Below are 121,896 nucleotides of genomic sequence, written 5' to 3'. Positions count from 1 at the left end.
CTGCCTGTTTGCCCTGCCTGTGTCCCAACGGCCCGAGTCCTCCCAGTGGGCACCTTTTCCTCATTTACACAAGGGCTCCGTGTAGCATCCTCTCTGCCCAGGCCACTTTTTACTTGAAGGGGTCTTGAGAGAAAGCTAAAGGGAAGGACAAGGGGGGTGGGGTCAATGGTGACAGGAAAAGGGACGATGCAAATTTAGATATTTTCCTCCTTTTCCCTAGAATGTCATTTCTTGATGTCGTCTGTTCCTTTTCGCCCACTATGACCAAGGACTGAGCTCCCTCTACACCAGACCATATGGAAGTCGAGCTGGGGGCTTCATCTGACCAGGAAGAGATGAGGTGACATGGAGGGAAGATGGGGTTTGGGAGGCTCTCAGGCAGGTTTCAGGTGGCTAAGTGGGGAAGGTCAGGCTATGTAAAAGGGCTGATTGGGACAGTTGCAACTCGCCTGGGTCAAAAGAGTTGTGAGCTGGGAATGACATTTGGCGTGGAGAGAAGGAGCTGAGGTCATTGGGATGATGTTACTTGGAAACAGGTGCAGCATTCCTCAGATGCGAGGAGGATCTTGTATCTCTGCCTGGTCAGTGTGTACATGTGAGGATGAGGACATATGCAGAGTGGCGTGGCATGGGCTTTCTCGAGAATAACGTTGTGTTACCTCAGAGCTGGAAGTTTCCACTAGAGCAGTGGTTCTCAAAGTGCGGTCCCCAAACTAGCAGCCTCCACGTCACCTGGGAACCTGTTAGAAATGCGGATTCTCAGGCCCTGATCCGCTGAATCGGAAACTCTGGGGTGAGGCGCAGCCATCTGTGTTTCAAGCAGCCCTTTAGATGACCCTAATGCCCACTGAAGTTTGAGAACCACTGGTCTAGATCATGCAGATAAAGACTTGCCTGAATGACCTGGATTCAGCAGACGTGAGAACTCGGGGGAGGCCCCAGAGGTGCAGGCAAGGTGCCAGCCTCCCTGGCTGTGCTCAAGGTGAGCCGACCTAGTTTTAGCCTCTGTCCTCGGGCCCTGGGTCCCCCGCTCTTTCCGAAGAAATACCGAACCAGATCAGACCACTCCACTGGCGCAAGATCACACTTTAGTTCAGAGACACATTTGCATAAATACTTGAAATGGACCCAGCCCTGCAGGTGGGAGCCTCCACAATCCTGTGGCTCGCAGCCCTCCAGGCGATGGGTTTAATACTGAAGACACTCCTGGTCATTTCTGAAGAGAGTTCGGGGTGCAGCCACAGTGCTTGCTTTGACACTCACCATCCACCCCTACCCCACATCTCTCTTTGACTAATTTTTTCCCCTCTGAGGTAGATTATTTAACGAGGGAACCAAGTAGAAATAACTTTTTTCGTTTAACTTTGTTAGTCCTTTGCAAACAGGCTGACCGAGTCTTCTTTTTGGGTCCGTGAGAGCACTCTTTACCTTTTAACCTATGCCCTCTACTTGAACCCAAGCAAGGTCCAACCCACTAGATAGTAGACATTAGCATCTGTGGTCTGTCTCCTCTCCTCTCCTCCCCCCATGGATTCATGCCCAGCTGCAGCAGTGGGGGGCCTGGGTAGGCAGGCCACGCCACCCCCAGACGTGGGGTCACCGTAGCGTGACCCTGGTCTGCACCCCGGGCCCCGAGTCCATGAGCATAAGCCTGGCCCGCCCGCCGGATCACGGGGCGCACGGCTGGCTTCCGCACGGCTTGGCATCCTCAGGCTTCAGAGCCTCGTCGCAGGTGGTGGAGGCCTGGCCTCCGGGGTCGCGGCACTCCACCGCCCGCCGCTGCCAGCCGGCCCCGCAGCTGCTGGAGCACTCAGACCAGTCTCCCAGGACCCACTGCGCGTTGAGCAGGGGCTGGATGACGTTGGTCGTCGCTCTCTCTTTGCTGCTCTGTATGCTGAAGTTCACGTCGTTAGGGACAAAGAAGGTATACTTGACTTTGGGGGGAAAGAGCTCCCCAGGGGCTGTCAGGAGCTGCACGGTCAGGGGCTCAGGCAGCGGCCAGAAGCTCTGCAGCCGCTCCAGGGAGGTGATGGAGCCGCTGTACTTGAGGATGGTGCCCTTCACCAGGATGTCCTGTTCCACGGCGGAGATGGCCAGGTTTCCATTGAGCAGGTACTGCCCGTCGGCGGTCTTCAAGGCCAGGTAGTTGCCGTCGTTCTGGATCCCTGGGTGGCTCCGCTGTTTCACGTCGATGTTAGTGGCGCCGGCTGGGATGGTGACGATGTCATTGTAGCCATAACTATGACAGGAAGACACCTTTAGGACCCGTGGCTCCCCAGCCCGGTACTCAGGAAGTCAGCATGCAGGGACTGGGGGTGGGCAGACAAAAGTCTGCAAGCAAATAAGGAAGTAGTCGCCCCAATGTGCCCAGTAAATTAGCTGCGGAGGCCGACAGGAACACTTGGTACACCGGGACTTTTGCTTGGCCTGGGAGCTCTATCTCAAATGTTTGGAGTTTAGATCTCGACAATGGCACAGAGGGGAAGGCAGCCTAGAGGGGGTGAACGCTGAGCCGTTGCTGCCAAACCTGGGCTCTTGGCTGAAAAGAGATCTCAGGCACGTGCAGCTCCTTGCACTGGTGTAAACTTTGCTTGGCCACTTTCATCCCAGAGCTCACACCCAATGTGGGAAAATCTGATCCACACAGCGATTCCAGAAGCTGACCAGACGGACGCCTCACGCCACCTCCTAGAGTCCATCAGCTGCCGGTATTTGGTTATCGTGGCTCTAGGGCAGGGCGCAGGGCAACACAGCCTGCTCTGAGGAGCCTTCTTCTGGGCGTGCCCAGCACCATGAGCGGGGCTGTCTGGGGTGCTGGGATGCTGTTTGGGGGAAAATGTTTCAACTTTATCGTGGGTCTGGGGCTTTATGTGGGATGCAGAAACCTTAATTCTTTTTTTTTTTTTTTTTTTGCGGTATGCGGGCCTCTCACTGTTGTGGCCTCTCCCGTTGCGGAGCACAGGCTCCGGACGCGCAGGCTCAGCGGCCATGGCTCACGGGCCCAGCCGCTCCGTGGCATGTGGGATCTTCCCGGACCGGGGCACGAACCCGTGTCCCCTGCATCGGCAGGCGGACTCTCAACCACTGCGCCACCGGGGAAGCCCAGCCTTAATTCTTATTCTTCTCTTTTGGGGTGGAAGTATTTGGCTTCGTAGGCTGGGAGGGGAGTGAGGAGGATTGAGGAGCACAGGCACGCTGCTCTTTGCTGTCCTTGCCTCGCGCCCACTGGGCAGCTGAGAAAGGACCCCAGGCCCCACGCCTAATGCCTGAGAGAGCTCTGGGAAGGGACTCAATGTCTGACTGTTCCACACCCCATGCTTCTTTTTCCTATATCCTTTGAGTTTAAATTTGAAAAGACTCCTGAGTTGTCTGCCAAACAGGCGGATTCTGTTTTCTGAGGCTGATGAGAGGAGAGAGAGTGAGGGAGCCGGCTAGGGGTGCAGTGTGGCCGCAGGCCCTAGCCCTTCCTCCCCGGGAAGTGTGTGTGGGACAGGAAAAAACCGCCCGGGAATGGACAAACCTAGGCTCACCTCTGGCCGCCATGACCTACCACTGTGACCCTGGAAGAGTCATGTAATCTCTTTGTGCCTTAGTTTCCTCGTCCGTAAAAGGGGAGTAACGGTCTTGGCCCCCATAGACTTATTTTAGGAATCCGTCGAGCCCGCAGAAGTGAAAGCACTTGAACAGATATAGGAGCTTTATGAACGTGTGGCTTTAAGGTGTGAGAAAGCGTCTGGAGTTCTCAGGTCCGTGAAGCCCCGAGGCTGCCAAGACCCCCTGTGGGCCCCCGTTTCTGAAGATGCACCTGCAGAAAGGGCAGGGCCCGCCAGATTAGGGTGAAATGTCCTTCCCACAGCAGGCCTGGAAGAGCTGCTTTCTGGCAAAGGTCCCGGTTACTCAGTGTAGCTCTACTGCCAGTTGACTCATAGAAGATACATCCCTATCCATGTGGCCTCTGGCTGCCCTGAGAGCCGTCATCTCTGCGGGCCAGACCCCGGGCCAAGCGCTCTGCCCATCTCGTGCCTCGCCACAGTGACTCTGAGATAGAGAGGATGCCGCGTTTTATGAAGAAACTGAAGCTCAGTGCTGCACGGGGATGGAGTGGCAGCCACAGTGCACACTTAGGCCCCTGTGCCTCCAAAGCCCGGTCCGCTCGCGCAGCCAGGGACAGAACTTCCGGAGAGACCCACCTGGAGGGGTTGAGGGAACCGGACACCTTCCTGCACGAGTTGCCTTTGCCGCCGCACACGCCGCATTTGTCCAGCTTCCTAGGCGAGTCCACCACGTGGTCACAGCCAGCCTTGACACACTGGCCACGGACACAGATGGCCAGAGTCTCGGGCCCGCACAGGGTGCCGTCGATCACCTGCAGTGGGGGAGGGAGGGGGCGGTCAGAGGGCCCAGTGAGCACTGACGCCGCCCACTCCTGGGCTCAGGCCAGGGGGCCTTCCTCCCCACCTGTGCACCTGAGTTCCAGAAGGATCCTCACCTTGGCTTCGAACACTTTGAACTCACTCCGCCCCCGGGCTCGGCAGAACAGCTTGCAGCGGTCCCGGGGGGACACCCCTGCGTACTTGGGGACCCACTGCAGCAGGTTCCCATCCACGTCCGTGTAATTGTAGGCATTGTACTTCTCACACTGCTGCTCCCTGAAGCTTTTCCCTGAAATGAGGGCGAGAGGGCATGGAGCTAACAGGCTGAGCTGAAGCAGGGAGGACCCCACGGGAGAAATGCCGAGATTCCGGGCACCCTTCTTCCTCCCGGACTTGACCCAACCCGAGGACACAGGTCCAGTGTCACCTGGGCCCAACTTTCCTAGACACCGACCTAAGGCCTGACTCACGGGGCAAGGAAAGGAGCAGCCAGCCTCAGCTGGGCTTTCTGGGGAAAATATCTTCCCGTTTGGGGAGAATATTAATTCTGCTTTACAGATGGATAAATTTAGGTGGGGACGGGGGAACCACGGAATGACACGTGGAGTTATGTTTTTGGGCCTCTACTGATCGTGATTTATCCTGACCTCCGTGGACATGTGGCTGAAGGCTCCCAGATCTACGTCTCTAGTTCTGACCTCGCCTCTCCACCCCACTTGCTGTAATTCTGGGTCTCTCCGGGGGAGCTCCATTTGTAGATGCTGCAATTACCTCCAGCTCAGCGAGGCCCAACTCCATATGGTTTCTGCATATGAAGAACTGGCTGGATTTTCATTTGGTGATGCTACCACGTTCCAGCCTGAGACCGGAACCCTGGTATCTTCTGAATATTTGTGCATCCACATCCACTATTTCCAACCTGTCATTAAGTCCTGCACTCTACTCAGGACGATCTGTGATCTTAAATGTCTCCTTCCCACTGTCAGCATCTCGGTCCACTGCTCGCAAGCCAAGGCCTGTGGTTTCCTGTGAGACTTGGTGCCCAGCCTCCGACACACAGCCTGCTTCCTCTCCCGTCCTGCTGCAGGCTGCCTCCAGAACAATCTGTCTGAATTAAGACCTGGGTTTTTCCCTTCCACAATCCTGAAGTTAAACCCGCTCTTACTACCGAGGTTCTCCACGCCAGCTGCACATCTGCATGGTCTGAGGAGCTTCAAATCCCAGGTGGCCGTGCACTCCTCCTGAGATTCTGAGTCAGGACACCTGAGGCGTCTGGGCCTCTGTGTTTGGAAAAGCTTCCCCGGTGACCTGATGGGACAGCCAGCACAGAGAGCCTCCTGAGGCTATCTTAGCTTTTACGCACCCTTGGCTGGCCTGGAAACGCTGGCCCACTCTGCCCAGCTGTGCCTTGGGGGGGACCCTAGCCCCCATCGCAGCGCGTCCTCCTGCACTTCATCACCGTCTCAGCCCTCCGGGCCCCGCTCAGCCCTGGCTCCCCAAGAAGCTTCCGGCCAGGCCAGGCCTCTCCTCGCTCTGGATTCCTTGTCGGTCTGGGGTCTGTGCCTCACAGACTGACCTTTAATTGCTCTGTAAAAGGGGTTTGGATCTCTGACAAGATCTGCACGTTCCCTGAGGACAGAGAACATGCTTCTTATGTCATTATAACACCTATTCCAGTTCTAGCCACACAAGAGGCACCGAAACACTCACTGACTGAGATGGCTGGTCCCGGTGCACCTGAAATCCTGGTACCGCCTAGGCTCCGTGTCTGCCTCACGCCTATATTCATCCCCCTCCCCTTTCTCTCCCTCTCATTCCCCCGGGAACGCTTCACCCGTGTGCCAGGCAGACCCTCACGGCTCCAGGGCAGGGTTTCTAGAGCTTCGTGCCGTTACTGATGTTCCTCATCTTGCAAAACTGCAGAGCCTCCAGATTCCCTCATGAGACACCATTCCGATGCCAGTGCGCCTCTGCGCCTGGATGCGTCTCTCTGCTTGTCGTTTGCTGCCTGCCAATACTTCCTGGGGCTGCACGGATGGGATGGTGGGGAAAAGACCCGCAGTGGTTTGCTCTCACACCGTCTGCTGCCCCTGTGGTAATGTGTGGGCTTTGTAGCAGGCACTGGGGAGGACGTTCCCAGGAGAGGCAGAGGTGGGGCTGCTTCCCAAGAAGGGGCCACCAGGCAGTTACCACGCTCCAAGGGGAGACGGGCAACTCTTCTCAGGGGGAATGTGCGCTAGGGTCAGATGCAGAAATCTTCCCTCCACCCTGAGCTGGATGTTGGCTGGAAAGATATTGGAGGTTTGACTCTGACCCTAGCTTTGGAAAACGCCTCCATTCTGCATACAGACGAGGGTTCAGACGTTATCCTAGACGCCCGCCCCTCTGCAAAGCCCTCCCCCAGCTCTAATGAGTAAGTTTGGTTGGGAGTGACGCCCTCCATCTCCGCATCTTGGAAGACCAGGGCAGTGTCTCTCCTCGACTTTGCCAGGCTCTCCCCGGACAGGGAGAGCGGTCCCGGGTCGCCACGGGCTGCTCTAAACCATTTATGTCTGCACCCAGGAAAGCTCTGCGCCCGGGAGACCCCCGCAGTCCTCTGGGGATCTGCTGCAGGCAACCCAGCAGCTGCTCTGGCCGGTGTGGCGATTACCATCAGGGGGGCACTCCTCCGTGTGGCACGATTGGTACTTGGCTCTCCGACCCAGGCAGTATCTCCCTCCGTTCTGAGGCTCGGGGTCCTCGCACTCGCGGTGTGAAAACTGTACTCCTCCTCCGCAGGTCCGTGAACATTCTCCCCAGGGTCCCCAGGGGGACCAGCCTCCATCCACCACGGCCTGCAACACACAAGGCTGCGCTGAGTGGGGAGCAGAGGGCAGGAGGCCTCGGCTCTTGGTGTGACCTCCTCACCTAGTTGCGCCCGTCCTGGCGCACGCGGTTCGGTAAACTGCCTGATTCACCTGTGCAGCGGCTGTGTGGCCCGTGCAGCCGCGGCTCCCCGATCGCAGTCTGTGCTGGCCTTGCTCGCGGCCGGCCCCCTGGTGTCAACAACAGTGCCTTGCCCTTTGTAAGGTGCTCAACAGGAGTTGCTGAGTGAAACACTTTTACGGGAATAAGGTTGGGTCTAACGCAGCAGCTGTCCATCGGCTGGGACACGTGGCAGTGTTCGGAGACCCTGCGGTTGTCCCAGCTGGGCAGGGCGTAGGCTGCTGGCCTCGAGCGGGTGGCGGGCAGGGCGCCGCTAAACATCCAGCCACGAGCACGAGAGCCTCCCACAGCCGGGACGCATGCAGCCCAGATGCCACCCGTGCTGAGGCGGTTACGTTCTGATCTAAAGGACTAAGCTCTAGGAGGTGTGGCCACGAGTCTGCCGGCTGCCAGGTCCAGGGGTAGGATGGTGCTGGGAAATAAACTAGAGTGGCTTCCAACTTTACAACTGACCCTGAGGGCAAGGCATTGCCTTGGGTGGGTTCGTTAAGGTTTCGAAATGAAAATAATTTTTAAAAAGTTGCAGAAGTCATACGTGCTCGTATAAAAAATGAAAAATACAGGTGTAAAAAAGAAAGTAACGCTTACAAAATACCACTGCCCAGATGAAACGATTGACGTGATTTTCATCAATATCCTTTTGTACCTTTGCTCTGACTATAGAATCATGAAGGTGCCAGGTCTTATTTTACACAGATATGATTCTGTCATATACATATATATATATATATATATATACAGTATTTTATGATCTGTCTTTTCCCCTTAACAATAGGTGACAAGCATCATCCCGTGATCGTTTTCTGGCCACCTTTCCCTGTACTGGGCTTGGCTGTGGTGCTGGGAAAGGTTGGATGGGCTCCCTCCCTGCCTCTCCCCTCAGGAACGTGTGAAGCGCACGCTATAGGACAGGGCTGGGAGAAGCTCAGTGTCGGGGTGTGGGCTGGGAGGGGGCTGAGAATGAATCCGTGGATCCCGTCCCGGCTCAGGCTTAGAAGAAGCATGTGGTTTCCCCACCCACGCGGGCTCCTGGGCCTCAGTGCAACGGCAGCACCCCCGAGGACAGCCCTGCGGAGGGTGAGCGCACAGGCCACCCTGGTGACTCAGAGCTGGGCCGGGCCCAGGCTGCGAACCCGGTGGATGCTGTTTCACAGATGGCTCAGTGACTCGCCGAGAAATGTGATCGGCCTCCCAGTTCGGATGTATTAAGAGCAGAGGGCAGAGAAGCAAATCATTCAAAAACTCTCCCTGGCATTGCCTTTTTGCCTTTCCGTGCGAGGTTACTCTGCCAGGTTTTCTCTGCCTGGTCAGAGGTGACTCTGATTCCTCCTTCCCTCCTCCTCGAGCAAGGAGTTCCCACAATTACTCTCACTCTCCTGACCCCTAGCTATGCACTCGGCTCCGCCACGGGTAGGATGTGAATACCTTCCCCTCATTCTCGATTGGATGTCCCTCCTCTGCTGTCACGCTACCTGTTTATAACAGAATTCATAACGGCTTCTGTCTGTTGCGTGCCCACGACTGCTCTTGCGCTGGAGCGTTCCACACCTAGCACCAAGCCTCACAGGCCTTCAAGTCGACTCCGCGGCAGCCCCACAGGCGGAGTCCCCCAAATGCCCGGAGCCCTGCTGACGTCATCCATCAGTCCTGAACAGCTCCTCTCGGCTTTGGATAAATACGCTTTGCTTTGTCCAAAGGTGAGTGATTTTCCTCATAGTTGCCCCTAGGCCCAGAGTCTCTTAGTTCATGGCTCTCAGGTGTGGTTTCCTCCTTGGAAACAGCCCTCCCCGTCCCTGTCCTGCACTCCCAGTGGCCGGCCCTCACCTTGGGCTTCTCTACTTCCTCCTCAGGCAGGCAGCTGCCATCCAAGCAGAGGCTCCCGGGCCCGCAAGGCGTCCCGTCCGCCCAGGGCAGGCTGCCGTTCTTCGTGTGGCAAAGGGGCTCGGCGCCATCCATGTGGCACCAGAGCTGGGCACAGATGTCCTGAGCAGAGGTGTTGGGGCAGTGGCGGAAGCCCAGCCCAAAGATCTGCTTGCACTGTTGGTCCAGCTCGTAGAGGGCCCTGCGGCCTGGGAGGCCTGTGGGCAGAGGCAGGGCCGAGGTAGGGGCGTCCAGGAGACAGTCTCCTGTGGAGGAAGCAGAGAAATAGGAAGGAGGGGTCCCCCCCCATCACACTCGAGGCCTGCTTGACCTCCGCCTACAAACTGTCAGCACTCAGTCACCCACAGAAGCTCCTCCAAGTTTTGACTATCAGTAGCAAGTTTTGTTTTAAGGGTTGCGTTTCTTTTGGTATCCAGAACATCTTACACGCATTCAGTGTTTACCGAGGGCAGGCCAGCTAAGCGTAACACTAACCTAGGTCACAGTATAATTGCGGATGTAAATGGACTCTTTTTAAAAAATTTTTTTTTGTGGTACACGGGCCTCTCCTGTTGCGGAGCACAGGCTTCGGACGCTCAGGCCCAGCGGCCATGGCTCACGGGCCCAGCCGCTCCGCGGCACGTGGGATCCTCCCGGACCGGGGCACAAACCCGTGTCCCCTGCATCGGCAGGCGGACTCCCAACCACTGCGCCACCAGGGAAGCCCCTAAATGGACTCTTGAAAACCAGACCAGGAGAAATAAAGCCAAAGTATTGATGTTGGACAATCTATTATTTTTGTATCAAGAATCAAGAACCAGTTGTGTTTTCACTGCTTTACTCAACAAGTCAGGCTGTCTTCACCAAGCACCTCGCCCCACTCCTTGCCCTCACGGGGCGCTTCCTGCCTCTCTGCCATTTGCACGCTACCTCTGTGATCTATCGCTCCAGCCAGAAGCTCCCTTCTCCCCTCTGCACGACAAAAATTCTTCCGTTCCTTCGAGCTCTGTTCGAACCCACCTCCTCCAGACAGACCTTCTCAGATTCCTTCCGCCTGCTCTGTGGGTTAATCTAAAGGGACTGCTGGAAGCTGGGCCACGGAAGGGCGTGCTCTGTGGAGTGGTCAGAACACTGAGCCCGGCGGGGTGGCGGGGACACAGCTCCTGAGTCTCTCCCAGGCCGAGACGTCTGCGCTGCAGGTGCCGGCCGCTGGCCGGGGAGGAGGCTGGGGGACCTACCGTGCCCGCCGTCCAGGAGCTCCGTGAGGTACATGGCGCTGCAGGGGGACCAGGGCAGCGTCTTGTTCAGGTGGACGAAGAGGGGCGCCATCATGTGGTGCTTGCCCAGGGGCCCGAAGAGCCGAGCACAGGGCTTGGAGTCGTCGTGGGGCATGCTGAGGACGTGCCCTGGGGAGGACGAGACCCGCGGTCCACCCAGCGTCGCCACTGCCCTCAGCCGTCCGCCCAGGGGGCAGAGGGCCTCTGAAGGCCTACGCGGCGCCAGCGCCTCGAGGGACCACCACGGCACTGCACTCATTCCTCAAAGACTCTTCCCGGCCCACCCCGCCTGCCTCTCCTCTCCCAGGAAGCTGGCTCAGAGCTCCAGGAACACCGGGGTTCCTTTATTTTCTGCCGGGGCCTGTGCGGATTCACACTTGTCTCAGTCATTCGCTAGCTGACCTTCCAGAACCCTGACTGCTTAGCCGGGATGCGGCCCCACGGCTCTACCCGAGCGCTGGCATTTCCCTGGTGACCTCCGAGGATGGCCCCGTGCTCAGGGTGGGGGTGGAGAGAGCACGAGGGCAGAGTCACCCTGCCGGAACAAGGAGGGGTGGCCCCGAGAGGCGGCAGGGTCCTGGGGGGGCCTCGCTGGCTGGACTCGGGAGGGCCGGTCCTCCCACCCGGTCCAGCAGCCCAGGCCTCTGGCGTGGCGAGCCTTACCGAGCTCGTGGGCCAGAGTGTAGGCCGCCTGCAGGCCCTCGTCCTCGATCACGGAGCAGCTCTTGCTGGGGTCACAGATGGTGCCAATGTCCGCCACGCCCAGGGTGTCACACAAGCCCTCCTTCCCGCAGAAGTTCTGCTCGCGGAGAAAGCGGGACGTGAGGACAGACACAGGATGGAAACGCTTCCCATTCCTGCGCCTCCGGAGACGCAGGACACGTTTTAAGTCAAATCCCTATTTCTCCCCAAAGGCCGTTTCTCCTTCTGTGTCGGCGTGTCCTTGGGCTGCCAGACACTCGGAAAGCTCGTCCCGGGAGGTGGGATAGCCTGGCGGTGGTTAAGGGTGTGGACCCCACAGCGAGGTGGCCGGGGCCTGACTGCGGGCGCTGCCACGGGGTGGCAGCTCTGTGCCTCGCTTTCCCCAGCTGTAAAGTGGGGCTAAAAAATGCAGCACTCGCCTTGGGGTTGTGCGTGAGGCCTGGGGGGTGAGCAGGGTCTCCACACGTGATCACACTTGCTGGCCTTCAGGAAGCCATCTGTTTAAACCACACCAGGGAGATGGGCAGGCCTCCTGCCATTGGGGAAATCTTGAGGGGACCCCCTGGTTACCTCCACCGCCTTTAACCCCCACGGCAGCTGGACCTCCTGTCTTAGTTCCAGCTCCACATTGCTCTCCGGGCAGTTTGAGCCCGTTTCCTCTTGTTATGACCTCAGCAGACAGCTGCTCACAAAGTTCTGGAGCAGAGCCCCCACGAATTCCTCTCCTTCCCTCGCAAATACCTCATACGTGTCCTCGTGACCTCCCCCTTCTTGTCCACGCATGAGGCTCCTGGTGTCTAGCTGGGGCCAGCAGGGGACCGGTCCCCGTGTCTGGGCGGCCGTGGCCCCCTCGGCGCGCCCTCCCACCCCGCCCCCGGTTCCCAGCGGCCCACGGACCTGTCTGGTGAGCAGGATGGCCGTGTCGAAGTGCTCGGGGTGCCGATCGCTGGGCTGGTTGAAGCGCCGCTGCCAGCGGCAGAAGTTGCGCAGCGTCAGCCCGCCGTTGTCGGACACCTCGGGGCCCCATCTCTCATCCTCCACGATCAGCACCTTCACCACCATCAGGTTGATGGAGTTCCTGATGCTGGGGTGCTTGTAGATGTGGGCCGCCACAGACATCAGCGTCAGGATGTGGTTCTGCAGGAAGGAGGAGTGCAGAGGGAGGGGTAAATCTCCTGGCCGCCGCCCGCCCCTGCCATCACGCCGAGTGATGCCCCCTGTGTGCTGGGCATCGGTACACAGCACCTCGGTGAAGGCTCCCAGAACCCCCGAGGCCCTGGCATCACTTCCCTTCACTGTACATATAAGAAGTTCACGGCTCAGTAGGTGGCCCAAGGTCCCAGAGCTAGTGTGTCAACCAGCGTGTGAACCCAGAACACCTGGCTCCAAAGCTTAAGTGTTTAACATCCTGACCAGCCACATGTGGCCACGGACATCTAAATCCATTAAAATTCAATAAAATTAAAATCCTAGCTCCTCTGCCACACTGGCCACATTTCACGAGCACCAATGGCTGTGAATGGCTCGTGGCTACTGCATCGGACTGAGCAGACAGAACATTTCCATCATCACAGAAAGTTCTTCTAGTGGACTGCACTGGTTATTCTACCTTAACCCTGACACCAACCGTCTCCCTGCCAGCCACGCATCCCCTCTCCACCCTCAGCCCAGAAGCAATTATCTGAGTGCTCAAGGTTAAAATCCGTCGAGAATTTTCCTGATGTCTGCTGGGGCAACCCCTACTCTTCAGGATGGGAAAACTTTGCTCTGATGACCACTCCTAACAATAGCTCCTCTGCAGATGGTACACGTGTCACCTCATTAAATGCTCACAGAAACTCTGGGAAGTAGAGATTGTCATCCCCATTTCACGAACGAGGAAGTGGAAGTTCTCGCAAGTTAAATAACTTGCCTACAGCCGCGCAGCTCTTAAAGCCGGAGTGCCAGCCCAAGCGTGTCTGTCTCTGAGGTCTACACTCTTCTCAGTAAGTCTCCCAGGGCTTGGCCTCCTGGCTTCTGCCTGGACAGCCCAGAGGGTTTATTCCCCTCTGCCTGGGGTGGGAGAGAATCGGGTGGGTCGCTGAGACCCAGGCGCTCAGCCTCCCACTGCTTCTGGTCCCACCAAGGCCAGCTGAAGGAGTTGACATCGGTGCTTGGCCTCTGCCCCAACCCTGGGCTGCCAACTGCTCCCAAGGCTTTGGGGGAGGCCAGATGGGGCTCACTCTTCTGCCTCCAGGGCCTCCAGAAAGGAGTCCTCTTGGATGACTTTGCAGAACAGGAGACGAATGGCGCAGAGGCATACAGGCCTTCAGGCCTCCAGCCAGCCTCCTCCCTGCTCCCTAGGGCACCACCTCCTGTGGCCTCTCTTTCTTCCCTCCTGTGTTCTGGAAGGTGGGAGAAGAAGGAAGGAAAGGAGGGTGAAAGGCTAGAGACAGACATTCCATGGGCGGAGGCCATGTGTGGGAGTTCCAGACGAATCCCACTGTTTGTGAATGGGATCTGTCTGTTCACCTCGCAGGCGACCAGCCAGATATTTTGTAAGTTAAGCCCTGCAAACAGGGGTTGGCAGGTTACTTAGTGTGTCAAGCACTCCAGCTATGTTTAGGCTGATGTAAACATCTTATCAGCAAAGCTGAAACTTGGCACCAGCCCCTGGAGTCGGATTCCTGAGGGAAACAAGCAATTACATCAGTATGCAACTGGGGGCGTGGGCTGAGGAGCACAGCTTTTGCTGGGGCCTACTTCCTCCAGGCCTCTGCTGCGTCCGGGGCCTCCTACCCCAGGAAGGACCAGGGGCCAACTCCGGGAACTTCTTCCGAGACAACCTGAAACTCTCCTCACAGAAGGCCTTCCTTTCAGTCCCACCTTCACAATCTCATAACTGGGGAGCTGATGTCTTACAAAGAAGGTGTGAAGATGAGAGATGCCCCGAAGGCTCAGAATAAGGAACTGGAGACCTAAGGTCTCTGAAGGGTCTGGTTCCCAAGCTGCCTGGTCAGACTAGCAGAGGCCATGTGATGGGCGCGTCCCCGACGAAAACCAGAGGTGCACACGTACAAACTGCTGCACAAAGGCCGGCACGGGCGCGCATCCCGACACCGAGGTTCTTGGAGTCTCCTTGCTTGAGTTCAGGCAGCTCACGGCATCTTCTCCCGACACCGAGTAACAACTGGGGGGCCGAGCTGGCTTGAGAGCCATTTCCCTTCCAGGAGGTGGGTTAGGCGGGAGGACATTTGACGGTCCTTCTGGCTGCTTTCTCAGAAGATAATTCCCATCGCAAGAGGGCTGCCAGGACTGTGTGCGCCAGAGTTTCTGTTCAAGTCCCCAGTCCTGGTCTGGCTCACCTCCCCTTCTGTCTTGCCTCACTGCACTTGGGGACGGGATGCCCTGCCACCATCAGCTCCTCTGAGGAACGGTGGCCCGGCTCCCTGTGCATCTGACAGCGCCCTGGGGGAAGGGCCACTGGGCCTGGGCGGGTGGGCGGCCGTGAGTCTGTGAGCCCCCGCTTCTCGGTCCATTTCCTGGTCCAAAAGGGCAGGCCTGACTTCCAGTCCCACAGAGAATGGGCCCAGGAGCCAGTCAAGGAGAAGGTTAGCTCGCTTGCTCTACCGCGCCCTGTCGATTTATACCTCCCTGTGCACTACGTGGGTGCGGGCTGCGGGCTGCAGCAGGGCCCCCAGCAGACAACCTCCCTACAGCCAGGTCGGGTAGGTCAGAGCCCAGGGCCAGGCGGGCCGGGGTGGTCACACAACCCGATTCTGGAATGGCCCGGGGATCTCCTGCCCTTGGGTCTCCTTAGGGAAAGGTGGGCACTTTTCAGGGGGCCTCCTTCTCCATTGGCGCCCCCAGGACCTGGAGGAGCGAAAAGACACTCCGCCAGCTAGGCTGGGACATAGCCCTCTGATTCTCTGAGACACAAACAAGGAGATTCCTTCCCCGGAGCTCCCCCCACCCCCACCCCCCGTGCAGCCAGGGCCAGCTATGGCGGGAGTCTGGCGAAGGCTGGGCCCGGGCCAAACACACTTCCAGCAACTACTTCTCTTCAGAGCGTCATCCCTGACGCTGTGGGCCCAGCGCTCTCCTCGCAGCACGCCTGGGAGAGGCAGGGAGAGGAGGGGTGGTAACGTGGAAACTCTGCGGCCTCCGCAACGGGGCCATCACTCTCCCTTCTGGCATCTCTCTGGGGCCTGAGACTGCTGGGGAGGAGGGAGAAGCAAAGGGAGAGGAAAGAAGAGATGGAGAAAAGACAAGGTCCTGCACAGATGTCCTTCCTCCGTCCTCGTCCTCCAAGCAGCGAGGGGCAAGGCCACGTCGCCGAAGCACGCAGTTTTCAGCACCACAAGGGGCCCAGTGGACACAGTCCAGGCAGAGCAGAGGCTGAGAGGCAGGTCCTGGGCTGCGTGCGACAGCACAGCTGGCACAGCGCTGGCTGGCTCTGACGGCGTGGGACTGCCCTGCCCCCCTGCCCTGACAAATGCGTCACCCGAGGCAGCTCTAGCGCCAGCCACGCTTCGCCGCGCACCTACGACGTGCCAGGCTCTGGGTCAGGTGCCTTCAGTGTTTTACCGTCTCCTCCAGACACTGCCAGGACGTTGGTATAGCTGTGCCTGTCAGGCTGGTGAGGAAATCGAGGTACAGAGGAATGGGTGACTCGCTCAAGGCCACTCACGTCTATTTCCTGTCAAAGTCTGTGCTCTTCCTCACGGCACTGACTGCCACCCTCTTTGCTGCTGCAAGGAAAACTGCAGCACAGCCCGGACAAAGCATGCCAGCCAGCCAGCCAGGGTGCCCCTGATGTTGTCTCTGCCCAACTCCCCCCGCCGCCCCCCTCGGGGGGGAGGGGGAAGTGGCGAATCAAAGACCGTTGAATACTAGGGCCTTCTCTTTGGGAAGTACTTCATAGAGGCCATCCCTCTGACGGCAGCAGACCGAAGGGATGGAGAAGACTTGGTCTTCTGCCAGTGGGGGAACATACATCACATGCACATTACGTGGCCTGTGGAGACTCGGGCATGTGTCTGTTTCTGTTATTATCCAAAACAGGACACTTTTCAGAGTGAAAGATGAGACTATTAATAATGATGCCAGAACGAACAGGCCTAGATGGAGGCTGTGCTGGGCAAGCCGGGGTACTTGGCCACTTCGGGTATTAGGGCTGGCGGGGGAGACATTTCCCCACGGGGCAAGGGCAAGGGGAGACGAAATGGCTGTGACTTGGCCCTTCCCGGAAACCACCTGCGAGTAGCCTGAATCTTGGGACTCCTCCTCTGGGGGCCCTCCCTGCTCAGCAGCGAGTTCAGAAGCTCAGCCTGCAGCCGCTGCCCTGGAAGGACAGCTCCCCAGACCAACCCTGGGGCGCAGCACGGTCCCCACGCGCCCCTCTCCCGCTCCAGTTTCATCCAGGGAACAATTAGCTGTGGCCGGATGCAGACAGAGTTAACGGTCTCTTCCGAGGTGGTCCCTCCTTTCAGGACACCCCCTTTGTCTGAGCTCCTTAACTCTGAAACCAGAGAAGAAGGTGGGAGACGGGGCCCCTCCTGTCAAGGGACTGACTGAACTCAAGTGTACAGAGTCTGGAAGACTCCCCTGTCGCTTAGCAGTGAGACCAGCCTTGCGCGCGGATGATTCTTTCTCTTGGCCTCGAAGGCGGGTCCTTCTCAGGACCGGGCCTCCCACTGCGGCTGGACGTCTTTGGGCTGCTGGGTTCAGTGACCCAGTCCCACGGCGTGGATGATGTCGGGGGAGCCAGGGCCTCACACCCTCCAGGTGCTCAGGAGGCGGCACCGCCCTCGGGTGCTGGAGAGCTGGCCTTTCTTCCTCTGCCCCTTCACAGGCACTTCCGCCCAGGTGCAGACTGAGCACACTCAGCGGGCGGCTTCTCCACGTGGTGCTGAACTTTCCAGAAGGCTCACCACGAAGCAGCCTCGTCGACGTTTGGGCTAGAATCGATTACCTAGTGCAGGCGCCCCGCTTCACAGGTGAGGGGAAGGCGCTCTTCACCCTCCTTACACACCCCCGCTGCCGGGACACCCCGAAGCTTTTTCCGTCCGTATGAATGTAGTCTCCAGGAGGCCCCTCGGAGAGTTACTTGTAAAGAACTAGGCTCCATGTGGGGAGGTGGGTCTGGGCAGGCAAGGTCGTGGGGAACCGGCCCTTGACATCCGCTCCTGTCTTGGCCGAGCCAGGAAGCCCAGGCAATGGAGCTGAGAAGTTCAGGTCTGCTCTGTGGCATCTCCATAGCCTGTGAGCGGTCGGAGCAGAGGGCCAGGGGCCAGTCACAGAGACAGCTGTGTCTCGGCCCCTGCCCCACCCCAGCGCGGCGACAGCAGGGTGCAGGCAGTGACGTGATGAGACCGAGGTGGAGGCGGCAGGGCTGGCCCCAAGGAGAGAGGGAGCCCCCCGCCCGCCCAGGGAGAGGACCTCAGTCTTCAAGGTGCCCGATGCCTATTGCGACGCGCTCTCCGGGCCCGAGGGAGCCGGCTGCTGCAGAGGTGCCAGTCTGTGTGGTCCAGAAACCTGTGTGTGTGCAGGCGGAGCAGAGGGGGCAAGCGTGCTCTGCGTCACCCAGCCAGGGGTCATACGAGGGTGGAAGTGCTCCTGGGTGGCTCTGCAAAGAGCAAGTCAACTTGTCTGGTGCAGCAGACCTGGGCAGAACCCAGCCCAGCCCCTGGCTTCCGTGGCTTGGGAGCCCTGGCGGCAGCAATCACGTCTGCTTTCAGATGGCTCTGACCTCCGGAGCTGCCGAGTGTGTGCTGGAGGCAAACACACAGCATCTGAAGTGTCTGGGCGCTGAGCTCAGAGTGAGATGGTAGGAAAACGTCAGGGAGGACATTCTGGCTCTGAAGACAGAAAGGCAAATTTCTCTTTCTGCTGCTGCTCTGTGTTCTTGTTGGCTTTCCTACCTCCTGGTTCTCAGGCAGCCGTCAGAAAGGAGTCGTGCGTGGGAGGGGCTGAGCCCCTCAGCTCTGGGTTTGCGGTGAATGTGCTTTCTGATGGAGCCCCTGGTCGCTGGAACAGCCATCCTCACCCGAGACGGGAGAAGCCCACCGCCCTGCCGCCCTCTGGAGGACTTGCTTGCGGAAAGGAGTCAGGGAAGGCGGCTGGTACCTCCCCCTGCTCTCATGGAAGGCAGGGAAGCAGATACTCAGTCAGTGCAGACCCACAGTCCCGGGGGCGGACCGCACTGACGGCTCCAAGCCGCCTCCCCGTGCTCTGGGAGGACTGAATACCGGGACAGCGCACACGGAGCCTGCGGGGCTTTAACGGCCCGGCAGCAGCCAGGGGAGCGGCCAGCTCTTCCCACCCTTCCATCTAGAATGCATTTCCCAGTGACTGCAGAGTGAGAAAGCTGGGGCGAGAAGCTGGAGGGCCGGCTGCACCTCGTCTAGACTATGCTGCACAGGGAATGCCGAAGCACTAGGTGCCCGCAACAGCTGGGCACAGGCTGAGCCTAGAATAGGGTCCCAGCCAAGACTGCCATCACCGAAAAGGCAGCAACTGAGCTGCAGCAGCGGCCAAGGTGCCTTTTTCAGGAAACTGTGACCGCCGGGCAGGTCAGTTCTTCTCCACCGCGCACGTCTCTGGTTCTGCGCTCCCCCAGGGAGGAGAAAGCGCAGCCTCTCCTGGAACCCTTCCACTTCACGAGGTGTTGGGGTGTAGGGTGACACACACACCTCCTGCTGTTTCTGCACCGTCCTGGAATCTAGTGGGAAATGGCCTGGCTACAGGAGCTGTCCCCTGGAATCAGCTTTCCTGTCCCAGCTCCGTAGAGAGCTGTGTCTGGGCGGAGAGCAGCTCGGGCGGACCAAGGATAGTTCTGGCTCCACCAGGAACATTCACCAGAGGAGTTCAGATCCCCACCCCCTTCTCCTTCCCTTTTCCACTAAAGCTTCAGTTTCCCGGGCTGAGCCCCCAGGCAGAAATTCTGTTCCCCTCCCTTGTTGTGCTGATGCCGGCACTGCCAAGTTCTGCCAGGGCTGAGTGCCAGGTTGGCAAGGTGTCCGTGCCCCTGATCAGAACCAGCTGGGCACACAGAAGTTGGGCAGCCCCTTTCCAGGTTCAACTCCCTGCAAACAATGTCTTTTACTTATGGCAGCCTCAGTTCTGTAGGCAAAGGGAATCTTTCCATCCCAGCTGCCTCTCCCTGGGAGCCTCCCAGGTCTGGAGACAGCAGAGGGCGGAGAGGTGGGGGTGGGGTGGAGGTTCTCCCCAGATGTTCACTTATCATGTCTGTTGGGAGGGGCAGGTGTCTGGGGCGTGGGGGGGGGGCTTTAAAACCCACTTTCAGTTCAGGATGTGAGGGAGGGGGGTGAGCAGGGAGGAGGAAGCCCAGGACCCGCCCTCTAAGTTGGAAGGGACGCATGGGAGGAGCTGGAGGTAGCCCAGGTGTCAGGGGTCAGGAAAGGAGTTACTGGGCTTTCTCAGAAAGGAAAGAACCTTGTCTGGGGTGAGGAACGGGAAGGGTTTTCTCAGCGGGACGGAAAGGGAAGAATTTGGAGACTCTGGGAGGTGACCGGCGTCTCCGGGCACAGCGAGTCCTACCTGCAGGTCGGCTCCGTAGAAAGCAGCCATGGACGCATCGGCCACCAGCAGCGTTTCCACGAAGCGAGCCTCAGACACAAACCGCTTGGTCCTACTCGTGGCTCCCAGGGTCGGCGGCGGCTCGCTGGCGCCTTCCGCCTCCTCGTCTTTGCCCTGCTCGTCGTCCTCCTGCCTCCGACCCTCTCCCTTCTCCGCCTCCCACTCGGGCGCTCCCGGCAAGGGCTGGGCTTGGGCGGCGGCTGCGCGCCCGGGCCCCCAGCGCTGCAGGCGGTGCGGCTGGTGCAAGGAGCCCCCCGCGCCCTGAGGCTGGATGGTGAACTCCTCGCCGTCCAGCAGGAAGGAGCCGCTCAGCCCGCGGCACAGGCTGACGGCCGCCAGCGACTCGGGCTCCCCGTTCACCGTGCCCGAGAAGAAGCAGCTGCGCAGCTCTTGCTCGCCCCCGGCCGCCCCGCCGGAGCCCCCGAGGCGCTCGACCTTGAACTCGGGCGCCAGGAAGCTGGCGTCGGGCGCCAGGCGCAGCTCGAAGTCGCGGCCGAAGGCGGACAGGTGGAGCGCGAGCTCGCCCGCGCCGCCCGGCAACCGCGTGGGCACCACCAGCGCCGAGGCCGGCCCCCCGCCTCCAGGCCTGGCCGGGGCGCCGCGGGCGAGCGGCGGCGGCGGCGGCGGCGGCAGCAGCGGCAGCAGCAGCAGCAGCATGAGCGGCGGCCACCGGGGGGCGGCGCGGGGCATGGGGGCTGCGGCTGCGGCGCGGGCGATGGAGGAAGCGGGCCCGGCGCGGGCAGGTGCTGGCGGCCCGGCCGCTGTCCCCGCGGGCAGGAGCTCGGGCGGTTGGCCGGCCGCGTGGCCCGTGGGCGCCTGGCGGCGGCGGTTCCCGGGCGGCCCCTCCGGCTGGCGGCGCTGCCGCTGCTCCCGCGCCCTCCCGCCCAGCCGATCGCGAGCAACTGGCGCCCCGGCAGCGTGCGCGTCCTCCGCCCCTGCCTTCTCCCCACCCCGGGAAGCACAGAGTGGGCTGCCGAGCCCTTCGTATTTATACTTCCTTCCCGGCTTTGACATAAGAGGTTTATTTTTGATCTCTCACTATTCCCGTTTCCCCTCCCCTGGGATCAGAGAGAGAAACTGAAAAGAGGGAGCGAGAGAGGAGAGAAAAAAAATTTGGATGAAATGTAAAACCAATCAGGAGTCAGCGGGGCTCGCTCCCCCGCCCCCCCGCCCCCCTTTAAGTGTCAACTCCAACTTTTTCCCCTTCGCTTACGCGCTCCCACATTAACTCCTCCAGTGCTGGACAGGCCCCTCAACCAGCGTCCTTGGGGAGACCCCAGTCGCTCCCTCCTCTGAGGCCAAGTGCCCGAGACATATACCCCAGGAGACCCTCACACCGGTCCCAGCGACAGTGTCACTTCGGGGATCCGACTATGCAGAAGAGAGATCTCCAGAGAAGGTTCCAGAGCTTTTCATTGTAAAGCAAAAGAGGGAGGCGAGAAAGGTCATATTAAAGTCACTCTGCACTTGGTGTTTTCACCCCAAGCTGTGGATCGGGGCAAGCAATATCACCTGGTTAAGGCAGCCAAGGACTTTGTGACTGCCTGGTCTGGGGCTGGGGGCAGAACCCAGCACGGGGGTAAATTACACCAGGGGAGGTGGCAGCAGGGTGGAATCACGCCGGGGCAGGTAAGCACTTGGCGAGGAGGGCACCTGAGCTCCAGGGGCTTCGTGTCTGGCCCTGAAAACTCAACTGGAACAGTGCTCAGCTGCCCGGGGACCTCAAGAAAGGTGGCACTCCCACGCCCCATCGCACTGCCCATGGCTGTGGGTACCAGAGTGTATGAGAGTTGATTCATTCTGTCCCACAACGTCACATCCCTGGGATGAGAGGGGCTGAAACCTGGAAAGGGGCATGGTACGGTCCTCTCTCAAGACCACAAAAAGCAGCACTGGCTGGCACCCCAGTCCTAATGGCACAGGTCTGGGCTGGGCCAAGGAGCCTGTTCTCTAAGGAGTTGTTCTCTGAATTGTCAGTGTGGGAGATTCCTGGGGCTCAGGGCCTTGGCCGGCTCACCTACCCCAGCTGCCCAGTTCTCCGCCTGGGTTGCGGTGCCGACACAGTCGGGGTCACCCCTTCTTCATTTTAGCCCATTCCGCTCCCTCACCGTCTATGCAGGATCAGCATGAATGTGAGACTCTCAGGGCTTCTTACCCCCAAACAGGAGCGCCTCACAGACACAAAAGTTCCTTAGCGACTACAGAATCCCAGGGCAAGTCCTGGCAAATTCCCTCCAAGTGTCCCCTCTCTCTGCTTTCTCAGAAACACAGAAGGCTTTGAGTTAGATGAAAGGAAGGATGAGCTTTCTATCGTATCATGCTCCCGAGAATTTTCCTGGATAATTTACGGGACAGGAATAACTGGAGTGTTGGGGAAACACTTCCGGAGGCAGGGGGATGGAAAGAATGGCCTCTTCAATCCTTTTCCAAAAATGAGCAGAACACTTCATCCCAGGACAATGGTATAACAGCCCTGGGGGAGTCTGACCGGGGCAGGCAATGAGTAATCCCATTTGCCTCAGGCCTTTTGTAACACTGTGATCATCGGTCTTTGCTTCCTAGAGCCTAAAGTCCCCTATTCACCATCCCTCCAACCCCTGCCGCCCAGTAGAACTCCTGATTATCAATAGTAATTGGGTCCTTACGTTTTCTTTCTTTGTCCTTCGCTGGGGAGGCAACGGTTGTGCTCGGTCCCCTTCCTCCCATGTGTACATTAATTGCTGCAGGTGGGAGATTTAACCAGACCAGGGAAAGTCTTGGACATCCTTGGGCCTCCTGCTTTCAGACGGGAGGGCTCTGGGAGTTGTTGTTTTTAGGTAGAATGAAATGCCTCCAAAGACAGCTCTTTGGAAGTTCCTTTGGAGAGAGGTCAGGTCGTGGACTTTGGGCTCCGCCCTTCTGGATCCACCCTTCCCGGGAGCTGTACGTACCTTGCTGGTAACTTCAGGGTGGTGCCTGCCACCTGCACGGCATCCTCAAGGTGTCAGGCTTACCTTAGCTATGCTTCCACCTAGTGCCCTTGCCGCTGGGACTGAGGGGGTCCCTGGCTTGTGGTGAAAGCCCTCAGAAGAATGGCAGGTGGAAACAGTACAAAACAAAATGCAACAACGGGCCAGTGAAAATCCCAGGGGGGGGATCTGCCAGTTGCGGATTTCCTACGTTACCACGTTCCTTCCCAAAATGCATAATTACACCAGGGGCTGGCAAACCACGGCCCGTGGGCTAAATCCTGCGTGCTGCCTGCTTTGGTATAGTACACAAACTAAGGATGCTTGCCACTCCCATTTTTGAAATGATTGAAAAAAATGGAAACGAGCAGTAAAATTTCACAATGCTTGAAAATGTCCACACACTCCAGTGTCCATAAATAACGTTTTTCCGGAAAGCAGCTGCAGGCGCTCATCTACACGTCGGCTGTTCTTGTCCTATAAGGGCGGGGTTAAGCGCCCCTAAAATATATGTACTACCTGGCCCTTTACAGAAACAGTGTGTTGACCTCTGGATCACAGTGGAGCGACCTTAATTTGGAGTCCTCAAATTTGGAATGTGGGATAATTTAGACTCAGCGTCTGTGATTCATGTGGAATAAGAATTTTAACATAATTTCTTGCTCTGAATATGAAGGGGAAATTCTATAAAAAATGAAAATCAAAATATCTGTCTTTAATTCTGTATCTAGCAATTATTGAATTAGTCCTTAAATAATTAAAGGAAGTTTATGTTTATGGTACCTTATACTACAGGTTTATTATGAATTTCAAGTTCTTCATTAACTCCTACTATTAGTAACTGGTTATCGCTTAGCTTATCACTAGAGATTTATAGAGTATATATTATAAATTTATAATGTATCCTAAGCTCTGCTGTCTCTAGAATCTCCTTCCAATTGGAGGATCCATTAGTGGCCATCTGATCCATTTCCACTCAAATTTTGCAGAGAAAAAACAAATTCAGAGGTTAAATGACTTACCCAAAGACACATAATTAGTGTTAAAATGTTTCCTAAAATGCTATGGTACCACTGCATGAAGATAAAAAAAATGTATTGCTTTCAAATTTCATTTGCAATTCGTACCTTTCTGTTAAAAGCCAGGCAATGTTCTAAGGACTCATTTAAATGGAATTTCCATTAAATCCTCGGTAATAGCATCCATCTTTTGACTGCTAGCTGTGGGCCAGGCACTGTGCTGAACAGCTCACAAAACATGATTTCACTTTACCATCAAGACAATCCTCTGAAAAAGGCATCTTACAGATAAAGAAATAGGTTTAGAGAGGTTAGATAACTTGCTTAGGGTCACTCAGTTAGTAAGTGGTGGAAACAGCGTTCTTAACTAAGGTCGCATTCATAAACTACTCATTAAATATATTTTTCTAGTGATGATGTCCTACACTGAATTAATGTTTCTTTGTTTAGAACCAAAGATTCAATCATGGTATTACAGAGCTGGAAGAGCCTCTAGGATTTCGATTTCAAAGAAGGGAATAAACAGCTTTTCTCAAAAGCCTGTGATGACATTTAAATATAAACAGAGTTCTTTTATTCTAAACAAAATAATACCGTTTTTTGCGTCAATTCTTGTTCATTTTCTATAACTTTGGTTAATTGCTGTGACCCACACATTGCCTATAACAGAGGGAGGATTTCCTGGTCCTTCTCTGTCTCACTAGTGAGCTCAGACCCCCAGCAGTTCGGGTTTGGTTTTTGACATCACTTTTGTGCTGATGTGCCTTTGTATTCCCTTTGGTATGCAGGGTTTTGTGAGCGCCACTTGTACGTACACAAGCAGTCCTCTGTGTTTTTATTTGCTTAATCCTTTCTTAGTCCTAAATATTCTATCTTTTGGAACCTTTGGAACTTCACCCAGTATATGAACTTCACCCAGTATATGGAAAATCTTTAATTCATATTCTTGGGGCCACTTTAAGTTCAATGTCCTAACTCCTGTGCAGCGCTAGCGAGTCTCTGATTATTTTTCCTACCTTCATCTGGCTTTTCTAGTGTTTACAGACAGTCTCAGTGGGCACACTCCCAATCCTGTTATTTACATCACCGAGAACCAGATCTCGCGCAAACTTTAGTCCGATATTGACGTCGACTCGCTTGCTGACCAGACGTTGATTGATTTTAGTATAACGGGCAGAAGCAAACAAGCTTTTTTTGTATATTCAATGACTGACTGCCAAGTATTGGGCTCATTGTGGGGCACTCCAAATATAAGGTCGCCCCAGATCCATGTGGGCTGCATCTGTGATGACAATCTGTGGTCACTACTGTAACTGGCCAGTCACTTGCGCATTTTGAGTCTTACGTGCGGTAACGATGGCTGCAAAGATGAATGACAAGAGGCTTGGGTCATGTTTGCTTTACCACAAAATGGCCAGCAGGTGGCACTGTTCAACTTGACATTTATCCACTGCAGAGCAACTTTTTCCAAAGTTAGAAATTTCTATCACATCATGCAAGCCTGAGGAGGCAGTCCTTCACAATTGTGCACGTAAATCTAAGTGCTCATTCTATTTCTCACACCCAGTGCCCAGAGAAGGTTGAAGGAGGTGTCGTGTGGTTGTCCTGCTTGCTATAACCTGTGCTTCTCCCCTTCCCACCATCTTTCCTTCACCTCAATTTCCGGTCTTCATCAGACCAGTGTGTCTCCACTCAAATTACCTGGCAGTCTTGGAGAGCTGACCAAGCCGCGGTGTCTCCAGGGCCCGGGACCACCTTAATCATGAGGATGGTTTGGCTTTCGTGCATCCTTTAATCGCTAATGGAAACAATCCATTTCCTCTACATCTTCATTATTGATTCTCACCACCAGATGGGAGTCTTGTCACATTTACTTTTAATAGCCGAGGCAAGCGGATCTGAAGCCTCTCTAAACAATGGGTCTAATTAACCACTTCTGATTATACACACACAGGCACACACATAGGTATAAATATATTTTATTGTACTAACGTGCAACGCTGCATTCATTTCTCCTTGTAACAGATGGAAGAAAAGAGGGTTGAAGGAAAAGAGCTGGGATTTCAGAATGGAAGGTGACTTCTCAGGGCAGATGAAGTGCTTACTCAAGGTCATCAAGGGACTTGATATAAAAACGATCCACTTTTTATAAACATGTTCCCAGTGAGTTAGGATGGGAAGTGCTAAGAAGAGTGCTTGGCCCACGGTAGGCGTATGTAAACGGTCACTGTTTTCCATCACATCGTCATCACTGTCATCATCGTTATCTACCCGCCCTGGCCTGGTAGACTAGTCGTAAAGTCTCTGGAGTTTATCATGGCCTCATTCCCCTCACCCTCAGCTTCTCTCTTCTTTAGAGTTGTCCAGGGTGCTTCCCTGACCTGCTCTCATTGACAGAAAGGAATCCAAGTCATGTACACTTTGGTTTGATAGCAAATACCCCTAGGAGTGTTTGAATTTTAAGAGACCGGAGGAAGGGGAACCAAAAGAAATAAACAACTAATGGTGGAATTTCAGATACCATGGCTGTAGCGTGAGCGAGAAATCTGGGGGCCAGGGACACACACCAGGGCTCCTAAGTGATAGATGGGGGCACCCGAAAGAGTGTTAAAAGAGGATTTAAAAAAAACTTTTTATTCTATATTGGAGTATAGTTGACTAACAATGTTGTGTTAGTTTCAGGTGTACAGCAAAGTGATTTAATTATACATACACATGTGTCTATTCTTTTTCAAATTAAAAGAGGATTTTTGAACTGGGCGGGGGATGATGTTATGAGAACGTGAGGGCCCCATCCATTCTATTTTCCAGGTGTTCTTGGGCAGTGGAGGAAATGAACATTCTCTTGATTCTGGATAAAAACTCTAGATATTTTTCTCTTAGACATCTGGGCCTAGTGCAAACTGTCCACCCATCCCGCTTCCTGAGGTTACAGGACTTATTTCTTTTTTCAGGACATTCTTCCCTGCAGTCCTCTCTGTCTGCATCAAGCTCACTGGATCTGAGAATTTAAAGAGGACGGTAGACATTAGATGAGGCTGGCAGGGGTCAGTTCTCCATCCTCCCGTTTTACAGATGGGGAGGTTGAGACCTGCAAGGCCGTCCTTCTCCCCAAGTCACACAGCTGGTCGACAGACAGGAGATTCAGGGCCTGAATGTGCGTTCTCAGCCTGGCGTTCTCTCTGTGTCCCATCTAACGCCACCTTCTCCTGCAGAGCAGGACCTGAACTCAGAGGGTTCCTCTGACACGACCCAAGTCCCAGTGCTGCCTGGAGACGGGCCTGGCGGCAGAGCCCCAGTCCGTGGGTACAGCGAGGCATGCTGGTGTATTTCAGCATCCTTCGTCATCCAGCACGTTATCTTCACTCAGAACTCTTCCCTGGTATGTTTGCTTTTTCTCCAGTAAAAGAACCTTCCATTAAGGAAGAATTCAAAGTATTTAGACTTTAGCCCTATTTAGTGACTTACAGAGGAGTGTTTCACCCCGAGTGATACTATCGAAGAATGTGGAGGTATCTTGCGAATGCCTCAAAAGGTGATGGGGAAACAGGAGAGGCCTGAGGACTTAGGAAGAGAGTGGCATTTGAGCAGCCACGTGGCTGGGGAGGAAGGGGAAGAGGATACAGATGGAGGGCCTGGTGCCCTTGCATGGAAAACTTTTTAATTAGCATCGAAGCTTCGAAATATCGAAGGCTTTTTTTCCACGTCTTGTCGTGTGTGTGTGTGTGTGTGTGTGTGTGTGTGTGTGTGTGCGCGCGCGCGCACCACGCACCCGCTCATACCTATACCCCGCAGTGTGCGCGCGCACACACACCACACACACACACGGACATTAAAGGAGCTTTTGCACTTGGGAAGGAACGGAGTTCAGTGCGTCTTTCAGGTCTGGAGCGGCAGGAGTGGCGGGCAGTGAAGCAGTCACTGGGGCAGGTGCGAGGGGTGTATTTGTTACCTGCGCACTTGAGTGCGGAAGCAGGGAAGTGACGTGACTGCATCCATCTTTTAGAAGGAAGACTCCAGCAATTATGTAGAATGAGGATTGCATTAAGGGAGAGATTGGAGTAACAGGGACCTGTTATGACACGCTTTCCAGCAGCAGTGTGTGCCTGAGGGAAGGAAGGGGCAGTGGAGACGCACAGGAACGCACTGGAGTCTTTGAGTTCGTCTGGTGATGGTGCAGGGGGCTGAGGGGAGGGAGGAGGTGGGGCTGACGCGCGGCGTGATGAGGTGGACAGAGGTGCCGTTGTCCCAGTTGCGGAAAACGGCACGAGGTGTATGTGTACGCGCGGGATGCTTTGGGAATGTGCGTGGGAGGGTGATACCTTTGGTTTCAGACCTGTTGAGCGCCCTCTGGGACGGCTGGTGGGGATGGATACACACCCACGAGGCTCAGGCAGGGGTGGGGCCAGGCGTGTGGATGTGGAGCTGGCTGCCAAGATGGGTAGTTGAAGCTATGAGTGTGCTCTGCTCTGCAAATGTGTGCGCAGTTAAGGGGCCTCTTTATTTCCTCCTAAGTTTCTACTCATCTTCCCAGCATCTCCCCATTCCTTCACTTTCCTCTCTTTTCGCACCTCCCAGGGTGCAGGTGAGGCCAGCCTGTCTGATCCCCGTTCTGGGGTCTTTCCCGAAGAGTCAGCACCCTTGGTTCTCCTTGATGAGATGCGGTGATTTTCACCCACCTGGGCTCTGTGGTCTGCAGGTGTCTTCCAGTCGGTCTATTGGCTGATTCGGATGTGAGGGTGGGATGCCCTGGTGAAGGAGGAGATTCCTAGCTGGGCTGGAGAGAGCAGGGGAGAAGTCTTTACTTGGGAGTGACTCGATGTCTGGAGTCTCACCAACCACAGCTGGAAAGTTCTGGAGGGGTTTCTGGGCTGATCCTGCCAGGTTGGCTGAGAAGTGACATTACTGGATCCCATCACCTCTTGACTCTTGACAGTGACCAGCGAGATCGCACAGAGGTGCTGGGAGGAGGATACGAGCGCGGGCAGAGCGCGAGAGCCTTGACGAAGGGGACGGCATCCTGCCTCGCTACAGAGCTTTGGGGCGCCCCGGCTGGGAGCAAGCGGGGATCTGCCGGGCCCCCGGGCTCTGCTCTGGGACCCCCGCTCAGGTGGGAGGGGACCCAGGCCAGGAGAGCCAGAGCAGTTTTCCTTTTCCCGATGGACTGGTCAGGGGCTCGTTCTATTTTCTACTTTAGTTTTTTTTAAGTAAATAATTTTATTTATTTATTTATTTTTTGGCTGCGTTGGGTGTTCGTTGCGGTGCACGGGCTTCTCATTGCGGTGGCTTCTCTAGTTGTGGGAGCACGGGCTGTAGGCGCTTAGGCTTCAGTAGTTGTGGCTCGCGGGCTCTAGAGCGCAGGCTCAGTGATTGTGGCGCACGGGCTTAGTTGCTCCGCGGCATGTGGGATCTTCCCGGACCAGGGCTCGAGCCCATGTCCCCTGCATTGGCAGGTGGATTCTTAACAACTGTGCCACCAGGGAAGTCCCGTTCTTTAGTTAAATACCACAGTTTTCTGCCGTTTAATTTCTTTCTTTCTTTCTTCTTTTTTGGCCAGGCCACGCAGCATGTGGGATCTTAGTTCCCCGACCAGGGATCGAACCCATGCCCCCTGCAGTGGAAGCGCGGAGTCCTAACCACTGGACCACCAGGGAATTCCCTGTCCGCCCTTTAATTTCTGATGTCCTGTAAGCATGTCCGTGAATGCTGGGTCATGGAGGCTCAGGTGGGAATTGTCTCTGCTGCTCTGGCTCCTGCTCTGACCTTGGCCGTCCGTGGCACCTGTTCCCTTTGCCCCCTCGCATCTCTGCTTCCAGGGTGAAGCCGAGAGGCCTAAGTGCATGGACCCCATTAGGGACATACCGGGGGGGAGGCAGTTCACAAAGCATTTCTAAATGAGATGCCAGAGAAAAAACTCAAGGACAGTAGCTTCCTAAGTGGACACCCTCTAGTCCTGGGAGGTGCGGTAAGAACCCTTCCAGCCTGTTGGGCTCAGGGAACAGAGAGATGGGTGAGCGCAGTGTGGGAACACGAATCAGATGTGGCCCAGGTGGTTTATTTCTCGTTGTTTCTGAGACCCACGCCCCCAGAGCTGGGCTGTGACCCTGCCTGGGAAGGTCTCTGTGCCACCCTCTCGCCCTCCTACCCTCTTAAAGCACCTCACTTGGTGGCCATTCTCTGAGATTCTACTGTAAGAACTTTGTTTTGGAAAAGGCTTTGATCCTTTTAAGGTGTAAATATACGTGAATGGGAAACATTTTAAAGCTGTTATCAGTTGCTTGCCCCTTAGTGCAAATGAGGCCGGTGGCAGCAGCAGATTTTGAGAAAGCGGAGTGAGGATGCAGGAATTGGAGAGAGGACAGAAAGCCTGGCGGGGGTGGTGGTGGTGGACGGGGAAGCAGAGAGTGGAGGGGGCAGGGTGGGGTGCAGACGGGAAGAGCTGGCCCCCGGGGTTTCCACGGGCCACATGCCCCTCCCCCCCATTTTCCCCACAGGAGCTCGCCTCAGGTTTTCTTGGCAAACTCCTAAAGTGAGAACAGTATCATACTTTCTTTTCTTTTCTTTTTTTTTTTTTTGCGGTACGCGGGCCACTCACTGTTGTGGCCTCTCCCGTTGCGGAGCACAGGCTCCAGACGCGCAGGTTCAGCGGCCATGGCTCACGGGCCCATCCGCTCCGCGGCATGTGGGATCTTCCCGGACCGGGACAGGAACCCGCGTCCCCTGCGTCGGCAGGCGGACTCTCAACCTCTGTGCCACCAGGGAAGCCCTGTATCATACTTTCTAATTACAAGAGTCCCAAATGATGCTCTTCACTCTGTGGGCTCCGTGGGTCCTTACTAATGGCAGTAAGAATAGTCCTCGTCTTTCGTAGATAGTTAGGGAACTCAAAGCTGCAGGAGCCGGGGCCATCTAGCTGGAACCCCCAAACCCACCGCCAGAGCTGGGGCTGGGCGCCGGCTTGCAGATCTGCCGTTTGGGGCAGTGAGCTACCCTCAGTCACATAAGGGCTGCCTTTTTTCTGCCCAGGTCCTGCTGTGGCCTATCTGACGTTCAAGTATTTTAACAACAGGTGTGAGAGGAGATTTTTCCTCTTGTTTGGGCGCAGGCAGGACTTGCTAAGCCTCCAGGAGCAGAGGGATGGGCTTCTGAGGGTCTACAAATCTCCCAAAGTTACCGGCAAGGTTTTGAGTGTGTGTCTGCGCCTGGGTGTTTCCAGGGATCAGGTTTCTCGGTGTTTAGGACATCCTCTGTGGTCCCTAAGAGGCTCAGGATCGCTACATTGGAGCAAACTGTGACCTATGCTGAGTTCCATTGGGTTGGGTTCCCTTAGTGCCCTAGCTTAGAAGGAAGGAAGTGAAAATGAATAGAACAGAAAATAATGCTCTTTGAATACAAATTAAATAATACTCCTCTGCTATGTTAGGGTGTTCCCTGTGACTTTTTGTAAAAACTCCAAACACAGTAGCTCAGTCACGTTAGGGCCATCAAGTTGTTTTTCTTACCCATAGTGGAGATGTTACTCACTCCCGTCCCACCACTCCCCCTCCCCCAGTGTTTTGTGAGGATAAAGTGAGATACTATATATCAATATGAACTCCTTTGCAGATCACATGCTATTCTGTACACGTCAAGTATTTTCATGAAGAAGGAGAATGGGTTGATGGAGAAGAACACGGCGCTTGGGAGGAATGATGAAATTATCCTGGGGCCTTTTCTGACATCCTGACGTTGAGAGGCGGTGCTTCCTCCTGACCGCGCAGGGGGCCTGGGGCTCTGGTCCAAAAGCCCAGTCTTGAAGCTACTATGGTGTATGCTGACGATGGTGGGAAAGCATATACTGGAGGAGCAGAGCAGCGAGAAGCTTGTTGGGCAGAAAGAACGAGCTGCTTTCTAAACCCCCAGGCAGGAGCTGAGGATCTGCCTCATTTCATCTCCATTCGAGGTGTTGCTCCTGCACCAGTTCCAAGGCCAGCGATCTCCCGAACGGCCAAGAGCTCCACAGTGACTTACATTGGGGTGTGTGTGTGTGTGTAAATCTATGAAATAAGTTACTAAATCGGGGATCCTGAGATATGAGTGTGGCGGCTGTTAATTAAGACTGTTGAAGGGGGGGCTCAGGGTGCAAGAAGGAGGAAGCCTGGAGCTATTATCTGGTGAGTGTCCCCAGGCCACGTCGGGACCCTTGGTTCTAACCTCCTAGCGTCCAAGAGGTACGGGACTTAAGTACCAGAGGGACGTCTATTAAATACTGAGCCCCAGAGGAAAACCAGAGTGGGAAAAAATAGAGTTAAATATTTCCTGTGAGCAGAGAAGAATGGACCCAGGCCCAGGGCTATAATTCAAGGGGCCTTAGGTGAATCTCCAGCTGCCTCAGCTGTCTCCACATCTGGGGGAAGACCCAGAGCTCCAGCACTGGTGGGAGCCCGTGCATGATGCCTTTAACACTTCCCGAGCCTTCCAGAAAGCTTCCCTAATGCCTCTGTGCGTGTTATCTGCTTTGCCCGTCTCTATAGCACAGGTTCCATGAAAAGCAGATTAAACACACCTGGGACTTTCAGGGATCTTTGCCAGAGAATGGTAGAGACATACAGCACACACACAAAAATGGTACGTTCTTAAATCTATTTTCTGATCTAAATGTTAACATGGTAAACCAATGATTTAATAACACCTGATCTGAGGAGTTGAGAGACACCCCTCCCCACTGAAATCTTGCCTCGACCACAGGGCTTCTTCCTCCTTTCTCCCCCACTCTCTTTTCTCCTTAATTCTTATCTCCCGTTTGGGGAGATACGCCAGGATGCTCGATTTTACAGGAGGCAGAAGTCATCCTTGGTCCTGACGTTGGTGAATAAGCACAATCTGAAAGAAGTGAGTTCTACGTCTCCTAACGGAATCCTGTGGCTGTATCCTCTGGGTGAGCCAAGCCACCCACAGCCGCTCTGGGGACTGTCACGGAGACTCACGTGAAAGAAAAGGAAGCCCCGGTTTTGCTGAGTTTCCGGTCCCGTGTGGCTGTAGCCCAGTCCCAGGAAAAGGGTTTAACATTTAATTAGTGACAGGCAAGGAAGTTCAAATTGAATGTTCATTTGCTAGAAATGGAATACACCTATGCTGAAGGAACTAAGAAAAAAGGCATAATTCCTATGCTGAAGGAACTAAGAAAAAGGCATAATCAAAGCCGTGAGAGTTAAATGAAGTGGTTTCCTATAGGAGGTGAGAGTGATAGAGACGAGCAGAAGAAGGCAAACTAATTACTTTAGCTAGAGCCAGGTTTTCATGGAAAGCGTAAAGAGAAATGAGTTTATAAGATGAGCAAAGCAGCTCGCCGGCAAGGAACTTTCTCTCTCTGGACCTCAGCGGCCTCAACCATGACACGAGGGTCCTGGGATGGGTGACTAGGGTGCCGGGCTGAGGTTCCGTCCCGGAGGTGTAGGGAATTAATAATTATGGGAGCAGTTGTTAGGCGCTCCCAGTTCTCCTAGGAGATAGCCTTACCCCCATGTCGGAGCTGATGTTCCTTGTCCGCTGCGAGTGGCCGAGCTGAGATTAGAAGCGGGCAAATCCGTTCATTCACTCAGTATTTATGGAGAGCTCCCTGTTGGCCAAACGCTGGGCCAGGCCCTGGGGAGGTAACAGTGAAAGGGGCAGAGGAGGTCCCACTCTCATTCTGTAGTTGGGGGGGTTCAATAAAGAAGGAAAGACCCAAGTGAACAAAACAGGTTTAGATAGAGGTAAATGCTGTGGAGGAAAAGAAAACACGGACTCATAACCATGACTTCGGGCTTGTTAGGTTGGCCTAGGAAGGCCTCTCTGAGGGGGTGGCATTTGGGCTGAGGTCAGAAGGCCAGGAAGAGGTCAGCCTAGTAGGTGAAGGGCAGGAAGGCCAAGCTGAGGTATCAGATCTGACAGCAGGGCCAGGCCCCGATCTTTCTTTGGGGGAAGAGCTGTTTTTTATCTCCCAAAGATCTTAACATCCTGGAGGATGGGGAGAAGTAAGAGGGTGGCACTCGCAGTGTCCTAGTATGGAAGCCTCCCAAAGTGACATTGCGAGGCCCAGCAGAGCTGGGAGAAGGTGGTCCCACTAGCTTTCCTCCTTTCCCACTAGAAATACCAGAAACTTCAGAAGGTGATGACGCAATCATCTTGGAAGGTCAAGTAAAGCTTGGTAGTTCCCAAGCAGGGGGAGACCAGCGTTAAATAAGAACACATATAAAACTCTTGGTGCAGTGCTTAGCGGTGAGTAGGGGCTCAGTGCACGCTCGTGCCTCTGAGGACGTCCACGTGGCCTGTTTCTGTGCTCAGGGGTGAGAGCAGCTGGGGTGAGACTGGGGAAGGGGAAGAGAGGCCCACAGGTGGGGAGAGGCTGCTTCTCTTGGGCCTGCCATCGTGAGTGACATGCCATGGCCCCCTACCAAACCCCATGGATCACAGTGAAAGTAACCTTGTAACTCACCATTAAAACTGCTGGGTGTAGGAAAACAATTGCTTGCCCTAAATAAGTGACTTACGATTGCCCTTGGTGGTCTGAGTTTCTCTTTACTTATAGGCCCTCTTTAAACACTCAAACACAGAAGGCCTTTGGAAGCGTGGTGAACTCTCTCTCGCTCAGCCTCCTCCACATGCACACCCTCTCTCTCTCATCTGCAGAGCATAAACACCGTCTCCTGCTCACTCACAGAATGCATCTCAGCCCCATGCATCTCGGTTGAAGAGGGGCCCCAGGAGACTCACGGGGCATCCGAGCGCCCTTCCTGTTCCAAGGCCCCAGGGGGCTCTTGCAGATGGGATCCTTTACGGGGAGAAGATAATGGGCAGAAAGCGCGCTCCGCCACGGACCAGTCCCAGCTTTCTCTTCCTTTCAACAACAGGGTTGTTTACTCGCGAGCAGCCACTTTCCTGAGAAAATTCCAAACTTCTTCTGAACACCCCCTTCTCATGCTTCCCTGTGTCACATAGTCTCCTGCCCCCTCCTCTTGCAAACTCAACCCAGAGCCCTTTGGTTCTGGGAAGATGTTCCCGGTATCAGGAGAGACTAGGAAAGGCTTCCTTCCTCTACTTGACCTCCTCCCTGGTCAGAAGAAAAGACGTGGATTTTACGGCGAGCTAGGGAGGACCTCGGGGCCCAGAGCCTGACACCGGGCCCCTCGGACTCCCCGCACAGGAAGCGGGAGCTCACGGACAGACGGACATCCCGCCCACACACCCTCAGCGTGCACTCCAGGGTCCTGCGTCTACTTGGTCAAGGATCAGATGAGAGAAAGTCAGGGAGGAAGTACTTTTTCTTGATGATTTTCCCACCGTCCGCCAGTGCCTCAGCCCCTCTGGGGCGGGAAGAGCACCTCTTACGCTGCCTCCTGCCCCTGCGCTGGGGGCTGTCCTGGAGGGTTGGTGGCTTCCGAGGCTCAAGAGCTCAGATGACTCTGCACAAATAATTAGGAAGCGATGGGGCTTGTTATTAAACATAATTTATAAGTTCGCATAATTAAAATGTTAGGAATGACTGTGGAAGAGCCGACTGGCAAAGTTCTTGAACATTAACCCTCAGTATCATCCCAGCCAGCACACCACCGCCCCCGTGGCAGACTGTGGACCTGGGCGGCCCCGGCTTCCAGAAGGTCCCTCCATGTGCCCGCGAATGTGCACATGTACAGGGGGCAATTCTTGGTTCTGGGACTTTTAGGGGACACTAGGATGAGGAAACAGCAGGGATGCTGCAACGGTAGGGATGAGGGGGTCAGTGGCAGGTCTTCATGTCCAACTCCTGACCCCGACTGCCTTGAGGTAAAGGCTAAGACCCAGAGAGCGGCCGGATGGTGGGTCCGGACTGATGTGTCGGGCACTGGGACTTAGCGTGAGGGCAGGACACGAATCCAGACTCCGGCGCTGGTTTCTCTGGCCAGCCCACGCCTCCTGCCTCAGCTCAACGCCACTCCCTCCCCGCCAAGTGGCTCTCCGCTCGGGAGGCGGGACCGAGTTCTTCGGTGGCCCCAGGAGGCTGCAAGCTTTGGGAGGGAGGGGAGGGAGGGAGGGCGCTGACTGGGCAGTCCAAAGAGGAGGGGGCCTTTAATAGGCTCGCCCTGCGCCTGGTTTGCGGCGCTGCGAGCGGAGCGGCTGCGGTTCGGAGGAGCGGCCGACACCTCCCTCTAGTTCTCGGCTGCAAATCTTCGTCCTTGCACTTGACAGCGATTGTACTTAAGCTCCCAGGGCGCGCTTTGCTTGGAAAGGCACAGGTAGGAGGCGCGAACTGCCCGGTGCACGCTCGCTGCTCTGCGAGGAGTCTCCCTCCCCGGGGCTCTCCTTTCTGGGAGCTGCGGGCGGTCCCAGGCGTCGGTGGTTCCGGTGTACGGGCTGCGAGGAGACAGTGCCGGCGGCCGGGGAGCCGGCCGAGCCCTTCCCAGAGCGCTGCTGTGCGCTGCCCGGCGCCATGCTTCTGCTGGGCATCTTAACGCTGGCTCTCGCCGGGGCACCCGCTGGAGGCTCAGAGCCAGAGCGAGAGGTGGTGGTCCCCATCCGACTGGATCCGGACATCAACGGCCGCCACTACTACTGGCGGGGTCCCGAGGACTCCGGGGATCAGGGACTCATTTTTCAGATCACAGCATTTCAGGAGGACTTTTACCTACACCTGACGCCGGATGCTCAGTTCCTGGCGCCCGCCTTCGCCACCGAGCATCTGGGCGTCCCCCTCCAGGGACTCATCGGGAGCTCTCCGGACTTGCGACGTTGCTTCTACTCTGGGGACGTGAATGCCGAGCCAGACTCGTTCGCCGCCCTGAGCCTGTGCGGGGGGCTACGCGGAGCCTTTGGCTACCGAGGCGCCGAGTACGTCATTAGCCCGCTGCCCAACGCCAGGGCGCCGGCGGCGCAGCGCAACAGCCAGGGCGCACACCTCCTGCAGCGCCGGGGCACCCCCGGCGGGCCTCCCGCAGGTCCCAAGTCTCGCTGCGGGGTGGCCTCAGGCTGGAACCCCTCCATCCTGCAGGCCCTGGACCCTTACAAGCCTCAGCGGATCGGCTTAGGGGAGGGTCGCAGCCCGCGCAGGTCCGGGCGCGCCAAGCGCTTCGTGTCTATCCCGCGGTACGTGGAGACGCTGGTGGTGGCGGACGAGTCGATGGTCAAGTTCCACGGCGCGGACTTGGAGCATTATCTGCTGACGCTGCTGGCCACGGCGGCGCGACTCTACCGCCATCCCAGCATCCTCAACCCCATCAACATCGTCGTGGTCAAGGTGCTGCTTCTCGGAGACCGCGACACGGGGCCCAAGGTCACGGGCAACGCGGCCTTGACGCTGCGCAACTTCTGCGCGTGGCAGAAGAAGTTGAACAAAGTGAGTGACAAGCACCCTGAGTACTGGGACACCGCCATCCTCTTCACCCGGCAGGTGAGTTGATTTGTCACCTCTTTGGACCCAGATAGCCTCCATTTTGGGGGGGGGGAGGTCACTGCCCTTAACTCTCTAAATGCCCTCTGTGGCGCGCAGTCACCTCCATCCCCCACCCCCGAGTTGAAATCTCGTTGACCTCTTCCGACTGCCACTCGGGATCTTCCGGGGAGAGCCGGCTCCTAGGCTCGGTGGAGCCCCGGCTCTTGTGCATACGGATGCACGTGGGCGGTCAGAGGAACGCCTGCTCCTTCGGAAGGTGTAGGCCCGGCGCGGCCAATGAGCGCCTCCTGGATCCAGCGCCGAGGGGCCGGAACCCAGGAAGTTGCCGCCCCGGAGCCGCAGTTTGTCTCCAAGGCAGATAGGAGGCGCTCTGAGGATGGTGTTGGCGAGGTCCGCCCCTACTGTAAGGAGGCATCTAAGTCCTTTCGGACGTGTCCTTCCGAGGCTTCTTTTTTTCTGCTTGTGGAACTGGAAGTTGAGCGCCTGGTGCCTTTCTCGTGGGTAACACGCCGTTATCCTCTACCTGTCCTGGGCCTGGGAAAGCTGGATTGGGATAGAGGGGCTCGTTTGGGATTTTTCGTGGGTTGCAGTGAAAGGACGGAGACTCAGTCAAGTCCAGGCAGCATTTCCGTCTTCCTCGCTGCTTCTCTTCCATCTGTCTGTGCTGGGCCTGTCTCCTCTTGGAGGACCTTCTGGCCCATTCAGAGCAGGCAAACCGTTCGAGGCTTGGAGTGTCAAGTGGAGCTTCACTCAGAGCTGAGTTGAGAACGTCTCTTCCACTTTTCCCGTATCCCTGTTGGTGGAGTGTGACCCTGTGTCCTGATGTGGGCTCCGGGCAGAGCAGGCAGGGCTGCTCATGACCCAGACTCACCGACACTTCCTATGATGGTGCTTGACCGCAGGACTCCATCTCCTGGCCCTGGCGGTGCGGAAGTGGAGTGGGCTCGGGGCAGAGCATCTGGGGATCTCAGCTGCAGGGTTGGAAAGATACCGAGTCTTGGGATTAGAAAGACAGATCAAAAAAGCAGATCAGAAAAGCAGCTCTGCCTTTTGCTACGGATCTATTGAAAATTTAGATTCATAGATGTTGCGGTGACTGGGTGCTGTGTTTTCGAATTCTTGAAATTTCTCAGGTACAGGAGACTGGGAGGAAAGCGAGTATCCATGTGACCTGCTGCGCCCTCTGATGTGGGGGGCTGTGTTTTGAATCTGTGCCAGGCTCTTGTTTTGTTGACATCATAACCGCAGGCTTCTGGGGGTGGCAAGGAATCCTCGGGTACCTATGGGGCCCTGACTCTCCACTGTATCCAGATGGACTGGCGCACACGGGGCTGGAACAGGAGCTGAAGACTTCCCCACTAACCCATTTGGCACAGCTGGTCCCTTCCTGGAGCTAAGCTTCCTCCTTTCCCAGCCTTCTCCTCCCACCACCTGGTTCCTCTAGGGAGGCCTTTGGCCCGAGTCCGTTTCCTTGCGCTCATTCTTCCAACTGAGGTCTGTGGAGCTGTCACTGCCCAGCCCCTACAAGCACTGCCTGAGTCACGGGGAAGCTGCAAAGGAGGCGGCTTCAACCTCTGCACACAGCCCAACTCGGCAGTCAGATGGCTGGGGAAAAAGCAAAGGCCAAGAACAGGATCTCTTAATGGGCAAAGCAGCTGTTGCCCCATCTGCTACCTGCGATGCCCCTGTGGAGGCCATTCACTGGTCTAAAGTAACAGACCTCCGTCTCTACTGCCTGGTGGTGAGGCTGACTTTTGGAACCAGCCGTAGGAAGAGCACTCCTGCTGGGAATAGGGGCCATGCCGTCAGAAGGATCCGCCTTTTGAAGAAGAAGCAATCAAACAGCGTGACAGCTTCTGTTTGTCAGTGGTGTGTGCTAGACCTCCCCTAGGGGGCTATGTTGACCATGCATAATGGGTACAAGATGTATGACCACTTGGGTCGGAATGTGCATGGGATGTGCGTGGTGTGACTCTTAGAAGCTGTCTTTCCCTTGGGCGTGGAGAGGGCAAAGCCAGAGAGCGGGGAGGCTGTGTCGGCAGGCCCATCATGCAGGTATGCGCTTCATGCTTCAGAGCAAACGTCCCTCCTCCTCCTGGCCGGTACAGACTTCAGGGCCTGCTGCATTCCCAGAGTCTCAGGAATGGCTCATTCCTGAGCTCCCCGGGGAAGGTACAGTATGAGATGAGAACACCAGCGCGCAGCTGCTCTTTCTAGACGGAGGCCGACGTGGTCTCCAGGAACTTGGGGCCTCCTCTCTGCTCCAACGCGAGAGGGACTTTTGTCTTACTTTGTAAGGGTGGGGAGTAATCTTTTAAATCAGATGTGTGAGCGTCTCTGCTTAAACCCTATTTATTGGAATAGTGGTGTAATCCATGCTTTTTCAAACTAAACTTTGAAAAGAATATATATAATTTGTTTGGATAAGACGTTTTTTAGAAAGGTGCTTATTTTGTAAATTACCTTTTGTCTCTAAAGGACCTTGAACTGACGGACACCGTTTTTTTTTGTTGTTGTTGTTTTTAACATTTATTTATTTATTTGGCTGCACCGGGTCTTAGTTGCAGCATGTGGAATCTTCGTTGCTGTGTCCGAGATCTTTAGTTGTGGCATGTGGACTCTTAGTTGTGGCATGCAGGATCTAGTTCCCCGACCAGGGATCGAACCCGGGCCGCCTGCATTGGGAGTGTGGAGTCTTAACCACTGGACCTCCAGGGAAGTCCCTTTAGAGTCACCTATTTCTTGGTTGCCCCAGAGAAATTGGAAAAATGGCGATTGCCTCTTTCTGATTGCACTCCGGTTGTGTTTCTCACGGGGAGGAAGCAGTTAGGAAGGGGTCGGGCTTGGCCGGACAGTACTTCCTCCCGTGAGGAAGAGGTGAGAGCAGCTCCAGGGAGCTCCTGGTGCCGGGGTGCCCAGCAGAGAGCAGGAGGAGGTCAGGCCCGGCAGGCGTGGAGTTCCCCTCTGACGTCTCAGAGCTGTAGCGGTGGAAACAAGCCCGGGCCAGGCTGTGGGGAGCCTGCTGTCCCCTTGGCAGGTGGATGGAGGGCTGTGGGGTATTGAGATCAAAACACTGGGAAGATGAGACCCAGGGAGGATCCTTTACTGCCCACAAAGGAGAAACAATGGATCCTACAGCAAGGATTTTGACAATTTGAGGAGTTTCCTTAAAGATTCGGAATAAGTCCATTCCCGTAGGAAGAGTGCACGTTGGATTCTGCGAAGCGATCAGCCTCCAGCTCATAACAGCAGGGTGAGGTCACAGAGGACTGGAACCAGGATGTGTGGAGAATGAGAGCCAGCCGTTCCATGTGCACATTTATTTCTGAGAGGAGGAGTTTCTGTGGCTTCTGCTGTGCTGGGCAGTGGTCCAGTGGGACCGCACTTCTCCAGGCCTTCTCTCTCTTTAGGTCTAGCGCCTCTGCTGTTTGGGCAACTTCGTGGTCCACTGGCTTCCATTCATTTATCCATACATTCTCGTAACACTTCCTGAGCATCTATTATTTCTGGTACTATCCTGGGCTGTGGAGCTACAGATACTCCTAAGATGTGGCCTCTGGCCTCCAGGAATTCACTGTGTGTCAGGGACCCCGACAAGGAAACAACCCATTACAATGCTGTGTAAGTGCCCTGGCGAAGGCTCGGGCCCTGTCTTCTGGAAGCCCAGAGCGGGGTCATTCTCTTTAACACTGCAGTCTAGAAGCTGAGAACAAGGGACAGACAGATGCTGGACCGAAGGAAAGGCAAGAAGGAAGGAGGTGGTGGTGATGGGACAGGAAGCTTGTTCTCTATCTTGCAGGAGGCCCTTCCTCAGGCCACCTTCTGGTTTGCTATTTGTGACATTTCCTCCATGGGACTGGCTGTTTTTTAGGATTCATAGTTTGTGGGTTTTATTCCTTCCTTTACTGGTTTTTCCTGCCGCACTGAGTACCGTGGTTGCTGCTCCCTCGTCCCCTTCTCTCCCCTATTTCTTCCACGTTGTCTTCTTCCTCTTGTGGGGTCATCGAGGCAGGCTCTCTGTCCTCGTTCTCTTCTCTTCCTCTCCTCACTCATGCTCTCACCGTTCCTCCTCTCACGTCCCAAGGCTGGCGCTCGTCTTCCCGTTCTGGCCTTGGGTTTTGTGGGGATGTATATGTATTCTACACTGTGCAGAAAGGACCCACATTGTGGACCCTCATTTGAAACAGAGGCCAGTTCTTTCCATGATCAACTAGTTGCAGCATGGCAGTGAAATTTAGTGTTCCGACAAAAGAAATGCTAATAATAAAATAATAATATGGATTTTACACACATCTCCCAACACAATAAAAAGAATCATAATTTTGTCAGGATCTTTTAATGTTTTTTAAAAAATATTTACGTATTTGGTGGCACTGGGTCTTAGTTGTGGCAGGCGGCATCCTTAGTTGCAGCTCGTGGGCTCCTTAGTTGTGGCATGTGAACTCTTAGTTGCAGCATACATGTGGGATCTAGTTCCCTGACCAGGGATCAAACCTGGGCCCCCTGCATTGGGAGCATGGAAGCTTAACCACTGTGCCACCAGGGAAGTCACCAGGATCTTTTAATTTTTTTTGATTTACCATGTTGTATTAGTTTCAGGTGTACAGCAAAGTGATTCATACATATATATATGTATATATATATATATATATATATATATATTCTTGTTCAGATTATTTTCCTTTATAGGTTATTACAAAATATTGAGTATCATTCCCTATGCTATATAGTAAGACCTTGTTGTTTATTTTATATATGTACATATGTGTTATAGTTTATATATATATATATAAGACATATGTAAGTGTATATATGTTAGTTCCAAACTCCTCATTTATCCCTCCCCCAACCCCTTCCCCCTTTGGTAACTGTAAGTTTGTTTCCTATGTCTGTGAGTCTATTAGGGGTTTTTTAAATAAGTTCATTTGTATCATTCTGTTACATTCCACATGTAAGTGATATCATATGATATTTGTCTTTCTCTGTCTGGTTTACTTCACTTAGTATGATAATCTCTAGATCCATTCATGTTGCTGCAAATGGTATGATTTCATTCCTTTTTATGGCTGAATAATATACCATTGTATAAATATACCACATCTTCTTTATCCATTCATCTGTCGATGGACATTTAAGTTGCTTCCGGGTCTTGGCTATTGTAAATAGTGCTGCTATAACACTGGAGCGCCTGTGTCTTTTCGAATTAGAGTTTTTGTCTTTTGTGAGAAGCTTTTTTGAAGTCAGGTCTCGGAGGAAGATGTTAGCAGAGAGAGAGAGAGACAGCTGTAGATCTGTCATTTAGTAGTTTGTAAATCTTTATCACTAATTGGAAACTCAACCCCACTCCTTCTGGGAGGGAGGAGGAGAGATGATTCTCCCTGGCCTGTAGGGTGATAGCTCTTCTGCCCCGTTTCTTACAGCAAATAAGCAAGCTGGGAGTGATGGGGGAGGGTGGGGAGGAAGTTTGGAGGGAGGAATGTGCCCTGGAATCTTTTCTTTCTTTTTTTAAACTCTGGTTAGTCAGGAGGGCCAGCGAGGTCGGTCCCTCAGTGGGTCCTGCCCTTCAACGTCTCTGTAGGTGTTGGCCTCGCGTGGGGCCCTCGCGCTCACCTTGCTGTGACGCCGTGCCCGGGTCGCAGGGCGCAATGGAAAGAACACAGGCGCGGAGTCGGGCAGAGCTGAGTTGGGATCCTGGCACTTGCACTTTCAGCAGCGAATCAGCTGTTTGAACTACTCTCCCCTCACCTGTAAAACAAGGAGAATGAAGACGACCAGGGTACCTGCCTGGCAGGGCTGTTGAGGGGCCGAGCTGCCGAGGGTCCCAGAATTGGTGCCCGGTTACGGCAGCCGGTACCGTCGCTGCGTGAGTGCTGCTCAGTATGTCTGCGGCTGTCCGGTCGTGACCGATGGGTCCCTGGCCAGAGCTGAGGTTTGAGACGGCCCTGCTTCAGAGCATTCTGCCCCATCCCCCTGCAGGTGTGCCCAACCCTTCCCATCTGTGTGGAAACTCCGGGCCCCACGGTCGCCATTCCCACTGACCTTCCGGGCAGGACCCCTCTACACCTTCGTAGCCCCTCCGATGGGCCCATGCATGTCGCCATTGTTCAGTGTGTTCGCAGGAGGGAGGTGCTGATGCGGTGAAAGGACCACAGCGCTCTGCGTGCTCAGGTAGTTTCACCTCCCTTCCTGGGGACTGTTCATCCAGCTTTTGAGGCTGCAGGGCTGGGAGAGGGAGCCTCGGGTTCTTTGGCATTTCGTCTTCGCTCTCTACCATCAGGCTTTGCCCAGGAGGAGCCGGCAGACGGTGCACGGCAGGGCTGGGGTCAGTGTGTCTGTGCAGGTGTGGGATGGGACCTGGCGCAGACCCCGTTCCCAGAGCACTCATGGCCTTTAATCCTGCCTTCCCCTCTCCCCGGGTCTCTCCGGCCTCTGCCCACCTGTGACCCACCAGCGCTCTGGGGGCAGAGGGTCCGGAATGGATGACCTTGCCCTCTTGAGACCCCCCAGCCCCTTCGTTCTTTGGGAGCACGTGCCCTGGAAGTAGCATGTAAGGGTGAGGAGGGCCCAGCTCTGCTGATGCACTGCCTGGGTTCAGCCCTCCCTTGGCCCCTCCCTCCTAGTCTAACCTGGGCTTGCCGTTTGACCCTGGGCTGGTTACGCATCTTCTCCGGGTCTCATCTGTAGGACACGGCCTGGTAATGGCATCTCCTTCATAAAGCTGCTGTGAGGATTCTGTAAGCGAGCAGGTAAAGCGCTCAGAATATCATCTGTGCATGAAGGCCAGCTACTGTTGGACATGGCACGCACCCTTCCTTGAAGTGACGGCTTCTGGAGAAAGTTGTTTGGTCTTCCTGCGGTGAGGTTGCTCTGCTTCCTCGGTGATGTAATTCGTGTTTGGTTTCGTCCATCTCTTGCTGGGATACCACTTTGTATATCTTGAGGTGTTTATATCCCAGTGGAATCTGCTGATAGAAGCTGCCTGGGTGAGCTAACCTCTTCTTCCAGGTGTCCTGAGTCACACCGCCCAGGCACTGAACTGCTAGATTTTTTTTCTTCTAACAAAGCCATGCCCTCCCATCCTCAGAGATTACAAACAGAAGTGGATTCTGAGTTGGATGAAGAAATCCAGTGACGCCTGAGAGATTCAGCTGGGTGACAAGCTGTGGGGCAGTGTTAGTACAAGTGCAGGGTGGTTTCACCAGCGATTAGGACACCCTAACTCGTGTGGTGCTATCCAGACCAAAGGCCACTGCTGGCCTGGTGTCAAGAGGCATGGATGCGGACCCCATTCTTTACGTCATAGCGGCATGGCCTTGGGGGAGTGATCTGAGCTCACGGAGCCTCAGTTTCCTCACCTGCAGAATGAGAGGGCGGCTCTGAGGTTCTGGGAGTAGAATTCTTGGAAGCTGTGACGCGGCCGTGAACGTGAGCGCTGGCTCGCACACGTAGGAGTTCGGTGTGAGCAGGAAGTTGGCGCCGTCGGAACAGCTATCTTCTGCCGCATTAAAAAAATGAATGTGCTTGATTTTGTGGGTCTCCCTCTCTTCCTACCGCTGAAAACACGAGCATCTCAGCAGATGGTGGGGGAGGTGAGAGGAGGTGGAAGGAAGGCCGTAAGGAAGGCAGCTGCGAGGCGTTATCCTTATTTATTGATTTGTTTCCAAAATGTGGCTCTAGTCCTAAATTATTTTTATAAAAAGAGACAATCAGAAAAGAATAATCCAGGAGGATTAAGCTGTTGGCCAAGATGATTCTTGGGTCATTTGGAAAGGCAGTTGCAGCTACAAGAAATGGCAAATCACCAGAAATAGCGAGGGGCTAGGCTGGGCGGTGCCTACGCCCTCCAGGTGGAAGGAACCAGAACCGTTTCAGTTTCTGGAGACAAGTGCCTGAGCTGAAGAGGTTAAGGCAGCTTGAGTGCATCTGAGTTCGTTCCAGAAGGGTGGAGACACATAGGGCCACAAGCGAGGCACCATGGGACCCTGCACAGCCACCTGTGGGAGTTCAAAGCGTGGAGGCCCAGGGAGGCCCCATCTGAGTCCTGACTCAGGGCGAAGGGCCAGGCAGAGGGCCGGGCGGCACCTCTGACCCCAAGCAGCTGATCTTCCCACAGCGATGGGCTGGGTACCGCGGAGCAGCTGCCGTCAGCTGCGTCCGACCCTCAGGAAGTTTGCCGGTTCTTGCCTTGCTCTTGTTTGATCCAGGGAAACTGGGATTTCTTGATGGAAAGAACAGGTTGCTCTTGGCCAGGAAGGGCCTGCAGCTGCATGTCTGCTTCAGAGAGAATCCACACTCACCGAGAGGAAGGCGGCTTTTGGCTTTAAGGACCTCCTGACCACAGAGGCAGGCGCGGCCGCCGGACTCCGGCCTGAGCTCTCACCCTGCTCTAGCCTTTTCCGCCGAGCAGGGCAGGGGATGGGCCTCTGAATCTCCATGTGAGTGACTTCACGCTTCTGTGACTCAGTTTTATCAACTACACAGTGTGGTCAGCAGACCAGATCAGCGTTAGGGTTCTTTCCATGCTACAAGCAGAGCGTTCTGGGTGCTCCTTTATAACCCAGAGGCCAGGGGGTGGGGGTGGGGGTGGGCTGAGCACCCTGGGATCGGGAAGGAGCAGAGGCTTCAGGTGCTGGGACCATCTGGGTTTTAGCTGGGAGCTGGCCCTTCCCCAGAGGAGGAGAACGAGGGGACAGGAGTGACTTGCCCGAAGGGACACACCTGCGGCGTGGTGGGCCAGGACCAGACTCTGGGCTTCCTGGTGCTCGTTGCCGTGCCCTCTCGTACACTAGGCCAGTGCTGGGTGCACATGGTGGCCCGGGGACAGTGTGACACGCTCGTCCTGCAGGCTCTCCCTACGGGCTGTGACCGCCAGGCTAGGACTTTCAGGGGCGACCACGTCTGTGGGCTCCTGTGCTCTCGTGCCCATCTCCCTCTGGCCCTGCACGAGCCTTCCTGCCTCCCTCCGTCCTCCGCTCCCAGGCCGCTGCGCCAGCCCAGCCTGCTCCTGGGCGGCCACGCTCCCTCCACCACCGGTCAGGTGAGCCTCTCCCACGCCAGCCCTCATGCGTCCCGACAGCAGGTGTTTTCTGGGTTTCAGGACTCTGGCGGAGGGAGAACTTTCTGGGGAGTGAGCCTTTGGAGAGGGAAGGGGACTTGGAAGAGACCGGAATTCGAGGTCCCCCCGGGGGCTCCCAGAAGGGACAGAAGAGCCGTGAGCAAGAGCGGGACAGCCTTTTACCCGCCAGTGACTCGGGTGCCCTCGGGTTCAGTCTGATCACCCTGGAAGCTCTCTGGCCAGAATCACTGTGAACTCATGAGGAGGTGTGACTGTCACCTGACCGTGAGAAGCCAAGTCTGACCGCTCAGGTGGTAAACTGCTGAGCGCTTGGGATTAAATTTTGCTGATTTTCTGTATTGTGACCACGTTTCCTCCTATGCTCCCTGGTCCCCCTTACACGCCCTGGCTGCCCACCTTTTCCCCACGTCAGCACACGTGCACACACACACACACACACACACACACCACACACACGCACACATACACGCCTAGGGAGATACACAGCTGAGGACAGCTCTCTGTGCCTGTTGTGCGAGCCCCTGGGCTCGCGGGGGAAACACCTGCAGTGCGTGGACTCAGGAGACGCTGAGTAAACAGCTGCGATGAAGCGGACAGAGGGTGACTGTCCAGTCCTCAGACCCTGACTGGGACTCGAGCTTCTCTAAGCTTCAGGGGAGTCTGAAGAGGTGTCTGTGGAGGGTGCTGGTGCCGTCATTACTCTAGTGGATGCTGGAGGATTAACTGGCGCTGTGTGTGTCAGGTGCCGCCCAGTGTCAGCATTTCCTCAGTCGCCACCGTGGTTAGCTGTGATATGAGTCGCGGTCTCCACCGCTGACAAATGGGTGTAATAATACCTCTGCCTCCTCAGACTGTGGTGGGGATTACACGAGATGCTGCACATCAACTTCGTGTAAACTGTCAAATGCCAACCACGTTAAAGGCAGGGATGTGGCGTAGAAAGTACCAGTGTCACCCGTTCAAAGTGTCTTCTCAGGAGGAGCAGAATGTGTACAGGTGTCTCATCCTATTTCTTCGGGCTCCGAAGGCACCTGGATGCGTTGCTGGCCCATGATGCTCCTGAGTCCTGCGAGCTGTGCCCCCAGGAGACCCTTCCACGTACGTGAAGAGTATTCCATCCGGGCTGCCAGAGGCTCTGGCCCCGCTGCAGGCTGTTTCAGTACAGAAAGAGGGACCTTCCTGCTTAGGTCACGACTCATGTAATTATCTTCTTTGGAGCGGCTGTGGAGCCCGTGGTCCCCCAAGCTTCTGTGGCCAGTAGAGCTGGGTCTGCATCCGGGCTTGTCTCTGCCTCTCTCTGCCTACTCCCAGCCCGCGGAAGCCGGGCTTTGGGCAGGGCGGGCCCTTGGCCAGTGACCCGTTGGCTGAGAATCTGAGCTTAATTCATGGTGGTCCAAAGGCAGTCCCTCATCAGGGATGAGGCTCCCAGAGCCGACCCTGGCTGGGGTGGTGCCAAGCTTCCACCCCCTTCTGCCCAGTTAGCCACAACCGGAACCTCACTCGGCTGGGGAGTCGCCGTTTTCGGGGCTGGAAGGCTGTGTCTATAGAAAGCGACGGTCCTTTCAGTGTAATCCTGTACCTCCTAATTTCCTCCCAGGGCCTCCCTGGGTAGGATTTGGGTCGCATCTTCTCAGCAAGCCACCGAGCTTCCCTCCTGAGGCTTTTTCCCTGCGTGCATTCCATGAATGACAGCCCTGCAGCCCCCCTGGGCAAAGGGCCTGGCTGGGAAGTGCCAGGCCTGCTGGGACCCGGAGCGGGGGGAGTGCCCCTCCTTCCCATCTGGTCCTTCTGTGGCGTCTCTAACTTCCGGCCGGCTTCTGCTTCTCCCCTACCTGGGCAGGACCTGTGCGGGGCCACCACCTGTGACACGCTGGGCATGGCTGACGTGGGCACCATGTGCGACCCCAAGAGAAGCTGTTCTGTGATCGAGGACGACGGGCTTCCCTCGGCCTTCACCACAGCCCACGAGCTGGGTGAGGCTGGGGGCTCCTGGGGGAGGGAGGAGAGTGCCCTTCTGGGCCTGCACTGGGTGTTCTGGGCAGGGGTGGGCGTCTATGTTTGCTCCCTGGGGCTCCTTCCTTAGGGTCAGAGTCGCCCTTGGTGATGGTTCACTTTCCCGATCGCCCCAGCCCAGGTGGCCGGTGGCACTGTGTCGGTCAGCAGTCAGAGTGTCTCATCAACTAGGGGCCAAGGGGAGAGGACGTTCCCTACCCTGCTGTCCTCACTGAGCCCACAGCCGATGGGCAGGGCAGGACCTGTGAGATCATGCTCTCTCTCTCTCTGTATTTTTAAAATAACAGCAATAAAACCCCAACATGATTTTTTTAAAAAAATATTTATTTATTTATTTGGTTGCACTGGGCCTTCGTTGTGGCAGATGGCTTCCTTAGTCGCGGCTCGTGGGCTCCTTAGTTGTAGCACGCAGGCTCCGCAGGTGCGGCATGCACGTGGGATCTTAGTTCCCTGACCAGGGATTGAACCTGCACCCCCTGCATTGGGACCGTGGAGTCTTATCCACTGCGCCACCAGGGAAGTCAGTCCCCAGCAACATGATCTTGAGGACGCTTGCGAAGCAATCTACCGTTAGGCAGAAATGACCCGCTTGAAAGCCGTAGACTCAGGTCCTCTAGCTCCCGCCCCCCACCCGCCCCCCAGGCTGCTCCACGCTCGCCCGCGTGCCGCCCTCTGAGGCCTCTCGCCTCCCCCGCAGGCCACGTGTTCAACATGCCCCACGACAACGTGAAGGTGTGCGAGGAGGTGTTCGGGAAGCTCCGGGGCAACCACATGATGTCCCCGACGCTCATCCAGATCGACCGCGCCAATCCCTGGTCCGCCTGCAGCGCCGCCATCGTCACTGACTTCCTGGACAGCGGGCACGGTGAGCGGGGCCCCGGGGAGGCGGGCTCGGCCCCGCCCTGTCTGTGCCGCATGACCCGCGGCGTCTGACGGGGCCCATTCTGTTCCCCTGGCTTCATCCCCGCTCCCGTCGAGACCCTGTGCCGGCCACGGCCACCTTTCTGGCTCGCCCCTGATGAGCGCCCTCGGCTCCCCGCAGGCGACTGTCTTCTGGACGAGCCCAGCAAGCCCGTGTCCCTGCCTGAGGACCTGCCGGGTGCCAGCTACCCCCTGAGCCAGCAGTGCGAGCTGGCCTTCGGCGTGGGCTCCAAGCCCTGCCCCTACATGCAGCGCTGCAGCAAGCTGTGGTGCACCGGCAAGGCCAAGGGCCAGACGCTCTGCCAGACCCGCCACTTCCCCTGGGCCGACGGCACCAGCTGCGGGGACGGCAGCTTCTGCCTCAAGGGGGCCTGTGTGGAGAGACGCAGCCTCGGCAAGCACAGGGTGAGTGGGCTGGGGGGCGGGGGGTGGACTCTGGGGGCCTGCCCTGGGGACCAGCCCTGGCACACACTGCTGTGTGGCCGTAACTATCTCACTGCTGCTCTGTGCCTCGATTGCCCTGGCTGTGGTCCTGGCCCCTTCTTGACTCCAAAACCAGAGAGAAAAATGAGGCCGGTCAGAGAAACTGGTGAGGCCGTAGGCAGGTGGGGTGCTTTCCCAGGGGCAGCGGGCCTGGCCCTGAGCTGCACCCTGGGAGGAGCTCTGGAGCCCAACACCTGGAGCTCGGACTGGCTCACTGCCCGCTCCTTCCTTTCTGCCCTCAGCGGGAGTTTCATGGCCAGGGAGCCGTGGGCTCAAGATGAGCCAGGCTCAGAGCCCTATGTGTTACATCCCGCACCAAGCTTCAGTTTCTGTTGTGACTGGTCGTTTTTGAAGTTGAAACATAAATGAACAAAAGTTATTTTTTCCCGATAAACAGGAATAGCAACCAAACCGGAACAAATTCAGAATCCAAATACTCTCTGAATATAATAAAAACTTTGTTTTCTCCAGATCTTGGGTTGGGAGAGCAAAGGGATTTGCGCTTTTCCACCAAAAGGAATAAGAAAGAGGCCCATCTTCTCCCTTGATCCCGGCGGGAATTGTCCAGCCCTCTCCTGCCCCTGCCTTGGCCACGGGAGGGCTTACCTTGGGGTTTTATGTACTCAGAGGCCATGGATCAATAATAAACAAGCATTCACCAAGCGCTTTATCCATTGCCCGGAGATGGGCATGGTACAGAATGATGTAGAATCTTCTGTGTTCTGGGAATATACGTTTAATTAAAGCTTCATTCATTCATTAGGCAACAGCCCGCTCTATTCAGGGATCTGGGTAAAGTACTGTGGTGGTCAGAAAAATGAATGAAACATGGGCCATGTCAGAGAGGGCTCACAGTCTAGTGGGGGAGCTAGAAATGTAACTGTAATCCAAGACGCAGAGGGGTGCTGTGTGTTGAGACAGAGTGCGAGAACGTGTCGTGGAGAGCAGGGATGAGAGATTAATGATGATCAGAAGGGCCTGAAAAAGCCTTGGTGAGGAGGTGGGATTTGAAGAGAGCCTCTAGGGATGAGTAGGGTCTCAACAGGCAGAGCTGGAGCAGAGTCTGGGTGGTGGGCTGAGCTGGAGGCTAGCGTGGATGGGCACTCCATTGGGGGCATCTTTGGGAGGGTGGTTCGCTACTAGCATGTAGTTGCCTTGACCACCAGCCTGATGCATTGAGGCCGGAAGGTCCTGAGGACAGGCCGGTCACTGCCAGTTCCTTCTCTTGGGAAGATGAGTCAGAGGATAAAGAGGTTGGTTAGGGGGATACTGGATACAGGAAATGTGATGGGGGAAGCTCTCTGGACCTCTCAATCCATCAGGAGCCAAACCCACTCTATCCTCAACCTTCTTTCTGAGCGAACTGTCCCTCCTCCACCCTGGCCCTTTAGGGAGGACACTGCCTTCATTAGCTAAAGTCAAAGCACAAAACTTGTCCTATGAGTCACCCCAGAGATCTCATTTCAGGGGTCCCACTCTGTCCACTGAAGCCCGATTTTCCCAGCTCACTCCCTCCAGTTTGGGGACTCCGGCAATTCTTCAATCCCATTTGACCTACAGTCCCTTGACCTGACATCTTTCCATCGTCCCTCAGGCTTCTCAGGCCCTCACCAGCCTCTTACTGAGCTGAGACACAGTGGTCCATCGTTGGAACCACTCCTTCACGTACACTCCTCTGCCCCCATCCCCATTCCTCGTACTCACTGGGCTAAGCCACCACCCTGGTGGCATCCGACTCCCTCACCTTCTCAGTGGTGCCAGTGTAGGTGAACATGGCCGGAGAAGCACACGCAGTCCTGCTCGCTGGCCTCCACTTGAATCAATGACCTGGACACTGCGGTGGGTCTGCCCAGGGGTCACATCACGTTTTATCTCCTGAGTTCTCAGTCTCCCAACCTCTTCAAGGAAAGCACCCTGTCAATCTCCTCTCTTTCCTGCAGCATCAGATTGTCCCCTGTGTTGAGTCAGATCGTTCCTATCAGGATGCATGCTTGCTGTAGTTTCTTCCACCTCAAACTAAACTTCTCACGATCCTTCCTGTTCTCATGTATCACAGTCTCTCTCCTTGACTCCCTTTTTTTTTTGCCGTATGCGGGCCTCTCACTGTTGTGGCCTCTCCCGTTGCGGAGCACAGGCTGCGGACGCGCAGGCTCAGCGGCCGTGGCTCACGGGCCCAGCCGCTCCGCGGCATGTGGGATCCTCCCGGACCGGGGCACGAACCCGCGTCCGCCGCATCGGCAGGCGGACTCTCAACCACTGCGCCACCAGGGAAGCCCCTACCTGACTCCCTTTTACAGCAAAGTTCCTTGAAAGAGTTGTATGAACCGGCTCTCGCCAACGCCTGTCTTGCCACTTTTCTCTGGAGCGCATTCCAAACAGGCTTTCAGTCCTCCTGTTTCTCTGAAATAACTCTTCTTAAGGTCACCAATGACCTGCACGTTGCTGCTCGGTGATTCCTGCCTGACCTGCGAGCAGCATTTGACTCGGCCATGGCTCTCTGCCCTGAGGACACAGACTCACCTGCCTTGGTTTCCCTCCTCCCCCCAGCTGCCCCTTCCTCACACTCCTGTTTCCCAGCGTTGGGGTGGGTGCTGCAGAGCTCGGTCCTCGCCCCTGTCAAGATCCACGCCACCTTCCCAGGTGGAGCATCTAGATCGCTGGCTGTAGACGCCCTTTACGTTTACATGTCGAACACTCCCAAGTTTGCTGCCCAGACCTCTCTCCTGGACACTGCCTGTCTCCCTGGATCTCCATCGCCCCATCTGGATAACTGATGACCGTCCTAAATACGACATCTGTAAAATGCAGGCCCTCGTCACCACCCCGAACCTGCTCTGGCGTCTCCCATGCGCTCAGGCCAACGCCTCTTTGCCCCAGACGCACGTCCAGCAATCCCTGTGGACTGTCTTCAGAATCGACGCAGAGCCTAACCATTTCTCACCACCTCCTCTGCTGTCACCCCCTCCATGCCGCCGCCCCCGGCCCCGTGGATTATCCCCCCTGCCTCCTAACCGGTCCCCCTGCTTCTGACCTTACTCCTTACAGACAGTTCCCTCCAGAGCAGACAGAGCGATCCTTTGAAATGCAAGCCAGGTCCTCTCGCTCAGACCCAGCGAGAGCCCCATCTCTGTCTTCAGCTCTTCCTGCTGCCTCCTCGGGGTCTTTGCGCTGGATCGCTCTTTCCCTAGTATCGACATGCTTCACTCCCATACTTCCTTCGGGCCTCTGTACAAATGTCACCTCAGCGGTGAGGCCTCCATGCCCCCCTGTAACACAGGGCAGCCCCCTCTCCAGGGCCCTCCCCATCTCCCGCTCCGAACACCTGCTTTAACCCCATCTGACACCATGTGCGCAGGCTTATTTTCATGGTCTGTCTTCCCTGCTGGGATGCAGTCGCTTCAAAGGCAGGGGTTTGCTGCACATGGTGCCAGGCTTGTGGTAGGAATTCAACAGATGTTTGGCAAATGAGTGACTGAATGGCACATGGCAGGAGTGTTTCCTGTAGGAATGGGTAGGAAGAAGTGATGCCAGGTAAAAAAAAAAGCATAGCCTCGTCTCAGAAGCCAAAGGAGCAAAGTTAAATATTGAAGGTTGGGGACCACGGGCCTGGGCACGGACTCTTTCATTCTTTAGGGGGGGTCACTGCTGACCTTTGAGAGGGGACACTGCTGACCTTCGAGAGAGCAGTTCCCGTGGTGCAATGGGGACAGAGCCCGTACTGCAAGGCACGGAGGAGGGAGCAGGTAGAAAGAGCAGGTGTGGCTGATTCTCTGAGGAAGGGAAGGCATGAATGAGGTGGGCTATGGTTTGAGGAGAAAGCAGGGTTAAGGGAAAGTGTCCTTCCTCAGGACGAAACTCTGAGTATCTACCTAAGTTAAGGTATCTGTCTTACCTGCAGCCAGTTCCTGAGGGGCTCCATGCAGGTTCGCGGCTTTGGGTGACCTGTGACAGCCTCTCCACCAGCCTCGTACACCTGGGCCCTGTTGCCCAACTCGTGTGTATTCAGGGCTGAGAACTGGCTTTACTGTCATCCTAAGAAAAACATAATGAAGACTGTAAATTTTCTCTCCCTTCTCCACCCTCTTGAAATTAAAACAACACTGCATAATTCACTGCAAAGCCAAACAGTTTCAGGATTGCTCAATAGCCTCCTGTCTTTATCTCCTCTTAGCACAAACATTACATCTGCTTGTAGTGAAACTTTCTCAAATTTAACCCCGGATTGAGGTGAAGACCAGTCTGGTTTGGTGAAAAGTCTGAATTATGGAAACCTTACAAATAAAAATATTCAGATATCTATGGCGACACGGTTTACTGGCCATCCTTTAGACTCAGAGACTTTTGTAAGGTCACTAACGACACAGAAAGAGAAACCCTGAGCTCCCTCGCGGTGGTAAGCACGGAGCTAGGACATTTCACACACGCTGCATCATTTAAATCTTCCGTCTGACCTCACACCCGAGGTCGATGTGCTGGCCCCATTTTTGCACACGAAGCACCTGAAACTTAAGGAAGTTCCTCTGCCTGCTCAAGGCCACCCATGTGGCGAGGGCAGAGGCCCGGGTGGAACTTGCCTGCCTGACTCCACAGCCAGGAGCCCTGTCCTGCGCGCGGCCTCCTGTGTAACTGGGGGCAGTGGGCATTCGCTAATCAATGGGCTGAAGTGTCGTGTGCGTCCCAGGCACAGGATCATCTGCTGCTCATTTTCTCCCTCGTGGCACAAAGTGGGTTTCGTTCCGGTGGGATGGCACGGTGGAGGCTGTCCCCGAGGGGCTCCTGTGCGGGCTCAGCGTGTGGGTGCCGTGCCCCGACCCCGCAGGGACGTAACAGACCCTTCCTCACAGGTGGACGGCTCCTGGTCCAAGTGGGAGCCCTACGGGCCCTGCTCTCGCACCTGCGGCGGGGGCGTGCAGCTGGCGCGGAGGCAGTGCAGCAGCCCCGCCCCCGCCAACGGCGGCAAGTACTGCGAGGGAGTGAGGGTGAAATACCGCTCCTGCAGCCTGGAGTCCTGCCCCAGCTCAGGTGAGCGGGGGCGGCCGCGGCCGGGCTGGGGAGGTGGGCGGTAGGCCACAGAGCTCCTGCAGTCGAGATTCTTACTCCCAGGGCACAGTCCGGACGTGCAGCTGTGCAGAAACCTGGGGATCATTTCTTGGCCCAGCCACCTTTGCCAGGGCTGTCTTCCTCTGATGCTGAGGCTGGGAGTCTAGATGGCCCAAGGGGACAGGATACTAGAACCCTCTTAGTTAAGAACAGACAAGCCCATCTTCATAAGCAGAAGTTTTTTTTTTTTTTAATAGGTTAGCTTTTAATTTGTTTTCTGAGAATAATCCTTTGCAATAACAATAGCAGAATGGAAATAATATGGTTTAGAAAAAAAGGAACTGTTACATATCCCTTGTTTGACTTTCCTACAGACCACGATCAGCTGTCTGTAATTTGCTGGGATAAAAGTAAATTACATCTTTTCCACATTCTCAGTTTCTTGCTATTTTTAATGAGATTGGGATAGGTACAGCCCAGTTTCAAACTCAGACACCATTCTTACTTGTATACAAGCAGGAATTCTTTCTTTCCTTCTTTCCTTCCTTCCTTCCTCCCTTCCTTCCTCCCTTCCTCCCTCCCTCCCTTCTTCTTTTTTTCTTTCTGGCTGCGTTGGGTCTTCATTGCTGCGTGCGGGCTTTCTCTAGTTGCATCGAGTGGGGGCTGCTCTTTCTTCCACTGTGCGGGCTTCTCACTGCAGTGGCTTCTCTTGTTGCAGACTCTAGGCGCACGGGCTTCAGTAGTTGTGGCACACGGGCTCAGTAGTCGTGGCTCGCGGGCTCTAGAGCGCAGGCTCAGTAGTTGTGGCGCATGGGCTTAGTTGCTCCGCGGCATGTGGGATCTTCCCGGACCAGGGCTCGAACCTGTTTCCCGTGCATCAGCAGGCGGACTCTCAACCACTGCGCCACCAGGGAAGCCCCCAAGCAGGAATTCTTTATCCAAGCCTCAAGAACTTGGGTGGGAGGAAAATGACATCTCTATATTTACTAACCTTTTAATCTAAAATTTAGTATTTCCTTCAGTTAGAAATTTAGTAGTTTTTACTCACCTTTCCACCCCAAATTTAGTATTTCTCTTAATTAGGCAACAGACTACAATGCTAGTCACAGTACCTGTGGCTCTGCCACTAGAGATCATGGGTATTTTCACGTGTTGCATATTTTCAGTTGTTGCAGATTCCTTAAAATGGCGTTTGAGCTCATCACTAGCTCACAGTTACAGCGGGTTTTAGACTCACTGTTGGATCTTGTTATTTAATGGGTTAACAAGGAAGCACATAAATCACAAATATGTTTCAAAATATATCGATAGTTGCATATAAATACAATTGGTGTTCTTTGTAATCTATGTATTTTATGCATTTAAGAACGTTCTGAACGCAGTTTCAATAGACTGCTGGGGGGTTCTGTTTAGGACTCCTGTTCGAGGGAACTTAAGGCCAGACCACTGGGGGAGGCGGCACACTGCCCGCGGGATGCGTTGCCATCTGTCTCCTGCATCCTTTGGTCCCCGCCTGCCGTGGTCCTCTGGGGTGGGGTGGTTTCAGTGATGAGGACGCCCCGGCTGAGGGTGAGGAGGAACCGTTTAGAGCCAGGGGAGGCGAAGCACCCCCGGGGGGCGTCTCTCCTTTGCTCTCTCCCCACCTGGCCCTCCCTTTAGCTTCCTGCATGTGTTCCCCCTCCCCAGCCTCTGGCAAGAGTTTCCGGGAGGAGCAGTGCGAGGCCTTCAACGGCTACAATCGCAGCACGAACCGGCTCAGCCTGGCCGTGGCCTGGGTGCCCAAGTACTCGGGCGTCTCCCCACGGGACAAGTGCAAACTCATCTGCCGAGCCAACGGCACCGGTTACTTCTACGTGCTGGCACCGAAGGTGGGTGAGCCTGGGCAGGAGGCCAGGGCAGGGGTGGCGTCTTGGGGAGCATCAGGCTGAGCTGCCCCCCTCCTCTTCTCCCCCTCCTGGGCCACTGCAGGTGGTGGACGGCACACTGTGTACCCCTGACTCCACCTCGGTCTGCGTCCAAGGCAAGTGCATCAAGGCTGGCTGCGACGGGAACCTGGGCTCCAAGAAGAAGTTCGACAAGTGTGGGGTGTGCGGGGGAGACAATAAGAGCTGCAAGAAGGTGTCAGGACTCTTCACCAAGCCCATGTGAGTTCTGAGCCCTGGGGGGTGGGGGGAGGGAAGGAGGGCAATTCCCGTGGAATGGCCCCCAGGCGTCGGAAGCTTGGGTTAGATGGAGTAAGTGTCAAATCCCGGCCGGTACCCTTGCCTCAGAGGCCACTCGGGCTCGGCTACAAGTATGATGTTCATTCATTCATTCATCTGACAAAGACGAAGGCTTGACTAGGAGCCACTTAGCTGGAGACGATATTCAGGCATTTGGCAGAGTTGTTAGGGTCTGTCTAGAACTCTAGAGTGAGACTGACCTGTGTTCAAGTCCCAGTTCCCCATTTTCTGGATGAAGCTGGGCAGGTGACGCAATCTTAAGAATTCTAGACTTCCCCACGTGTAAGGTGAGCACGATGCTAGGATATCTCATGTCCCGCTACTGTGAGGATTAGGGAGTTAATTCAAGTGACATGCTTAGCATAGTACCTGCTGCATAATAAATGCTCACTAAATGGTCATGGTGATGATAACAAAACATACCTGGGGACAGATGTGACAGCCTCCCCCTTTTCTGAGCCCGAGGCCCTGGCCTTGGGGACAGGATTAAGCTGAGAATGGCACTAAACTGCAGGGAGACAGAGGAGTGAATGGCTGGGACTGAGGGAGCCCCCTCGTGGGAGATGGGTGCCCAGATCAGCCGAAGAAATGTCTCTGCTGAGCCTGGGCTCCTGCCTTTCCGAGGTCCCTTTATTTTCACGGGGATGTGCTCCTTGCAAAGTCCGGACCCAAGCTCTGGAAGAAGCAGGGGCAAGCAGAGTCCCTGCTGTCTCAGTCGAGGGGTGTGCTTGGCTCTGAGGACTTGGGGGTCCAGGTGCTGGGGGCAGTAAGGCCTCGATGGCTGTCCAGGAGCCTTGCCCGCCCCCTGGACACAGTGCCCCCTGCCGAGCCCTGGGTGCAGCCTCTCGGGCACTCGGGTGCTGCAGGCAGATGGTGTTGCAGGCTGTCCCTCAGGGACCCGCAGGGGAGACCGGGCTGGGAATTAAAGGTATATCCCCAGACTCTCTTCACGGGCTAAATGGCAGGTGTCCCTTTCATAGACTAGTGGAGTGGGAAGGAGCTGAGACATCTTCTAACCTGCTCATTGCGTAGATGAGGCCCCTGGAGCCCAGAGAGGCTGATTTGCTTGAAACCACCAGGGAGCTGGCGCCCGAGCCAGGGCTTGGCGTAGGTCCCTGACCCCAGGGTGTGCACCTCCCTGCATCAGCCCCAGCCCCGGCCCCTCCCGTCCTCCTCCCCCTTCCTCTCCGCTCCCTCTGGAGGCGGTAGGTGCAGCCAGCACATCCACGGGCCGGCCGATGTGCCCACAGCCTCCCCACCTCTCGGTTTGTGTGACCCATGGGCTGGGCCAGGCCCAGTACTCTGCCACCTGTGTGACCTGCCCGGGGTTTGGGAAGGGGAACCCGTCCCGGCGTCGGAGGGCAGCGAGGTCCTGCGGCAGGCATCGGTCTAACGCTTACTCTTCTGCCGCCGCAGGCACGGCTACAATTTCGTGGTCGCCATCCCGGCGGGCGCCTCCAGCATCGACATCCGCCAGCGCGGCTACAAAGGGCTGATCGGAGACGACAACTACCTGGCCCTGAAGAACAGCCAAGGCAAGTACCTGCTCAACGGGCACTTCGTGGTGTCGGCCGTGGAGCGGGACCTGGTGGTGAAGGGCAGCCTGCTGCGCTACAGCGGCACGGGGACCGCAGTGGAGAGCCTGCAGGCCTCGCGGCCCATCCTGGAGCCCCTGACCGTGGAGGTGCTCTCCGTGGGGAAGATGACGCCGCCCCGGGTCCGCTACTCCTTCTACCTGCCCAAGGAGCCCCGGGAGGACCGGGCCTCGCCGCCCACGGACCCCCGGGCCCCCTCCGTGCTCCACAACAGTGTCCTCAGCCTCTCCAATCAGGTGGAGCAGCCAGACGCCCGGGCCCCCGCACGCTGGGTGGCGGGCAGCTGGGGGCCGTGCTCGGCCAGCTGCGGGGGCGGCCTGCAGCGGCGGCCCGTGGACTGTCGCGGGCCCCCCGGGCAGCGCGGGGCATCCGCCTGCGACGCCGCCCACCGGCCGGCGGACACGCGCGCCTGTGGGGATCCCTGCCCGGCCTGGGAGCTGGGCGCCTGGTCCCCCTGCTCCAAGAGCTGCGGCCGGGGCTTCAAGAGGCGTCCGCTCAAGTGCGTGGGCCACGGAGGGCGGCTGCTGGCCCGGGACCGGTGCAACCTGCGCCGGAAGCCCCAGGAGCTGGACTTCTGTGTCCTGAGGCCGTGCTGAGCGGAGCGCTCCGCCGCTTAACTCTGCAGCCCCTCGCGCTGCTGTCTCCGGGGCGGCCACGGGCAGAGGGCACTGGCCGGGGCCCAAGCCGCGAGGCCACCCACATCCAGGGACAAGGACCTGGGCCGGGAAGCTAAGTCACTAAGGCACAGTCTACCTCACGCCCGGCTCCTCCGGGGCCAGCCTCGGGGTGAGGCTGCGAGGTGCTTGGAGCTGGGCAGGAGGCACCGGGCCCAGTCTCCCAGGGACCTGGAGGATGGGCGCCTCCCAGCGGAACTTCAGGGACCTTGGCCCCCGTCAGGGAGGCCGCAGGCTGCTGGAAGAGCCAAGGCCCGGCAGCCTGGCGACTTCAGGGGGCCCCAGGGCTCTGAGCCGTCTCTGAACGAGGCAGGATTTTGTGGTGCTTTCAGCCGCTTTCTTTTCTGACTGATGTGGACCGAACAGTGAAAACTGGCTGGGGGTGGGCAGAGCTGAGGGGCAGGGGGCAGGTATAGCTGGAGCCTGGGCCGCTCCATTTGGGGTGAGGTGTGTGGGGGACAGTCCCAAGTTCCTCACCTTCCTTCCACTCTCGGCCATCCCTCAAAGGGCCACCTCCTCTCCCTGTGTCGTAGTCTTCAGACTAGTGGGAGGGCTTCTGCATAGGTGTCCTCTGGGTCTTTGCAGGTGGAGGTAGGCGGTCAGTAAGGAGACTGTTGTCTTCTTCAAGAGGGATCCGACCATCAAAAAAAAAAAAGATGCTGGGGTGATGGATTCTGTGCCCGAAGCAGGGAGTTTGAGGAGAGACCTAGAGGGTTCTGCTGTCACTGGGGCTGGGTCTGAGCTTTGCAGGAATGTCTCCCTAGGATGGGGAGGAGGGAGCCCCAGTTCTGATGGCTTCTTCCTCCAGGGAGCCCGATATAAGTCAGGCTGTTACCTTAACCCAGCATTGCCACAGTCCTGATCCCACTAGGGGGACGTGGGACATGCCCAGAAGGGCCAGGTGCTGAACAAACAAGTAGGCACCGTCCAGACAGCTACATGCGGTCTTGCCTGGGGTCTGTCAACGTTGCATCACAGGCTGTAGTTTCTGCAGTTGGATAACGGGGTTCACTGTTTGCTACCTCAGGCTCTGCTCTCTGGGAACCCACCCTTGTCCCTCCCCGGGGCAATGGGGACCCTGGTGCTTCCAGCAGCCCCGCTGTCCTCCCCTGTAGATGGAGCTGCCCAGACACAGAGATGAGATGCATGCTTCGTGCTCCCCTCAGCCCGCCACCCCCCGGGCCTCCAAATGCGATGACAGGGTCTCTCTTCAGGTGCCATGGGGACAGGTTTCAGGAGACACCAGGAATCACTTAGCTGACCCAGGGGCCCTTGGCAGCCACAAGTAGGAACTGCCGGAGACTCGTCTATCTCAGAGACACGGTAGCAGAGTGGAAATCGGATGTTTCCTACAGCTCCAAGGGGGACAATGTTTTGGAGTTAGGGATTCTTTGGCCAAGCAGGGTATTTCTTGAGGGTGCAGCTGCCCCAGCACGAAGACGGGAGGTTCTGCTTCAGAGAGTAGGTAGTGAGTCCTGGACCTCGGTGAGGTGACAGCAAGCACTGCCTTCCCTGGGAAAGGCAGTCAGCCCTTTGATTTGCCTTCCCCTGATAGAATCCACAAACCAGCCGACCAGCCAGGTGAGCCTGGGATGGTGTTCTAATCCCAGTCTGACCCTGGCTGAGCCCTGAACACGTTCCCACAGCGGGCGAAGGGCAGGAGGATGTCGGAGGCTGGGCTGCAGCCACCCTTGAAGAAAGGAGCGAGGAGGAACCCCCCTCCCTGCCCGAGCGAACACTGGGGCTGCAGGGCAGAGGTGGACCCCCGCTAGCTGACGACAGCACCGCACCCTGTGCTTGGTGCAGCCCCCCTCGTGGAGGAGAGGGTGGCGCGGGGGCGTGCGGAAGGGGCGGGGACCGGGTGGGTGGGAAGGGAGGTGCCGTCCCTGGGGGCGCCTGGCCCCCAGGGGAGCGGCTTGACGGATCATTTCCAGGAGGGACAACTAACCTTGCTCCTGACGTAAGCTGGGTCTCAGCGCTCTTTTCTGTCGTGATGTTTTCCTTTTACCTTTTTTTTTTCCTTTTTAAAAGAAGTACGAGCAAGACAACTTGGGAGGTGTGTCTTGTCTGGGACCATTTCACTAATCCAACCATACTCTCCAAGGCTGAGCAGAGACGAGCCTCAAGGCGCAGGTTTCTGGTGATGGAGACAAAGTTAAGGTGGTCTCATGTCTGTGGAAGAAGAGGAACATTCTGGGGCTGCAGCAACCTCTTCCGAGGGGTGTGGACCAGTGAGGGTCTGGGCTCAGGAGCCCCTGCCTCCTCTGCCCGTTGTGTGCACTGATTGCAGGATCTCAACCTCGTGGGCCTCGCCATGCTGGAGCGGGGGCAGGCGAGTCGAGGACGGGAGGAGGGACCCGAGTGCCCCCAGCCTGGGCACTGGCTCCCGAAGGCACTAGACACTGTCGTTTACCGAGACCCCCTTGTGTTTGGTTCTTTTGCATTCCGTGTGTGTACTGCAGAAGGATGGAAGGACCTGGGTACTGGCTGGGCTCTGTATACTGTGTATACGTGGGAGCTGGCCGCTGCGGGGACAACGGCCTGCTCCCAATAAAGTTGTATTTAAGACCCGTGTCCTGCCTCTGTGACTTCATCTCAACCACACACACCTTCCCCAGATCTACTGAGCACCCACCATCAGCCAGCCTGTGGGTCCCCGTGTCGCGCAGCGCCCAGGCTGGCAAAGACACAGATGGTGACAGGTGTGGTGAGTGTGAAGAGGGGTCGGACTGGGGCCAAGAAGGAGCACTTGGGTCTGGGGGTGTGGGGAGAGGGGCCGGGGGGCACACCCTGCTGAGTGGCGGAGGGGATCCAGCGGAGCAGGTGTGCAGGTGGCCTGAGGGGCGGCCTCTGGGGCTGGACCGAGGTCAGGGGCCCAGCATGCTCCCGGGCACCTGCCTTAGGAGGGATCCCGAGTTTTCAGAGGGAAGTTTCATTCTGTTTGGAGAATATTCCCTTCTTCCTTGTTTTGTTTTGGTCGGACCATGTTAGCAGACGTATGGGCACGGCAGGGGCATGACACATTTTAAAGAACATCCAACTAAGAGTCCAGAAACTTGCCTTGGTCTCAGATCTGAGATTGTCTCTGGAATCCCATTTCCTAATCTGCAAAGTGAGGAAGGTAGATTTCCCGTTCCCTTAGGGCGTTTCCAACATTCACAGTCTGGGTTTCCAGGGACAGTTACGGTTTACACTTCGGTGGATGATTATTTGGTTTCAATTTGGGATTCAGAGATGAGTGACGGGTCTAAAGCGGGGGCTGGGACAAAGCTTTGGCACTGGATAGAAAGTCGTCGTGGAAGGAGTGGGGAGCCAGAAGGGGTTGCATGACTCTCCGAGCTAGTTGGAGGCCTGGACGGGATGTGGAGGGGCTGAGGGTTGCTGTCTAAGCTGGCAGTCAGCAACGGTAAGATCTCTGTAAAATTACCCAAAACCTTGTCCCGTTTCTGGGGTTGTTATTTTTGGTATCCCTTCTGTTTTCCATCGTGGCAATAGCCAGCAAAAGCTTTGTGAGGGAAAGTTCCCATGGCTTGGTTTGGGGGTAAAGGAAAAACCGTTTCTCTGCCTACAACACTATTGACACCAAATGCATGTGGTTTTTTTTTTTTTTTTTCTTCCTCTCGCCAACCAATTTTCCAACTCTCCGGGCACCAACTGGGTGTCGTATAGTTTAATTAGTTTCTGGAATTAGCATCAGTCTTCACAGGTTAAGAGCTCAGTCCCACAAGAGTGCCTGCACTTCAGACACATCACAAGTAATGCGTCCCCAGGATCTGCACGCTTCTGACCTACTTGGCTACAAAGTTGAGGGTTCCCACAGTTCCCTCTCAGGCTTGATAATTTGCTGGAACGGCTCACAGAACTCAGGGAAACATTCGCTGGTGTTTACTCGTTTATCATAAGGGACATGATCAAGGACACAGATGAAGAGTCAGACGAGGAGGTACATAGGGCGAGGTCCAGGAGGGTCCCGACGCAGGACCTTGTGTCCCTGTGGACTTGGGGTGTGTCACCCTCAGCATGTGGGTGTGTTAACCAATCCAGAAGCTTCCCAGCCACACAGTGTAGGGATTTTTCTGGAGGTTGCCTCACATTGGAAACTGCAAGGGATTGAAAAGGAGCTCTGTACCGGGAACCAGCATCAAATATCAAAACGAAAAGATACTCCTAGCACCTCTATCACTAAGGAAATTACAAGTGCTTTAGGAGTTGTGTGTCAGGAACCAGGGGGAAAGACCGATATATATTTCTTATTGTGTTGCAGCAAATAACAGAGGAAGGGGAGAAGGCTGGGTCCCACCCCGCAGTGGGTCTGGGGGCTCAGGAGCGCCCCAGGCAAGGTAATAGGGGCAGCGACTTACACTGAAACGTCGAAAGCAGACAAACCTGCCTGTGTTTTCAAGCTTTCTGGAGAAGGAAGGAGCAGTTTCCTAACCTCACTGGCCTTTAAAGAGAGGCAGGAACAATTTGCTTTGTAATTCCTCCTCGGGAGAGGAATGTCTTCTTGCCCCAGTAGAGAAAAAGCCTCTATGATTGCATAAAGGTCTCGGCTCCCCGGGCCATGCTCCCTGTGCCCGGCGGGCCCTGGCTGTTCCCCAGCAGGCTGCGCTGGCACAGCCCACGGCCGCGTGTGTAACCCCACAGTCTTTCCATGGCCCTTGGCTTGTACCCAGCCCTACCGGCTGAGTCAGGCCCGAAGCTGGCAGTCCTAGCAGCAAGTCCTAGAAGAGCCCAAAGTCTCCTTCAAGCTCCCCAGACGCCACCCTCACTTGCCAGCCCACGTGGCCCGGAGGGGATTGCGGTGGCATCCTCACTGCACCCATCGTGAGGCCCAAGTGGGAGGAGACCCCTTACCGCCTCCGTCGTAGGGCCCTGGAAGGGGAGGCTCCTCCCTGCCTGCATCACGGGGCCTCCGGCGGGAGGAGACCCCAAGCTGCGTGGGAAGCTCAGCTCCCCTTCACCTCCCACCCAGCAGTACTGCTCAGCCCCTGCATGCAGCTGGGAGGGCCTCGCATTGTTTTCTTCTGCGCTAGTGGTCAGTAATGGAAATCACATTCCAGGCACTGGCCCCGATGTTGTTTAGGGAGATAACAGTCCCTGGCTTCCAGAGGCATTCCAAGGACGAAGCAGAGCTATTGGTTTCCAAAGGAGAGTGATCTTGGCAGAAAGGGCAAGATAGAGGGAGAGGATAGAGAAGGGAATCTCCTCCTGAAAAGTGGGATTTGGGAAAATGGTGAAAGTACTGTGATGGCAAGTGCTTGGAGGTTGATGAGGTTTCAGCTGCGTCCCTGAGCTGTCCCAAACAGTCCCCTTCTACCCGCCCCTCTCCCCTGTCCCCACCAGGGCCACAGTCCTAGGCAGTATATGCAGGGGTTTAGGCCACTGCTCCCTGGAACTTCTGACCCCACGGGACTGGGATTCTAGACTCATCAGAGAGGACCTGTCACCACCACAGGTCATCAAGCAGAGACTCCTGATGTGGTGCTGCTGGTGGTGAGGATTTTGAGGGAAGAGTCTTTGGGAGGCCTAAGGACATGTATCTGGGGGAGGCCATGACCCCGTCAAGGACCCTCCTGGGCCTGGGTCTGCAGAGCATGGGGATCTGGCCCAGGCCGCAGGTACACACACACGGAGAGCAGGGCCTGGGGCCGGTCAGGCACCAGGGAGCGATTCCCAGACGGAGGCTTCCCTGGGAACATGCGTCAGACCAGGAGGGGTGATGGAGCTTGTCTTCTCTGGAACTCTGAGGACCCTGCTCCGTGCAGGCAGCGTTTAACCTACAAACACGGTCCCACTTGGTCTTCACAGCCACCCTCTGTGGGTTGATCAATCCAGCCTTCTAGATGCTGAAACTGGTCTTTCAGAATATGAGGTGACTTGTACAGTTACCCTGGCAAGTGGCGGAGCCAGGATTCAAGCCCAAGTTTGCTTCCTTCCAGAACTAGGCTCTTCCCTACTCCACTGTGCTTTAGGAGGCCTTGTCAGCCTCCTGGTATGGCAGGGAGACAATGACCTTTCTTCAGTGACCAGTGTCCTGTTCTTCTGCGCTGAAAGATTTCTGGATGACTGAGAGCATGTTCTTGAGGCAATGTTTTGTGGTTTCTAAAGGACTTCTTAACACAACCCAAACATGCCCTGATTCCTATACAGGCAGACCTGGGAGATATTGCAGGTTCTGTTCCAGATCACCGCAATAAAGTGAATATCGCAAGGAATCGAGTTGCACAAATTTTTTGGTGTCCTGGTGCATATATAAGTTATATTTACACTATTTTGTAGTCTATTAAGGGTGCAATAGTATTATGACTAAAAAATGTACATACTTAGATTAAAAAATACTTTATTGCTAAAAAATGCAAACCATTGGGACTTCCCTGGTGGCCTAGTGGGTAAGACTCTGCGCTCCTAGTGGGGGGCAGTGGGGCCCGGGTTTGATCCCTGGTCGGGGAACTAGATCCCATGTGCCACAACTAAGGAGTCCATAGGCCACAATAAAGAGTCTGCATGCTGCAACTGAAAAGACCCTGCATGCTGCAATGAAGATCCCGTGTGCCACAACTAAGACCTGGCACAGTGAAAGAAAGAGAGAGAGAGAGAGAGAGAGGAAGAAAGAAAGAAAAAAACTAAAAAAATTTACTAAAAAAAAAAAATGCTAACCGTTATCTGTGCGAGTCGTAATCTTTGCAATACTAACATCAAAGATTACTGTCACAGACCACCATACCAAATATCAAAATCGTAATGAAAAAATTTGATACACTGTGAGAATTACTGAAATGTGACACAGAGACATGAAGTGAGCAAATGCTGTCGGAAAAATTGTGCTGATAGACTTGCTCGACACAGGATTACCACAAACCTTCAATTTACAAAAATGCAATACCCGCGAAGCATAATAAAGAGAGGGGCGCTGAAAGGAGGTCTGCCTGTAACCTCTCCTAACAGGAAACCCATGCGCTTGACTGCCTTCTTGGTATGTTTCCCAGGGGAGCGTTTTCTGAGGTTTTTTAGGGCTGGCATTTGGCTCTTGGAAACATTCTGCCACCAAATGAACCTAGAGTTCAGAGAAGCCCCAGAAGTCTCGGATGGTTTGAGCTACTTTGAGTCAAAGGAGCAGAAAAGAATGATGAGATGTGAGTAAAACTGGCAACGGAGTCCAGCAACCCCCATGACTCGTTATTTTCCTTGAAAACCTGGCAGGGAAAAAAAAAAAACAAACCCAGAATTTTTTTTTCATTTTTTTTCCTTAAAATAATTATTAAATATTGAAGTCATACACAAGGAACAAAGAATATAAAATAAAGCCTAGGTGCTAATCACCCGGTGTAAGAAATAACACATCAGCAGCAGAGTCGAGGCCCCCCTGGGGATGCCTGCCCTTTCGTGCCCCTCCCCACCTCTGCCCAGGGTAGAGGTGGAGCCACCATTACCTTGAATTTGGTGCTTATCCTCCCCAGCCATTCCTTCATTGTCTCACTACATGTGTCTGTATCCCCGAACAATGCCTAGTTTGCTTGGCGTGCTTTTCAACCGTCCATGCCGGGTAGCATGTGCATTTACCTGCAGGGACCTGTGTTCTTCAACCTCTTACCTTCTTTGCTTGACGTTCTGCCTGTAGGCGTCATTCACGTGGGTACATGTAGTTCTAGTTCGCTTGCTTTTCTGGTATATTATTTCATTATTTAGATAGGAATGATGGACATTTAGGTAGTTTCCAGAATCCTGCTAAGGTAAACAATTCTGCTGTGAAGACTCCTGTACATGTTTTCCAGAGCATGTGTTATGTGAGAGACTTTAGGGGTGGAATTTCTGGGCCATAGTGTATTTGCATCTTCAACCTTATTATGAGCTGTTTCCAAATTGTTCTCCAATGTGATTCTACCAGGCCCAGTTTTCCCAATCTGCCTTACTATTTTTTAGGGGCTGCCTTACCCACCAACCAGGGTTGCTTCTTGACCCACTAACCTGTTGGGTAATGATTCACCTGTCTCCAATTTCTTTCTCTTTTTCTCACCCTCTTGTTCCAAGGATTCCAGCAGGAAATAGGCACACTCAACTTAGGATAATGTGAGGAGAGAGTTAAATAAAGAGCAGGTTACAAAGGGGTGGGCCAGGGTAGGGAAAACCCAAGGGCTTGTGCAGCAACCCAGGTAGTAACTGTTGGGCTTAGTTTCCACACCCCCTGAAAGGTGAGGGGAGAAAGGTGGCGAGGACCAGAGTTAGGGAGCTCTTTGTAGACACGGCAGCCAGATACGTGCTGAGACTTTTGATTGGGGGACACAGCTTCCATTGCTTTAACTATAAAAGAGGGAATAACGGTACTTACCTCTGTGTGAATCAGTGGACTGATGTGTCCAGCACAGTGCCTGGGCTGTAGCAAGCACTCAGTAAATGCCATTAGTTATTACTCTAAACCTGGAGTAAGTTACACTGCCTCCAGAATTCTCAAAGAATTTTCATAGCTGTTATTTCCCAATCTGTATTGAAATATGAGTGGGCTTAAGGTTATTCCTTTCGTAGCTGTGTCCCTGACATTTTAAAAAATAGGAAATGTGTCACCTCCACTTTCTGTACTTTGCTGGGACTCTGCCTACTGCCTTTTCTCTAGCACCTCAGGAGCCAACATGGTTCCTGCTTCCTAGATATTGCAGAACTATTTCTGGGGGATGACTCTCCAAGGTTCTGAAGAATGAGTTTCTCAATCTTTCCCCCAATTTTTATAACGAAACATATAAAACTGGAAAGACATACAAAACTGGAAAGAGTAGAGTTATCCTCTGCTTAGAATCTGTGATTATTATTTTACTGTATTTTCTTCATCTCTTTCATCGAGAGACCTTTTTTTGTCAAACCATTTGGGAGTTGCATCCTGACCCTTCACCCCTAAATACTTCAGCTGCACTTCCTGAGAATAAAGATTGTCTTCCACAGTCTACTATAAACATGATACCATCATCATACCTAAGAAAACGAACAGTTTCGTGTCAGCATCTGATATCCAGTCCATATTCGCATTTCCCCAGTTGTTCCAAGAATGTCATTTATAGGATTCAGTCACGCTTCTCACCTGGAATTTCATTCTCTGGTTGTTTCCTCACGGTGCCCTTTGACCTGTCCCATTTCCCCCTGTATTCCCCGCGTGGCTCTCATGCTGTCCCTGGCGTCCAGGGGCTCGCAGGGCCTGGTGTTCCACTGTTGGTGAAGCTGCTGGGTTACTTGGTCTCCTTGACTCTTTCTTAGGTGCCTGAGGACATTCACACTCTCTGTCATCCGTGGAGTGGAGTTCAGCCAGCCGTCTCCCCTTCAGTTCCCCTGCTCTTCACTGAAGTCCAAGGTCCGTCTCTCCTTTTTACATGTGCATTTTTTTTTTTTTTGCCCCACCGAGTGGCTTGTGGCATCTTAGTTCCCTGACCAGGGATCGAAGCCGTGCCCCCTGCGGTGGAAGCGTGGAGTCCTAACCACCGGACCTCCAGGGAAGTCCCATCTCCTCGATCGTCAACACCCCAAGACGCTGTTAGGGTGAAATAATAGGCGTGCACCTACTCCAATGAAAGGCCTTTCATGTGTCCTCAGTTTTAATTAAGTGGGTCATTTAAGTTCAGTGATTCACTCATTTACTCCACAAATATCTGTATATCTGCCAGGTATCGGGCACCAGGCACTGAGAATATCTAGAATATTCTTTTCGCTGCTTCTGTGCTGGGTTCCTCTGCTCTGTCTGGCTGTTGCCCTCATGAGTTCGTCTTCCTCTTTTGGCCCTTAAATGCCGCTCCAGTGCAGCCCTCTGTGCAGCTCATTTCACACGCTCCCCTCCCTCCCCCCGCATCACGCGCTCTCCGGTTGCTTCAGTTAAAACCGGCACAGGGATGGCTCTTGAGTCTGCATTCTAAACCTCCCCCGGGCCGGTGCTCGCCAGACTCTCCCTGGCAGGGACCCCACATCTCATCACTCACTAGTCACATGACTTAATTCCACCTCCCAGATGTCTTTAAAGCTGTCCCCTCCATTCCCGTCCACGGCTGCTGCCTTAGTGCAGGCCAGCATCACGTCTCATCCGGGAAATGTCAGGAGGCTGTCCCCCATCCTCTGTGGTTTCAGATTCATCCCCTTTCAGTCCTTCCTCCAGGAATGACTTTCAGCCTCGATAGTAGATGGCCCACTTTGCGCTCTCCCGGCAACTCCGTGTCCTTCTGACACTGCACTAGTGGTTTGTCTGTCTCTGCGGTTACACTCTGAGGACCTCGAGGGTGGGCCCTAATTGACCTTGCACTTGTGCTTGGCACACAGCCATAATATAACAGTAATAGCCATCCCTCAGCATTAACCATATACGAGGGTTCTGTTAGGGGCTTTGCTTGCATTATTGTATTTATTCATCATACTAACATGATGCTTGATGTTAAATTACTGTGCCCGTTTGCATATGAAGAAGCTAATGGCCTAAGACGTAAAGGACCCAGAATGTGTTCTCCCAACTTCTAAGTGGCAGTCGGGTCTCCATGCTCCATATTTCTGAATGAGTTATAGAATGAAACCTCTTGTGCTGGCTCTCAGGAGGTTCACATTTCACCGGGGGGCCAGGCGGATGACTGTGATGTAGAGTGGGAGGGGCTATACTCAAGGTATGTGTTAGGTCTACGGGATTGTAGAAGAGGAAGTTGCAGTGATAACTTTCAGAGGATCTGGGAAGACCTCACAGAGGAAATGATGCCGGAGCTGGGTCTTGAAGAGTGAATAGAATTTGCTAGTAGCTAAGGAGGGAAGGCGTTCCTCACAGTGGGGTCAGCATGGGCAATGGCACGACAGTGTCAGGAATGGAAGTACTTGCTATGGTTGGACTCCAGGGTGCTTGGGGTGGAGTGGTGGGAGATGAGGCTTGAAGGTTGGGCTGGGGTCTCATCATGAAGGCCCTTCATGCCACCTTAAGGAGTTTGTGCTTTGTTTGGTGGGCAGTGGAGAGCCATGGAAAGATTTAAAATCAGATATTGAACTCAGATCAGATTTTAATCAGCTCACAACTCCGGTGAACTTGAGCAAGCATGGATTAGGATAGGAAAAGGCTGTTGGCAAAACACCAAGTAAGAGGCCCCGGCAATCTTCCAGATTCAAGACCACGAAACCTAGACTAGGGCGGTGTAAGAGGATTGGAGAAGATGACATAAATTCTAGAAATGTATATGGTTAAGGGTGAGCTGGTCTTGAAAACTAACTGTGTACAGAGTATGACAAGGAAAGAAGTGTCAGAGGAAACTGCAGATTAATGTTTTCCCTGTCAGTGACTTCCATGCTTTACAAAGGAAGTGTAAAATGAGGTCATTCTCTGATACATGGATATGACCATGGAACAAGGGGAGTGGAAAGTGGAAATTCTTGATCTCCTGTCTGGATTAAGTTTTGAAAATATAGTACTGCCAGGATTCAGAGGGATGGGATGACTGACGGTTTTCTTTTCTCCTGTTGCCCCTTACTCCCAGCCACACCTTCTTACTAACTGCCTTAGTTCCTGTAATCACATTCCCCTCCCTCTAATCTTACCATTCTGTGGTTAGCTTGGCACTGAGAAAACATACAAGGAGACATGGGAGGTTGAAAGGAAAAGGAAAGAGTAATCAGAGGAAAAGACAGTGAGATAGTTGACTATCTTTTCCTCCACATACAGTTGAAAGCAACTGTATGGTATTTCAAATGTATTTCAGCATAGGTCACATAAACAGATTTATTTTTTAATATACCCCCTGTATCTTTCCATTAACCATACACCGTGCATAATATATTTCAATACACATCTCTCAGGATGGGAATAGCGGGAACATATGTTAACAGAGTTATATTAACTCTAGGGACAATACCACTGGGTTACGAGATATTATGTCTCCATATGGTACCCATAAATGATCCTGTGGCTTTAATGTGTAACACACTCTGCTTTGGATTGGCAAATGGATTGGAGTCAGGCTGAGAAAAATGAGAATCTTCCGGATGAGAAGGTTTATACTGTTCTGGGCAAGAAAACCTTCTTAAAAGCAAACTGGGTAAATCTCCTTGCTGCCCAATCTCTATCTAAATGAAGATTCCAATGGTTAGGCCACTGCTATTTTCTCCCCACCATGCTGGGAAAGTCTGACACATACCTATTGCCTTTGAGATAATTAGATAAAGACCTAACTGCTCAATGGGAAAGTCTCTCCATCAGTCTAGGGCACTATGTCTGAGCCACTTTGCTCTTATTTCTTCAAAAGTCACCTATCTACACATGGCTCTGGTAGCCTGGACAGTCATGGCCTGAGAGTCAAGAGACCCAATCTTCTTTCTAGGCTATGCTACCACCAGGTGACTTTCTGCAGGTGACTTGTCTTTTCTCGGTGTCCATTTCCTTTTTAGATGAGGCATTCAACTTAATCAGTAATTTCATGGTCCCTTTCAAGCTTTAAGACTCATCAATTCCATAAATTGGAAATCTCAGCTCCAAGGGGATTTTCAAAAGCTTTTGTCTGTCACTTTTTCTGAAACAAAAAAGATGTATTTTTCGGCTTTATACTTTGGAAATTTCCATGCTTCCCCACTTTTTTGGTAAGTGTCCCATCCGAAGCATGCCTACCTACTCTTCCATCTGCAGGTAGCCCTTGGAAGGAGAATAAATATTTAAGAAATCTCACTGCAACATAGGTTTGCTACAGCCTCTGGGGTTTCCTTAGTCTTTTTTTTTTTTTTTTTTTTTTTTTTTTTTGCTGTACACGGGCCTCTCACTGCTGTGGCCTCTACCATTGCGGAGCACAGGCTCCGGACGCACAGGCTCAGCGGCCACGGCTCACGGGCCCAGCTGCTCCGCGGCATGTGGGATCTTCCCGGACCAGGGCACGAACCCGTGTCCCCTGCATCGGCAGGTGGACTCTCAACCACTGCACCACCAGGGAAGCCCCTCCTTAGTCCTTCTTGGCTTCTAAAGCAGTTTTGGATGTCATGGACTAGGAACGTGATATTAAATATTTCCATTTCTTCCCTCTACTGATCAAACCCATACCTAGACACAAAAATCTGTTTTAAACTCTGCACTGCTGCCTAGTGGGTAGCTCTCATCACAGCATTCTCTTTATACTGGGCCTTGGGGAGAGAAACCTGGACACCTTTTGGAAAGTGGGATAATAATAAGGCTGCTGCCGCTAATAATGGGGGTTTTTCTACATCCCACCCAGGCACTGTTAAGTCTTTATATGTTGTGTGTGTTTATAGCTTATAATTATTTATATGTTACATGCGGTCTATCCTCACAGCAGCTTGATGGATAATAGAACAATAAAGTTAACTATTATTCCCCTTCTGCAGATTAGAAAACTGACATTGGTTAAGTGACAACTAGGTTGGTAGGATTTAGGGCTAGAAACAGTGAGAATCGTTCCTCCTGGGTCTCTGATCTCACAGAAGTTCTCAACCGCCGAGTTTCTGTCTCAACTGTTGTCTCAGGCATCGGAAGAGAAGGGGTTTATTCTTGGACAGTGCCTTCCGTTTAGTCTGATAACTGTCTATTGTAATGTGTGCTTGGAGCTTTACAAGAAAGAAGCCCAAGAAATGGTCCTTGCCCTCAAAGGGCCTATAGTCCAGTTCAGAGAGTTCTGCATAGTCTTAGGAAATAAATAAATAGTGCAGAGTAGTCCGGAAAGTTTCCTAGAGGAGAGGAGGAGTTGGGGTGGGTGAGGACAGCCCAGCTTGAGTCTGGAGGCTGGAGAGGGATGGGAGGGGGCAGAGTGTGCGTGGAGTGGAAGGTCGTCATCTCCTCGAGGCAGGCACTGTGTCCTTCCTTATTCTTTTTTCTCCTCTTCTCCCTTTTCCGTATTTATCATTTTCTCACCAGAGTCCGGGAATGTGGAGTGTGAGACATAGACTTGCACTCAGAGGGCCCACAGTCGAAGGGAGCGACTGTGTGATTAGCCTGAGTCAGGGCAGCAGCAGGGGTCGTGAGGCCTCTGCAGAGGCAGAGGTGCTGTGCCGGAGAGGGGCGGCGGGAGAGGGTGGATAAGAACCGGGCCTCGAGCCCTCACCCGGAAAGCTGGGGCTTTACGCTGAGCCACAGACATGGCGAGTCTGGTTTCTGAACAGGGACCAGCATTCTGAAATCACATGGCATTGACGGTTTTTAAGAAAGAGAAATGAGGAGAGGAGAGAAGAATATAGACTTCTATTCTTGAGTCTCTGTGTTAACGCGTTGAACTCTTTGAAGCCAACTACAGGGAATTCTCCAACGTGGCTATGCCGCTGCCTCTCTCCACCGGCAGCTGCCTCTCGAGGGATTTGGCAACGACAACTGAATTGACCTCTAGTGTCACATGGCTTCCTAGGTCTTCGTGTGGCCTCTGTGAATTTAAGAAATTGCATAGGAACTCAAGGGACGAAGAGCTGGAGCTGGAGACAGAGCAGCCTCCTTGACTTTGGTGAGGCTGAGGGCTTCTGTCGTCCTCCTGGAGTTAAGCCTGTGCCTGACTCTTTTTCTTTTTAGCTCCTTCTCTATGAAAAAGGTCCAATGCAATCCGAAAAATGAAACGGGCAACATAAAAGGGGGAGCGGGAAGCCAAGTGAGTGCAGAAAAAGAACAGTAATAAATTACTTAACAAACTACATGCATGCAAAACTCAAAGCTCCCGGGCGATAGGTACTGACGTACAAAACATGCTTCTTAGTTGACATGAGAACTCTTCCTTGATGAATTTAACCTATGGAAACACTCACTCATAAACGTGTAAGAATATTCCTAGGGATATCCATTATAGCACTCTGTGTAATTGAAAAGGAAGAAAGAAAGAAAGAAAGAAAGAAAGAAAGAAAGAAAGAAAGAAAGAAAGAAAGAAAGAAAGAAAGAAAGAAAGAAAGAAAGAAAGAAAGAAAGGAAGGAAGGAAGGAAGGAAGGAAGGAAGGAAGAAAGAAAGGAAGAAAGAAAGAAAGAAAGAAAGAAAGAAAGAAAGAAAGAGAAAGAAAGAAAGAGAAAGAAAGAAAAAGAAAGAGGGGAAGGAAGAAAGAGAGAGGGGAAGGAAGGAAGGAAGGAAGGAAGAAAACAAGGGAGGGAGGCCTTAGATTCCTACAAAAAGAGAACTATTTAAATCAATCATGGTACATTTATCAAAAAGAATTCCATGTGGCAGATGAAAAGAACTGTGATAAAGCTGTGTATTAGTTTTCTGGGGCTACCATAGCAAGTACCACAGACTGGGTGCCTTAAGCAATTTTGTCATAGTTCCGGAGGCTGGAAGTCTAAGATCAAGGTGTCAACAGGGTTGCTTTCTTCTCAGGCTTCTCTCCTTGGCTTGCAGCTAGCTTCTCCTTGTGTCCTCACAGGGTCTTCCCTCTGTACCTGTCTGTGTCCTTTACTCTTCTTATAAGGACACCAGTCATATTGGATTAGGGACCCTAATGACCTCATTTTACCTTAACTACGTGTTTAAATGTCCCATCTCCAAATACAGTCATATTTTGACGTACTGGGGGTTGGGACCCCACCATATGAATTTTGGGGGAACACAATGTAGCCCATAACAAGATACACATACTCATATGGAAAGGTGTCTAGAATTGTTAAAAATAAATAAATTGAAGATCAGTATAATAAGTATGATGCCATTGTGAAAAAACTAGTATGTATGTAACAAATATGAATGTATGGGGACTTCCCTGGTGGTCCAGTGGTTAAGACTCCGTGCTTCCAATGCAGGGGGCGCGGGTTCCATCCCTGGTTAGGGAACTAAGATCCCACGTTCCACGCGAGGCGCGGCCAAAAACAATTGAAAAATATATGCATGTATGTACACCAAAAAACATTTGGAAGGATGTGTGTCAAACATTTAGCAGTGGAAATCTGTGTGAAAGAGGTGGGCATTGTGGTGAAGGGGAGATGGCTGTGTAACAATGGATTATGGGGATTTTTTTCCCATTTATTTACTGTATGAATTTCATTTTTAATATGTTTATTTTGGGGATTAGCTTAGTGATAAAGAGCACAAATCCCTAGACTGGGGTTGTTTGACTCATGATTTGAGCACAGACTCAAATCCTAGCTTTGCCTCTTTGTAACTGCTTCTCTAAACCTCTGGGGATTTCTTTGTAATGGGGAAAATAATAATAAGATTTTTATGACAGTCACATTAGATAATGAATGTGAAACATTAGGCACAGTACTTGGCACCTACTAAGACCAATGAATGTTAGCTATTTTTATTACCGTGTTAATAAAGAAAAAAAGCTCTCACTTGCAACTTGGGGTCAAGAGGTGTGTCCTTAACCCCGGAGTGTTGTTAATTGAATCTGGTTCAGTGGAACACGTAATTGAAAGTCTGCCGTGTATGCAAGGCGCTGTGATAAAATCTTCAGAGGAGCAACTCAGGTCAATGCCTGCCTGTGAATAGCTAACAAAAGGCAGACACAGCTTTGTCTACAAAATAACCTTAACTCACAGGAGTCTTGTGACTGTCTGAGGGAGAAACACCTGTAAAGCACTTAGTAAGAATTCAGTATCAGACAACCGTGGCTATTGTTATTACTGTCCTCTCTTTTGTAGTAAAATCTACTTGGAAAATTAAATTTAGAAGGCAGCTCAGGAAGGACAGATCCAGGGAGATTACTTAAGGGAAGTGAAATCAAGCCATGCACATTCTGGCCTGTTCCAGCCATCTCTAGAAGCAGATAGGAATACCTGTGATGGCTGGTCACTGTGTGTGGTCTGCTCGGGTGAGGGGGATGGCGGTGGGGTGGGGGTTGCTGACAGACTTCCTTTTTCTCTTTTTCTTTATCTCTTTTTTAACCTTTTATTTTATATTGGAGTAGAGCCAATTAACAACGTTGTGATAGTTTCAGGTGCACAGCAAAGCGACTCAGCCATGTGTATACATGTGTCCATTCTCCCCCAGACTCCCCTCCCATCCAGGCTGCCGCAGAACACTGAGCAGAGTTCCCTGTGCTGTACAGCAGGTGCTTGTTGGTTATCCTTTTTAAATACAGCAGTGTGGACATGTCAATCCCAGACTCCCAATATTCCTCTTTGGTCACCAAGAGCGTCTTTGTATATAGCTGCAAGTTAGAGCTACTTAGACCACTGTCCCACCCTGAGAGACTGGCCCTTCCTCCACGCGAATGGACGCGTTCCTGCAGATTCTCGTTCCTCGCCCTGTGCCTTGGAGCACACTTTTTTTCATGGCCCCCTGTTAGCCAGTCCTTGCTCAGGTGCACTGTGCTGGTCACCGCTCAGAAGTGACAGTGACGTCCCGGCACTGGGGCTCTTCCCTCTTGGGCTCATTACCAGTCCCGGGCTCGTCATCTCCGAGTGGGGCGCGTGCCCTTCCTGCCCGCCCTGCTCCCTGTGTGCCCCCTCCTCCTCCGCATCTGCGCCTTCGGACTCCTCCGTGTAACCCTACGGGGCTGGCTTATCAAGACCCACTTGACTGAAAAATAAAAAGGATATTTGGGATAGAAAAGGGGAGCAGTTCGTTCCTCCTTTCCTTTGAAGGAAGTCTTGTGGAATTGGCCTTTGAGTGGAAGAGAACGTATATATGTATATATATATACGTACCCGTATGCGTAACTTTGAGTGAAAGAGAACGTATACGTACCCGTATGCGTAAACGCGTATATACGCATAGGCTTTGGGCCCGACGCCGGAAGTTGGGAGGGGTCCGGCCAACCGGCCGCAGGAAGAGGCCCAGGGAGCCGGCGGAGGGAGAGGGACGGAAGGTGGCGCATGCAGGTGGAACCCCGGTCTCCAAGGCAACAAGCGACGGGGAAGCTCAGGTGAGCGGCCGGGGGTTGGGCTCACACGCACACCTGGAGCAGGTGCGGGGCCTTGGGGAAGCCGGGCCGCGGAGCCGCCTTTCCGCTCAGGGTCTAGAGCCAAGCGTCAGGTTCAAGGCGGGTCTGCTACGAACATGTGTGACCTTGGCTCCTTATCTGTACCTGGAGGTGATAGCGGTACCTGCCTGGCAGGTTCGCCGAGTGGACTAGGTGAGATAACCTGTGAGAAGCACTCGGAATACTGAGTGCCTGGCGCTCTTCGTGTCGCCCGGTGCGCGCGGAGCGTGAGTGACGCAGGGCGCAGATGGCGGCGCGCGGCCGGCGGGGAGGGGAGGCGGCGACGGGTCACCCCCGCGGCTCCCGAGCCCCGCCGTGGCTTCCGGCCTCTCACAGCGGGAGTGACTCAGGCAGATTCTTAGGGGAAACGTCCCCCTCCCCACAAGGTCACTTTTCCAAGCCCCCAGGGTCGAGAGGGGCACCTCCTGAGCGTCAGGCATCAAGGGCCCTCTTTCTTTGTTGGATCCTGGGGGCCCGGCCGGCAGAGAAAAGTCCCTCGGCTGCTGGTGTCGCCGGATCAGAGCAGACCCCCCCTCGCCAGACAGGCGTTTCCCGAGAGGAGAAGGGGCCACGGCTGGCTCCCCGGGGCCTGCGTGGTGGAAATATGAAGTGAGACTTCCCTTGCACCAGGGGAGCCTGAGCCAACCCCGGCCCGGCTTATCTCTTTGTCAGCAGTGTTTGTTTTAAGAAAATCAAAGCACGTTCCTCTTCTGCATTCTTCGAAGGGAGCGAGTTGGCTGCTGCCTGGGGAGGAGGGGTGCCGGGTGCCGAGGGGTCAGCTCACAGCTTCCCTCTTCTCGGTCCCCCTCGGGTCGTCCCCGTGCCCCTTCCTTGCGCAGCTAAGCGGTGTGGCGTCATATTGCGTCAGAGGCCCCAGACTTACGGCTATGCATCCTGCAGCCTCTCTGAATTTGGCCCTGGGAGGCGAGGCTGCTTGGAGTTCACCCACCTCTGAGGACCTCCTGGCTCCGCGGTCGCAGCCCTTCCCCTCCGCGCAGCTGTAGCCCCTAGCCCCTCCTCCGCTCCAGGCTCTGCAACCCCAGGCTCCTCCTTGCTGGACCATCTCCCGTGACTCTAGCCTCTAGCTTCTAACTCACGAGTCTGCAGGCAGAGAGGCCTTGGCTGGACAGGAAAGTTATCCCTGCCGCCCTCCGATTTCTGCTGCTTCTCCTTTCTCCCGTCCCAGACCCACTAGTGGTGGAGGGAAGGCCATGTTCTCCCTCCCCCGCTCCTGGGAGGGTCAGAGCCCCTGGTTTACCCCCCACCCCCCCCAGCCACCTCCACTGAGGGTCAGAGTTTCTTATTGGCAGCCGTTGAAGGGGCTGACACCAGCTCTCCAAGGCCCACCACTGGATTGGGAACAAACAGCTCATTGTTTGAGGTGCTTTTAGGACCACTCAGAGTCCACTGGGTCACCGGGTGCCCTGGCCCAGGACTCAGACGATGCCTGCGTGTGAACTCTGGAAGGCCACCTGGGGCTTCGGGGAGCCAAGTCACAGCAGCAGCAGTGAATAGTGGGTAACCCGGGGAGTGCTTACAGGGTTCAGATCGCTTTTCATGGCCAGAATCTTGCAGTATAAATTGCAGTGTGCCTAGGTTTAAACTTTTTGTTTTTTCGTTTTAAATATGGGTATTTTCAAACACACAAAAGCAGAGAGAATAGGACAGTGAAAGCCCAGGTACCTGGTCACCCAGATTCAGAAAGTCCTGACTTTCTGCTGCTGCTGTTTCCTCAGCGCTGCCACCCCCATGCCCAGTTCTCGCCTCTCTCTTTGCAGCACTCTCTTCTTTAACTTGCAAACAATTGATGACTTTTAAGATGAATTTGTCACATGGCCTTCTGCCACAGTAATTATGGTTTATTATCGTGGCTTTTCTTCTCTCCTCAGGAGACGTGATCTGTTTTAATAGAGAGCTGAATCCAATGGCAATTTATCGTCAGAAAGAGCAGCCCAAACTCATGCCAAATGGAAAATAGTAGTTTGAGGCAGGCATTTTCCGACACCCAGTCAGACAGCATTAAATAATTATGTGACTGGCCGATTTCGCAGCTGCATGGGGCTGGTGGGTCGGCCGGGGGCTGGCTCATACTGGAGCCCTTTCTGATCCTCCCCCAGAAGCAGGGCCTCCCTGGGTTAGAGGCCTGTCCGCAGCCTTGCTGGTTTGGGGAGGGGACAGCTGAGGATGCTGCCCACAATGTTATTCATCAGCCTTTTAAAAGGACGGACACCCTAATTCCTGCAAAAGGCAGCTCCTAGATAGGGTTTATCTTTCCCAATGTCGGTATGATCTTTTTTTCTGACAGTGAGAGCTCAGAACGTTATCACATTTTGCTTTTTGCCTTGGCTACCAGGAAGCTTAGCACTCAATTTAGAGCCCACATGTTTCTGACAATGAGAGCTCAGAACGTTATCACATTTTGCTTTTTGCCTTGGCTACCAGGAAGCTTAGCACTCAATTTAGAGCCCACATGCAGTGACTGTTGCACCTATGGTTCTAGTTAACTTATCTCCCCCAATTCTTCTCTCCATTTCCGATTTCTCAATTTTATCTTTATGTGCCTGGGGCTTAGGGGTTTTATTGTACCCAACCTTCAGTTTCACTCCTTTGAAATTAGGAGTGGTAGAAATTAAAAACAAAAGCAAACAATGCAACCTCACCTTCCCTGTGATCCTTGCCCACAGAGCCTTGTTTGTGAGAAGCCAAAGAAGTTAAAGTACTAGGCCCAGTTCACGTAGCAGGTGGTGCACACACACACATATATAAAATGCCTTTATACACACACACACATACATACACACATATACATGTATATACAATGCCTTTACACTTTGTAATTTATGGTTTATACTTTTTTTTTTTTTTTTTTTTGCGGTACGCGGGCCTCTCACCGCTGTGGCCTCTCCCGTTGCGGAGCACAGGCTCCGGACGCGCAGGCTCAGCGGCCATGGCTCACAGGCCCAGCCGCTCCGCGGCATTTGGGATCCTCCCAGACCGGGGCACGAACCCATGTCCCCTGCATCGGCAGGCGGACTCTCAACCACTGCGCCACCAGGGAAGCCCTATGATTTATACTTTTAAAAGGGCTTCCTCATCGGGAGCAAATTGTCTCAGTTTGTCCTTGATTTATTCTTTCAACAAAGAACTCACTGCCCACTTTATCTGTGTCCTGCTAGGCAGTATGGGGGACAAATAAATGTAAAACAAACACGTGTCCTCAGGGAATTTACACTTTAATAGGGAATATCAGACATGTTCATCTAATTATAACACAAGATAAGAAGTGTGGGAGTGTTTTAAATAAAGTTTTTAGGGGTTGAGAGGAGGGAGAAGTTATTTGAAGATGAACGAGGGCAGACTGTGTAGATGGTTGGCATTTAAGTTGTTTTTTTTTTTGATGTGGACCATTTTTAAAGTCTTTATGGAATTTGTTACAATATTGCTTCTGTTTTATGTTTTGGTTTTTTGGCCCCGAGGCAAGTGGGATCTTACTTAGTTCCCTGACCAGGGATCGAACCCACACCCCCTGCACTGGAAGGTGAAGCCTTAATCACTGGACCACCCCAGAAGTCCCTAAGTTGATTTTTGAAGGCGAGGGAAGGCATAGATATAGACCCTCCTATCTTGCTATGCCCTCCATGTTACAGAGGATGAAATCAGTGCAGAGAGGAAGGAAGTTTTCCCACATCACCCAGTTAGAAGTTATTACTGTTGTAACCACCCCATCTGCCTCTCCGTGTTGAAGCTGGTCCTGTGGCTTTAGGGCGACTGTAGGCTGGATTGAATTTGTTCGTAGGTGACAGTTATTTAATTCATGATATTTAAATTGTCAGAGCCCAAGCCTTGGTTTTTGGGGCAGTGCGTTTTTTTATTTGCAAGGGACAAAACACTATCTTGAGCTAACTTAGGGTAAAAAGTGGGAATGCGTGGAGGCCACCAAAGTGTCTCAGATCATTTAAGGAAGTGTTGAAGAACCAACTGGGGCTCAGGGACAGCTGGGACCGGGCAGGACATGTCACAAGGAGCCACTCTTTGTATCTGTGGTTTTATCAGAGTGTCAGCCTACCTCCCCCCAGCCTTCCTGCCCTCCCCAGCCTGTGCCCAACCTTCAGGGCTGAGCTTGAATTAGGAACTTGGGACATGGATGTCTTTTTCCCAAGGATGTCTGCCCTTGCTCTGGTCTGATATAGAACTTATTCTTTGTCTGGCTCCTTTGAAAGCAATTGTATGTACCCCCTTCCTTCTGCCTGACCTCCAATACCCCTCACAGTCCTGAAGGAGAACTGGCTTCACGTGGTTCTTAGGACAGGGCGAGGCAAGGCGGCCCCGACAGCTGGCGTTTTGCATCCCCTGCTGCTATGACTTTAGGATCTGCCGTGTTCCATTTCTGGATCTCTTCAGCTCTCCTTTTGTCATTTTTTTAAATAAAAATTTTTATTTTGAGATAGCTGCAGATTTCAGGCAGTTATAAGAAATCAGAGAGAGCCCATGTGCCCTTTACCCAGTTTCCCCAATGATAACATCTTGCAAAACTGTACTGTAATATCACAACCAGGATACTGATGGCGACACAGAGCATTTGCAGCATCACTGGGTATCTTCATGCTGCCCTTTTATAGTGATTTCCCTCTCACTCTCATCCCCTCCTTAGCCCCTGGCGACTGCTAATCAATAGTTTGTTCCTCTTCGTTGTGAGTCGTATTCCATGGTATGGCCGTACTGCAGTGGGTTTCAGCATCTGGGCTGTTATAGGTTTTTGGCTAACACGAAAAACCCTGCTATAAACATTTGTGTACAGGTTTTTGTGTGAAATGTCTTTATTTCTCTGGGATAAATGCTAAGAAGTTCAGCTGTTAGATTTATGGTAGTGGCATTTAAAAAAAATTAGACATACTTAAAGAACTAGACATTTTAAAGTGCAGTATTAGGTTCACAGCAAAATTGAGCAGACAGTGCAAAGATTTCCCGTATATTCCTGGCCCTCTCGCACATGCATCCTCCCCACTATCAATGAGCCTACCTGGCACAGCATTATTGCCCAAAGTCCACAGTTTATATTAGAGTTTACTCGTGATTTTGTACATTCTGTGAGTGTTGACAAATGTATATAGGTCCACCATTAAAGTGTCACACAGAGTATTTTCAGTGCCCTAAAAATCCTCTGTGCTGTACCTATTCATCCTTCCTTCCCTCCCCGCCAGGCCCTGGCAACCATTGATCTTTTCATTACCTCCATAGTTTTACCTTTTGAGAATGTCATATACAGTAGTTGGAGTCGTACAACATGTAGACTTTTCAGATTGACTTTTCTCACTTAGTAATATGCATTTAAGTTCCCTCCATGCATTTTCATGGCTTGATAGCTCATTTATTTTCAGTGCTGAATAATATTCCAGTGTCTGGTTTTACCACAGTTTATGTGTCCATTCACCTACTAAACGATATCTTAGTTGCTTCCAAGTTTTAGCAATTATGAATAAAGCTGCTATAAACAATCATATGTAGGTTTTTGTGTGTACACAAGTTTTCAACTTATTTGGTAAATACCAAGGAGTGGAACTGCTAGATCATATGGTAAAGTATATTTAGTTTTGTAAGAAACTGCCAATTGTCTTCTGAAGTGACCGGCTGCACCATTTTGCATTCCTACCAGCAGTGAATTAGAGTTTCTGTGGCTCTACATCCTCACCAGAATTCGCTGTTGTCAATGTTTTGGATTTTGGTCATTCTAATAGGTGTGTAGTAATATGTTGCTGTTTTAATGTGCAACTTCTTAATGACATGTGATGTTGAGCATCTTTTAATATGCTAATTTTCCTTCTGTATATCTTCTTTGGTGAGGTGTCTGTTCAGGTCTTTTGTCCATTTAAAATCAGGTTGTTCAGTTTCTTATTGTTGAGTTTTAAGAGCTCTTTGCATATGTTGGATATTAGTCTTTTATCAGATATATCTGTTGATATGATGAATTATATTAATTGATTTTCAAATGTTGAACCAGCCTTGCATATCAGGGATAAATTCCACTTAATTGTGGTGTATAATTCTTTTTATACATTGTTGGATTATATTTGCTAATATTTTGTTCCACATGAGCTTGAGAAGCATCTGTGTTCTTCTGTTGTTGAGTGACATAGTCTATAGATGTCAATTATATCTGGTTTATTGATGCTTTTGAGTTCAACATAGAGTTCAACTGTGTCCCTACGATTTGCAGTCTTCTGGATCTGTTTCTGATAGAAGAGTATTGAGTCTCCAACTATAATGGGGGGTTTATCTATTTCTCTCTGAAGTTTTATCACTTTTTGCCACACGTTTTTGATGCTCTGTTGTGAGATTCAGTCACATTAAGGATTGTTATGTCTTCTAGGAAAATTGATCCCTGTGTCACTATGTAATGCTCCTCTTTATCCCTGATTACTTTCTTTGCTCTGAAGTCTAGTCTGTCTGATATTAGTATAGCTATGCCCTTTCTTTTGATTAGTATTAGCATGATGTATCTTCTTTTTTTTAACATCTTTATTGGAGTATAATTGCTTTACAGTGGTGTGTTAGTTACTGCTTTATAACAAAGTAAATCAGCTATACATATACATATATCCCCATATCTCCTCCCTCTTGCATCTCCCTCCCACCCTCCCTATCCCACCCCTCTAGGTGGTCACAAAGCACCGAGCTGATCTCCCTGTGCTATGTGGCTGCTTCCCACTAGCTATCTATTTTACGTTTGGTAGTGTATATATGTCCATGCCACTCCCTCACTTCATCCCAGCTTACCCTTCCCCCTCCCCGTGTGCTCAAGTCCATTCTCTGTGTCTTTATTCCTGTCCTTCCCCTAGGTTCTTCAGAACCATTTTTTAAAAAATTTTAGATTCCATATATATGTATTAGCATACGGTATTTGTTTTTCTCTTTCTGACTTACTTCATTCTGTATGACAGACTCTACAGGTCCATCCACCTCACTATAAATAACTCAATTTCGTTTCTTTTTATGGCTGAGTAATATTCCATTGTATATATGTGCCACAACTTCTTTATCCATTCATCTGTCAGTGGACACTTAGGTTGCTTCCATGTCCTGGCTATTGCAAATAGAGCTGCAATGAACATTGTGGTCCATGACTCTTTTTGAATTATGGTTTTCTCAGGGTATGTGCCCAGTAGTGGGATTGCTGGGTCGTATGGTAGTTCTATTTTTAGTTTTTAAGGAACCTCCGTACTGTTCTCCATAGCAGCTGTATCAGTTTACATTCCCACCAACAGTGCAAGAGGGTTCCCTTTTCTTCACACCCTCTCCAGCATTTATTGTTTGTAGATTTTTTGATGATGGCCATTCTGACCAGTGTGAGGTGATACCTCATTGTAGTTTTGATTTGCATTTCTCTCATGGTTAGTGATGTTGAGCATCCTTTCATGTGTTTGTTGGCAATCTGTGTATCTTCTTTGGAGAAATGTCTGTTTAGGTCTTCTGCCCATTTTGGGATTGGGTGGTTTGTTTTTTTGATATTGAGCTGCATGAGCTGCTTGTAACTTTTGGAGATTAATCCTTTGTCAGTTGCTTTGTTTGAAAATATTTTCTCCCATTCTGAGGGTGGTCTTTTGGTGATGTTTATGTTTTCCTTTGCTGTGCAAAAGTTTTTAAGTTTCATTAGGTCCCATTTGTTTATTTTTGTTTTTATTTCCATTTCTCTAGGAGGTGGGTCAAAAAGGATCTTGCTGTGATTTATGTCATAGTGTTCTGCCTGTGTTTTCCTCTAAGAGTTTTATAGTGTCTGACCTTACATTTAGGTCTTTAATCCATTTTGAGTTTATTTTTGTGTATGGTGTTAGGGAGTGTTCTAATTTCATTCTTTTACATGTAGCTGTCCAGTTTTCCCAGCACCACTATTGAAGAAGCTGTGTTTTCTCCATTGTATATTCTTGCATCCTTTATCAAAAATAAGGTGACCATATGTTCGTGGGTTTACCCCTGGGCTTTCTGTGCTGTTCCATTGATCTATATTTCTGTTTTTGTGCCAGTACCATACTGTCTTGATTACTGTAGCTTTGTAGTATAGTCTGAAGTCCAGGAGCTTGATTCCTCCAGCTCCGTTTTTCTTTCTCAAGATTGCTCTGGCTATTCAGGGTCTTTTGTGTTTCCATACAAATTGTGAAATTTTTTATTCTAGTTCTGTGAAAAATGCCATTGGTAGTTTGATAGGGATTGCATTGAATCTGTAGATTGCTTTGGGTAGTATAGTCATTTTCACAATGTTGATTCTTCCAATCTAAGAACATGGTATATCTCTGCATCTGTTTGTATCGTCTCAAATTTCTTTCATTGGTGTCTTAAGAGTTTTCTGCATACAGGTCTTTTGTCTCCTTAGGTAGGTTTATTCCTAGGTATTTTATTCTTTTTGTTGAAATGGTAAATGGGATTGTTTCCTTAATTTCTCTTTCAGATTTTTCATCATTAGTGTATAGGAATGCAAGAGATTTCTGTGCGATAATTTTGTATCCTGCTACTTTACCAAATTCATTGATTAGCTCTAGTAGTTTTCTGGTAGCATCTTTAGGATTCTCTATGTATAATATCATGTCAAGCATGATGTATCTTTATTCATTTACTTTTAACCTATATGTGTCTTTATACTGAAAGTGGGTTTCTTATAGACAATGTATAGCTGGGTCCTTTTTTTTTCTTTAATCCACTGTGACAATCTCTGTCTTTTAATTGATCTATTTAAACCATTGACATTTAGTGTGATTACTGACATAGTTGGATTAATCTCTGCCATATTTGTTACTGTTTTCTATTTGTTGCCCTTGTCTTTGTTCCTGGTTTTGTCTTCCACTCCTTTCTTGTCTTTTGTGGTTCTAATTGAGTATTTTATGATTCCATTTTCTCTCCTTTCTTAGCTATCAGTTATACTTTTTTTTTAACTTCTTTTAGTGCTTGCCTTAAATTTTGAAATATACATTTACAACTAATCCAAGGCCACTTCCAAATAACATTATACTGATTCACAGGTACTGCATGTACCTTATAATAACAAAGTTATCCTAGTTCTTTCCTTTCATCCCTTGTATCTTTGCTGCCATTCATTTCACTTATACATATGCATAAATAATACATACACACAGAAGCATACACAATTGAATACATTGTTGCTATTATTATTTTGAACCAACTGTTATCTGATCAATTAAGAATAAGAAAAATAAAAGTTTTATTTTACCTTTACTAATTTTTTCTCTAATGTGCTTCCTTTCTTTATGTAGGTCCAAGTTTCTGACCTATATCACTTTCCTTTTCTCTGAAGAACTTCTTTTAACATCTATTTCAAGGCAGGTCTAGCAACAAATTCCCTCAACTTCTGTTTGTCTGAGGAAGACTTTATTCCTCTTTACTTTTGAAGGATAATTTCACAGAATACAGAATTTTAGGTTGGTCATTTTTTCTTTTCAATACTTTAAACATTTTACTTCATTTTCTTCTTGCTTGTATGGTTTCTACTGAGGAGAATTCAGATGTAATTCTTATCTTTGCTGCTCTAAAGGTAAGGTGTTTTTTTTGTTTTTTTCCCCCTGGCCGCACTGTACTGCATGTGGGATCTTAGTTCCCCGAAGAGGGATAGAACTGCGCCCTCTGCAGTGGAAGCGCAGATTCTTAACCACTGGACCACCAGGGAAGTCCCTAAAGGTAAGGTATTTTTAAACCTTGCCTCTGTCTTCTTGAGACGTATTTTATTTTAATCTTTGATTTTCTGCACTTTGACTGTGACATGCCGAGGTGTTTTTGTTTGTTTGCTTGTTTTTGCATTTTTCCTGCTTGGTGTTCTCTGAGATTTTTGGTTTTGTGGTTTAGTGTCATTAATTTTGGGGCAAAAAAAATCTCAGTCATTATTGCTTCAAGTATTTCTTCTGTTTCTTTCTCTTTTTCTTTTCCTTTTGGTATTTTCATTACATGTATGTTATACTTTTTGTAGGTGTCCCAAAGTTCTTGGATATTCTGTTCTTTTTTTTTTTTTTTTTTTTCCCAGTTCTTTTTCTTTTCGCTTTTCAGTTTTGGAAGTTTCTATTGAAATATCCTCAAGCAAAGAGACTTTTTCCTTAGCCATGTCCAGTCTACTGCTGAGTCCTTCAAAGGCATTCTTCATTTCTTTTACAGTATTTTTGATCTCTAGCATTACTTTTTCTTTCTTCCTTAGAATTTCCATCTCTCTACTTACATTGCTCATTTGTTCTTGCATGCTGTCTGCTTTATCCATTAGTGCTTTTAGTAAATTAATCATAACTGTTTTAAATTCCTGGTCTGATAATTCCAATATTCTTGCCATATTTGAGTCTGGTTCTGATGCTTACTCTGTCTCTTCATACTGTATTTTTTGCCTTTTAGCATGTCTTATAATTTTTTTCTTGATGGCTGTATATGATGTAAAAGAAACTGGTAAATAGACCTTTAGTAATGTGCCAGGTTTTGGAGGGGGGAGGGAGGCTTTCTATAGTCCTGTGATTAGATCTCAGTCTTTTAGTGAGACTGTGTCTCTGGAATGTGAACCTTACACATGCTGCTCAGTTTTTTTCACCTCTTTAATATCAAAGTTTGTTACTCGTCATTTCTTAGTAGTATCCCATGGTATGAATGTGCCACATTGGTTTCAGCATTCACCCACTGAAGGGCATTTGGGCTGTTTCAAATTTTTGGCTATAATGAGAAAAGCTACTATAAATATTTGTGCATAGGTTTTTGTGTGAAAATGTCTTCATTTATCTGGGATAATTCCCAGGAGTGCAAATTGCTGGGTCATATGGTTGTTGCATGTTTAGTTTTTTAAGAAACTGCCCAGCTGTTTTCCTGAGTGGCTGCACCATTTTATGTTCCCATCAGTCATGTGTGAGTGATCTTGTTTCTCCCATCACTATCTTTTATTTTAGCCATTCTGATAGGTATGCAGTGATACAGGGGGTTTTAATTTGTATTTCCATAATGGCAAATAATGTTGAACATCTTTTCACGTGCTGATTTGCCATCTTTAGACCCTCTTTGAATATGGCTCTTCATGTCTTTTGCTCATTTTCTAATTGGATTATTTATTTTTCTACTGAGTTTTGAGTGTTCTATATATATTCTAGATATTAGTCCTTTGTTAGATATGTGTTTTGAGAATATTTTCTCCCAGTTTGTAGACTTCTTGGTAGGGTCTTCTGCAGAGCAAATGTTTTGAATTTTGATGAAGTCCAGTTTATCATTTTTCCTTTTGTGGATTATGATTTTGGTTCCATGTCTAGGAACTCTTTGCCTAGCCCTATATCCCAAAGATTTTCTCCTATTTTAAAAAAAGTTTTACAGTTTTATGTTTTATATTAAAGTCCATGATCCATTCTGAGTGAAATTTTTAATGAGGCGTGAGACTTGGATTGAAGTTCATTTTGTTGCCTCTGGGTTTCTAGTTCCTCCAGCACCATTTGTTGAAAGGCTATATTTGCCTCCATGAATTGCTTTTGCACCTTCGTCAGTAAACAGTTTGGCATATTTGTGTGGGTCTGTGTCTGGGTTCTCTATTCTGTTACATTGATCTGTGTAGTTTTCCTTCTGCCAGTACACACAGTCTTCATTACTATAGCTATATAATGTCTTGAAATTGGGTAGATGATTTCCTCTTATTCTTCTTTCTCAAAATTTCTTTTAGCTGTTCTAGTTTGTTTGCTGTTCCATCTAAATTTTAGAGTAACTTTGTATACAGCTACAAAAATCCTTGGTGGCATTTTGATAAGAATTATGTTAAATCTGTATATAAATTTTGGGAGAATTGACATATTTACTATGTTGAGTCTTACAATCCATAAGCACGATATGTCTCTCCATTTATTTAGGAATTCTTTCTTTCATTAGCATTTGGTAGTTTTTAACATAAAAATTCTATACATGTTTTGTTAGATTTACACTTAAGTGTTTAATATTTTTCAGTTATTGTAATGGTACAGTATTTGTACCTTTGGTGTCTATGTGTTCATTGCTAGTATGTAGAAATGCAGTTAACTTTAAAATGTTTATCTTGTACCTTGGAAGCTTGCTGAACTCACTCAATTCTAGGACCTTTAAAAACATAGATTCCTTGAGATTTTCCACATATATAATCATGTCATCTGAAAATAGGGATATTTTTATTTCTTCATTTTGGATCTGTATGCCTTTTATTTCCTTTCCTTCCCCTATTACACTGGCTAGAACTTTCGGCACTATGTAGATGAGAGTAGTGAGGGCAGACACCCTTGTTTTGATCCCAGACTTGGAGGGGCGATAACATTCATTTTTTCACCATTAAGTACATTGGCTGTAGGTTTTCGTAGATGCTTTTTATCAGTTTGAGGAAGATCTTTCTATTGCTAGTTATCTGAGTGTTTTCATCATATATAGGTGTTGAATTTTGTCAAATGCTTTTTCCACATTGACTGATATCATCATGAGCTGTTTCTTCTTTAGCCTGTTATATGGGGGCGGCACTGATTGTGAATTGAGTCACCCTTGCATACCTGGAAGACACCCTATTAAATTATACACTTAGTCAAGTCAAATTCTTTTCTGTATTGCTAAATTCTATTTGCTAATGTTTTATTAAAGATTTTGGTGTTATATTTATGATGGATACTGGTGTGTTTTCTTTTTCTGTGTTGTCTTTAGTATCAGGATAATACTTCATTAAATAAATTGAGAAGTGTTTCCTTCTCTTCCATTTTCTGGAAGAGATTGTATAGAATTGGTGTTAAATCTTCTTTGGGTAGAATTCTCTATGAAACCGTTTGGGCCCAGAGACTTCTCTTTGGGGCATTTAAAAAATTACAAATTCAATTTTCTTAATAGTTAACTATTCAAATTGTCTACTTCATTTTGGATGAATTGTGATAGTTTGTGTTTTTCAAGAAATTAGTCTATTTCATTTAAGTTGTTAAATTTATGTATGCAGAGTTGTTCATAGTATTCTCTTATCCTCATGATGTTTATGAAGTATGTAATGTTAGCCTCTATTTCATTCCTAATATTATTAATTTATATCTTGTCTTTTTTTCTTTTTTAATCTTCTTAGAGTTTTGTCAATTTTATCGATCTTTTCGAAGAAGTTTTTTGTTTCATTGATTTTTTCCCTATTGTTTTTTAGTTTTTCAACTTCATTGATTTCTGCTTTTCTCTTTGTTTTCTTCCTTCCACTTTTTTGGGTTTATTTGTTCTTTTTCTAGGTTATTGAGGTGGGAGCTTAGGTCATAGATTGGAGACTTACACTGTTTTCTAATGTATCATTTAGGCCTATAAATTGCCCTCAAAGCACTGCTTTGTCTGTGTCCCACAAATTTTGATATGTTGTTGTTATTGTTTTCATTCAGTTCATTTTTTTTTTTTGCGGTACGCGGACCTCTCACTGTTGTGGCCTCTCCTGTTGTGGAGCACAGGCTCCGGACGCGCAGGCTCAGCAGCCATGGCTCACGGGCCCAGCCGCTCCGCGGCATGTGGGATCCTTCTGGACCAGGGCATGAACCCGTGTCCCCTGAATCGGCAGGCGGACTCTCAACCACTGTGCCACCAGGGAAGCTCCATTCAGTTCAATTTTTTAAAAAAAATTTTCCTTGAGAATTCCCCTTTGACCTATGTATTATTTAGAAGTGTGTTGTTTATTTCCCTGTTATCTTTCTGTTACTGATTTCTAGTTTGGTTCCACTGTGGTCAGAGAACACACTCTGTGATTTCAGTTCTTTTAACTTTGTTGAGGTTGGTTTTGTGGTCCAGGATATGGTTTATCTTGGTATATGTTTTGAGGGAACTTGAAAAGAGTATGTATTCTGCTGTTATTGGGTGGAGTGTTCTGTAAATGTCAATGAGATCCTACTGGTTGATGATGGTGTTGAGTTCTTTCATACTCTTGGTGATTTTCTGTCTAATTTTTCTATTAATTTTTGGATAGTGGTATTAAAGTCCCCAAATATAATTGTGGCTTTGTTTATTTTTTCCTCTCAGTTCTATCAGTTTTTGCCTCACATATTTTGTAGCTTTGTTGTTTGGTACATATATATTTAGGATTGCAGGGGAAGGTCACCTTCTACTGCCAGGTGAAAGCAGAATTCTGAATCCCTCACTGGATCTCTCTAATGACACCTGAGGAGGCTCCTCATTACTGCTGGGCACGGGGGGCGGGATTTCTGGCTCCTTGCTAGGCCTCCACTGAAACTTCCTGGCTGGCAGGGGGAGGAGTGCCTTGTTCTGCTTCCCATGTGGCCTTCACTGACTCTAGGGAAGGGAGGGTGTGGTGGTTTCATTACTGCTGGGTGACAGTGAGTCCTGTCTCCTCTGACACAAACTCTGCAGGTTGGGGGTCACCTCATTATTTCCATGTGGACTTGAAGTCCATGTCTCCATTGGTCTCCACTTGGACCCCAAGGGAAGATGACGTCACTGCCCGGTGGAGATGAAGCTCCCAGCGCCCTTCTTGACCTTCTAAGTGACAGTACCATGCAGGGATGTTGAGGGTGTCTTGTTGCACCCTGATGGAGCAGGTGAGGGGTAGCTCCCCACCCAGCTTTCCTGGATCACAGCCTTTTTCTGTGGCATTTGGCTGGAGTAGAGCGGTGATCGACTACAAGTTTTCTGTCTTTCTAGGCTCCCTTTTCCTGGTTCTTTGGCCAAAGAGAGAAGAGTTTTTCTGGGAGTTTGTCTGTTTTTTGGTCTGTTTGCTCTCTTCTTCAGCTCCAAGTCTGGTACATACGAGGCAAAAAATAAGCTCAGAAAACTGACTGCTGTGTTGTCATCAGATTCTGAGGTCCCTCGCCAGTCTGCCTTTTCCATTCCACTTTTCAGAGTCTTCTTGTATTTGTTCTGTATATTCTGTCCTGGGCTTTTAGTTGTATATGGTGGAAGGAATAGGAAAAATATGTCTACTCCATCTTCCCAGAAATGGAAATTCAGCTCTCTCTTTGAACCCTCACAAAAGTTATCACAATAGTCTAAATTGGGGACTGGGATCCTGGGGAAGGGCAGCTTTTACAGTTTTTAAATTTAATTTTTTTATAGTTTAAATACATATATTAAAAATATATTTAACACTTAATATTAACAGCCAGGAACTGTGCAAGCTGCTTTACAAATATCATCTCATTTAACCCTCACAATTACCCTTTGTATGGGCATTGCATGTATGCTCAATTTACAGATCAGGAAACTGGGGCCTGGTAAGCAGTTTACCATGAGTTGCTCAGATGGTGAGTTTAGAGCTGGGCTCTGAACCTGTACCTGATTTCAAAGATTCTCTTGAGATGCTAACCTCTCTGTTGTCTGGGAGGCCTGGCAGGCTGCTGGCTTGTTGATGGTTGTTGACTGAAGGAGTTACGTCTATTTGGCCAGAATCTTACTTGCTGTGGTCGTCGGTGTCTTTCAGGACTCTCACTGACCCAGGAGGGTACTGGGGACAATTCTTAGAGTGTCAAAGGTTGAGCTCAGGATCTCAGGGACGATTCTCCCTTCTTTACAGTCTCCAAACCAAAACAAGTCCTTTCCTTATAAAGGGTCTGTTCTATCTGACTGCCTCATAGAAACTTGGATTTGTTTAAAAGTTTGGCCAGGTTCTTTAACCAGTACCTAACTTTATTTGTACCCTTGAGTCTCTAAATTAGAAAAGAAAGTCTTCCTCAGCCTAAGGAGGCCTCTGGCTGTGCCTGTGAATGCCTGTAGAAGGAGATTTTTCCCTGTCATATGCTTGCTGGGTTTTTTACTCAGGAGGCCTGGTTTAAAAACAAACATATAACGTTTGTCTTGGAGCTTAACTAATTCCACCAACCTGACATTCTCTTTAAAGTGCAGTCGTGACTGCAAAGGATGTGGTGAAGAAAAAAAGGAACACCCTTCACATGTCATATCCCTGTTTCTGGCTGGAGCTGAAAGCCCACTTTTAACACTCTTTCCTGCATGGGACCTGCTTCTATTGGAGAAGCAGCTGGGGGAAGGTGAAGGTTGAGCATTAAAGCGATAGAATTTGTAGGTTCCTGGGAAATGTAGCCACATGCAAACAAACGTGTGGGTGTTCCTTGATTTTCACCCTCACATTTTAGAAACTGTGATGAACCTGTAGGCAGAAAGAATGTGTCTAACTTGACACAAAGGCTTTGGAATCAGAGACAGATTAGTTCCACCTTGGCTTCTCCACTTGTGTATCATTGGAAAGGGTCCTTAACCTCGCCGAGTGTCCGCTTCCTCAGCTGTGAAGTGAGGATGACAACACCTGATCCAGTGTTGCTGTTGGGAGGATTAGAGTAGACAATGCAGGGAAAATGCCCAGTACACAGTAAGTGCCCTGTGAACATTCACAATACGTGACACGATCAAAATGCAACTTAATATTTTGTGTGTCTCATCATCCCTTTAAAATTACTCAGCAGGTGCAGTCTTCTCTTGCCCTAGAAGGATACTCCAGCAGGTACATCTTACCAACACATTAATTCTCCAACAGCCTCAATTCAGAAACTGCAATGTCCAGTTGAAGACAATAGTAAAAATTCTGAACTAGATTTAATGTTAAACTTCTTCCCCTCCCTTGGCTCAGGTGAGCCTCAGGCGGGGTCCCTCTGGAGCCTGCTGTAGGAGCAAAGTGAGGGATGTGCTTGGTTCTCTATTTTTCAGCCCTTTCTTCTCATCTTCCTCTCTTACCTCCTGATTGGTTTCTTTTCCCTCCATGGATGGGAAGGTGGATGGGGAGTGGTGAGAAAAGGTAGGGGGCAGAGGACATAGAAAAGGTTCATTCTTGACTGGAAATTTCCCAAAGTGGCTTTGTGCTTTGGGTGTGAAGAGCACTCTCTTGTGTGGGCACTTTGGTGGGTTCTCCCAGCACGCTCCCTCCTGCAGACCCCTCGACCCAGAAGCTGTATTTTAAATCTACAGAACTGTATAAAAGGAAACCTGAACAATATTATTTACTTAAAAAAATTGAACCTTTCGATTACTTCTTTGGGGATGTGCTAAAAGTACAGATTTATTCAGTGAAAATCAAAACTAAAAATAATTTGAGGCAAAACATCACTGTGAAGTGATGGGTGAAAATAGAAAATGCTGTGTTAAGAAAGCCATGCTCACTAATATTTTGCACAGTGCATTACAAATGAGGAACAGCATACTGAAGGTATGTAAAATGTTTTATGTAAGTCTCATGATAACTACAAAACAAAAACCTGTGGTAGATAAAGACGAGAAAGGAATCAAAGTACACCACCACAGAGAATCATCAAACCACAAAGGAAGAGAGAAAGAGAGGAAGATAGGAACAAAGGAACTACAAAACAGCCAGAAAACAATGAAGAAAATGGCAATATCAAGCCCATACTTACCAGTAATTACTTTAAATGTAAAGGGACTAAATTCTATAATAAAAAGACACAGAGTGGGTGAATGGATTAAAAAAACAAGCCCCAATTAAATGCCACCTACAAGAGACTCACTTCATCTTTAGGGACACAAGTAGACTGAAAGTGAAGAGGTGGAAAAAGGTATTCCATACAAATAGAAACCAAAGTATAGTATATAGCTATACTTATATCAGATAAAGTAGACTTCAACTAAAAAACTGTCAAAAGAGTCAAAGAAGGTCATTATATAGTGATAAAGGGGTCAGTTCATCAAGTGGATACAACAGTTGTAAATATTTATGCACCCAACATAGGAGCACCTAAATATATAAAGCAAACACCAACATATCTGAAGGGAGAAATATAAAGCAATACAATAATAGGAGGGGACTTCAATAATCCACTTTCAACGATGGATAGATCACCCAGACATAAAATCAGTGTGGAAACGCTGGATTTAAACTATATGTTAGAGGGACTTCCCTAGTGGCACAGTGGTTAAGAATCCACCCGCCAGTGCAGGGGACACGGGTTCGATCCCTGGTCCGGGAAGATCCCACATGCTGTGGAACAACTAAGTCCATGTGCCACAACTACTGAACCCACGGGCCACAACTACTGTAGCCCGTGCACCTAGAGCCCGTGCTCCGCAACAAGAGAAGCCACTGCAATGAGAAGCCCGAGAACTGCATTGAAGAGTAGCCCCCGCTCGCCATAACTAGAGAAAGTCTACATGCAGCAATGAAGACCCGACACAGCCAAAATTAAAAATAAATAAATAAATTTATTTATTAAAAAAAATAAACTATATGTTAGAGCAGATGGACCCAAAGGACATATAGAACATCCCATCCAACAGCAGCAGAAGATACATTCTTCTCAAGCACACGTGGTTCCAGGATAAATCATGCAGCCACATCCACCTGGGCCATGTGCATCTTTACTTTCTCAGGAGTGACCCCACACCAGTCCGCTTTATCTTCTTCCAGTGGCAAGAAACACAGTGCAGGTTTTCTGAGGAATCTCGTAGCAGCCCCTTCTCACTAGCCTTGGGGTGAGATGATCACCCCAAGTGGGGGAGGGGTGGGACTCGCAGCTCAGCCACAGCTCTCCCCATAGAACTTTCTTCCTGCACCTTTTCCCACAACTCTTGGTTCCCTTCCTGTATTACTGACTTGCCCAAGCATCCCAGAGTGGTGCAATTCGTCCTGGAACATTTACTGCGTGAGGTGCACACGTAGGAATTGGTCTCATACTTCTGGTGGTACCAATCTTTATGATATGAATTCTTCTGCTGAAACTTTAATTTTAGCATCCTTTCACACGTTTAATAGGCCCAGAATCTAAATCTTTTTAGTTTTAGTTACACTCCCTTTCCTGCCAAATCCAGGCTGACTGCTTCCCTTTCTGCCCTCCTGACAAAGGGCTCTGCATGGTTACCCCTACCAAGTGTACCTTGTTCCCCACCATTTTGGAGAACTGGTCCCAAATGATGGCACTGGTCTTCAGTGCTGAACTCCAGGTTCAGTAGCGGTCCTCATAGGTGGACACTCAGATTCAGGTGCACATCCGCCATGGGCATGGGTGGGGGTGGGAGGAGGCAGAGGGACATGAAGACCGGAGAAGCTGAGCTTGGGTGATCAGAGTAGCTTGCAACGGACAGTGGCTCAGAACTGGCACCTCTGCCCCCGGGGGAGCCTCAGCACAGAGGTCAGTAGGGTATCTGGCATCAGGCTCAGTTCAGATCTGTGGGGAGGTTGCAGTTGGGAGGACAGAATGGGTGGTGGTGGAGAAGGCTCCTCTCCAGGCTGCTGGTGCCCTGGGCTTCCCCAAGCATCCTGGAGCTTTCCAGGCTCATTTCCTGTCTGTGCTCCCTTCCTTGCCCACCTCTCTTACTAACTCAAGCCCTCCTGGGGAAGAACCTCAGTGAGGACCATGCAGGGAGAGGAGGGAAGGGGGGCACAAGGACTGGGCATGGTGCCCTTCCAGACCGCCCCCTGAAGCAGCTGGTAGGACCTTGGCCAGTTGGGTTCTCCGCTCCTCACTCAGGATCTCCCCGGTAGCGGAGTGGCTGCGGTCTGAGCTCCAAGCAGGCATGAGGACCAGCCCTGCCCAACCTTCCCCTGTTTGGCTGACGGCCCGCATGCCGGCTCCAGTGGAGCACACACCTAGTTCTCATGCTGGGGCTCAGGCCAAGTGGCCTCATCTCCCCTGCAGCCTCCGCGTGTCTCCAGCTGATAATTTACGGCTGCCCATTAACTCTATTCAAACGGCTCAGCTCTTGGGAACATCTGCTATGCGGTAGAGCAAGCTGTGTTTGCAGTGACACATGGTCAGACTCTTCTGGGGACAGATTAGGCTCACAGAGCGACAGACACCTGAACTTCTGCTGCCCGGGGAAAGCCAGCCTCCCTCTTAGCTCATCAGAGAGCAAGCAGACCTTCTCCTTACCTTCGTCCATGGCCGCAGACCTCAGCAGGGTCCCAGGCCTCTGCCCGGTCCTCTTGCCTCCAGTACCTTCCCTCCTATTCTGGCTCTGATGGCAGAGAGGAGATCGTAAGTCTAGACCAGTGATTCTTAAAGCACAGAGTGCTGGGCCCACCCCCAGAATTTCTGATTCAGTAGGTCTGGGGTGGGGGCCAATAGCTTGCCTTTCTAACAAGTTCCCAGGTGCTGTGATGCTGTTGATCTGGGAGCCCCGCTTTGAGAACCACTGGCCTTGACCAACCCTAAAAGGAGGCACCTCTCTGGGCAGGTTAGAAGGGTCCCAGGGCTGAGTGGAGGATGGATTGGATGCTATGTTGATGACATATAGATTTGGGCGGGAAACCTTTGAGATGCTGAGCTCTCAGCAGAGATTGTAGGGACTCAGGTTGCCAAAGACCGTGTTGTTCTGGAGTGAAGATCTCCCAAGGGTCTGCACAGGCTTGAGGGAATCACATGTATTGATTTAATCAGCCCCCGATGAGTCTCAGAACCCCAGTGTCAGAATCTGGGTAGAGAGCCCGCTGAGCTTGGGTCATGGGCACAGGGTCGGCCGCCCCTGCTTTGCTGTCTGGGTGTCTGTTGAAGAGTGTGGTCTGCCCAGCAAGCGTCCTGGGAAGAGTCCACACGACAGAGCCTGAACCACCTGGTGGAAGGACTGTCTTCTAGGGAGGCCGAGGGACCCCAACATGGACTCTCCAACTCGACTCCTGGAGGACCCTGCCTTTGGGCACCTTGTCCCCATTGCCTACACTCTCCCCCCAGAATGAATGGCACCTGCTCAGAGCCTGCTCCGCAAGCTGCTGCATCGGCCTCGGGGCTGGAGGAGGCAGCTGAGTCTCCACTGCACGCGTATCCGTTCCAGTCCCCAGCTCTCAGGAGGCCCACGTGGGCTTGGTTCCTGTTTAGCCAAGTGCAGGGTGCAGGCCGGGGCTGAAAGACTCCCGCAGTGATCTGAAGGGTCAGTGCTCGTGTGGAGGAGAGATGACATCTGGGCAGACAGGCCACCAGTCAGGCAGCACCGAAGGAGCAGGTGCGGATGAGGGTGCAGGTGGGGACAGTGGATCAGCTCCTCGAAACCACAGTGGTACACAGGAGGCTGGCCCCGTACGAGATGGACATCTCGAAATGTGACTCTCTGCTCTGAAATCTATCCCTCGAAAGTGTCCCGGCAGCCCGGGGAAGGCCGTGTGAGGACACCTCTCTCCTGCAGATAGTCCCTCTGCCCTTCTCCTTTCCAGCTCTTTCTGATGCCTCCTCTCCCGCCCAGCCCTTGCCTGTTTGACTTTGGTGATTCTTCCTTCCCAGGCTGCTGCCCCTTGGATGTGGGGTTGGTGACCAGCATGGAGCGTCTTGGGGGTGGCAGGTTGAGAAGGGGACAGTGATGTCCAGTCGTGTGTTGGCCCTTTGGTGTAGCTGGGTGTTGCAGAACAAGAGGAACTACAGAGGAGAACACTGAGACTCAGGAAAGCTATCCACTTGCCCCCAGCAGTGATTAGTTGGCAGAACTGGGATTTGGTTCCAGAACCGGGGTTCCCGAGCCTGGTTTCCTCTACCTCCCAGCCCCTCATGTGGGCTCTCCTCTGAGGCTCTCTTTAGTCACCAATATTTGCAGGAATAACGGGAGACAGGTATGCCTTTGCGTATAATTGGCCTGCACCTGTCCAGATGTTTAAAAAGTCTGCCCTCTCTGTGTCAGTCAGGGTTTAATCAGGGAAGCAGATTCACTGTTGTGGGAGTTATGGGAGAAGAGATTTCTTATAGGAATGGATCCTACACCACCTGGGAGGTGCTGGGCAGAGCTGGGGGTGTGCCAGTTGGGGAAGCCCACTTGCTGAAATGACTCCACAAAGCAGGAGGGGGTGAGAAAGTCCACTGGAAGCCAAGTATCTGATGGCCAGGCTCTCGTTTCTGCCTGCAAAGCTACTGAAGTCCCACTTTTGGCTAAGTCTAACCCAGAACCATCCAGGGAAGGGGATTCTGGGAAATGGCTCCAGTGTAACCCAGTTGTCAACAGGACCATTGCCACGATATATTTTTGGGTTCTTGGTTATTAGTCAGTGAGTTTAATTCCACCGCCCCCCAACCTGCTTTCTCTGACTACAAACCTTACACCAGAGAGGAGAGAGGGAGACCCTTAGGGGCTCTAAAAAAGTCCCTGGGAGAACTTCTCTGCCATAACTGAAATCAACTGATTTTCCTTAAAAGGCAAATTCTTCAAGGCCAGCCCTGCATAGACTTTGCCCTGAGCCCTGTAACCAGGGACACCACATGCCCTAGTTCCCCAGCTCCAGTGTACAGCTGTTGTCCTGCATAATTATTAACGACGCCCCCTTGCGTTCTCAGGAGGATGCTGGTTTGGAGGACAGATCATACGGTCGCTTGGCCTTTAGCTCAGCACTGAGTTGCACTGGCAGGTGAAGTGGGTGGGGAGCTGAGGGCAGAGAAGTGGGGCTGCTGGGATTCCCTGGAGGCCTCACCTTCTACCCCCTGCTTCTCAGTCACCCAGGGTTACCATGGGGGGAGGGGAGGTGATTGGGCTGCAACATCAAGATCTGATGCTGAAACAGGGAGAAAACCAGACTAAGCTCCCTGTCCCAGTGCCCCTCTGCTTCCCAGGAATTCCAGGAGAATTCCCACCAGGTGTTCCTGCTCTTCCAACGCCTCCCCAATCCCCTGCGCCCTGGTCTGGGGCTTGGTGGGCAAGGGAAGCCCAGCCAGCGTGGCTCAGTGCCCGCCATAACCTCGCCCTTCCCTGGGCTCAGGGTGGTGCTGCCCAAGGTCTGGGCTGCGCTTCCGTCCTCATCTCCTTCTCGTAGCTTAATTCATTTGCTCAATGCAGTTCTGGCTCCACCTGGCACTTTTTTTGAGAACCGTGGTTTAAGTCGATGGTTAATTGAAATCCCAGATGTTTAACATCTTTTTCCTTCAGGGCGCGGGTTTACTGCAGGAACAAGTAAACGGAATGAATGGAGAAATCAGTAGCTTAGGTAAAGATGATACATACGTGCTATGGGGAGGCCGTTAGGATGAATCTTACCATTAAATCTGCCTTCATGACCTTCCCAGGTCTGCTACGAGAGAATATTCCTCTGGCTGTTGTGGAAACCATGATGGTTGGGCCCAACTAACACAGGGATTTGGGAAGAGAAAGCTCAGGCTTTGTTTGGGGGACGGAGGTGGGGATGGGGCCTTGGGCAGGTGACCGAATCTCTCCAAGCTCACCTTCCTTCTCTGTAGAACTGGGATGGCACTACCTGCCTCACAGGATGGTTAGAAATAGGGAGACATTATTTATATAAATCCATCAACAGTAAGTAATCACTCAGTAGCACTCTTGGCTGTGCTGGTGTTTATTCTCAGCCATCCCCCAAACACAGTTCTGCTGTCCTACTCCGCATCCTCCAAGCACTTCCTGCTCGTTCCCAGCTAGTCCTCTCTAGGCTACCCCTTCTGCCCTGAAATGCTTCCCATCCACCCTTTTCACGCCCGAGTCATCGAGTCCCATCTCTCCATGAAGGCTTCCTGAGGTCTCTGTGTCTCCTCTGAGTTCCTTCCTTCCCTTGGCACTGATCACGCTGCTTTGGGTTGCCATGTGCCTGTCTATGGACAACTGCGGTCTTGTCTCTCCAGGGAGGTGGTCGGGTCCTTACAGACGGGAAATCTTTCTTTTTTATCCCCTCCTGGTACAAGTGCTGGCTCACGCACGCAGTGGTGTCTAATGACAGCTTGCAGAATGTCAGATGCAGCCTTCTCTCTAGTACCGAGCTTTTATGGGAAGACAAACTTGAGAAGAGTGGAGTGTTTACTCCACAAATTCCTCCGTTTCCCAACAATATCCTCAAGATTGTATCTGTCCTACCCTCCCCCATCGTTTCCCAACATGGACTTCTGGGGTTGCAGCAGAAACCTGAGGATGAAATGACCCCACTGTCTGAGGAGGCTGCGTTTCAGTTATGTTAGGAGCCTGCGGCTGGAAGTAGAAACGTCCTTCCCAAAGTACTGGTCCCAGAGAAAAGATTGGTGGCCACCTTGGCCTTCTTTGCCATTTAAGCCTGGTATCTAAAAGTAGCCCTTTCCTTGCCAGAAACATCAAGGCTTGGCTTGGGAGGACTGACGTGTGTGTGTGCTCACAGGCATGTGTGCACATGTGTGTAGAGAGGGTTGAAGGGGAGGGACAAGGTGGGGCTGAAACTTCATCCAGATTGACCCCATATATTTGGATACGCAGCAGATATAGGAACTGCATGAACATTAGTTTATAGCCATGGCATACTTTCAAGCTAAAGTTCACTCAGAAATTCGTATATAAAACACACCAAGGTGGAGCTGCTCTGGGGGAACCCAAAGGTGGGAGAGGGTCCAAGGAAGCTCCAAGAACATTATCAGAAGTGATACCACGAATCTCATTTTTCTTGCCAAAAAGGAGGGATACTGGCGTCTTTCTCACTCTTAGAAAGTGCCTCGCGTGCTGAGGACCTGCTGTTGAGGGCCCATTTGCATTTTACGTCTTGTGTGAGGTTATGGAGCCTAAGCGTGGCGATGTTTTTGCTTCAGGATCCGGACTCCTTTCTGCTCTGCTCATGAGGAGGGGCAGACAGGAGGTGCTGCAGACTCAGGCAGTGACAGCGTTCAGTGCGCTGTGGCCTTCACAGCGTTGCTTGCGTCCAGGGTGGAGGCGGCAGGATACCTCCGAGAGGGGCTTTGCGTGGAGCGCAGCGTGTGAGGTGGGCGTCTGTGTGAGGCCTGGGTGGGGAGTGAGGCCCGAGGGTGGGGTGTGCGCCGCCTGCTGTGTGTGGTCCCTCCAGCCTCGGGGCCACGGGAGGCTGGGGCTTGGATGTCGCTCTGGGCGTTGGAGGCGCTTGGGCTGCTTCCAGCGGAGCTGGTGGGTGTTGAGAGGCCACGGGTGACAGCTGCGGGAACGGCACCAGCCCGCCCGGCCTCTGAGGTGGCCGGTTTCCTCCGTCCTTGAGAGCAGGCGGCCGCGTCGCACACTGTGTGGGAAAGCAGGGCCGCCCAGGGGTGGAGACCCCGTCGGCGCGGGTGTAGCCTGGGAGGGGCCTGGGAGGGCGGCCGAAGTGCGAGTCTCGAGTCTCGGGGGGCCGAATCCGGAGAAAGGGCTTGAAACGCCGGATAAGGCATTTCTCCAGCAGTTAGCTCTTTATCTCTGAAAATTAAAGCCAGGCCTCTGCTGGAACGTTCCGCCTGAGATTCTGCTGGGAAGTTTAAAAGATTGGGGAGGACTGGGTGAACAGTTGGACCTTTCTGCCTCGGTTGATAGTATATGGGCGGGGGTGGGCCCACAGTGTTCTGGTATTTATCCATTCATCAGTTGGTTATTGAGTATCTACTGGGTTCCAGACCCTGGCTTAGAGGTGGATGAAACCGCAGTCATGGCTCCTGCTGTTCAAGAGCCCGTGGTCTAGTGAAGAAGGCAGACAAGTAAATGGACGATGACGTGATACGATGCTCATCCCGGAAGATACCAATAATGTGTGATATATAATATACTTATTAGCACATGATATGGTGCCAATATTAATATACTACTAATAACATACTAATCTATTTGTATATAATATATATCAATTACATAGCTATGGACAGTAAACTAACAGAGTGTATATATACACACACACATACATACTATTGTGTATATGTATACATACATGCTATATAGTATATCATATAGTATGTATACTCTATTGATATACTGTATTTGGATGTATAGATTTGTATATTGGTACATATACACGTATAAGGACTTTGCCGTTGCCCTTTACCTCTGCTAACTCAGATAATCCCTACCACAGTTCTGTGCTAGTAGGTGGATTAACTGGACTTGAACCCCGCAGGCTTCCCTCAGGTGGATACAGGGTGCAGGAGGAGATCTGAAATAAGAATAACTCTGCCCCCAGGAGTGGGAGAGGCTTCACAGAGAACAGGTTGTCTGCCCGAGACTGTGTCTGTCTCCGTGTTGGGGGTGGAGAGTAGGGTGGAGGGGGTGTGGAAGGTGTTCCGAGTAAATATCAGTACTTCCTGGGGCATGGATACGGGGGAGAGAAAGGCATTCATGTCAGGTCGGCCCAGATTAGGTCTGGGAACCAGAACACACCCTGGACCATCCAGCCCAAGCCCCCTCCTCCCATCTCCTAGAGGGCAGTGGCCCGCCCCCCCGACGCATGCACAGTTCCTATCAGCTGAGTGCAGTCCAGGCTGCAGGCCCTCCTGGCAACCACAGTGCTGAATCGACCAGTGTGGGGAGGGAGCGGAGGGTGGGGGAGGACTGGAGCTCTCTGTTTCCAAGCAGTGGTACCCATTCCAGCCCTGAGCTCTTTGCCAGAGGGGTCAGTGTAGCCATGGGGAGGGGAGCTGCCTGAGCTGTTGCACAGCCTCCGGCACGTGGAGTCCAGTGACCTGGGTCAGCTGGCCATCTGCGTCTTGTTGAGCGCCCCTATTCCTGGGAGCCCTGCTCTCTGGCCCATCTGTCCAGATGAAGGGGAGGTTTGCAGGCAGAGGGACGTTCTTGCTGTGTTTCTCTAACCAAACAGATGCTTCGAACAAATAAACAGACCAGGAAGCTTGGAGGGGCTGTGTCAGGCTTAGCTGAGACGTGCTGTCCTTTTTGAAGGCTGTCGATGTGCTCAAAGGGCTCAACATCCAGGGCCAGATCATATCTGACCATGTGTTGAGGCCAGGATTCTCAGATCATTCATAAAATGACAGTATTTGTTGAATGCTTTACGGTTTCCAAAGTCCCGAGATCACCAGCCAACAAAGAGTGGACGGGGAGCCTTGTGTTCAAGTTCTTGGCCTCCAAATCTTGGGCTCTTTTCTCTGCCGTGCGATTCTCAACCTTGGTAGGTCCGTCCAGAGAACGTTAGAGGGCCCCTGGGAAACTGCAAGCTTGCTTTGACTGACTGTGTGATTGTATCGATTACAGACCCTTGCTTCCTTTAGGAGAACAGGCTGGAGGAAACCTATAGGTTAGAGCTCCAAGGTTTTGTTCTGGGGACCGTTCCCTATTGTCAGACCTTCCCCATCCTGGGGCGGATGGTGAGCCCAGCTCTGCAAACAAACAGACCTGAGTTTTTGGACTCGGCCTCCATTCTGCAGGACCTTGGATGAATTCCTTCACTTCTCGGGGTCTTGGTTTCCCTCTCAGCAAAGAGGGGACGACCATGCCTCGCTCATGGGGTTTTGCGAGGACGCATAGGGGAGTGTTCAACAACTGTGACCTCCCTTCCCGTTTCCCTCCTGGCTTATTCCTCAAGTGTCTTCAGGCAGGAAAACCGCACCCAGTTGCTTGGCCCCCTCCTCCCTTCCCTTGGCTGCCTCTTCTTCAGGCTGCTCTGTACACTCATCCAGCCCCGTCTTAGTCCCCGTGAGACTGAGCACTTGGCTACTGTACAGCTCCCTGCAAACGTGCTGATAAGGGTTTGCAAGGCTTGAATGAGATAATCCCATACAGTTTCCCTCCATGTCTGTGGGGGATTGGCTCTAGGACCCCCACGGATACCAGAATCTGCAGATCCTCAAGTGCTTTGTATAAAATGGCGCAGTATTTGTATATAACCCCCGCACGTCCTCCTGTACACTTTAAATCATCTCTAATGACTTATAATACCTAATCCAATGTAAATGCCGTGTAAATACTTGCCACTGAATGACAAATTCAAGTCTTACTTTTTGGAATTTTCTGGAATTTTTTGCGTGCATGTTCTTGAATAATTTCAATCTGGAGTCGGTTGAATCCACAGATGCAGAACCCGTGGATACAGAGGGCGGATACAGTGCTTAGCAGAGCAGCTGGCTTGCTAACCTGTTCAGGAAGTGTTAGCTATGACTGTTACTGTTAAGCGGGATCCATGAGGGAAAACTGAAATGATTCACAAAATCTTGGGCCTGGAAGAGACCTTTGTGAATGTTCTTCTCTGTTTCCGCTTTTGACAGATGAGGTCTCAGTGGCAGAGTAAATTCAGCTGTGGGGGAAGGTCCCAGTGCTAACTCATACATTCATTCATTAACACTCACCGAACACTTACTCTGTGCCAAGTGCTGCACCAGGTATTGGTATAAGGAGACCCAGTGCCAGCTGCCAGGGAGCTCATCATCTCCCTGGAGAGGCAGACACATAAGCAGGGGACAATGCATGTGGAAGGTGCAGTAGAGGAAGCAGGCATGGGGTTTTGGAGAGAGTCAAGGAGAAGCCTCTAATACACTGTCAGAGGGTCAGCAAACACTTCCTGGAGCTGAGCTTTTAAGAAGCAGACCCTCATCAGGTTAAGTGGAGATTCTTGGTGGGCAGGTCAGGCGTTCCTAGTGAAGGAGAGAAAGAACACAGTGCACCCGGGGAACCGTGCGGCTCCTGACTTTTGGAGCCAGACTCTATAGAAGAGGAATCTCGAGCAGGAGTTTTGAGGAAGAGAGAACGCTTAACTGGTAGAGTGAACCTTCGCTCCTGAACAAAGCCTTGAAGGCAGAAGCAACAAAATTGTATATGGGGGGCTGCCCTGGTGGCGCAGCTGTTGAGAGTCCGCCTGCCGATGCAGGGGACACGGGTTCGTGCCCCGGTCTGGGAAGATCCCACATGCCGCGGAGCGGCTGGGCCCGTGAGCCATGGCCGCTGAGCCTGCGCGTCTGGAGCCTGTGCTCTGCAACGGGAGAGGCCACAACAGTGAGAGGCCTGCGTACCGCAAAAAAAAAAGAAAAAAAAAAAGGTATATGGGGCCCTGCAAATGGATTGGAGTGGAGAGGCCTTGGCCAGATGACGGGATGGAAACTGGTGGAAGGCTTTGATGTCTGCTCGCTTTCTCAGGTTCTTCCCTGTGGGTTATAGGAGAACACATACATCTCCCAAACATATATTTACTGAAAGAAGCATTACCATAAAGGGCATAAGAAAGCAGTGTGGAGTTGTGTGTTAGGAGCAGAGTCCCACGTGGCGTGCGCGGCCAGTGTGGATGTGACAGTTCTCTCAGTTACCTGCTCGCTGCCCAGAGAGGACAGGTGAGCGTCACCTGAGAAATGGCACTTCAGGGCTTAGACGGGCGCCTCCCACCAGCAGGGGATCTTTTCTGATACATTTCTGGTTATAATGCAGCGTTAGTCAGGGTTCTTGCTCGTGAAGAAAAGACTCCAGCTGGTTAACTTAAGCAGAAAATAGATTTATTGGACGGATTCAGTAGCTCTTGAAGTCTCTGGGAAGACGAGTGAGCCGGTCTTGGGCACACACCAAGGAGGCCAGGCTCTGCCAAAACCCCACTGTGTGAGCAGTGGGCTCGGGGTGCTGCTTCTGCTGTCGCACCTTCAGGCTCCACTCCTCCTAGAAACCCGCCATCGCAAGATCATCTCTAAGTGGTCCTTGGCTTTTAACTCGGAGTTAAACGGTATGGTAGGCTCCGATGGGCCACACCTCGGTCACATGCCCTTTCTCCAGCTGCGAGGGAAGAGGGGGAGGAGCTATGTGACCTCTTGGGCCACCAAGGAGGCCTGTCTTCCACTCAACTTGAGATTTCTTCCCCCAGTAGGAGAGTGTTTGGATGCTGGGTGGCCCCAAGTGACAAATATCTACCATGTTCTTTGACCTTATAGGTCTGGCTGTCAAAGACCTTTGTTCTCCAAAGCTGCCCACCTCTGCTTCCATAGCAGTTCTGAGGCCTGAACAACTAAGGGGTTTTCTCCGTCAGTCTTGGGAATGTCCACCTCTTTTTTTTTTTTTTTTTAAATACTGATTTAGTTCTTTTTAAAATATTTATTTATTTATTTTGGTTGTGCTGGGTCTTAGGTGCGGCACACAGGATCTTCGTTGCGTCATGCGGGATCTTCTTTTTTTTTAGTTTCAGTATGTGGACTCTTAGTTGCAACACGCATGCAGGATCTGATTCCCTGACCAGGGATCGAACCCAGGCCCCCTGCATTGGGAGTGTGGATTCTTACCCACTGGGCCACCAGAGAAGTCCCAGGGAGCGTCCACCTCTTGAATTCTCTTTCTTTTTTTTTTTAAGGTTCCAGTCACCTCTTGAATTTCTTGACTGGTCTCGTCTAACTCTTTCCCTGAAAATTGGATACTACTTTTCTTTGATTGAAAAGAGATACAATTGCTTAACTAGAAAGAGGATTCCTTCTTCCTCTGAGAGATTTCTGCCAACAGACTCTTCTTGCCCTGGACTGTGTACACCACAGGTGGGCAGGAGGGAGGGGGCCACTTAGTCAGTCTCTCTGACTTTTTCAGCTTTTCCCTGCTGTGACAACTGGCATAAGTCACACTCTCATTGGTTAGGCCCAAGTTAAAAGAAACCTAAGAGCCAGTATTCCTGCTTTCCTTCCTTCCTTCCTCCCTCCCTCTCTCCCTCCCCCCCTTCCTTTGTCCCCTCCCCTCCCTTCCCCTTCTCTCCCTCCTTTCCTTCTTTCTTTCTTTCTTGATCTTTTAATGGATCTCATTTGGGTTGCCTCAGAACTCACCTGACCATGGATTTACTTCCTAGAATCAGAGGAGATGGTTGGGGAACCTGCGTGGAGATATGGGTTTTGAGCCTCTTTGGACTGCCAACAATACTTGTACTGATTTACTATAATGAGAAAATCTGACTCTGTCCATAAAATGGTCTGAGATCATTCATCTCTCAAAGGGTCACCTCTTGATTTGTCAGAGCAGTAGGGTGATCCAGGGAGGGATAATACAGACCTTTTGCTTTGCTTCCTTTTCCTTCTCGCCCCGTGATCTTTAGCCAGTTGGTTATTTCCTAATCCTGCCACTGGAGAATGAAAGAAGGAAGAGGAGGTGAAACTCGTCTCCTTCCTTTACATCTCCCGAGCTCTCTCTCCAGGAAAAGTTTCCATGTGGATGGCTCAAGATGTGCATGTTAAAATGAAGTCCCTGCGTAGTTTATCCATGTCTTTCTGCCACCCTTCAAGTTTTCTTCCTCTCCACTATATCTCTTCATTAGGTCTAGGAACCTTGCCAAAAGCCTGTATGATGATGTAAGGTCTTTAGGACACCCTGCAGACCTTAGGTTTTTATCAGTAGAAGCTATGGCTGTTCCAAATACAGAAAGGACATAATTTCATGATTGCCCAAATTCCTCCAAAGGTCAGAGTTAAATCTCTTTATGGAGTCAGTTTGCCTCATAGGGGTTAGAAGAGGAGGGGCAACGTCCCCCTTCCCGTTTAACAGATCACATTCCCAAGGTGAATCCAACTGGAGGAGTAGAATTTGGGGAGGCAATGGTTCCTTAATCACTAAGGTGTTAGCGTTACGAAGAAGTTCCTGGTCAGTTGAAGACCAGAACTAGAATCTAACTTTCAGCCCAAGGCTTGGTGGGTTATGGAGAGCCAGGGCTCAAAGCTCCACCACCGTGTGTGACGTCACTGTCACAGGCACATGGCATTATCAAGTCTCAATTACTCATGACCTTTAACTCTGCTTTTCCTCCCTTCTCTTCCTCTCTCCCCTTCCCTGGGGGACCAAGACCCAGAGCCACATTCCTGCATTATCACACTTCCTTCTGCAGGCTGAACAGGCTCATTCCAGGATACTGATCTGTGTGAAAGCTCTCCAGGGCTGGTGGGAACACTGCCCCCAGAACCTGACTTGTTTCAGAAGCTTATCTTCTGGCACTTGCTCCTCCAAAGAAAAAGGTTTAGGCACGAGGATAAAAGAGGCAGACCAAGGGTGTGTGAGATGGAGTGTTCTCTGCAGACTCACAGCCCACCCTGTGGATGGCAGTGAGAATGAAATAGACCTTGCCTAAAGGATCATTGTCATAGCCCTTTTATTACCTACTCTGGGTCCGGTGAGCTATGGCTCCAGTGGGGTTACCAGGTGGAATAGTCATCACCTATGGCTACCCCTAAACAGGAGCTGTGCCTTGTCAGTTTCACTGTGAGAGGCTGTGGGGCAAGGGGTACCATGGCTAACATCTCCGTCGGACGTTAGACAGTTTTAGTGAGGGATGGGGGTAGCTGTATGTATGTATACACACATGTGAATATGTGTAAGAGGGAGTGTATATTTGTTGGGTCCTCATGTTTGCTTCAAATGGATGTTTGGGTTTGAGGCCAGGGGGATGGCAGGTGCTGGGAGAGGCGGAGGATGGGGGGAGCTGGAGCTGGGGGAGTGGAATGGCTGCGGTAGGAGTGGGGGAGGCGTGCGAAATGTGGGTGGCATGAGAACTGATTTTACGGCTGAATGGAGCCTGAAAATTCTTTGTCTGGCTAAAGTCAAAGGATAAAAATTTTTTTGTGCTGTAGAAATGATTTTATGTTTTCCCTTCTCTTCTTTGGTTCCTTTTGTGTAATAATTTGCCAAACTCCCTCCCAAAAATCCCCCCAATGGGTTCAGTGTCCGGAAAGCACCGCTGAACTCCGTGGGAAGGAGTGGCCACAGGGGCAGAGTGGGCTCGGCTGGCTTTGGGGACAGGCCCCCTGGGCTGCCGGCTTCCTCCCCTGCCAGGAGGCCAGATCCCTGCCCACCCATTTGGAAAGGCTGCTGTTTATCTTTTGTTTTGGTTTTCATTGGCATTTTCTTTCTTCCTCTTAAACTGTGTCCAATCAAATTGGCACAGATGAGGCTTGCGTAGACCAGTTGGAGCCGTCCCATTACTCCTGCCCGTTGAATTCTGGGATTTCTGCTTCCTGCCCCATCCTGTATTCTGATCCCGACTCACCCTGCCTCTGTTGACATCACCCTTTATCCTCCTTGTCTGTGTCTGTAACTCTTTGGTATTGGGGTGGGGGTGGTGAGAGTCATAACAAAACCATTAAGAGAAAGGAACGCATTTCACCCACATCATTAGCCATTTGGATCCTCATTGGCCCCACACTTTCTCCATTTCGCAGACAGAACACTGAGTTATGGGGAGACAAAATAGACTGCATGCTTGCTTTACTGGACTAGTAATGGGTGTGGCTTTTCGGTTCTTCATTTGGTTCTTTGAACACTCATTTCCTTTTCTTACCCAATTGGAGATACAGAGGAGACAGCTGGATCATAGAATTTTACAGCTGGAAAAATCCTCCTGGAACAGTGGCATAGAGGGTTCTTCAATAGTGCTCTGGGGACCCCCTCCCGGAAGTGACCTGCTCGGCTTCAGTCTGAACGGCTCCATGCCTACTGACTACATATCTTGAGCTTTGGCAAGTTGGAAACTCCTTGGGTGGATTTCACCCACTTTCCCTGTTTAATGATGAGTAAAATGAGCCAGGTGATCAAAAGAAAACAAATATCTTCAACCAAGAGCTCTACTTACTTGTAATCTGTTCATTACTTAAATTAAACACACACACATGCAAAACAAAGCCCAAATGTTTTAATATTTAGTTGCCATTAATTAAGGCATGTGGAAATGCTTTACATAATCCTAGGGGTAAAACCGTGTGAAGTTTTTGTTAAAAATGCTTTTTTGGGCAGGGCGGGAGAAGTTGTTTGTTCTCAACGTACATGACCATGGCATGGGACAGTCTTGACTTTATATTTTAAGAATGTAAGTGGTGGTGACATAGTGATAGGAGATAAGGTCCAAATGCTGGATAACAATGTTAAGGCTACTGATTAAACTTCTTTTTCGTTGGTGACAAGTGATTCTTCTCTGGATGTTGAACGTAACAGAGTTTGAGATAACAAACTGGGGAGAGAAGAGCTTGAAGATCACCCGGTGGTTTAATTCCACCATCATTGGTCCTCTTCTGGGAATGCTTTGCTTGCTGCAATCCTAAATTGAAAGAGCTTGCTTGGCCCGTAGGGGGCTGGGTGGCCACAATTAAAACAGAAAGCCAGAAAATATGAATTTCATCAATTTGAAGCTCATCTATGCAATTGTGCAATGATATCTGATTTCAACATATCCTAATATCTTGCCTTGCCTAAATATTTTTTTTGGTGAGTGATTTTTTGAAACAATAATTCAGAATCTTTTCAATTTTAGATCCCCAGACAGTGAGATCATCATTGTTCTCATCCATTTCATCTAAAACTATTGGAATATGGGAATCTTTAGATCATTGAATCTGGAGGAACATATAGATCGTGTGGTTCAATAACTTCCAAACTATTCTCCAAGGAGGGAGAGAGAGAGGGAGAGGGGGAGAGAGAGAGAGAGAGAGAGGGAGATACTTAAGGGTAAGGAGTTGGTCCTAAGTGGGAGGCTTTAGGCTCCCCAGGTCTGCTTCAACCAGAGAAACTCCATATGGTTGACTGTTCATATCACAATTGCCTGGTAGAGCTTTAGAATCTGTAGTCCTTGATACAGATAGATCTCACTTTGGTTAAATCATGGTTTTCAAGCTTTTTTTTAGCCATGGAATTATTTTTTTCTACATAAAATCTTCTGATTATATATATGCACATGCATATATACCATTTATGTATGTGTATATATTTTATCGTATATAATATACATAAATGTAAATTATGTTATCATATGTTACCTATGATAAGGTATATGTTATATAAATTAATGGCTAATACCAGAATGAATCTGATTGAAGAGTAAGTGGAGGACCCAAAGCCCTACCAGCCTGGTGGTGTCCTGGTCTTCTGAGATACTTCTATGCAACTTTAGTATTTCAGGAACACAGAATGGAAATCAGTACTGTAGACAACAGGTATGTATCCAAAAGACTATATGTAAGTGGAATCTTTGCAGATGAAATAGCACCTTATTTGCCCATATGCACTTTAGCTGAGGCAGAACAGCCATAAGCAGACGCCACGGAAGAAGTATTTTAAAGAGATGGCAAAGTTGCATTTCCAGTGAAGTACCATAGCCGCAGCCCTCGAGAAGCAAAAGGGGTAGGTAGGCCAGGCTGTTTCTGATCATCAGATGGCCCGGATGGTCTAGGATGAAGCTCATTGTGAAAGGGGGTGAGTGCTCCAAATGAAAGACAAGATGCCCAGCTGAACGTAACTCCAGGTACCAAACTAGCTGATGGCAGCTCCAGCAAATCCCAAGGAAGGTTGTCTTGATTTCCATGTGGCATGGAAACACTTGAGATCACCGCCGTACCATCGCAAGTTCATTTTCTAACACTGTTTCCGATGCTGTGCTTCTGCTCTGGCCCCTTCAGTGGTCCCCACACTGGACACACCCTGTGGGCAGGCATCGGCATCCTTCAGCTCCCGGAGCTGCTGGAGCCACCAGGGCAGCTGGCCTCCTGTCCTTGCTCAGTCACTCAGTTTGTATGTGGACTTTGGGATTTCCTGAATGCCCTGGGTGAGGCGTGGGGAGGAGATTTACCAGGAAGTGGTGGGCTTACATAAGGCAGAGGTCAAAGAAAGCATTTGGTTCCAGGTAAGGACTAGTGAGTAATGAGATATTTAATTTTTAAATCCGACTATAAATTTTTCTGAATGAAAACCACCTAAGGAGGTTTTATGGCTAATCTCATGGTTGCTGTTTGCTTTCGGGGAGTTTTTGAGCCCCTCCTGTTGTCAGTGGTCACATCTATACAATAGGCGGCCGGAAATGCGTTCACCTTCACAAGATGCTATTTCCAACCCATCCTCCGTGATTTGGGTGGGTGGGTTGTTTGTCCTGAGTCACCTGCTTTTTAGCATAGCCCATCTCACAATTCATATATGACTTTTTCAGATGCCGGTTTGGGGGTATGGGGTAAAGTCTGTGGTTTAAGAATAGGCTTTTTCTCTGTGGGGAACTGGAAGGCTGTGTTACGGCCTCTTTAGTGCAGTTAGTTAATTCTGATGACAAATATTTACTGTGTCCCCAGCAAGCAGGCCATGCTCTAACTGACTGAGATGCTCTGTTGTGGTAATGGAGAGTGCGTTTGAAAAAGTAATGATTTTAAAATGTAGTTACCAACCCCAGGGTCTGCAGGCACAATGACAGGCATTCTTCTGGCGTGAAAACCATTCTTGACTGTGGGGGGACTTGCCCACGATGTCTGGGTTGGCGATCTTGCTTCCTTTCCGCTGCTGGGGGAAGAGAGGCAGTTCTTGGCCCTGCGCCAGTGTTTGTAATCCTCCCAGCAGGCTCCCACATCTTCTGGGTGGGCCTGCGTCTTTTGTTACATGTTTGTCCCCTAACCCTGACCATTTCTGAACTCTCACGGAGAAGGCGCCCAGGAGCTGTTCAGTGGGGTAGGAGGGCTGGTGGGCGCCCTCAGGCCTAATTTGTTTGGCTTCTCTTCAGCCCCTCAGCACTAATTCATTTGTTTGCATTTGGTTAAAAAAAAAATCTCTCTTTATTGTCTACCCTTTATTTCCTGGAATTTGACATGAAAGTTATCATTGTTTTAGTTAGTGGCCTCCAAAGGAATAAACCATTTGAGCAGCAATTCTCCATGGCAGGGGTTTCAGATTATTTGAGTTTTAAGTCTGGGTGTCCCTTCTGTTAGAATTGAATGTGCACCGAATTTGGGGCAGGGAGAAGGGGGGCTGTATTCATTTTTGAACCCTTTTAGGCTGTAATGAAAACCAGCTGCTTCTCCAGCAAGTGCATTACTTTTCCCATTAGAAAGCCTCGCAGTGAAGCTAAAGCTATAGAGGTGTCTTGTGTTTTGACTTTTCCTCATTTAACCTTCTTGCATTTTACCTTTTATCTTTCAGTCTTTCAGCCCTTGGTGGTGGATTGGTTGGTACCTTCTCTCCTGACGCCTTCTGTGTTTCTGGCACTGTTGGCACTTTTAGTCAGTGGGGGACCAACTTTTCCATCACTCAGCCGTGAGGGCGGAAGTGGTAGATGCCTCCTGAGCAGGGTGGCCCCTTCAGTCTGCGTCTGAGCTGAGGCCCAACTTCTCTGCTGGCCGCATATAACGCTGATGCCAGGTCCAAACGGGGCACATTACTTTGGGTGCCAGGAGAACATTCCTTCACGTGTGCCATTCCACTGGGCGTCTCCGGTCACCTTTTCTCCCGAAGAGTAGCGCTGAATTAAAATCCTTGCCTGAGTTTACAGACTGCTGAGCAGGAGGGTGGGGGGCAGCAGGAAATGTAGCGGAGGGGCTGCAAAGGCCGTTTTGGTCCCACGAGAATGCGGAAGAATGATTTACTAGCTGCTTCCTTCACCTTGCATGTGTGATGCAGGCAGATGAGGGAATGCACTTTTTTCCCCTCTGTAATTGAATGCTTAAAAATGGGGCAATGAGGTGAGCTATATAATGCCAACCTTCGTGTCAGGAAATCCAGAAGAAATAGGTAAGGAAAAGAAGTTGGAGTGAAGACGGCCTGAGGGAAAAAGAAGATTAAAAATAAGTGAAGAGCGGGACTTCCCTGGCGGTCCAGTGGTTAGGACTCTGCGCTTCCACTGCAGGAGGCGCGGATTTGATCCCTGGTCAGAGATCTAAGATCCCGCATGACTCGCCATGCGGCCAAGTAAAAAAAAAAAAGTCAGTCTTTTAAAAAAATAAGTGTAAAGGATTATTGGGATTGAATGGGAGAGAAAGTTCAAAAAGGTGTTACTCACCTTCCATCAGTAATGGAATCGAAGGCATAGGAGGCCTTGCTCCCTGCCCCCCTCCCCTGAAATAGAGAGAAGGATTGGGGGAGGGGTTGACCAGGAGATGGAATTTATAGGTCAGTGGAAGAAACGGTGAGAATGAGAAGAAGTAACTCCGATTTTTAGGTCATTGGACACCCCTGAAGCTGTGGGTAATGTGCACTTCAGAAGGATTTGGGCAAATTTCCGCAGAACCGATTCGGAGAACATGATATAGTGTGTCCTGACTGTTTATGGAGGACGTGCTCTGTAGGACCAGAGAAATACACGCAGCTGAGGCTTTACAACTGTATCCAGTTTCCGTGTAGTTCTCTTTCTTTTCGGGTTCTCACAACACTTGTCTGTGTTCAGATATATTTAGCTCCTGAGTCTCTTCAGCACAGTGAATTGCTTCTGTCATTCACTCAATTGGTTTTAGTATATTTTCTCGTTCCTCAAAAGACTGAGACTCTTAGGGACAAGGAGAATGCTTTCTTTTTCTTTTGTAGTATCCACAGCCTTGCGGGGCGGTGAGCAGGTGGTAGGTGCTGAGGTAGATGGGGCAAATGGTGACTTCATAGGAGAAACCGGCTCGCCTGTCCTCCTTCCTTCTTTCCTCCCTCCCTCCCTCCCTCCCCCCTCCTCCCTCTCCCTTTTCACCTTCTTCTCTCCATCTCTCCTTTCCTTCCATCCAGTATTTATCAGAAACTGACCACGTGCCATGCGCTGTTCTAGGCCCTGGACATGAGCAGCGAACAAGCAGACAAGATCTGATGAAGCTTACGTTCCAGCAGGGGAGGAAGGCAACGCAAGGAAATGAACATACGCATAACACACCATGTGCTGTGGAGGGCGGGGGAGGGGAGACAGGGTAAAGCGGCCGCAGTAGAAGGAGGGCAGGGGTTCCAGTTTGTACAGGGTGCAGGGAATGTCCTTTTTAAATTAGGGACATTTGCGTAGAGGCCTGAATGACATGGAGAGATCTCCTGGGGAGGAGCGTCCAGGTGTAGGGAACAGGGAGCCCAGAGGAGAACATGCCCAGTCTGTCTGGAGGGCAGCAAGGAGGCTGGTGGGCTGGAGAGGGTCCTGAGGGGCAGATGAGGTCAGAGAGGGACCAGGGCCCAGACCACACAGGTCCATACAGCCACGGTAGGTAAGCATATCGGATTCTCCTTCGGGCGAGATGGGGAGCTGCTGTGTGGAGGTTGGGAGCCCGCAGGGGCTGCTGCAAAGTTGAGGCCAGAGCGCTGGCAGCTGGGACTGGGGTGGTGGTGGCTGAGATGAAGGCAGTGGCCGGAGCTGATGGCATTGGCTGACGGGCTTGAGGAGGGGAATGACAGAAGTGCCAGAGGTGAAGATCGCCCAAGGATTCGGGCCAAGTCCTTGGATGAAGGAAGCCTGGGCTGAGCCTGGGCCTCCGTTTCCCCATGACTGGTCTGGGCCGATGAACATCTGGATGGTGGTGGCCACACCCAGCCTCAGGTCCAGGTGAGAGTGGCATAAGTGAGGTTCATTCTGCACGTATTTACAAAGCATCGCTTATGGCCGCGTTCTAGCCGATGGTTCAGGTCGTTTCACCTCTTTTATCCAGCTGGCATCTACTATTGTTTGGGACCTGAGCTCCTTCTGGGTTCAAAACAATCCAATCCAGGTCTACTGCAGTATGGCTGAAGGTGGTCAGTGCATGTAAATAGGTTTTAGTTTTAGAGCAGTTTTAGGTTCACAGCAAAATTGAGCAGAAAGTACAGAGATTTCCCATATGCCATCTGTCTCCACACACACACAATCTCCCCTTCTGTTAACATCCTCCGTCAGAGGGGTGTACACGTTGCAATCATTGAACCTACAGTGGGCGTCATCATCACCCAAAGTCCATAGTTTACAGTATATAGTTCACTCTTGAGTGAAATAGTCCATGAGTTTTGACGCATGTATGATAACATGGTTCTATCATTATAGTATCACACAGAATAGTTTCACTGCCCTAAAAATCCTCTGCATGATCTTAGTTCCACCTGCTCATCCCACCGCTGCCAACCCCGCCCACCGCCTAGCCCACCACTGATCTTTTTACCGTCTACGTAGTTTTGGCTTTTCCAGAGTGTCATAGAGTGGGAATCATGCAGCATGTCGCCTTTTCAGATTGGCATCTTTCACTTAGTGATGTGTATTTCAGTTCCCTCCACATCTTTTTATGGCTGATAGCTCATTTCTTTTCAGCGCTGAGTAATATTCCGTTGCTTGGATGGACCACAGTTTATGTAATCCTTTCAACCTACCGAAAGGCATTCTAATCGCTCCCAAGTTTTAGCAGTTAGGAATAAAGCTGCTTTAAATATCTGTGTGCAGGTTTCTGTGTGGGCCGAAGTTTTCAGTTTATTTGCTGAAACTTACACAGCACCGTATGTCAATCATACCTCAGTAAAACTGAAAGAAAAAACCAGAAATTGCCAAGTGTCTTCCAAAGTGTCTGCAGCACCTCGGGCTCCCACCAGCAGTGGAGGAAAGCTTCTGTTGCCCCACACCCTCGGCGCCCTTTAGTGGTGTCAGTGTTTTGGAGTCTGATCACTCTAGTAGGCGTGCAGTGGTATTTCATCGTTGTTTTAATTTGAAATTTCCTGACAACATGTTGCTAAGCATCTTTTCACATTCTTATTTTCCACGTGTATATCTTCTTTGGTGAGGTGTCTGTTCAGGTCTTTTGCCCATTGTTTTTAATCGGATTGTTCATTTTCTTACTGTTGAGTTTCAAGAGGTTTTTGGTGTATTTTGGATGACAGTCCTTTCTCAGAGGCGTCCTTTGCAGATATTTTCTCCCCGACTGTGGCTTGTCTTCTCATTCGCTCGACAGTGTTTTTCGCAAGCAGACGTTTTTAGTTGTAATGAAGTCCAGCTTATTGTCTTTCTTTCACGGATTGTGCTTTTGGTGCTGTGTGTTAAATGTCATCGCCAAACCCAAGGTCATCTAGACATTCTCTTATTTTGTCTTAGGCGGGTGTTGTTTAGTGTTTGTTCAGTGCACTTTAAGGAGTGTATATGGCTTCTGAAACTGTCCACTCACTCTTCCCTTCCTTCTCATCTCTTGTGTAGTACCCCACCTCACTCAAGTGAAAAACACAGTTTATCATAACTCCCAACAGCTCGCATTCTTCTGCCCAACAGAGGGAAAGGGAGATTGTTTGCCTTCTAATGAAGCCTGTTGGAGGATCCTAGGAGACCCAGGCCAACAGGCTAGTCCTGATTTTCTCCACTGTTTTATTCAGAGATACATACCTTCTCGCCTACGGCCTCAGCTTTCTTATACTACTGTGCCTGCCGTCCACAGCTGCACCCCACCTCCCCCGGCAACCTTGCCCTGGATTCTTTCACATCTCGTCTGAGTCAGGAATAAACTGAGCCAGAACTGACCTTAAAAAAAGTCAAGGGTTTTTTGTTGTTGACAAAGTTCTGGAAATGATGACGGTTGAGCTGACTGGTATATTATGTTCCAGTGAAAAATTGTGATGATGCAAAGAGCGACAGTGCCATGAAAATCTTCAACGCATCTGCACCTACACTAAGGTTGTGGGTTACGCCCAAGTGACCTCAGCGTCATTTTGACCCAGTTTGCATCTAGGGCTGATTGCCAGTTTCTCTCAAACTCCTGTGCTGACTTCACAGACCCCTAAAATTTGGTTTTCCTTCCCAGTTGCCTTTAGTTTTGGCTTTGCTTTTGCTGCGTGCTGTGCATAAACCTTTCCTTAGGATTTTGGAGGTTTAACTTTGACTCTTGTGGGTAAGTGGCTAGCTTAGGCGCCATGACCCTGAGAAACCAGAAACCCAGAAGGGCAGTCATGGAAAATATCCAAAGAACTGGATATCCACCCTCCTGAAGCAAGTTCAGAGCTGGCTCAGAGATCTGGTAACTGCTGCATCCTTCAACCCAAAGGTGGCCAGGGCTGGGGTGGAAGCTGGGACATGCCCAGTGCAAGGATGGAGTTGACGAGGAGTTATGGCATCAGCCAGGATGGGGTGAAGGCAGCACTTTGGGGGAACGCTGTCCTGCCAGCAAGCTTTGTGGGAAAAGAGCTAGTGTTAAAATTGTCAAGTGTTATTAGGAAGGATTATTTAAAAAGTACAGTGCCCATGATTAATTTGTAAGCAGAGAGGAGTCGAAGGAGAAATGGAGGATGGTGCATGATGGGAGTGGCTCAACAATGACATTCAAGCAGGTGAGAGAATCACCTGCGGGGGGTAGAGGAGGAACAGAGGCTGGAGGGGAACCAACATGTCAGAGCACGGCCCCTGGGGTCAGCAGTAGACTGCTTCCATCACAGCCAGCAGGGAGCTTGAGAATTTACCTAAGATTCTGACTGAGTGGGTTTGGGTTAAGACCTAGGAATCTGTTTCCAAAACCAACTCCCTCCCTCGCTCCATACCCACGTCAGGCTGATTAACCTGTGGGTGTGCGAAGTCATCAGTTTACACAAGGGGTAGGCAAGAGCGTCTGGGCCAAATCCAACCTGTAGAGACCCTTTTTTTGCAACCTTTAATTAAGAATGGTTTTTTACGTTTTTAAAGAATTGTATTTAAAAACACACACACACACACACACAAACACTAAAAGCAAAAAAATCCAGAAAAGAATATATGACAGAAATGTAAGTGGCCTGCAGAGCCTAAAACATTTACTACCTGGCCCTTTACAGAAAAAGTTTGCCTCCCCTGGCTTAATAGGGGATAAATAAACCTGATGTTACAACTGGTGAAGAGGTAACCCAATGGGTCACCTTCCTTCCAGATAGGGAACCTTTGCTTTGGGTGCGGTTCTTGTTGCGGAGGGGTGCACTGCCACTTTTTAAACTCCTGTGTTTTCAGGTGCTGGTAAGTGCATCATATTTGCGCCAAGGCATTAAGGTTGTGGATAAGGCAGGGATCCAGTGGGCTGCCCGCTAAGGGGATTATTTAAAATTATTTCAATGTTTCCTTTGTTTAGCGGGGTGGGGGGGGGGAGGAGAGAGCAGATCAGACCTTGGAAGTTGAGGGAAAAAATTCTCAGATAAATACAAGGCACTTAAGTAGGCATGTATTATAATGAGATAAGGGTGGACTACAGTTTTTGAAAAATGGCATTGCAAATGCTGTCTTACCTCCAGGTATACAAATTGGCCCAAGAGGGAGGGAGGGAGAGGGGGAGGGGAGAAAGGCTATGAAGAAAGTGGAAAGGGAAAGTTTGGGAAAGGATCTGATCCCAGGCTTTCTTGAAAAGCTAGACCAGTCACGCAAACTCAAGACGAAGGCTGAGGCTCTTGGCAAGGGCTGGTTTTTGTGTTGTGGGTGCCCCTTGCACCCAGCACTCATGCCCAGGGATTGCAGGTTGGGGGAATTTGGCTGCAGACGGCGTGTGAGTGAAGATCTGTGACGCTGGTGCCTGTGTGGTGTTCCCCAGGTAATGCTGAGAAGTGCATCCTGGCTCTAGGGGTAAATGCAGACTGTTGATCTGAGTGGGGTTGTTACGGGGAAGAACAAAATCTGGCTACGTGTTGGATCTGTTTCTTTCACTTTAACCTTTGCTGTCCGCTGCTTTGGTTCACTAAAAGGATACTGTCTATACGTAATGGCCTGCCTCGGGGAACCCTGCTCCTCTGCCTGAAGGTTAAACCAAAGTGCCTTTGTTCAGGGAAACATCCGGACCCTGTCCACCTGGGGATGGCTGCAAGAAAGAAGAAATTAACACGTCCCCTCCCCGAGGCTGGCCATTCCAGGAGATATTTGCAAGACCTCGGGGCTTTTTGCTTCACTTCCTCATCTCCTCCCCCTCTCTGTTCTATAAAAGAAACTGGCATCCAGACCCCGATAAGATGGTCTTTTTGAAACACTAGTCTGCCATCTTCTGGGTCTGCTGGCTTTCCGAATAAAGTCGTACTCCTTGCCTCCACACCTCGTCTCCCGATTTATTGGCTTGTCGTGTGGTGAGCAGAGCGAGCTTGGACTCGGTAACAGGGTGAGTGGTCAGGGCAACATCCACGAAAGCGATGAGCCACTGGGTCGAGGATGAGGTACCTTTGAATTCAGTGAAGGCTGCGGTTCCTGGAAAACTCATGCACAAAGTAACTGCGAGAGCGAGACCCTAGGCTTTCTGCCAATACGTCACGGGGCTTGAACAATTTGCTAAAAAACCCAAAGCACCATATTTGCCTTTTTACCCTGAGTTTGTATAGGTTGGTCGCACACATTCATTTATTCCTGTACCAGTGTGGAAACAGAGGCTAGGGAAGTGGAGGCGCTGGCCCAAGTCACACACTGAGTCAGGGAGTCAGAACCCCACCCAGACCTGTGTGATTCCAAAGTTACTCTCCTTCCACGGGACCGCGGGCAGAATCATGGGTTATTAAGGAGATCCTACAGATTATGAGCCATTTTCAAATGAGAAAACTGAGACTCAGAGAAGTGAAGCAATTTGTTCAAGGTTGCTCAACTAATGACCAGAATTCCTGTAGGCCTGCTTCGGGAATGGGGAGATCTGAGTGGCCATGGACTTTTAAGAACTCCTTATCAAAGGAATTGAGAATGTCAGATGGAGTGTGTTGAAACCCTTAGGAACAAAGGAGCACTGAGGGAAAAGGGAGCTTTGCAGAATGAACACATCTCACTTTTCTTAATGACCTGCTAGTTGATGCCCTCTTTGAAAGGACTTTTAGAGGGCAGGAAGGTTCTAAGCCGCTTTCAGCAGTTTGGCCCCAGAGAGTACCTATTTATATATTGATTAGCTCTTTAAACATTAACTTGGCTGGTCTGAAGCAATCACCTCAGAGATGGGGTTCATGGACAGGCCAGGGAAGGGAACGTGCCTCTCCACCCAGCCCAGCACCTGAGAGCAGGAGTGTTGGCGGACACCCAGCCATTGGGCACACCTGTGATCTGGCTACCCTGACCCCTCAGGTAGCTCACGTGCTAATGGCAGTGGAAGGGATGCCCAAGAAGGGGCTTGAAATCAACCAGATCTTCAAGTTCCTGTCTCAGGGCTCCGTTTGAGAAGCTACCACTGTCCAGATGAGTCCAAAGGCCAAGATCTCTGCAAATCAGTGAATTTTCCGAGCGTGGGGGGTGTATGGTTTCCTGATGTGTATATCACAGAGAATCCCTGGTACACTTCAGTTTCTGAAGATGGTGCAATGCCTAGAGAAGTTGTGAAATGTTCTTGGATGGTGCTTCAGTGCAGAATCTAATCACTTTTCTGGGGTAATTTGGCCAAGGGCGTTCTTAGAGGTGGGAAAAGGACTGGGTGACCTCTTCAATCTCTCGTCTTAGAGAGGTCACAGTTTTGCCCGTAAGAGTTAAGTAAGATGCAGACTCATGAAAATGTGACAGGAATTGAATTCCTGGGGGTAGCTGGCCCAGACGGGGGCGGTTATTCAGAATGTTGAGGCTGTTTCCAGCTTCCCCTCCCCAGTGCAGTGGATGTAAACCCGAGTAAGACGTGCAGAGAAAGTGGACACTGCCTGCCTTTCACCAAGCTCGGCCCATTTCTGTGGTCAGAAAAGATAGCACGGGCCTGGCCTGTTCACCCACAAAGGGATGGTTATTCCCCTGCAGGGCCTTTGGTGAAACACTCAAAGGAGATTAGAACTAAGGAGGCTTTAAAGAATCTCTTGCTTGATGC

General features: G+C 51.4%; 2 protein-coding genes across 2 annotated transcripts; one reads left to right on the top strand and one right to left on the bottom strand.

The window, feature by feature from the left end:
- Nucleotides 1-1,215: 1,215 nt before the first annotated feature.
- ADAMTS8 (ADAM metallopeptidase with thrombospondin type 1 motif 8) lies at nucleotides 1,216-20,791 on the bottom strand (the record flags this gene model as incomplete). The annotated part of the gene is given in 11 exon segments (XM_082660310.1): nucleotides 1,216-2,239; nucleotides 4,191-4,366; nucleotides 4,490-4,662; nucleotides 7,024-7,207; nucleotides 9,183-9,484; nucleotides 10,457-10,624; nucleotides 11,159-11,294; nucleotides 12,095-12,334; nucleotides 19,739-20,560; nucleotides 20,562-20,645; nucleotides 20,648-20,791. Coding segments are annotated over 11 exon segments (3,000 nt in total). The 3' UTR covers nucleotides 1,216-1,668.
- A 15,186-nt stretch (nucleotides 20,792-35,977) lies between these two features.
- On the top strand, nucleotides 35,978-59,077 carry ADAMTS15 (ADAM metallopeptidase with thrombospondin type 1 motif 15; the record flags this gene model as incomplete). Its single annotated transcript, XM_082660849.1, has 8 exons — nucleotides 35,978-37,128; nucleotides 48,048-48,180; nucleotides 48,918-49,085; nucleotides 49,263-49,546; nucleotides 54,469-54,646; nucleotides 56,351-56,532; nucleotides 56,633-56,808; nucleotides 58,303-59,077. The coding sequence occupies exons 1-8, from the start codon at nucleotides 36,172-36,174 to the stop codon at nucleotides 59,075-59,077; spliced, it is 2,853 nt and encodes a 950-aa protein (XP_082516975.1). The 5' UTR covers nucleotides 35,978-36,171.
- Nucleotides 59,078-121,896: the final 62,819 nt, after the last annotated feature.

This window comes from Grampus griseus (genome assembly GCF_964374135.1).
Source record: "Grampus griseus genome assembly, chromosome: 8".
Taxonomy (NCBI): Eukaryota; Metazoa; Chordata; class Mammalia; order Artiodactyla; family Delphinidae; genus Grampus; species Grampus griseus.
The sequence above is the reverse complement of the archived record's forward strand: the minus strand, read 5'-3'. Positions and strand labels throughout refer to the sequence as shown.